Source organism: Phoenix dactylifera, chromosome 8 (assembly GCF_051530095.1).
Source record: "Phoenix dactylifera cultivar Ajwa chromosome 8, Ajwa_hap1_PhDact_Kaust_v1.1, whole genome shotgun sequence".
NCBI lineage: Eukaryota > Viridiplantae > Streptophyta > Magnoliopsida > Arecales > Arecaceae > Phoenix > Phoenix dactylifera.
In genome coordinates, this window is record NC_143197.1 from 12353070 (window position 1) to 12497248 (window position 144179).

Here is a 144179-nt window from a genome sequence, read left to right on the forward strand (position 1 = left end):
GATCAATCCGATTTGGGAGCATGAGGTTGTTTTCGGTAGTATTTAATTTTTGACTTTGCATGGCTCCTAAAATGATGATGAAATTAATAATATTTTAATGATATAAAAACATGGGCCTTTGATTTGTCTAATTGAAGTGAAATTTTTGAAGTGAGAAGAAGTAAATAACCTAATATTTCAAAGTATGTTTTTCAAATTCTTGATAAAAATAATAATTAGTTTATTGAATTTGATTATGACATGTGTTTTACACTTGATCAAATGGGTCAGGCATGTTATTGCTATGATTGTAATTATTTTAAATTATGTTATATATTATGTTATGAAATTTGAAAAATATGCCTGAAAAAATTATAAAATTTATTTTATATGTATCAATTCTCAGCACGACTATGATTTGGCCTTACCAATGAAGATTATTTGTTGGCCCTATTGACTTGTAATTTGAGAAACTGATTTCGACACCGTACCACCGATTATTAGAATATTAGTAGTTGGACGCTGTACTACCGGTGGTTAATAATAGTGGTGTTTGGCACTTTGTGCTGACCCATGCCACTGGGTTATATGGCCATAGCCTATTGTTGGATTTCTGGTATTTTTGTATGAAAACAAAGTATACCTAAAAAAGAGATATATGTATTACTCAAGAATTGATTTATTTTTCAATCAATATTTTGCTCTTTAATTTATTATTTGACATGCTTAGACCCCACTTTGGAGTGTTATGTTGCTTACCGGACTAGTGTAGCTCATTATTATATTTTTTCTATTTTTCAGATTCGGATGCATGATTGCTCGAAGCTTGGGAAGTGCGCTAATTCTTTTGAAGATATTTTTAGTTATTGAAGTTTTAATTAGACTATTAGAATATTTTATTTGATTTATATTAATAGTTAGCAAACATTGACTTATGTCACTTTGGAACTATTGTTAGAACCATTTGAATAAATTTTTGATTAGATTAAATTTTGAGAAATTATTATTGCTTTGATATGATCTATAGCTTTGCATTCTTGTATGGTTTGCTATACATGTATACAGCATTTGTTCCGCTCTAAGTTCGAGGCGTGACATATATAGAGCCCAACTATAACAAATTTTTGGTTTTGATAACAACACTTCGTTATGATGACAACTTTGTTAGTATTATATTAGCCAACTCGGTTAATATTATGGTGCCCATAATAATTGGAGTTCATCAAGGTTTGAAGAGTAGAAATATGGTCTAGGTTTTGACTGGTGCAAATGCCATCCTGTTGGGTGGTCCATTGTCAAGGTGGTGGAGACAATCATCTTAGATCCATATTGGTGAGATTTCTAGGTCCATAAAATGTAGGATTCGGAGTCATCTTAAGGTGGCCTCGGGCCTTCATTTAGTTAACCTGGCCAGTTTCCATTCCTTGACCTTCATCTTGGCTTTTGAACTCATCTCTTCTTCTTACTCCATGGACGGGTGGGTGAAGGCCTAGGTCCTAGAGGCCTTCAGCAGCTGGGATGAGATTGGAAAACGTCACCGGTGATTGAAGGGAGAGAAAGGGAGGATCATTCTCAATGAGAGCTAGTTTGATCAAGGCTTTCTTTGTCGAACAAGATCTTTTATTTATTTATTTATTTAATAAAGCGAGTTAGCTTTAGGTTTTGAGTTTAAACTATATTTATTTTTAAACAAGGTTTCATATCTCCAAAAATTGCTATTAGGTGCTTACGGTTGATCTTCCCTCTTCTGTCATAAATAACAAATATACGAAGGTCATCATATTTACAACATAATCAATCATTCCTTTCAAGGTTTCCACTAAAACATAATAATATGAGCACTCACGCTTCTCAAACCATTTCTCCTCCTCGCTTCCTCCCACGTGGCCACAAGAAGGTTGCCAGCTCGCGCAGTCTTGAAAGCATAAAACGTATGTACACTCCCAGATTTGGAGGGTATTTATGTAATTTCATACCCTTCTCTCTCCCGTAGCCCAGGAGACGAAGAATCCCTCCCACTGGAAACCCAATTTCCAAACCCTAGCTACAAACCGCACGATTACGAACTATTAACACTGCCGGCGCACGTTAGTCCTTTCCTCTCGCTTTCCTGCTTACCGTCTCTCTCTAATCCCCTCTTCGTCTCTTCTTTACCATCACACGCTCGCCATGCCCTTTCCCACGTCTCCCTCCCCTCTCCCCCTCGAAGTCTCCCCCTTTCCCCTCTCTCCCCTTCTCTCCCCCCCTCTCACGTGCCTCCCGCACGTGCGAACTCGCCCCCGCGCTCCCGGCTCCTTCCCCGCTTTATACCCGGCCCCCCTTGGACCGCCCTAGGACTTGGCTCCCACGTCCCCTTCGCGCCCGGGCGACGACGGCCTGACATCCTAGCCGCCCGCCCCCATGGACCCGTGGCGCCACCACAAGAACCCCGGCAATGGCCTATCCTACTCCAAACTCTTCGATCTCGAGGTAATTATTCCGGCTTTTCGCCCCGATTCTGCTTTGCTTCTGCGATTTCGCTGTGGTTTTGGGCTCAAAGATCCAATCATTTTTGGGAAAAATCGAAGCTTTCGGCTGGGGGATTCGGGAGGCAGTGCTCGGGATCTGCTTTTGGGTTCGGCTTGAGGTTTTCTTGATGTCTGATCGAAGTAGGTAATGTAGGGTTTCATTCAAAGTTAGGGTTTTTGCAATTTCTTGAGTACATATTTCGGTATGCTGGTCGTCGTTCTTTTGGTCATAAATCCAGTTATTTTGTTTTCTTATCGTCTTTCTTTATATCTCTGTTTTTCAGTGTGCTGGTGGTTGTGGTTTTGGTCATAAATCCAGTTAGTTCTTGTCTTGTTGTCTTTCTTTATACTCCGTTTGTTGATGGATTAGGGGGATGGCTTCCCACAGATTGCACTGCTTTAACTGTTTTTTGTTTGCGCTTGTGGGTTTTATTGCGATTGTTTTCATTATTGGAGCTGGTTTATGGGCTTAAATTTGGTTTTATTTGTTAACCTTTACTGCTAATTTATTATATATATATTCTTTTTTTTTTTGAGAGAAATTTATTGTGTATATTGTTGCTCTTCATGGTTTTCATTTGTAGTCTTTGATGAACTTTCAAGTCCCCCAGCCAGAGGATGATTTTGATAATTACGGCAATAGTAGTCCGGGTGAGAGCAGAAGTAGTGAAGGTAACCCATTGCCTTTATCTTTGTTATCAGTTTGTTTTCATTCATCATTCTGTTATTCATTATTTAGTGGAACCTGTAGCTATACTTGGAATTCTAGTTTCAATTATGATTTAATTATATATTTTCTCATAAATTAATGCTGTTTTACTATGACTGTTAGGTATGAGAATTTTGCTAGCTTCCCTTTAGTGTCATTATATGTAATGTGTAGATTTTTTTGTTCGGTCGATTGATAATCAGGTCAAGGAGCCATGCTGGACTGTTGTAATGGAGCCATCACCAATAGGTCTTCAGACTTGAGTAGGAGGCGGAAGAGGCGTTTAGTTGAGACTGAGGCTGCTTTGAACTCGTCCATGCCAAAAGATGCTGATAGCAATGATGAGGATGATGAGCTGTATGAATCACGTATCACTGAGGATCAGTACCGTGCAATGCTCGGTGAGCATATGCAAAAGTATAGGAGAGTGAGGTTTAGAGATTCCTCATCAGGGTTGGCTTCTGCTCGGATGGCAATGCAAGGTCTGAAACACAGTCATAGTACAAAGGTGGGGAAGTTCAGTAGTGAGCCTATACTTTCTGCTAAGGAAGAGGTAGCACTGCATGAGATTGAAAGGTCACTGGAGCATTATGAAGCAGATTTTGATTTGGATTATAGTGGGGTTAGCAGGTTTGCTTCGTCTCTTGATTCTGCTTATCTAGATATCGGGGAGGGTATCACTTATAGGATACCTCCAACTTATGATAAACTTGTGACTACCCTAAATCTGCCAAGTTTTTCGGACATTTGGGTAGAGGAGCATTTCCTAAAGGGTACACTGGATTTACGATCTCTGGCAGCTATGGTTGGCACAGATCGAAGGTTTGAGGCTCGGAATCAAAGTTGGTTGGCTGAGCCTCAACCACAGTATGAATCACTTCAGGCCAGGTTAAATGCACTTTCATCTGGAAATTCGAATCAGAAGTTCACTCTCCAAGTATGTGATGTTGGCCTGGATCCCTTTTCAGTTCCAGAAGGAGCAGCTGGGAGGATACGACGGTCGATTATGTCTGAATCTGGTACCGTACAGGTTTATTATGTTAAAGTCTTGGAAAAGGGAGATACATACGAGGTCACTTCTCATCACTAAAAATTGCATTCAGAAGGTATTATTTTTTAGTATTATAACAAGCATTCTTCAATTTATTTTCTTATATTTGAGTACAGATTATTGAGCGCAGCTTGCCTAAGAAGCAAATAGTGAAGAAAGATCCTTCAGTAATTGAGAAAGAGGAGCTGGAGAAGATTGGGAAAGTGTGGGTTAATATTGCGAGAAGAGACATTCCAAAACATCACAGGTTATTTACTAATTTTCATAAGAAACAGCTTGCTGATGCCAAGCGCTTTTCAGAGACCTGCCAAAGAGAGGTACTCATTTTTTGTGTCGAATTTGCAGTTTTACATGTTAATGAGAACTTTTCTGATATTCCCTGCTCTCCTAGTGAATTTTACATTTATTTGAATCTTGAATCATCTTTTGCTTTAACAAGTTTCATGATACAATATCCAGGTAAAATTGAAGGTGAGCAGGTCACTCAAATTGATGAGAGGTGCTGCAATCCGTACTAGAAAGCTTGCTAGGGACATGCTGATATTCTGGAAAAGAGTAGATAAGGAGCAGGTATATATCTTTTTTCTTTTCTAAGTAAACATTTTTATTATTTTAAAATTTGATTGCAGTCCCATAGCGGTGTTTATGAGGACTCAAGTTATAGAGTGTATGTAGATATATGTTATATGTATAATCAATAACATAATGAAAACCAATTTATTATTCTATGTATTTTTTTTCCAGAATCACATAATGGTAGTCAAGGGATACACCTCTCTTTTTAGTCGAAGTCTTTCCTTGTGTGCAATGATCATGGCTATGTTTGATGTCTATAAGCTATCTAGCTCATGTCTTTGGGATGGTCGAAGCAAGCCTTGTAGTGTACAAGGTTAATACATTTGCTTAGTTTTTTTTTTTTTTAATTATGGCATTTATCCGTTTGTCTTGGTATTTGATTAGGTATAAGAATTGGCACATTAATCATATGTCAAGATGGTCAACCTTCAAAAAATTTCGATCCCTTAGTTTATGGTTTAATTTGTCATTTTGCAGATGTCTTGGGTTATAAAATGAAAGTTTAACCATTCCAAGCTATTTGGTGCTGATTATAAGAACACAATCATGTTTATAGTGGTATTATAAATTCCATCTATTTTTCTTTATATATATTTACATATAGAGTGCTGTGCACCCCAAGTCTGTAAGGGAAATAACTAAAATATGAGTTTCTGTGACGTGCAAACTGACCAGTAATGCAAGAGAGGGTAGGGGAATGTTAAAAAGTTAGAGTTGATGAGAGATGCCCTGAGTCATTCAATGGCTTGCTTGAATTTCTAGTTCTAACCTGAATTTTGAACAAAAATGAATTATTTACGTGGTGTTTCTAAATATAATAGCTAATGGATGACTATGATCTGATTAGTGTTTAGGCCTATGAATAATTAAAAAATAGTCATATTCTTAGGATTTGTTTTTAACTTCTAAGGGATTCAGGTCAACATCCATCGGATTACATGGGTGTACTGAGTTATGTAAAGAAGGATGTGTTGACCTCATTGAAAGCATAAGATCATCGGTCCAACATTAAGATAATCTGACCATTCAGTAAACAAAAATGATAACAATTTTGTTAAAATTAGAGCTCATCAAATTAGTAAATCTAAGGGTGGTTGTCTTGTCATTATTTCATATTGGTTCAATTTCATGTCTTATGTTACTTTCTTTGAATGATTGCAATATCATCTATTAATTTCTCTTTATCATCATTAATAACTTTACGACTACCTTCTTTGGTGAAGTTTGTCCGCCAAAGAATTTCTCTATTAATTTCTCTTTATCATCATTAATAACTTTGTCCACCCTTGCAACAAGCAAACACTCATCTTCCCTCCTTTTAGACTTTGTACCTTCAACTAATAATTCCGAGGTCATTTTGCTTGGTATTAAATTTCTGCGGATGAAGTTTGTTACCCAAAAAGACTATATTTTAAGAACACAATTTATTATCATTATCATATTTTCTTGTGACTAAGGCATTAAAAACAACTCAGGATAGTGGGGGCAAAACCGGAAAATCATTGAGATGTTCTTGCTGATTTCAGGCTTCTCTTAAATAGGAAAATCTATCCAATGAGCAAGCTTCCTAGGGTAGAGCATGTGTCTTTCCAATGAGGTTGGCTTGTTTACTCAAAAATGATTTGGAGATTTTACAATTTGGTATTAATTGTAAAATTGCTCAATCATATGTTTTGACTTATATGATAGCTTGGATATTTCTTTATTAGGAATAAACGGAAGGTATGCTGTGTTGTTCTTAAATAACTTGATACTCAACTAAGCTTTGATCCCGTACTAGTTAGGGTTGGTCGTATGAATCTTTTTCCTCCATTCTGCTCTAGGGCCATACTTTCATGAAAGATATGGCGATATCAATCCTTCCTTACTAGTTCACCCTATGTGAATGTGACTTTTGGTCTACCTCTACCCTTCTTTCCTCATGTATCAAATCACTTCCTTGTATCGGTGCATCTCTCGGTCTATGTTGTATATACACCTAAACTATCTAAATTGTCATCTCAATTAATTTTCAATTGGTGTTACCTCTATCTTTCTACGAATGACTTTATTTTTTATTCTATTATTTATTTTATTAGCATTCATACATCTCAATAGTCTCATTTCAGCCACACTTATTTTATTCTCATGTTATTTTCTAGCTACCCAATATTTTGTATCATAGAACATAGGTAGTCATATGATTGTACTATAAAATTTTTTCTTTAACTTGGAAAGTATCCTTTGATCACATAGTATCTAGTTGCACTTCTCTGTGTATCCAACTTGTTTTAGTTTTATTGGTAACATTCTCTTAAATTGCCTTCCTTATAATAATCGACCCTAAATACCGAAAATGATCGCTCTTAGGAACTTCATGATCCGCAATTTTCAATTTTTATCTCTATTTCTAAATTTAAAAAAATTACATTCCATTTAATTCGTCTTGGTCCTACTTAATCTAAAATCTTTTGGATTGTAATGTATCCCTCCATAATTATAACTTATGATTAACTCCTGCCTCTGTTTCATCCATTATGATTAAATTATCTGTAAATACCGTGCACTAAGAAATATCGTCCTGAATATATGTAGTATGCGTATCTGTAACTAGTTCAAATGCTAGAGCAGATCCTTGATATAAACCTATTGTGATTGGAAATTATCTAGTATTACCACCGGTAGTTCTCATTACTAATAACTGCTCCATTGGGCATGCTCTTAATCATATTAGTACATCTAATGGAAATTCCTTTCTTTTCTAACATCCACTGTAAGACTTTTGTAGGATCTTTATTATATGCATTCTCTAAATTAAGAAACATCATATGAAGATCTTGTCTCGTTTCTATATATTTGTTGATTGACTTTCAAAGGAAAAGTTAGTTTGGCACAATTTTTTTTGTGTTTTTTTTTTTCTGAAGCATCAAAATGGATCTAGATGTCATGCTAGGATTTTGAGGCACACACACACACATATATATATGCAAAGTATATATGTGTGTATGTATGTATGTATGTATGTATGTATGTACACACACATATATATCGATACATATATACATTTGTATGTATGGATGTATGCTAGATCTAATTCAGGAGAACTTATGTAACAAAATGCTTTGTTCTGTCCCTTGGCAGGCGGAACTGAGGAAGAAAGAAGAAAGGGATGCAGCTGAAGCGCTGAAGCGTGAGGAAGAGCTCCGTGAAGCAAGGAGACAGCAGCAGAGGCTCAACTTTCTGTTATCACAAACGGAACTGTATAGTCATTTTATGCAGAATAAGTCTACTGCACAACCTGCTGAAAACTTATCCCTTGCACAAGTTGAATCTAAAGGTCCAGAAGTGGGACCAATCCTTGGAGATGTCAAACCAGGAGAGGAAGAAGATCTTGAGGAAGCAGAATTAAAAAGAGAAGCTTTGAGGACAGCTCAACAAGCTGTCTCCCAGCAAAAGAAGATAACAAATGAATTTGATAATGAATGTTTGAAGCTGCGTCAAGCTGCTGAAGCTAATGTTCCAGCGGATGATTCATCCATTGCTGGGTCTAGTAACATAGACCTACTTAACCCGTAAGTTAAACTCATACTCACTAATACCACGTCAACAAGCATACACAAGAGCCCCATGAAAGAAAAACAAAGAGAAAAAGGAGCAAGAGAAAATAGAATCCTGGATGCTTTTGTAGCAACCATAATGTCTCTTATTTATTAGTTGAATTAACTGGTCATGCTTGATTATATTTTCAGCTCGACAATGCCCATAAAATCGACTGTGCAGACACCAGAGTTGTTCAAGGGCACTCTTAAAGAATATCAGTTAAAGGGACTGCAGTGGCTAGTTAATTGTTATGAGCAGGTAATTATTGGAAGAATCACCATGTGAAACTTCTAGATTGATAATGGGTTTTATCTGATGTTTGTATAGGCCGCTATTGGGATTCCCCCCTCCCTCCCTCCCTTATTCACACTTTAATCTTATTGTCTTTCCTTACAGGGTTTGAATGGTATCCTCGCTGACGAAATGGGCCTTGGAAAGACCATCCAAGCAATGGCGTTCTTGGCTCATTTAGCTGAGGTTGGCGAATCTGCTTCTTGGTTGTAGAAGTGATTGTTAGATTAATAATTCTTAACCATCCATGCAATGTCACCAATTTTGATTACAGTGCAAGATTTTAAAATAGTTTTTTTAGTTGATTAAAGTTGCTTTTCTTACATGCTTTTCAAATTGCTGTAAATAATTGTTTTGAGCAGGAGAAGAATATATGGGGTCCTTTTCTGGTGGTTGCTCCATCATCTGTCTTGAACAATTGGGCTGATGAAATTAGTAGATTCTCTCCTGATCTGAAAACACTTCCATATTGGGGCGGGCTTCAAGAAAGAATGGTACTTAGAAAAAATATCAACCCTAAGCGACTATATCGAAGGTAAGCTGCCATAGCTCTGATTCCTTTTGATCACATTCAGATATTTTCTTAGGTGATCTTCCACCATATTCTCATTGTACCGATCAATAAGGACTTATTTTATTATTTTCTAGGGAGGCTGGATTTCACATACTAATTACTAGCTACCAGTTGCTTGTGACTGATGAAAAGTACCTACGGCGTGTGAAATGGCAATATATGGTGTTAGATGAAGCCCAGGCAATAAAGAGTTCAAACAGGCAATTTGCTTTTGCTTTTCCACTTGACCTGCAATCTGGCTTTAACTTTTTCTTACACATTTTCCCTTTTTTTTTTTATCTTTTTTTCCTGTAGTATTCGATGGAAGACATTACTCAGCTTTAACTGTAGAAATCGCTTGCTTCTGACTGGAACACCCATACAAAATAACATGGCTGAACTGTGGGCTCTTCTTCATTTCATTATGCCTACTTTATTTGACAGCCATGAGCAGTTCAATGAATGGTTTTCAAAAGGGTATTTCTTTATCAGTTGTACCTTTTCAGTCTTTGAACATTTTGATTTCATATTTCTCATGCTCATATATCCTGTTGTTTCTGTTAGAATTGAGAACCATGCAGAACATGGAGGCACTCTGAATGAGCATCAGCTTAATAGACTGGTAAGCAATACAGTAAGAAATATAAGATTTATAATTTAAACTGACAATCTTGTGTTTGAGTTAGAATCATTTTGTCGGCTTAACTACCTGAAAAATGGAAGTTTGCAAGCCTAAATACTTATCAGCAATTTCATACTAATTACTTATGACTAGACTTGATGGGCTTGCACAAAGTACCAATTTTCTTTATTCGGAATCAAATTGACTAATCATTTTAAATTAAAAAAAGGGAATGTACCAGCTACCAAGCTACAATGTTACTTGAGAAAGATTGGGAATCTAAACACAATTTAGATTGATCCATTTATTGTACCTTATTAATTTTAAGCACTATTTCTAGAGCTCTTGGCATATCTAGAAAACTTTCTTGTACATTTATTGCATTTCATTTCCATTAGTTGGGGTGGGGGCTTGATCTTGGGATCAATCTCTTTATTTTTAATTGCTAAAGCTTGATAGGAATTTTGGAGAGTACATAATTTGCTTCTTCTTCTTCTTCTTCTTTTATAACAGCATGCAGTTCTAAAGCCTTTTATGTTGCGTCGGGTTAAGAAAGATGTCATAACAGAGATGACTGGGAAGACAGAAGTCACAGTTCACTGTAAATTGAGTTCCCGGCAGCAGGCTTTTTATCGAGCTATAAAGAACAAGATATCCCTAGCTGAGCTGTTTGATGGTAGTCGTGGCCATCTAAATGAGAAGAAGATAGTTAATTTGATGAACATAGTTATTCAATTACGAAAGGTGATTTTTTTTATTTCATGCACACATTTTCTAAATTCTTGCAATTTGTATGGTTTAGTAGTGCATCCAAAATTAGGCAGGGTATAGATCAGTGCCATTGTGAAACAGTAATTGGAAAAGGCTTTCTATATTGGTGATTTGTTAGTCTCGAGTGGTTAGTTGTGTTGATACAGGGAATGTTTCTTTTGCTATCTAATGATAGGTATGCAACCATCCGGAGTTATTTGAGCGTAACGAGGGAAGTTCATATTTTTACTTTGCGGATATCCCAAATTCTCTTCTTCCTCCTCCATTTGGGGAACTGGAAGATATACACTATGCAGGAGATTGGAATCCTATAATTTATAAGGTTCTTTTCTATAATATCTTCTTTCATTTATCTATTATCTTCTGTGCTTTCTGTTATACATTTCTTCTTCTTTTCCCCTTTTCTACTATCCATTACTGGATTTTCCTTTTATTCAGGTGCCTAAGCTGGTCCATCAAGAGATCATCCAAAATGCTGAAATGCCTTCATTAGTTTTTGGGAATGGCATTCAGCATGAATCTTTCAGGAGACTCTTTAATATGTTTTCACCAGACATCATTTATCAGTCTACAGTGCCGCAATACAGATGCTCAAATGAGTCTTGCATGATTACTGGAGCTTTTGGATTTACTCGTTTGATAAATTTATCCCCGGCAGAAGTTTCATTTTTAGCTAATTGTTCTGTACTTGAAAGGTTGGTATTTTCTGTAATGAGGTGGGATAGACAGTTCATTGATGATCTGTTAGACCTATTCATGTATCCAGAAGGTGATGATCTTCAATACAATCAACTGGGTAAAGGAACAGTTAGGGCTGTCGCACGGATGTTGCTGCTGCCAACAAAATCTGAGGCAAGCTTACTGAGAAGAAGGCTTGCAACTGGTCCAGGTGATGACCCATATGAGGCATTAGTCACCTCTCATCAGGATAGGTTCATATCCAATATCAGGCTTCTGCATGCAGTATATACTTTCATTCCACGAGCCAGAGCTCCACCTGTAAGTTTCATTTGTTTCTTTCAGTTTCTTAAATACCCACGTCATAAATTTTCTTTTTGCTGTAGAATAAGATGGCCACTTTATTGAATCTACAGCTTAGTCTGTTACTCATATGTTTTTTCGGGTCTTTAAACATAAACTCCATTGTCTCAGTTTTTTCTTATATTCATGTGTATGACGTATGCTTCCTTTCTTTACTAATAGTTGTTTTCTTCTCCTTCACAGATTAATGCTCAGTGCCCTGACAGGAGCTTTGCCTACCAAATGGTTGAGGAATGGCACCATCCTTGGACAAAAAAACTGTTTGTTGGATTTGCTCGTACTTCCGAGTTTAATGGTCCCCGAATGCCTATCAATCCTCATCATTTAATAGAAGAGATGCCTTCAGAATCACATGTTCAGCCTCTTCTTGAGCTCCCATACAGCATATTTGGTTCCTCTCCACCGATGCGAAGCTTTGATCCTGCTAAAATGCTCACGGTATATAAGAGCTACCCTTTTGTTTTTAAGGTAGAAATTAAAATGATATATTAGGTCCAAATAATGTTCAAAATGTCCAAGAATTAAAATCCATATGGAACTCAAGCATTCATGTTGGTAATGGCCTCACTTTTCTAATTCTTCTACTGAATTGTTATATCTAGCCATTATTGTGGTAGTGATTTAGCATCATACCTATATTGTGAGTATTATTATTGGCTACTTATGTAAATTCTCTTACACAGGATTCTGGAAAGCTTCAGACACTGGATATATTATTGAAACGCCTTAGGGCAGAAAATCATCGTGTGCTTTTGTTTGCACAAATGACAAAAATGTTGAATATTCTTGAGGTATTTCTTATCCTTTATTTTTTTTATATGGATAATTCTGGTGTTGGCACTTTCATGGAATGTTCTGTCCTGCAAAAGTACCTATTGTCATGGGTGTGTAAATTTTTAAAGTGAAAATATCTGGTTGATAACATTCAGCATGTCTGTTGTGGTTCAACAACTTGGATGTGAAAGGCTCAAAGATATTTTTGTATGAGGATGGAAATCAAAATGAGGAACTCAAAATATAATATTATCGGTATTTAGAAAAATTATTTAACATAGCAGATTGTCAGTTTAGTCATTTGCTTCTATACAGTAGAATACCAGCATTATTCTCGAACCAGCTAGCAGAGAGTTAATTCCTTAATAGCTAGAATCTACTACCTAAGGTAATGCAACTACTTCGGGATCTCTCTGGCATCTCTAGCCTGCACCTGCCTCCTAAACACTTCCTTACTTAAAGTGTCTCTAGAATATCTGCTTCCTTGCACCCGCACTCATTTCCAATTTTTGCACCTGCATCTTCTTCTTCTTCTTCTTCTGCATCATCATCATCATTGGTCCATGTCATAGCTTGTGAGAAGTTCTTTTCAAGTGTTTGGCAAGACAAAAAAGGATAGTAAATTGCTTTTAAAAAACTATAGCCTCTTATCACCTTTTCTTTGATGAGTTGGTCAGCCACTTTTCTACTAATCATGGGAAACAAAATTATGAGTTTGTAAAACGAACATTGATTACATGCTGTAAACTTACTATCACATGATGAGTAGCTGTATCAAATTTGTTAGCTTCAGGTGAACTTGTATGTTTAACCTTATTTTTATCATGTTGATTATGCTTTTTAGTGTAGTTTTTCATGGATTTGAACATTAACTCTACTAAATAATTGAAATAGAAGTGCAAGATAGCCCCATGTCCCAGTCATCTAAATTGCTTTATGAAATTCGTGTCAAGGAAATGTTTGTTTTCAAGACTAGATTTTTTGCATGTATTTTTATATTGATGTCATTAACCACCAGATTAACAGCAGATATCTAGGCTTACATTTAGGAGTTTATTGATTTATCATGGTCCTATGATTATCGTAGGAGATCTTGATGGGATTCTACAATATCACACGTAACATGTATATTGTCGTTATCACCTGATTAAATGAATTACAAGCTGATGCTAACAATTAACATTTCTTCCTGGTCTCTTTCTCTCTCAACACTTAATATATTCATTTTACAGGATTATATGAATTACAGAAAATACAAATATTTCAGACTTGATGGATCATCTGGTATCATGGATCGCCGTGACATGGTTAGAGACTTCCAGCGCCGGTAGGCATTTACTTTTTCACTATCACAACTTATGTTTATGTACGGTTGCTGATCAGCTTGTGTTCACAAGACTAGATGAAGCCATTGAACACTCTGAGTTAGACTTTGGCTCAAGTTTTTGTTTCCTTTTGCAGGAATGACATTTTTGTGTTCTTGCTGAGCACTAGAGCTGGAGGACTTGGAATCAATCTGACAGCTGCTGACACTGTAATCTTCTATGAAAGTGACTGGAATCCAACATTAGACCTGCAGGCAATGGATAGGGCACATCGGCTAGGTCAGACAAAGGAGGTCAGTGAAACTGATATCCTCCAATCTAGATTTTGACCAATACTGGAATTCTTGATTTTTGTCTTATCATGGGTTTTAATCAAATGGGCTATCTATCAAACTCTTGAAGAATGTGATTTGTTATACAGCAATTGTACCTTTGTTATATGCATGAGGCCTTTGCTTATGCTCAGCTTGTCTAGGACTGTCAATATGTGAGGCCAGTTTGATTGGTGGAGGCTCCAGCCTATAAAAAGTGAGCGCAGATTCAGATTTCATGCCCTTTAGCTTGCCCTGGGCCTGAAACCTTGAAGCCCGAGGAGCTGGGTCTGGACTTAGAGGTTTTAGTGAGTTAGGAATAGGCCGTAATTGAGGCTCAGCTTGATAAGAAACCCATAGGTTTAGGCCAGTCATCCTTGGGCTAGCTTTGGGCCAGGCTGCTCTCAGGCTTGGGCCAAACCTGGTTTGTTTTTGGCCCATTGACATGTCTAAGTATGTTAGTGTAAAATTGCTGGTTCATCTCACAATATGTGCATCATCTGTTTTAAGCACTGGTTGTTTGGCGTGCACATATCTTTTATTTTCCAATTAAAAACTCGATTGTTTCATCATGTCACATACTTACCATCGAAACAATCTTGAGTCCCATCCTTTGCATTAATTGCTAATTTAGAGTAAATAGAGGGAAGTGCAACACATCATGTAGTTAGTTTTGATTTTCAGATGACCATTTTGTGCTATAAATCCCTGAGCCCAGGATTTCTTCCCACACCTTTTCTGATATCTAATTACTCATATAAAGTATGTGGTATATGTATAAATTAAATATATGACATAAATATTGCTAGACTTGCAAAATTAGTTCAGATAGAAAAACATGAGAGAAAGAGGTTGTCCATGTCTCATTACTGTTTTCAGTTCCCATATTGTGTAATCATTCTTAGCTATAGAGCTTTTACATGTAAGTAAACGCAAGAGATGGGCAAGTCAAGACTTGTGTAATACAAATGATAAAACAACTGAGGCCGCATCTGAGGTGGTTTCTCTACGCCACAAGTGTGTTTTGGTCTTTAACCTAAAGAGGTTGCATGTGGGTTGTTGGGCTATGAAAGATACGGGGCAATTGATGAAATGCTATAGTTATGGACCAGAATGGCTCTTGACTTTGAAGTGTGTAGAAATCAACTAGATAATCAAGTTTGTTTGTATGAAAGGATGAAGTGCTACTTTTCTGGAGTCATGGGCCAGCATGACCTTCTTCTACATGGTAAATTTCTACTTTTAATCTGGCTTATAAATGATGTTAGTTAGGTATTCATCTTCATCATCCAATGCTTTTTTCTTCAAAATGAGGTATTAACAATGCTAGATTCTTGTATATTGGACTATAAATCTGGTGCTTATACCTTGCTTTACTGGGATGTAACACGTGGCATGCTCTCTGTCGGACATTAACTGTAGTGATGCAGAGTTCTGAAGGAATAAAGCAATTACATGGAGAGATCTATGGCATGGGCAACATCAATGAATTCCAGAATCCTGAAAGTTTGAACATCAAGTGAACCATATTTTCAGTGTTTTCTTTTATCCAGAAATTTTAGGATTAATTTATTTGAAGACTCCCCATCTTCCTGTGATTACTCCTTAAATTAAGCATCATTAGTCAGCAACTCTAGTTCTCATTAGAGATCATGCACAGGATAAAGCTTCCTGGTATCCAAATAGGCTCAAAATCATTCTAGCTTAACTGTCTTCAAGAAAAGAAAGTTATGGACTGAAAAATCAGAGTCTTACATTTGTAAGCATGTCATGATTGGCCTTCATGTGTTTGTAGTTCTGTATCTATTATTTCCTCTTCGTTCCCTGAGTTGGATGGATATGACATGTAGATCAGAAGTTCAATGAGTTCATTTAGTTTTTAAATTTGTAGGGGTGATTTTGTTATTATAATGTGTAGGTATCGCTTATGCTTGCATGTGTTGCATATGCAAATTTTTTAATGTTGCACCTGTTCTGAATTTAGCTCACAGTAATTTGACTAGAGATGAAAAGCAACTCGGAAAATGAAAATTATTGCTCGATGATTCTCTGATAGCTTGTCATTCTTTAGGCATATAGTGCATACATCTTTAAAGCTCGACTCTGCTATATGGAGTTTGTTTCTTTAGCTTATGCAATTGTAATAGTGTAATTAAAAGCCTGCATTTGATGCGGTTTCTTGATTGTTTGTTTAGGTTACTGTATATAGACTAATATGCAAAGAGACAGTTGAAGAAAAGATTTTGCAAAGAGCAAGCCAGAAGAATACTGTACAACAGCTGGTCATGACAGGTGGCCATGTGCAGGGTGAAATTTTGAAGCCTGAGGATGTTGTTTCTCTACTTCTTGATGATGCGCAGTTAGAGCAGAAACTAAGAGAAATACCCCTGCAGGTGGGTATTTGTTTGTGTTGATTTTCTTTGTCGAGAAGGTCCATATTAGTTCCTCTCTGTTGGGTTTCATATTATTGATCCCATGCATCAAGATACCTGTTAATGCATAAGAGTATAGTTTGGGTACTGCATAATGACTGATGCTACTTATCCTTTATCAGGCCAAGGACAGGCAGAAGAAAAAACGAGTAACAAAAGGTATACGTGTAGATGCAGAAGGCGATGTGTCTTTGGAAGACTTCACACAGGATGCAGAATATGAACCAGAGAATGCAACTAACAAAAAGGTATTTTTCTTATAGTATTACTCATAAAGTATTTTGTTTTTTTTCATATTTTCTGATCTTCAACTGGGATCTGCAAGGGGTAATTGGGTAATTATGGCCCTTGAGTTTCTAAATTCTGAAATCATTACAATGAAAACTGTTGAGAATTCTTTAGAGATGTTTCTGTTGTTCATATATGGGTCCATCACATCTCCATAGCTGGGGATTCCAACACCTGGATGGTGTTCATGCTTTTCACTTGTCGATCTTTTGTCCAACTGCTGATTAAGAATCAATGTCTTAATCTGATTTGGACAAACTATGCTCGATTCTTTCTTACCATTGAAGCTAATTTTTCTTACTATGAATGCTAACACAGAACAAAATAATGCTAGCACACATACACAATAATGATCTTATCCTAAGTTTTAAATCTTCCTGCAAATGTTTGGTTTAGTGAACCTTTTTGTGACTTTTGCTCAGAGGAAATCAGATTCTCAAAAGAAAACTCCAAAGCCACAGAATCCTCAGAAAACTGCCAAGCATGCGGATCTGCCTGCGGAGATGGATGAACCAAGCGCGAGTGGATACGAGGGTCAGGTCATGCAACAGAGGCCAAAAAGACTGAAGAGGCCTACAAAGAGTGTCAATGAGAACCTTGAACCTGCCTTCAACTCCACTGCCAGCACACTCACGATAAACTCTTCTGAGTATCGGACATCATCATATGAATTTAGCCCTGGTGACTATAGGGCTGGTATACAGGAAGGAATGCCACTTCATGCTCATTCTCCAACTGCATAGAAGTTTCTGATGGAGGATTGAAAGCATCGAGCCTGTCTCAGGGTAGCCCTAACGATAATTGGCGTGGAGATACACGAGTAATCATGTATTCCTAGCAGGGTGGTTGGGCCTCAGGCTCTATAGGCGAGTATTGCATGCTTTCCAGAGAATAAGCATTATAAGCTTTGGAGTTTTAGGAGGTTGCCTATGGTCATATGGAATCAGGAAACAATCAGCCTGCGGTTGGCATTGGCACAGTAAATGGTTATGCACAGGTTGGAGTCTTCAGAGTTAGTGCATGATCAGATGAGATATCTAGTGTATTTTGTGTATTGTTTGTTAAGCACAGTAAATGGTTATGCACAGGTTGGAGTCTTCAGAGTTAGTGGATGATCAAATGAGATATCTAGTGTATTTTGTGTATTGTTTGTTATATTTAATATTTTTTGGTGATAATGTTCAAAGTTTTGTTTTTTTTGCACCGAAGGCCATCAATATTGCCAGATGGTAGAAATGGCATGTGGGGCTGCTGTGTAAACAAGCAGCACAAAGTGATAAGTGCTAACTAATGATTGGAATGCTTGGTAGTTCTATTCTGTATATCTGATTCTTGTGCTATATTTTCTTGTATTAGTATTTGTGTAAAATGGTCGTGTTTCTAAATATATTGATATTAACAGAGTCTGGCATAATGATTGATGAATTCAACAACTTGTAATCAGTTGGCCGCATAGACCAAAAGACTATATCACAACTGTTGTCTTTCAACAATATTCAGTTGGCGAAGAAAACAGATTCTTTTGTTTGATTCCAGGATTAACCCCATACTCCATTTTTTGGCACAAATAAATCTGATTAAGATTATCCCAAAAATGGAACCATGAACAGTTTGTTGCAGTTTGGAATAATATTTTGATGTAGGTTCCTTTTCTCGGCTTCTGCCTTGGAAGGACAATCTTTTCTAGTAGTCTTTTCCCATCCCTGTTCATGCATTTATTTATTGTTGGCCAAAGTCTGCTCAGCCTCTAGAGTTACAAAAGACCAGCCTTTGGCTTATTTGAATGCCTGCTGAGTTGAGTCGCTTGCTTATCCTCCATAGTATCTGCTGCATTATGTAGATATGTAATATTGTTGTGTTGCATGGATGCTCATGAGATTGGTCAGGTTGTCAATCAATGATTCTAATCGGTGGTCTTGCTAGATATGTAATATTTTTAGAATTTCATCGCTAGTTAGTTCGGCTTTTGCTCAACGGGGGTAAAGCGAGAAAAAAACGCACGGTCCAAAACTGGGAACTTTTTTATCGTAAAAATCATGGTATGTTTCCTTTGACATGGTCATGTTCATTAATGCATCATGTATTGCATTGCACATGCCCATGACTTGCAGATTGCATAACTCATAGCTTGTAGATGGATTTTGAAGATCCCTTGGTTCTTTGGTTGTGTTCCTCATGCTCTAGGTACCAGACTGATTAAAGAGGAAGAAGTGATTCATGGTTCTAAACAACCACTAAATCTCACTTGTCTTTCATTGGTGTACCTCTCTCGTTTCTCTCCAGCTTCGAAGAAAATTATGCTAGTTATTTATAAGATCATGATCAAGATGAAACTAATAAAAAGCACATTTTGTAACAACTAAATCAAGTAAGAATAATTATTTTATTAGTTCATTCATAATAATTAAATCCAATTATAGCCCCTTTTTACTGCACATTCACCAGCCCCTTATCCAATCCACTATCAAATGCAGGACGAAGGTAGGGAAGGAGAGACAGAGGGGAAGAGGAGAAGAAGAGGGGGGGAAGGAGAAGAGAAAGGAGGAGGAGGAGGAAGAAAGGAGGCTAATTTTCATTCATCGTTCATTAACCCTAAACAAATGTATGGCCTCATATATATATATATATATATATATAGGGCCACAAAATAATAAATAGGTCGCTACAAAGAAAACAATACAAAAAGGGTCCTCAAATGACAATATGCAAAAAAGCCCAACCAAAATTAAATAAAATAACATAAATCAATGCAGCCACAGCGAAAGTGGCTGGACCGTCCTCTTGCGACGACCGTAACTCCGCAAAACAATCAGTTTGGTGCTCGCAGCAGTTGACTTGGTATACTTTAGTCATATTCGGGTAATACAACCCAAAGTTTTGCTCGACTCCAGCAGGCTTCAAGTCCTCATTAAACATAGCAAAAATATATGTCTCCATCACATTCCCAGGCCTTTTAGGTGTCCCCGTGTTGCTGGTCACATGCGCTACCACATTGTTATTATATGTCATAGCATTCTCCATCGTCGCTCCGGTTGCATCACCAGCAGATGGCCACCCAGTCTCCGACACCACAACGTTGACATCCGGATGACCGGCCTTCTCCAATGCAGAGTACATGGCATCAACCACCGCATCGAAAAGGTTAGTGTAGCCCAACGCACCATCGACGACCACCGTGCTAGGTGCCGTGAAGAGCGCGTAGTCGAGCCGCACATTCTCCGGCTGGCTCGCATACGCAAAGTATGGGTACACGTTGACAAGGAGTGGTGTTTTCTTCGATGCCAAGAATCCTAAAATGCTGGTCATTACAGCGGACGATGCATCAGAGAATATACCTTGGGAAGGTGGGTATGATATGCTGAGGACACTAGTAGCGATGGCGGTGGAGACCGGGATGTTGAGGTTGGCAGCGGTGAGTGCGGCGTCGAGGTTTTGCATGGCATGGAGGACGTAACTAGCAAGGTCGCCAGGGATGACCTCATTGCCAGCGGTGATGTAGCGGAAACTGGTGCCGGCCTGGACGTGCGGAATTACGTTGTTTTGGACCCAAGTGTTTGCGAAGGCTGGGTCATTTGCAAGTGTCTGGAGGTCGTTGTTGAGGGTGCCGAGTACGACCGCAATGCCGGAGTTGTGGAGGGCAGCAAGGACGGTAGGGTTGGGGTCAAAGAGGCGGACCAACTTGATGTTCTGGGAGTTTAAGAGACCAACCACTTGGTTCGGTGGGGGGAGGTTGTCTCCTAACAAGCCGTAGTTTATGCCAATGCTTTGAGCTCCTACACCGTTCAACAATCTTTCACAGAATCTAAACTTGAAAATCTTATCGGCGCAGTCTATAGGTATCTCAGCATTTATTATCTTGGTTGATATAATATAATATATTATAATTTATATTATACAACATTACAGCCGCAAGCATATTATTACAACGTGACAAATATCATTTTTTTATAACATTGTTAGGAGCAAACAAAGTGCTAAATAGGGATTATACCATCAATCTACCTAGATAGTTATATAACAATGTTCACAGGGTTCAGTAAAATACCAGCAAGAATAACGAAGCTTGAGATGAGAAGACTGAAAGCAGCAACAAGAAGGAATAACACATTCTCCATGAATGCCACGTGCTCCTATCACCCGTTATCTCTCGCTGTTTTGTTAGTTGCTGGCCACTAGTTCTGCCCATCAACAATTTAGAAACATTATTGTAGCTCCTTCCAGTAACTTTCTAGTCAATTTGAAGCATGGAACATATGTGCAACTAAGACAAAATAAAAAATATGAGCTTGTTTAGGTCTGTGTAATACCATAAAAATAAAGGAGCAGGGAGGGGGGGAAGGAGGGATAGAGAGAGAGAGAATCCAAGCTTACCAAAGCCTTTGCAAACCAAATAACTAAGCGGGCTGACCGAGAGAACTGAGGAAGAAATTTACTTGGTGGTTTGTTTAGAAGTGAAACTATGGCCCCGTTTTTATAAGATACCCAGGATTCAATATATGTCGAGTGTTCGTAGTTGGTAACAACGTATTCAGAGACCTTATCCGAATGCTTGATCCTGTCTTTATACATCTCTCTATGTTGGTAAATTTGTCACAATATATATCAGATAAGAGATGACATATTTGATAGATATGATGACTGGGCTCGTCGCATCATGTTTATATATGCAAGCATAATGTGAATAGAGCTACTTGGAAGGATTTTAGGTCAAATCTCATGAGGAGAACTATTTCAAATAGGGAATTTCGTACCTTTTCCTTTCTTCTTATCAGTAAAATTTCTGGGTGCATGGCTTAATCTTTAGAAAGAATATTAGGGGCGAGACCTAGATCATACCCACCTCTGTCCCTTCTTTACTTTGGCTAGCTATGTGAAGGCTGAACCTACTTCTCCGCCATTTTTAGCGTTGTCTGGTTACGGAAGGTTATTAGAAGCCATATCCTTCCTTCCTCAGCCTCTACTGGCAGAAGAAGGATTGCCTTCCTTATTCTTTGGAGCCAGTGAAGGATGGAGGAATTAGGAAATGAGCCTAAATATAAAGTTGATATAGGAATTGAAATCTATCCCCAGGATAGGTATATTTCTTACTATTTTATGATTTTTTTTTTTTTAATTAGGGTAAGAATTCAATCTAGGTTTAGGCATTTGAATCTCATTGCTATAAATATGAGCTCTCATATCAGTTCTGGAATCAATTAGGAAAACGAACGAGAGTCCAGAGCCCTGCTTTGGTAATCTTATTTTATTATTTTACCTTTTGTGAAAATTTTGATCAAGTTCAGTGGATTGAAGGAATTTGTTTCCTTTCTCTTCAATCGGAATATAAGGGATTCCGAGTGTATCTCTTAATTGCAAAGTGATTTGTTTTGACCCAGCAGATTGATTTTGATGATTACAAAACAACTGAGTTGTTACTAATGCTGGTATTCTTTTGGAGTAGTTTAATTTATTTTGTTGAACAACGGGAGAAGCATGGAGAAGCTTAAAATATCAAAATATAAATGTTGTAGAGAAGTTCGAAGTTGTTTGGAGGCATCTACAGCATAGGAGCGGACTCAAGTATCATAAGAGTCGGTCCTGGATGCTCACAGGTCAAAATAGAGGGTTTTAAATTTTTTGGGCATCAAGAGTCGGCCTTAGGTATATAGGAGTCGACCCCTATATTCTATGATCAACTCTAGCACTTGGTAGCTGATTGGTACAGGCCAGGAGTTGACCCCAGGTTGGCAGGAGTCGACCCCTAGAAGCCAAAGGTTAGAAATAGAATGAGAGTGGATGATGCATCAGAGAATGCACCTTGGGAAGGTGGGTATGATATGCTGAAGACACTGGGAGCGATGGCGGTGGAGACCGGGATGTTGAGGTTGGCAGCGGTGAGTGCGGTGTCGAGGTTTTGCATGGCACGGAGGACGTAACCAGCAAGGTCGCCGGGGATGAGCTCATTTCCAGCGGTGATGTAGCGGAAGCTGGTGCCGACCTGAACGTGCGGAATTACATTGTTTTGGACCCAAGTGTTCGCGAAGGTTGGGTCATTGGGAAGTGTCTGGAGGTCGTTGTTGAGGGTGCCGAGTATGACCGCATTGTCGGAGTTGTGGAGGGCGGTAAGGACGGTAGGGTTGGGGTCAAAGAGGCGGACCAATTTGATGTTCTGGGAGTTTAAGAGACCAACCACTTCGTTCGGTGGGGGGAGGTTGTCTCCTAACAAGCTGTAGTTTATGCCAATGCCTTGAGCTCCTGCACCGTTCAACAATCTTTAATACAATCTAATCTTGAAAATCTTATAGGCGTAGTTTATAGGTATCTCAGCATTTATTATCTTGGTTGATATAATATAATATATTATAATTTATATTATACAACATTATAGCTGCAAGAATATTAATACAACAGTGACAAATAGCATTTTTATAACATTGTTAGTAGCAAACAAAGTGCTAAATAGGGATTATACCATCAATCTACCTAGATAGTTATATAACAATGTTCGCAAGGTTCAGTAAAATACCAACAAGAATAACAAAGCTTGAGATGAGAAGACTGAAAGCAGCAACAAAAAGGAATAACACATTCTCCATGGATGCCATGTGCTCCTATCACCCGTTATCTCTCGCTGTTTTGTTAGTTACTGGCCACTAGTTCTGGCCATCAACACTTTAGAAACATTATTGTAACTCCTTCTAGTAACTTCTGCAGAAAATGATGAACAAAGGAGTTCGAAGAACAGGGGAGAACGGAAGAAAGACTTTTGATTACTATTCACTTCTTGAATGAATACTCTTACACGATCCTAGTTACACATATATATAACCACGTTCTGTTATAACTGAATAACAAAATTATTAACCAACGAACTGTGATGAATAGTATTAACGGAAACAAGGAAACTATTTAACTCTCAGCCGAAGCTCAGCTCAACAGAGTCTTGAGCTTAACTGATCTTTAAATCTTGAGTCACAATACTCCCCCTCAAGATGGAGCGTACAAGTTATGGACACCCATCTTGCGAATCAGGTTGTAAAATTTGGTAGCTCCAAGCAGCTTTGTAAGTAGATCAGCAAGTTGAACGGTGCCGGATACATGAAGAGTTTGAACTATTCCTACTTGAAGCTTATCCCTTACAATGTGGTAGTCAATCTCAATGTGTTTCGTCCTTTCGTGAAACACTGGATTGTCAGTTATTTGGATCGCTGCTAGATTATCACAGAACAACAATGCTGGCTTTGTATGTTCCACATCCAAGTCTTTGAGAAGATTCAAAAACCATGTAAGTTCACAGCAAGTAGAGGCCATAGAGCGATACTCTGCTTCGGTTGAAGATCTTGAAACTGTGTGTTGCTTTTTTGATCTCCATGAAATAAGCGATTCACCAAGGAAGACACAGAAGCCTATGACCGACCTACGTGTATCTGAGTAGGCTGCCCAATCTGCATCGCAGAATGCCTTTAGATGAAGTTCAGACTTCGATGGGAAGAACAACCCCTGTCCTGGTGTGGCCTTTAAATATCTCAATACATGATAAACAACTTCTAAGTGTGGCTGTTTAGGCAAATCTTGAAATTGGTTCAACACTTGCACAAAGTAATTCAAATTCGGCCTTGTTATGGTGAGATATAACAGTCGTCCTATCAATCTTCTTTAAACAGCAGCATCTTCAATTGGTTCCCCTTCAAACCGGCTCAACTTCAAGTTTTGCATCATTGGGCATTTTGTCGGATTCGAACCGAGGTATCCTGCATCTTCAAGAACTTCCAATGCATACTTCCGTTGACAAATGGATATTCCATGTGAGCTTCTAGCAATCTTGAGTCCAAGGAAGAACTTTAAAGTCCTTAGGTCTTTGAGTTTGAACTGTGCATCAAGGACCTGCTTAAGATGATTTATATATACAATGTCATTACCTGCTTATGTCATCCACATACACAAGTATAGCAATGTATGAGCAGCCATTTCTCTTTATAAACAAGGAGTAATCGGCTTTAGACTGATTAAAACCATGGAAAGTGATGAATAAAGATAGTTTTGCTAACCATTGTCTTGAAGCCTGCCTTAACCCGTATATGGACTTGTTTAGTCGACAAACCATCCGCTTCCCTTTCTCCCCCTACTACTCATAACCAGGTGGCAGATTCATGCATATCCTCCTCATTCAAGTCACTATGTAGAAAGGCATTGTTAACATCAAGTTGGTATAAGTGACAATCCTTAATTGCTACAATTGCTAAAAGTTGCAGTGATCAACTTGGCAACCTAGAAAAATGTATCATGATAATTAATTCCAGCTTGTTGAGTATATCCCTTTGCAGCTAATCTTGCTTTCTTCCTTTCTTCAATTCCATCCACTTTGAATTTTCGTTTGTAAACCCATTTACAATCAACCGGCTCTTTTCGCTCTGGTAGTTCAGTAATAGTCCAAGTGTTATTTGAAATGAGGGCCTTTAATTTAGCATCCATGGCTTTACACCACTCAGGGAGTATGGAGGCTTCAGCATAACCTTTTGAGGCTTCAGCATAACCTCTTGGAATACAAAGTACATCCTTTAGAGTGAGGAATCTAGAAATTCTGACTAATCCTATGTGAGTCATAGGCACTCTCTCACTGGTGGGAAGTCTAACAGTGGCACTTACATTGGATTCGATGGTAGAAAAGAAGGAGGTTGAACACACCATGTGGTTCGTGGCTCCAGTGTCAATGATCCAAGAGATATATGCTTGATTTTGAGCAAAAGTGCCTATCGAACAAGTAAGGTTACCTGAAAAGCCAGGCATTGGCGACTTGATTTGTAAACTCCCGACCTGATTCATCGATGGCTATGATAGCCTTTGTACAACAGTGCTTGTCTTATGGGACTCCAATTGAGGGTGCAGGATTGTGAGGATCTTGTGACACTGATCCGAGGTGATGGTACTGACCTTGGAGAGGTCAGGTAAGGATTCTGGTGTTGAAGTATAGGAAATCTAGTTTGCAACAGTAGAAGAGGTCCCTCCTTTCCCTTTTGTAAAACTGAAACTGGATGGAAATCCATGGAGTCTATAGCATTTTTCTTTTGTATGACCCGATTTTCCGCAGTGACTACACATGGGTCTTTCCTTTCTACGGATTTGGTTCTTTTGAATGGACTTCGAGCTGGAGGTAGGAAATTGACTTTGGTTGTGAACTGAATCACCACAAGATTTACTAATGAAAGCAGAGGCTTCAGAAACTTTGGGTCATAGCCGCAGTTACCTCACGTTGTCTCTCTTCTTGAAGAACGAGAGCAAACACCTTGTTGATGGGTGGTAAGGGATCCATCAGCAGGATCTGTCTACGAACACTTGAATAGGAATCATCCAATCCCATCAAGAATTGGATGACTTTGTTCTTCAGATTGATACTCGCTTCGGTGCCGAGGTCTGAGGTTGGCCAATTCTTCCCACAGTCCTTTCAAACGGGTGAAGTAAGAGATCACACTGCCATGAGTCTGAAAAAGAGATGAAATCGTCTTCTGTAGTTGGTAGATTCTTGGGCCATTGCTCTAGCTGAATCTCTCTTTCAGATCAAGCCAAATTTCTTGTGTTGTTTTCATATAGATGACGCTGGTGCTCATCTCCTTCGGTATGGAATTCAAGATCCATGCAGATATGATCTGTTGGGAACCCGCCCATGCCACTGATATTTCAAAAATTAAATCAGATGGCAGCGGAAGAGGCATATGCGGGATCGACGTTCATCGCATGAACGTTGTTTCATGAACCGTTCGTAGTTAGATAAGAATTAAAACTTTTAAATGCATTTAGAAGATCAGATCTTCACCTTGTGCGGGTAGATGATCACCGCAAACTGAAGTTCGTGGTCTAGGATGAAGGTTCGCTTGAAGCCGTTCAAGTGCCCGGCCTCTACGGGTATCCACACGAAGCAGTGATCCGATCAAAGCTCTCTTGTCTTCCCGGGGTGTTAGCTCCCTTGCAAAGACTTCTTTTGATGGCTGATTTCCTCTCTTTCAATCAACCCTTGATTGTGCTTGAGAGGAGGAAGAAGAAGGATGAAGAAGAGGAAGAAGAACGAAGCCCCTTGCAGCCTTTCTTTTTCTCCCTGCGTTGGAGCCAAGGAAGAAGACCAAGAGGAGGGAGACGCCTCCTCTTCTTTTTCCCTTTGCTGATGGCGGCTGAACCAAGGAAGGGAGAGGGGTGGCCACGGCTTGGAAGAGGAGAGGGAGAGCTCATCTAGGGCGCCGGCCCCCTTTGCCCCTTTTTATAACCATCTAGGGCTTCTACAATCTAGGAGCCGTAGAATAATTACCTTTCTCTTCTCCCTTCTCCACATGGAAAAGGGAGGGGCATATTCCCCTCCTCATGGTTAACCCTAATCCACATTAAGTAGGGTTTGAAATGCCCTAATGTGGTCAAGCCCTAATCCAATTAGGCTTAGCCCAAGGGTGAACCAATTAGGATCCAATCTAGGTAAGTCCTAATCCAATTAGAACTTAAATCAATTTTGACTCAATTGAACTCTTCAATCCTAATCCAATTAGGAGTCTTATTGATTCATTAGATTAATAATTAATTGTGACTTAAGAAACCCTAATCCAAATTAGGACATATTTAATTTTAGTCCTAATCCAATTAGGACTCTATTTGAATCCGAAGTCCTAATCCGATTAGGACTCTAGGAATCCTACTCCAAGTAGGAATCCAATTTTGATTCAAAACTCCTAATCTCATTAGGATTGCAGGAATCCTATTCCAAGTAGGAATCCCAGTCCTACTCCAACTAGGATTCCCAGTCCTAATCCAATTAGGACTCTAGGAATCCTACCCGAAGTAGGATTTGTATTTAAGTCCAATTAATTAATTCCCTTTGTTCCTTCTTCAACCGAATATCAATCGAATTGATTACTCGTGATTCATAATCACTATTCAACCATCGGATCGGTCAGTACTTCTAGTGTGTGTGACCCCATAGGTTCTACTCTGACTGGTAGTGAGATATATTATGATCTCTATCACAACATCATTGAAAACTCCTTTCAATGGGTTGGAACGATTCCAACTCAACTCATTAGGGTTTATCGATCATCAAGATAATCCCTATGAGTCCCACCATCCACCAGTGACACCTAGCAGCATGTAGTGGCTACCCAGTAGAATAGAAAGATGAACTTCTAGGTGCAGTTAACGTGTGATACAGTCCTACTATCGTGGATCCCTACAGGACGGAGGTCATGGACAACTCGTCAAACCCCATCGTCTGTCATATGTCAAGATTTATTCGACTCGAGTTCGATAGTGGAAAAACTCTTTCTCCACTTTATATTACTGCCCTGGCCAAGGTCTTAGAACTCAGTCTAACAAATCACATAGGATCACTCCTCTTCTATCAAGGTCGATAGATTCCTTGTAGGTGCATACCCTACTCCTACAGTGAACCTACTGCAGCCAATCTACACTGCATGGACCCATATGGCTAGAGACCATGTATGTGTGCAGTCAAACTACAATAACCTCACTGTGAGTAGCCGAAGCACCGCAGGTCAAAGGACCAGTCACACTACTGCAACATCAAGCAAGTCACTGACGAGTGGATAGACATCCAAGTGACTTCTTGTCTTGGTCACGCTCAGTACCCTTGTTCTCTAACAAGCACCTGCACTATCACTTCAGTGTCCCTACACTGTGGACTCAAGTCTCGTCCATCCAGAAGAAAAGTGATCTGTGCACTGATCGGATCGATCACCGTCCTCGTGATGATCCATTGATCAGGAGCATTTAGAAATTAATCACCAATGATGCATGGCTCAAATTCTCAACTCTTGAGAATATGCATCATCATCTTATTAATTTCTTGGACGATTCATAGACACATAAATAATATGAATGAAAAGATGCCTTTTATTTATTCAATAATAAATAGTCAAGTATAAAATTATGTCCCTAGAATTAACAATGTGTCAGCCAGATTGGCTTCTAGGGCATACATCTAACATGATCATATTACATCTCCTCCAAACCGCATGGTATGGATCATTCAGTGGAGGTTGGGGAATACTTCCATCGATGAAACCTTTCTTGTTCTTGACACTCAAGGCCATGATCATCGATCTGCTCCAGGTTGAGTAGTTTTTCTCATTCAAGATCAAGAAAACAAGCTGCAAACCTGTGTTATCCCCGCGATGCAGGAAGTATGGACTCATTGGATCTTCCGCTATACTCTGAATGGGTGAAGGGACTGAGTTGGCGCTACTATTTGCAGAGGTAGCTATGGTGGGGAGCTTTCGAAGCTCTGATACCATGTAGAAAATGATGAACGAAGGAGTTCGAAGAACAAGGGAGAACGGAAGAAAGACTTCCGATTACTATTCACTTCTTGAATGAATAATCTTACACGATCCCAATTGCACATATATATAACCATGTTCTGTTATAACTGAATAACGGAATTATTAACCAACTGTGATGAACAGTATTAACGGAAACAAGGAAACTATTTAACTCTCAGCCGAAGCTCAGCTCAGCAGAGTCTTGAGCTTAACTGGTCTTTGAATCTTGAGTCACAACAACTTTCTAGTCAATTTGAAGCATGGAACATATGTGCAACTAGGACAAAATAGAAAATATGAGCTTGTTTAGGTCTGTATAATACCATAAAAATAGAGGAGCAGGGAGGGGGGGAAGGAGGGATAGAGAGAGAGAGAGAATCCAAGCTTACCAAAGCCTTTGCAAACCAAATAACTAAGAGGGCTGACCGAGAGAATTGAGGAAGAAATTTACTTGGTGGTTTGTTTAGAAGTGAAACTATGGCCCCGTTTTTATAAGATATCTAGGATTCAATATATGTCGAGTGTTCGTAGTTGGTAACAACGTATTCAGAGACCTTATCCGAATGCTTGATCCTGTCTTTATACATCTCTCTATGTGGTAAATATGTCACAATATATATCAGATAAGAGATGACATATTTGATAGATATGATGACTGGGCTCATCGCATCATGTTTATATATGCAAGCATAATGTGAATAGAGCTACTTGGAAGGATTTTAGGCCAAATCTCATGAGGAGAACTATTTCAAATAGGGAATTTCGTACCTCTTCCTTTCTTCTTATCAGTAAAATTTCTGGGTGCATGGCTTAATCTTTAGAAAGAATATTAGGGGCGAGACCTAGATCATACCCGCCTCTGTCCCTTCTTTACTTTGGCTGGCTATGTGAAGGCTGAACCTATTTCTCCGCCATTTTTAGCGTTGTCTAGTTACGGAAGGTTATTAGAAGCCATATCCTTCCTTCCTCCTTAGCCTCTACTAGCAGAAGAAGGATTGCCTTCCTTATTCTTTGGAGCCAGTGAAGGATGGAGAAATTAGGAAATGAGCCTAAATATAAAGTTGATATAGGAATTGAAATCTATCCCCAGGACAGGTAAAAATTTCTTACTATTTTAGGATTTTTTTTTTTTAAATTGGGGTAAGATTTCAATCTAGGTTTAGGCATTTGAACCTCATTGCTATAAATATGAGCTCTCATATCAGTTCTGGGATCAATTATTAAAACGAACGAGAGTCCGGAGCCCTGCTTTGGTAATCTTATTTTATTATTATACCTTTTGTGAAAATTTTGATCAAGTTCAGTGGATTGAAGGAATTTGTTTCCTTTCTCTTCAATCGGAATATAAGGGATTCCGAGTATATCTCTTAATTGCAAAGTGATTTGTTTTGACCTAGTAGATTGATTTTGATGATTACAAAACAACTGAGTTGTTACTAATGCTGGTATTCTTTTGGAGTAGTTTAATTTATTTTGTTGAGCAACTTGGAGAAGCATGGAGAAGCTTAAAATATCAAAATATAAATGTTGGAGAGAAATTTGAAGTTGTTCGGAGGCATCTACATCATAGGAGCAGACTCAAGTATCATAAGAGGCGGCCCTTGGATGCCCACAAGTCAAAATAGAGGGTTTTAAATTTTTTGGGCATCATGAGTCGGCCCTAGGTATATAGGAGTTGACCCTTATACTCTATGATCAACTCTAGTACTTGGTAGCTGATTGGCATAGGCCAGGAGTTAACCCTAGATTGGCAAGAGTCGACCCTTGGAAGCCAAAGGTTAGAGATGGAACGATAAAATATTTTGTTCTTTCAGGAGGTGCACCCCTGAAGACAAGGCTGGCCCAACTCTTAGACAACTAAGACGGTTGCCTAAGGCCCCGGCCCAAAAAAGACCCACCGCAGGAATGGCCTCAAAGACAAAGTGGAAAGAAAAAATGCCTCTCTGTGAGTTCGCCTTAAGCCGGCATACTGCAGGGAAGGCCTCAAAGACAAAATGGCCATAGGCCCCCAATTATATTGGGCCGCTCCTGCCTGAAGATCAGGAGTCGACCTTTGAATTGCAGCAGTCGACCCCTAGAAAGCCGAAGGTAGGAAATATGTCATTGCATTTTCAAGCCCTTTTAGGACCCAACCTTTGAAGACCCAGGGCCAACCCTCAAGGGCATGGGTCGACCCCTCTATCGCTGGATTTTCAAGCCCTTTTAGGACCTGACCCCTGAATACCCAGGGCCAACCCATGAGGACAAAGGGTCGACCCCTCTATTCAGAAAACTCTATAATAGATAGTTTTTCAACATGTACAGACCTTATTAAATGCTTCCTACCCACTCTTTAGGAGTCTTCCATAATTAAAAACTATTCTCCAATACCTCTCCTTGATGTAAATGGCTTCCAAATTAATTGTAGGAAAAAAATTAGGGGTCAGTTGTCAGTGAGGAATCGGCGATGGTTGTTATCATTATTGAACAATTAGTGGTTTGGAATTTCTAAGAAGGGAGTCTTCGGGAGTATGTGATGCTTTTAACACCAAATCACTATAAATTTCTTGTGTTTGTAATGCTCTAACTTTTTCTTTTGTTGATTTTATTCTCTTGATTCTTTGTTACATAAACTTGTCTTAAGAACACCACATACACTTTCAAAATTTAATTTTTGGATGCACATATTCAATAAAATTTTTGAAAAATCTAATTCACACTCCCTCTTGGATTACTTCTCTAGTCAACAATAGGACATCTAAAGATATTGCCAACTTTTTCAACAACTTAATATCCATAGATTGACTATTACACTATTGGTATGGTTGGTTTAGTATGGAAATAATACATCACATGAATATATAGATAGGAAGTAGAGCTATGCCATGTGACTCAATGATATTAAAAATGGTAAAACTTCTCTACATACAACTAGACTGATTCATAGGCTGGAAGGCCAGCTCGGCTTGCTCAAGCCTCAAGCTTTTTGGGTGGGGTCAGGCTAAAAATTTAGTCCATCTAGGTCAGGAGGGCCTAGAAAATTTTCCTATCTAATAAATGGGCTAAGCTGTGTTTTTGAGTTTAAAGCCAGGCTTGAGCTTGATTTTTTATTTTATTTATTTTATTTATTCATGTTTGATGTATTTGTAGGAGTAATTGATAATTATTATTGATGTGTGAGCAAAATAGAATAATAGACATGTTGTAAGTAATTGACAATATTTATTATCCTTATTTTGAATTTTAAAAAATATTTTAATGTACTATTTAGTATTTTTAAAAAAATTAAAAATAGTCATAAAGTCCAAGGCCTAGTCTGAAGTTCGAATCCTGAATAAGAGCAAAGCACGAGCCTAAAAGCCAGGCAGCTTGGTTTACTAGTTTAGCAGGTATAGGCTCTTATGAAAATCATACAAGACCTACAAAGGCTGGTTGCCCCCTTCAATGGGCTAGCAAGATTTGTTTTGGCATTGAATGAGCAAGGCGATGCAGCAAAATGAGATTCGTCTAGATCACTGACTACATGGAAGCTAGGAGACGCCAAAACTCTCCGAGGCATCCTAGTTGGGAGTCTCAAGCTAACTCGAAGAGTTAGGACGAGCAGACTAGGAGCATGCAACCTGTAGATCCAAGGTATCTCAGCTCAATTAGATGTCTAGTTTGGCCAATGAGTGTCCCAAGCCTAGTAGAATCCCCATGGCAAAGGTGGTCCGACCTTTTCGTCGAATGTATGCTGAGTTCCAGCAATTCCACCATATGCGAGATGGCTGCAACACGTCCTTGCATTACTGCACCATGTTAGTAGATTGTTGCAGCACGACCTTGAGTCTGTTGAAATATAATTTGTTGAAGATGCATGATCCCAGCTGTTGACACTAAATGGTTGTTTTTGATGATTTAAAATAATTAAGTAAAAAGATGACTAATCTATTATCTTGAGTTTAATGGATTTGTTTCAGAAAGCCTACAATAACTCTTCCTAAAGATCATATATTTAAAACTCTACATTAAGAAGTATAACTCCAGAAAGTCCATGATTACAATTCTTGAAAGCTAACACAAATACAGAAAATTTTATCCTGAGCTACCTTAAAAGTCGACCCCAACATTGCAACGAGTCGACCACAACACTCTATCGCTGATTGATATACCTTTATGAGCCGACTCCAGCAGATACCTAGTCGACTTCAGAATAGTCTTAGAAGATAGGCATAAAGCTATGGAATTCAACATATTTGAGGGTCGATCGATGAAGTGCAAGAGTTGACCCTAGTCTAACAAGAGTCGACCTTAGAAAATAATACGTCAACCCCAAAATGGCCACAGTGGAAGGATGAAGAGTAGTAAAACTAGTCCGTTGAAGAGTCGACCCCTAAAAACAACAAGTCGACTCTTGTCACCAGACGACTCGAACCCTGAACTAAGGAGCAGACTCCACATTGTACACAAAAGAAAGACAGGGCACAATAGAAATAGAAGCAAGCTCGATTCAACCCCTAAAGTTTATGAGTCGACTTCTAAAGATCACAAGTTGACCCCTAAAGATATTAAATCAAGTCCTCTATGCCTGACACTAGTAACAACTAGTTTTTCTATAAGTCAGATTGGCTATTTTTCATCTCACAATGGCTTTATTACCTATCTAATGGCTAGGAGTATGTTCCAACCTCTTTCAAAGTGTATAAATCCATAAGAACACCAAAGGAAGAAGGGGCTCAAATAGTACAAAGAAAAGCCTATGAGAGAAAGAAAGAAAAAGAAAAAGAAATTGGGCTTCAAAGAGAATAATCCAAGAGCATTCATTGGGAGTTGAACGATCATGTCTTCTTCAACTGAGATTTGGTGAAGTATATTCAAGATCATTCAAAGCCAACCAATAGAGTTAAGCTTCATTTATTAATTTTATATTTATTATGTAGGAGTTGTACTTTATTGTGCTTGCATTTAAATATTTCTATGCTTTCCTGTAACAAATTTTAGGGAGAAAGACTAGGTATCTTGGTCGAGACTTTTGAGCCGATCAGAAGAGTTGGGACAAGCAGACTAGGAGCACCCAGCTTGCAGAGCCAGGGTACCTTGGCTCGACTAAATGACAAGTCAGCTTGGCAATTTGCTTGAGCGGAGTAGAGCCCTCACACAACAATGGAGGTCCAATCCTTCCACTCAAATGTGTGTGGAATGTCAGCAATTCCCCCTTGTGTTGGGTGGTTAATCAAATCCACTATAGTTCTCATTGCTTTACCCCAAAAGGATTTAGAAAATTTAGCATGAGAGAGCATACTCCGTATTCTTTTACAAATAGTACGATTCATTCTCTTAGCAACTCAATTATATTGAGATATTTTAGGAACAATTTTCTCAAGTTTGATGCTATGATCTCGACAATATTTCTCAAATGAACCTATGTATTCACTACCATTATCTACTCGAATACACTTCAATTATCTTCCCATTTTTCTTTCAACACTAGCATGAAAATGCTTGAATAGATCGAGCACCTTGTCATTAAATTTTAAACCAAATTAATTTGAGAATGATAGTGTTATTTTGATGATTAACAAGCATTTAACAAGAGTATGTTATAAGTTAAAACGATACTTCATTTATAAGTCTGTTACTCTCAGTATATTTGTATAAATTGATATAGATACATTTCATTGTTTATTTGAATGAATCTAACCTTGAGATGCAGCAAAGTGTGAATTGAGTCGACCCAAAGGATGATTGGGTCGACCCCGGCACATCAAGAAAACATTTGGTACACTTTTGCAAAAATGGCAAAGATGAACAGTGAGTTGGGTCGACCCAAGGAAAGCATGAGTCGACCCAAGGATCAAGATCCTCAAAACAAGACAGAAAAATGGTTCTCTGGATTTACTGAGAGGGTCGACCCAAACAGTAGTTGAGTCGACCCAAGCTTGAGTCGACCCAAACTCTGAGAGGGTCGACCCAAAGGCAAGACAGAAAAGAAGACAGAAAAGGTTCTCTAGAAACCCTGTTAGGGTCGACCCAAGAAGAAGTTGAGTCGACCCAAGTGAACTTTGAGTCGACCCAAGAAAAGGTTGGGTCGACCCAAGTGAAGAAAAGCTGAATTCCAAGTTTCTGTGTTTCTGAAGGTTGGGTCGACCCAAGAAAAAGTTTGAGCTGACCCAAGGTTTGGGTCGACCCAAGAAAAGTTTGGATCGACCCAAGCACGGGCAGAAGCATAACGGCTAGTTGTGCAGAAGTGCTTTTTGGACTCCCAACGGCTATAAACGGCTAGTTTCTTCAATCCAACGGTCAGGAAGGACTATTTGGAGATTGGAGAAGTATTTAAGAGGGAGTATTCATCAGAGGAAGTAAGCTTTGGAAAATACATCAAGTGCATTCAAGAGAGAACCCTAGCAAGGCAAGCTTCATCCAAGTGCTTCATTCAAGAATCAAAAGAAAGTGGTTGAGCAGATTCAAAGAGCCATCAAGAGCTCCATCCACCCTTGAAGAGTGAAGCATCCTTGACAAAGAAGAGAGAAGTCACATCAAGCGATAAATATTCTCTAAATTCTTCTTTGTAGATTATATTGTTATATTTGCTCATCTAGGAGTTTAAATCTTCTTCCTTTGTTTATTAAACTACTTGTAAAGGTTGGTTGGTTAGCCCGCAAAACCAACGGAATAGGTTGATTGGTGAACCCGGAAAACCAATTGTAAAGGTTCGTTGGTGAGCCCGTAAAACCAACATAGGTTGTTGGTAAGCCCGTAAAACCAACGTAAGTTGTTAGTGAACCCGTAAAACCAATTGTATAGGTTCGTTGGTGAGCCCGCAAAACCAACATAGGTTTTTGGTGAACCCGAAAAACCAAAGTGTAAAGGTTTTTGGATTGTGAGCCCGGAAAACAATCCAACTGTAATCCGCGGGATTATAGTGAATTTCCAAGGGGTCGCTTGGGGAGTGGACGTAGGTGCTAAGGAGAGCACCGAACCACTATACTTCTTGTTGTTTGTATTGTGATTTGTTTAAGTTTACTAACTCATCATTTAACACAAGTAAGATAGTTAAAATTAAAAGAAACCAATTCACCCCCCCTCTTGGCTTGTCACCTTGGGCAACAAGTGGTATCAGAGCAAGGTGCTCCAATAGTACTCATTGATCTCACAATCAAGAGTTAAAGATCATGACAACCCAAGTGGGATGTTCTATGAGTGAGGGACAATCCACAAATAGACCACCTCTATTTAATGGCACAAACTACACATACTGGAAAGCTAGGATGAGAATATTCATTCAAGCTTTAGACTATGAATTATGGTACATTGTTACTAGAGGCCCTCACTCACTCTCTCACACTATTAATGAAAAAGACTTAGCACAATTGAATGCTAATGCTATGAACATACTATATTGTGCTATCCATGAAACTGAATTTAATAAAATCTCTGCATGCTTATCTGCTAAGGAAATCTGGGATACTTTAGAAAATATTTATGACAAAATTCAGATTAGCTCACATGTGCTTCAATTACACACTAACAGTGAGCCTGCAGAAAAAGATGTTGAATCTCCCAATCCGGAAGAAAGAACAACAAATGAAGAATTCGGTGATGAAAACAAGGACCCATACCCAAACACCGAAAAATTCAAAAGCTTCCTAAAGACAAAGAAGAAGAGGAAGCAAGAACAAAGGAAGAAAGAGATAAAAAGCAAGAAAGCCTTGACCAAGGAAGAGTCAAGCAAGAAAATGAAAGTGAGGAGCAACAATAATGATACTAGCTCCAAAGAACTACAAGAGATAACTAACTTATGCCTTATGGCACAAGAAGATAAGGTAAAATCTGAATCTGATTTCACACCTAATGAATTTCAGGAAGAATTCTCTTATGATGAACTATTAAATGCTTTTCATGATTTGTATGGTGAATGTAGAAAATTAGCTACGAAAAATAAAAATCTTAAAAAGCTAAATCTGGAAATGTCAGAAGAAAGAAATTCTTCCGCTGAAATGAAAGACAAATTAAATTCTGAGAATGAACGCTTAAGATTAAATTCGGAAGAATTGATTCAGAAAAATCAGAATTTAATTAAAGAAAATCAAAACTTAAGTGAAGAAGTTAACCAATTGAAATCTTTTATTAACAAATTCACTGTAAGTTCAGAAAAATTAAAAACGATGTTTGAAAGCCAACATGCTGTTTTTGATAAATCAAGACTTGGCTGGATTCCTTTGCTCAATAATAAACCCCTAAAGAAAAAGGTTATCAATTTGCCAAGCAAACCATCAAATAAGATAACTTATTTCAAACATAAAAAGATTGGGCATAAAAACTTTACCTATGGTTCTAATACGAATAAATCAAATGGTAAAGTTATTACGATTAAACAGATTTGGATTCCAAAAGGAACCATATGCACTAACCCTCAAGGACCCAAGCAAGCTTGGGTACCCAAAATAAAAATATGAGGGTGTAGATGTAGGTGTGCCAAGCTACCCATGAAATAAATGAAATTTTCATACAAATGGGTGCGTTGACACATAATTAAAGATAAGTCTCAATTTATTCATTAAATCTAGTATAAGGTTTAACATTCTACTTCATGTATTGAAATTATCTTTTTATGAAATTACGTACTCTCTGCATCAAAGTTTTTAAATGCCTCATATGTTAAATCTTATCTCAACGATTTTAGCATGAAACTTTCTAGTGCTTGCATCATGATAAGAAAACAATGAATGGATATATATATATATATATAACCTTCTTCTTCAAGTTTACAAAATCTAAATTCCCTCTCTAGTATAAACACTTGATGCTGATTTCATACCTTCATGTTAAAACTTTATTGAGCATAATACTTATGAAATCTTATTTCATTATTTGTGAAGGTATGAGTATAATTTATCATTATATCACTCATTCCTTATGTGATTATTTGAAATATATTATGATTTACTCTGTAAGTCGCATGTATGCATCATATGTTTCAATCATAAATGATTAATGTGTCGTGATCATAATGGAAATTCTACTAAAAAGTTTTATAACAATGGATTGTTTTTTCTTTATAAGTAATTCTCAAGACTATTCTAAAAATCTAAGATTAATAAATCTGATCTTTAAAGTGTTTCATTTAGTATAATCATTGTATCCTTGATTGAATGATTAATATCCTTACATAAAATTATCTCAAATTCTACTGATTAATGTTAACACGTCATGTTTAATCTGAGCATAAAAATATTCTAAAAGTATGAATATTAATTCCTTTGAACCATCTCCCATAAGTCAAATGTAAAATCTTAATTAATCTAAAAGAAAATTGCCTATCTCTCTGAAACAAGATTATTTGTATTGAAAGCTGAATCATAACCAGAATTTTGATAGAAACAACTATTTAAGATAATTTGATTAAAACTTAACTGGTATATCTTATTGATAATTATCTTAAGCAAATAGAATCTAAGCTAAATTGCTTCTGAAAATAAGAAATTGGTTTGACTTTGATAAATCTTCCTATTGCCTCACATGGGTGTCCTTGAACCATATTATTTAATAAAATTATCTCTTTAGTTCAAGTGACTTGTGCTTGCTTATATTTAGGCAATCTTTTGAGTAGAGTGACTCAAATTCAATCATTGTCATATCTTATGTCAAGTCATATAGTTATGAAATATGTTGTATGAATATTCTTGTATCTTGGACAACCTAATGACTTGCCTTCAAGAAAGGAAAAAGATTCTACTAATGATGCAGGATCTATAAGCAAGAAATGAGAGATTTCAACTTGAAGGACACCTCCACGTAAGGTACAATAAACATTCATATGCAAACAAAAGAGAGAACTTTCTTCAGCCAAAAGTTTATACATGAGAAGTCTATTAAGTATTTGACTTAAAGAATGCAGAATGAATCGGTAATTTCATATATCTCTCTTATAAATCAGTTGAGCAAAATCATATTGTGGCATGATTAAAGTCCTTAATTACTAATTTCTTGATATCATGTCTACATATATTTTGACTAACTTATGCTTTTGAAATTTGTTTCATGGTTTGCCTAAATTGAAATATACTCTTGCGTGTATAATGCATAACCATGAAATACACAAGTGTATGCCTCAAATCTCTAATTCAGAATAACTTGTGATAAGCTATGAATTATTGGGCATAATGAAATACTGTTTACATGATATATATTTATATGCAGCATATTAGATTATTTTTTTTAATTATTCTGCTCTTTCATGTAATTACTTGAAAATAACAAAAAGAGAGAGATATAAAGAAAAAGAAAATGAACATTGTTCGGGAGAAGTAAAAGCTAAGCAAATACTTTAATCTTAAGAAAAAGCAGAGCAAGCATAATATATTCAGCATATTTGTGAGACTTGTGTGAGCATTCTTTTGGAAGGGATAAAATTCATAATTTATTATATTTAAATAGGAAGAGTTTGGAGTGAATATCTTGTTGTTAAAGAAAACGGTTTAACCTTTCTATTTTGCTCATCATAGGGATGGTGCCAATGGGGAGGCTAGTGGTAGTACCCGGCACTATTTGACCCAACTATTCGGTGTAGGGTATATTAGGGACGGCACAAGAGGGAGGCTAGTGGTAGTACCTCGTGCCCCTTCCAACTCCACCGGATAGGGAGCAAATAGAGTATAGAGCATAGAAAAGTAAAACCAAAAGAAATGAAGATTAGAATATTCACTGAGTGGTCAAAGGAAGAAATTCAAAAATGAGGAAATGAATGACAAGATAAATGAAAGTATATAAAAAGCTTGTGAAAAGCCAAATGAAGTTTCGATCACTTGAAAACACACCTTAAGGATAAAAGCTTAAACTTAATTTAAAAATGCTTTTATCGTTGTATTTTTGTAACTTTCATTATATACTTCAATGATTGCATCATTTTGGGGAATAACTCAATATGATTTCTAGATGAAAACTACGGTTTAAGAAAAATAGAATTACTTTGGATACCTTGGTTGTTTGCTTCGATACGCATCTGAAACATATCATTTTTTATCCTATAAGTGTACTGAAATTGGTCTAAATGATGTGTTTTTCAATGATCTTGATTGCAAATAAATGGTTCTAAACATATGATATTATTTTGATATTAAAAAGATTTATGGTGCTTCATATATACATTGCTGAAAAAAAAACTATGACTAAGAAATTAATATTTTGAATATACACTCCTACATAATTAAATGCTTCTATCATTAAAAAGAAAAGCTATTTTTAAGAAGAGAGTTAATGATCCTAAAGCTTAGAATATTTCAACTCACTTCAATAATTCTTATAGGAAAGAAAATGTAATTACTTTTGAAAGAAATTTGAGCTTCAAAAGAATTATTTTCTGATTAATATTTCCATACATATTAAAAAAAATAAGAGAAAATATAATTTATTCTTGAAAGATTAAAAAGAGTGATTGCTATAAATTTTGAAAAATTCTAGATCACTCTATATTCTTGATATTATAGAAGAGCAAAAAAAAAAAAGGTTTGAAAGAAAATGCATCTTTTGAGGTGGAGCTTTAAATACTCAATCTCTTTATTGAAAATTATCTTCAAACTCTAAACTCTCAAATGGAATGATTAATTAAGGGAGAGAAAGAAAATTTCAGAGTGAGAGATCATATAGAACTTAATCGTATAAATTCGCATATAAAGATGAGACAAAGAATACTAAATGTAAAGTGGTAGTAAACTTTGTGCTTCATTGAATATCTTTTGAAAGTTGGATTTCCATCTGTATTCATCGGTAAATCATTTATTTCTGAAAATTTAATTGAAAAGGATTCCATCTGTCTTAGTTTTGAAAATTTATCTTGGAATCTACTTATGAGTTCTTATTGGCTTGCACTTTGGTGTTTCAATCCTGAGCCAATTCATTTTAATTGATTTTGATGCTATGATCTTTAAAGGAGTAAAAGAAAGTTTTTAAGAGAGCTCTAAAAGAACTTTCAAAGCCTTGAATTTTATGTATCCTACACTGCATAAATTCATGTTTTGGTATATATGCCCCAATACTTTTATATCATGAAAGAACTTTGAAGTCATTAAGAATTAAGGATTCAACATAATCTTATGTTTTTCGAGTATATAAGTTTTGATCTTTATTTGCTCTTATACTATACTCTGAAAATTAATTAGATTGCTCTCATCTTGCTATATACTTAATATATATATATATATATATATATATATATATAAAGGTGTTGAATTTTCATTCGTGCCTTCTTTGAATATTATTCTTGATACTCCTTGAAATAACTTGAAAAAGATTCCATCTACACTTGATTGGAAAAAAAAAATATCTTTGGAATCTACATTTAGAGATTTCTTTTGGCTCACATCTTAAATATCTCATTTCTAAAGCCAAACACATAGAAATAAGATATCATTTTATTAGGGATCATGTGCAAAATGGAAACATATGTATTGAGCATATATGTACTGAAAAATAATTAGCTCACATATTCACAAAATCCTTGAGTGAAGATAGAATCTGCACGCTAAGGAGGGAATTAGGCATATGTGATTCTTTTTATTGAAGAGATATAAAAGGGAGCAAGCAGTCTCATGATACATTCCTCCCATTTCTAAAAACCCATGAAACATGAGTCAAACTTGTAATCTATAGATTCCTTACTCATGTATCATTGTCCCAGAAAGAATTTGTAAGGATTGGAAGCAAGGAAAATTTTTTTTTAGAAGCGAAAAGGAAGAGAAAGGAAAAATTTCTGAACTTGGGTCGACCCAACGTTGAGTCGACCCAAGAAAATTCTTGAGTCGACCCAACGTCGGGACCCCACTGTTAAAAGGGGGACCCGTGAGCTATCTAGGGCACTGTTTACCCTTTGTCCTCTTCCGAAAACCCTATTTTCCACTCTCAAATCTTCTCCAATCATCTCCAAACAGTAGATTACTTCAAGATCTTGGAGAAATAGAACCCAAGAGAGCCGTAGCCAAGCGATCCGGGAGAGTCTCACGATCTTGTTTAGAGCCTAGGATATGTATCTAGTTCTCATATGTATTTTGTGTTGATCATGTATTTTGAACCTTGATTGAGGAACATTGTATTTGCTTTTGTTTTTGGCATGATTGTACTAAAATGTTCCTATTTTGATCAATGAAGTTTGAATGTTTGTTATTTATTGTGTCTTTTCCCATGTACCTATTTGATGATAACAAAAAGGGGGAGAAGTAAAGAAAGAGTAATAGGGGAGAAGTAAAGATAGAGTAAATAGAGTAACAAAAAGTTGGAGAAGTAAAGAAAGAGTAATAGGGGAGAAGTAAAGATAGAGTAATAAGAGGAGAAGTAAAGAAAGAAGGAGAAATAACGAAATAACTTGTAAAACAACTTGAAAATCATATAAGAAAGCATATGCATCCAAGGGGGAGCAATTTGCAACAATGAAAATGATCAAGTCAAAAATTTCTATCAAATTTCAGAATTTGGCACATAGAATTTCAGAATTTGGCACGCACCTTTCACACCTCGATACATAACCTGAAACTCATGTTTTATCTCAAATTTTTGGAGTTTCATCTTTAATGAATTATAAATGAAAGGGGGAGTAACACAAAAAGTCAAATTGGCAACATTTAAATGAAATAGGGGGAGACTTCACTCTTATATATGAAAAGCTGAAATTCAGCAAGTTAAGCCCTTTCAAAAACTGATTTTAAAATAAGTATCAATAAGCTCATACTCTTTATTTTGTAATCATCAAAAAGGGGGAGATTGAGAATGATAGTATTATTTTGATAATTAACAAGCATTTAACAAGAGTATGTTATAAGTTAAAACGATACTTCATTTATAAGTCTGTTACTCTCAGTATATTTGTATAAATTGATATAGATACATTTCATTGTTTATTTGAATGAATCTAACCTTGAGATGCAGCAAAGTGTGGATTGAGTCGACCCAAAGGATGATTGGGTCGACCCCGGCACATCAAGAAAACATTTGGCACACTTCTGCAAAAATGGCAAAGATGAACAGTGAGTTGGGTCGACCCAAGGAAAGCATGAGTCGACCCAAGGATCAAGATCCTCAAAACAAGACAGAAAAATGGTTCTCTGGATTTACTGAGAGGGTCGACCCAAACAGTAGTTGAGTCGACCCAAGCTTGAGTCGACCCAAACCCTGAGAGGGTCGACCCAAAGGCAAGACAGAAAAGAAGACAGAAAAGGTTCTCTGGAAACCCTGTTAGGGTCGACCCAAGAAGAAGTTGAGTCGACCCAAGTGAACTTTGAGTCGACCCAAGGAAAGGTTGGGTCGACCCAAGTGAAGGAAAGCTGAATTCCAAGTTTCTGTGTTTCTGAAGGTTGGGTCGACCCAAGAAAAAGTTTGAGCTGACCCAAGGTTTGGGTCGACCCAAGAAAAGTTTGGGTCGACCCAAGCACGGGCAGAAGCATAACGGCTAGTTGTGCAGAAGTGCTTTTTGGACTCCCAACGGCTATAAACGGCTAGTTTCTTCAATCCAACGGTCAGGAAGGACTATTTGGAGGTTGGAGAAGTATTTAAGAGGGAGTATTCATCAGAGGAAGTAAGCTTTGGAAAATACATCAAGTGCATTCAAGAGAGAACCCTAGCAAGGCAAGCTTCATCCAAGTGCTTCATTCAAGAATCAAAAGAAAGTGGTTGAGCAGATTCAAAGAGTCATCAAGAGCTCCATCCACCCTTGAAGAGTGAAGCATCCTTGACAAAGAAGAGAGAAGTCACATCAAGCGATAAATATTCTCTAAACTCTTCTTTGTAGATTATATTGTTATATTTGCTCATCTAGGAGTTTAAATCTTCTTCCTTTGTTTATTAAACTACTTGTAAAGGTTGGTTGGTTAGCCCGCAAAACCAACGGAATAGGTTGATTGGTGAACCCGGAAAACCAATTGTAAAGGTTCGTTGGTGAGCCCGTAAAACCAACATAGGTTGTTGGTAAGCCCGTAAAACCAACGTAGGTTGTTGGTGAACCCGTAAAACCAATTGTATAGGTTCGTTGGTGAGCCCGCAAAACCAACATAGGTTTTTGGTGAACTCGGAAAACCAAAGTGTAAAGATTTTTAGATTGTGAGCCCGGAAAACAATCCAACTGTAATCTGCGGGATTATAGTGAATTCCCAAGAGGTCGCTTGGGGAGTGGACGTAGGTGCTAAGGAGAGCACCGAACCACTATACTTCTTGTTGTTTGTATTGTGATTTGTTTAAGTTCACTAACTCATCATTTAACACAAGTAAGATAGTTAAAATTAAAAGAAACCAATTCACTCCCCCCTCTTGGCTTGTCACCTTGGGCAACATAATTAGGCCCATACTTTTCTGGAATGATCATCAATAAAAGTAACAAAATACAAAGCACCACCAAGAGTTCTAACATCCATAGCATATGATCTTCTATATGGAGGGGATTTATGAAATGCAACTCTATGTTGTTTGCCGGTTAAACAATGAGTACAAGTCTTTAGAGGCGTACCTTTTATAGAAATGAGTTTCTTTTTGGCTAGAATATTAAGTCTCTTCTTACTCATGTGTCCAAGCCTCTTATGCCATAATTTAATGGAGGAGTCTTCAACTGTATTCAGCTCCCCATTGTGTAATTTTGCTTGTATCATTTAAGTGCCCTTGATTTATTTCTTCTTGATACCACTAGAGAACCTTTGGTAAGCTTCCATTTTTCTTCACTGAAATGGTTGTGGTAACTTTCATCACATTTCAGCAATAGTTGATACCTAATGCTGGTTTCCAAGCAAACATATCTTATGCACATGATCTTAGTTACTCCTCATTTTCCATCCTGACACTGCCAAAATTACCACTAGTTTAGGATATGAAGAAGTTCCGTCGAGAATTAACATGAAAAGAGGTACCTTAGTCAACAATCCAAGTACAATCTTGGCATGCAAAGTTTATACAAGCCTCATCATAAATAATACCGACATCCCCATAAGATGCAAAAATTGTATCATTTCCTTCTTTTCTTCACCTCTTTTCCTTAATTGCTCTCTTGTAAATTTTCTGCACTCTATATCATGTACTCTGGCTTGTCATAATAAAAACATTTGATCTCTTTTCTGAATTTGGATCTTTTTCTTGACTTATCATGATTATTAAAATTTTACGAAATTCTAGTTTTACTCTTCCCCTGCCTTTCTGTAACCAGTGCCTCTAACTGTGTAGTCACATCATGTTCTATTCTTCTGGTCCCGTCATTAAGTATACTATCTTTTATCATTCCTAATATTACCACACCATTAGGTGCTGAATTACTGAGTGATACAACTAGAGGCTTTTGACTATCAAGCAGGTGAGTAACAACAATGCTTGCAAGTCATTATCTAACATCATTTTTATAGTGTTTAGTTGATTTACCACATCCTGAAATCTACTCAAATGCTCGGCCACTGAACTTCCCTCCTTATACTTCATATTCACAAGTTTTCTGATCATGAATGTCGTGTTCTGTGCAGTCTTCCACTCATAGAGACTCTCTAATTTCTGCCGTAAACTGTAGACATTAGTCTCTATAGCAACATGATGAAAAACATTATTATCTATCCATTGCCTGATTAATCCAACCACTTCCTATTCATTTTTTTTCACTCTTGCCGAGTTTTGCCACTTGGTTTGGCACTATGTCCTTCAATAGGATCATACAAGTCTTTGTAAAATAGTAAATCTTCTATTCGTAGATTCTAAATTAAAAAATTAAAAGATGTGAGTTTAACCATACTTCCACCTGAATGCTCTTCCATTTAATCAACAAAAAAAAAAAATCAGCCACTAGTAACCTGCTCTGATACAACTTTGTTGAAAAAAAATGCAATCAAGATATAATGATACCGCAAATTTCTTTTTTCTCTTTGTGTAATTAAATAAAATATCAACATCAAGTAATAATAATATCTACAATCTACTCAAGCAATTAAAAGGCAAAATAATCAAACAATCCAGAAACAAGAGACAACACAATTTTTAACGTGAAAAATTCTTCCACTACAGGAGAACTTACCTTTCCCGACGCTATTTAGGGCCTTTAGCGATGCTTATAAGCGTCGGCTAAAGATCCGGCGACGCTAATCAAAGCGTCACAGAAGCGTCGGCGATACCGGAGTGGAAAAACTTTTTGCCGATGCTAAATGAAAGCGTCGGCAAAATTCGGGATTTGCCGACGCTTTTTGCCGACGCTTTAAAGCGTCGGCAAGATAAATATTGTTTTCCGATGCTATAAAGCGTCGGAAAAAACCGTCGTGGCACGCAGGTTACGCCTAGGCCGAACATAAAACACACATTATACAATATGAACCAAACATTCAAATTACATTGATATTAACACAAACATTCAGATCATTCGAAATATTTATATTGTCATATCTGATTAAATTTATATAAAAAGTTATGAATTACAATGTACTTTGAAAATATAAAAAATATATACATATCAAACTCCATAAAAAAATAATCTATAAAGTATCAGGGACGGGATTAAGCTCCATCATTATCATCTCTGCGAGCATTTGAAGTATCAGGAATCTACCAAAAAAAAAAAGAAAGAAACCTTAGATATTTGTAAAAATGGGATACATTAACTTATACATCATAATTGATAATATGTAAAGTATTCAAATATATATAGTTAGTTACCTGAGAAGGAAGAAATCGTTGTAACAAAGATGAAATATTCGTAAGCTGAGACTGCAAATTTTTTTGGTTCGGCACTAGATCTCGACTTATTTATCCAACTTTTGTCCATTCTATTAAAATACTGATTGAGCTGCAACTAATATAAAAAAAATTAGACAACTGAAAGGAAGAACATGCTCAATAATACATACAATTGCATGTGACCCATACACAGCCAGCATGCCAACGAAGCTTGGATAAGCATAAGGGTAAGGAACGCAAGCCTGTTACAGAAACACCACAATAACTATCAAGCATATGCAGAAGCATACACATGAACACAGAAATATGTGGTTACAAACAGTCTAAAGCAGTCGAGACCATTTAAAATTTCAAGAATATGGCATCAACTTACAAAAGGCCGGCTATAATCGGGTCTTGGAGGTACAAAGGCAGCTTCTGGAGTCCCCAGAGATAAACCTCATCAAATTTTGTCAAGTAATGTTCTTCTAAAGTAAGCACATAACAAGAGGAAAAAGTAAAAAATGGTAAAAGAATTGGCTACACAATTATCTACACAATTTGTTGCTAAAAAGTTTCCTGTCATAAGCCTTTACATTATTAAGAGGCATCTCTCAGTTCCACAGATATTGCAAGTCCTAAGAGATGTTGCACGCTTCTTGCTTTTACTGCAATATCGTTATAATAAAAAACCAACCTATTTAAATAATCATGCACTGAAAGGAACATAAGAAAACTGCAATCCAGAATTTAAATCATCCTAAACCACTGTCACAAAGAACTTGATATACATATTCCAGCACAATTGAATGAATTTTTATAAACAAGAGGGCAGTATCATTGGAAGGCTGAAATAAACATATTAAACCATACATCAGGAGTTACCAAAGTACATTAGCAACTAAATAGAATGGTAAGAAAAGGCCCAATAGATATCAAAGAAAATTTCTGAATTTGAAAGTTAGAATTGAACAAATACACAAAGAAAAACTAATAAATGGCATAAGTACCTAATCTGGGAAAAAACATCAAACTAGATACTAACGATCAAAATCAAAAAAAGAACATATCGCAGGTATTAGTTGTAGTTTTTAAAAGCAGTCCAGTTGGAAGCCTATACAGGCCATATAATTTTTTCTAAAATAATTAGGAATAAGAATGACTAATACGTTATTTTTTCAAGTTGTATGTTTGAAGCTTTGATATCAAACCTCTTGATTTATTAACTTGGAAATCACATAACAAAAATTAATTATGTGCAAGACTCATTTGCTATGAGCAAAAAAAAAAATGTGGGCTCTATATTCAAAATAAGAGGAAATTAAAGGGGAGTGTGGGCACAAAATATTCATTCATTTAAATCTTAAAGTGTCCCTCTGATGATCAGAGCAACTTAACATCCAACATTCGGACAGAAAAGAGCTAGAGAGAAAAGGTAACTTCTCATCTCAAATTGTGTTATTGAAAATTCAGCAAATTCATTTTAAATTAGGCATAAGATTTCAAATAACTTGCAATAAAATCTACAATAAATCTAAACAAATCCAGCGTTGTTCTCCTCGATGAAGCTGATCATCGAGTTGATCAGAAGCAGGGTAATAATCCCCACGAAATCCTGCTAGTCTCGGGGCTTCCCCTGTTGAACGGAATCAAGAACCCATATGGGTTCGTCACAGAAAAAAAAAAAACTAAAAAAGAAGAAGAAATGCACCAGAGAAAACAATCAGATTATGGTGTTTCCAGGACTCACCGCTTCGTTCGCGAGGGCGATGGCCATGATGGCCGCCGCCTCCATCACCCACGACAGCGGATTCCACATGAACCCTAAGAATTTCAGAAACTTGCTCTCCTGCAACCACAAACAAATTCAAAAAATAAATAAATAAATCAACAGCTAGATTAAAAAACAAAAAGCACATACAAGAGGGTTGTCTCACAAATCTATATCAGTTGAAGTGGTGAGGGAAAGAACACATCCCCTCCCGCGTGCATCTCAGATTATCAAACACCTCCTTCAAGGGTATGTTGTCGTCGAACCACATCCCGCCCGCCACCACCGCCGTATCCTTAGCTCGGAGGGATAGAACACCTTTCTCGACGGTGCGGGGTCGTCCTCGAAGCTCGAAGGGAGAGGGGGATCTGAAGCTTGGTGGGGGGTTTGGGGGGGGATGATCGGGGAGGAAGGAGGGGGGGGGAATGATAGCGGCGGGGGATGAAAGGGTTAGGGTTTGTTGCCCTAACCCTTTTTTCCTCCGCACAAGTGCCCTAACCCTTTTTTCCTCCGCACGAGAGAGAGAGAGGGAAAAAGGCAGGGGATCGGGAAAAAGGCCGGCGATCCGTGGGTTTGGTGGCCTTTTTCCTCCGACGACGCTTTGAAGCGTCGTCTTATTTTAATTTCACCCAATGCTATACAAAAGCGTCGTAGTATGTCAGCGCTGTTTTGAAATTTGCCGACGCTTTCTGTTAGCTTCGGCGGAAAATAGTCGGCAAAACCCTATTTTGTTGTAGTGTTCTATATAAAGAAAAAAGCTACGAAGCCTAGTCTAGCCAAAAACTTCCACTATTTAAAATAATAAAATTATAATAGATCCTCTCTAGATCAACTAAAGACAGTGTTGATATTCGAAATAATCAATAGAGAGGGCTTTTCAACGATCCAATCCGTTCGATCTGTAAATCTCAATGCCGGAAACAACATACTGAAATTTTAGCGAAATCTGAATACAATTAACTATCCGATTATCCGACAAAGCAGCACTATTTATTCCCCCCCCCCAAGACAGTGTTGATATTCGAAATAATCAATAGAGAGGGCTTTTCAACGATCCAATCCGTTCGATCTGTAAATTTCAATGCCAGAAACAACATACCATTGCTGAGTACATGGATGGTTATAGATGGATTACCGGGTTGAAGCATGGAAAGCTTTTCCAATGAGAATTACAAGGTGTAACTTTGAAGTCATATGTAGTATGACCGAAAAAGCTATTAGCGAGCAGACTTCCAATTTCCGAAGTCGACAATACCTTCAACCTTGAATGCGACTTGACATCCCCTACGTCCAGTCCAGGCTGTATGGATAGTCCTTTGCATATACGTTAGTTTTCAGGTCCAGCATGCCTGCAAGAAATTCCAATGCAATGCCTGCCAGAAACATTTGATGTACCACCAACCACATCCTGAGCCGACGCAAGTACTTCCAAATTCTGGCAAGTCTTCGGAGACTTTACCTCCTCCTTCCTCTTCTTGTTCTTCTGCATGCATGCCCGTGGGAAAACATGGAAGGACTACAAGCTGACTCGGGCAAACTTTGTATGGTAGAACAGGAGACCACGCTTAATAATACTGTTATCCATCCACTTCCAAAATTTATTATTGAATGGTAGATTAGTATTTTTGAATAAGATATGGATCACATTCCTTGGAAAGAATAGTATATGGAATACCATGATGCTAATATACATATATACCGTATACATGCTGCACGAACAATGCTTAAGGATGGTACTGTAAATGCAATATATTTTTTACTTAGCTGGCATGTTAATAATTTTCAGTTGCACATATGTATATATGTGGCATTCCTCTAATCAAGATGATGGAATTTTATACTTGCTAAGTGGTTGTTCAAGTTTCATGACATGATGTCTCACTTTTGTCTTGATATATATATATATATATGGGATTTTTCAGTCAATGAAAGTGTGCTCGGAACCATGGAGCATGCGTAGGATGAATAACAATGTTTGGTAGGGAACAAAAACCATGCGAGGAAGTCATCATACAAAACAATTCCCAATTGGAAAATTTTCGAAGAAACAAGAAAATATGTGTAGATACAAAGAGAAGCAGTGCTATTCCACACGACATAGGCCTTCTACTGCAATCAGATATTTAGAGTTCCACAGAACCAGCCTTGATAGATGGAAAGACTGGTGGTTGGACGTCTGACTCTTCCATTATATCATACATGCAGGCCATCTTTACGCCGGTCCAATCATGGAACCAAAATTTCTACAGAAAAATTGACCAAAGACATGGAGCTGGCTCCGAAGCCTCTATATAAAGATGAGCGAACTTGTACATGTATGCCCCGTCCAAGGTACTCCCGAGATAATTAAATCTCAATTCGAGCTTCAAACATGGCAAGCCAGAGTTCTGTTTCCATGGCTACCATTACATTACTCCTTGGAGTCCTCGTAGTATTCCCAACAAGTACTCTCTCTCTCTATCTCTCCCTATCTCTCTGTGTGTGTGTCAAGCTAACCTTCGGTCTGTTAATTAGGTTTAGCTTGGCCATCTAATGAAGGTGCTCTAGTTAACCTTAATCGCCAATTTTAGAACCTGACCCGGCCCCATGAGTCCTCCAAAATGGGTTGGGTCGGTTCTAAGAGGGTCAGGTCGATCTGTGATCCGACTTGACCCATTTACAGCCTTAGATAAACACATCCTATTGTGAGCCAAAAGGACCAATAAGTAAAAGAGAAAAACAGCAATAATAACTACCAATTCTTATGCAAGTCTGTTAGGGTTGGAGTCAGATTTCGGCTTGACTTCAGCATGCATCTGACTTGGACCATCCCTAATCTTGAAACTGTCCAAGTCGTTTGCAGGGCTAATTTTTGAAAGGCTGTTTTAACTTATGCAACTTGTGCATATTTTAAGGAACATGCAACTTGCATATATCATATGCTAGTTGAACATACAATATTCCGAGAGGTGACTTTCTAAGATCTCTTCATTCTTGCAATAAAATTGAGCGATTATACCTCCTTTCCAATTAAAAGCTTATGTAATTTGTTTTGAAATTTGTATGGAGATCATTTGAAATTTTGTTGCAAATATTAATAACTAGTAGCACTAATTAACTTGCTTTCTTTCAGGTGTGCAATCGATTGGTGTCTGTTATGGAAGGCTCGGAAACAACCTACCCCAACCTAGTGATGTGGTGGCTCTCTACAAATCTAACAACATTGGACAAATGAGGATCTATGATCCATACTCACCAACTCTGCAAGCCCTTCAAGGAACCAACATTCAACTCATTGTAGACGTCCCAAATGATGGTCTCCAAAATCTAGCCTCCGATGCTTCAGCAGCTAATGATTGGGTCCAAAACAACATTCAAGCTTATTCAGATGTCTCATTTAGATATATCGCAGTAGGCAATGAAGTTATCCCTGGAGATTCAGCTCAGTATGTGCTCCCTGCCATGAAGAACATTTACTCAGCTCTATCTACTGCAGGTCTACAAAACCAAATCAAAGTCTCAACTTCAGTTGCTACAGTGGTCCTTGGGGTTTCATATCCTCCCTCACATGGTGCATTCTCTTCTGATGCACTGAACACCTTAGGGCCAATCATTCAATTCTTGAATGAAAATGGAGCCCCACTCCTAGTAAATGTGTATCCCTACTTCAGTTACGTTGATAACCAAGGCTCGATCGACATCAATTATGCTTTGTTCACTTCCTCAGGAACTGTCGTCCAAGATGGGCAATATAGTTACCAGAATCTCTTTGATGCCATGGTCGATGCAGTTTACGCAGCATTAGAGAATGTGGGAGGGTCTAATGTGGCGATCGTGGTATCGGAGAGCGGTTGGCCATCGGCAGGTGATACTGTAGCAACCATCAGCAATGCACAGACATATAATCAGAATTTAATCAATCATGTTGGTCAAGGAACTCCAAGGAGATCTGGAAAGGCTTTAGAGACTTACATATTTTCCATGTTCAATGAGAACGGAAAGTCAGCAGGGATAGAGCAAAACTGGGGGTTGTTCTACCCAAATGAGCAACCTGTCTACCCAATCAACTTCAGTTAAAAGATGAGAGAGGATTACAGCATAAGTAGTTATAAATTAAAAAATATCATCTGGAATAAGCCATTAGAAGGAATGGATAATTTCCTGTTTACTTGAATAAAGGTTTGATAAATAAAATTTCCTCATGTAACCTGATGATGGAAATAATATTGCCAAAGATAACTTTTTACTCTCTTTTAAATGTTTGTTTTAGTTTCTTGGCATGTTTTCTTGTTACTGATATTGACTCTAGAGGGTTGATGACTCTCTCTCTTTCCCTCTCTCTCTCTCTCTCTCTCTCTCTGTGTATGAGACATAGAGTCACATCACAGAAATTCATTGGAAAATAAAAAAATACAGCAAAGATCAGTACAAGCTAATATATATGATTGTTTAGGCAAAGACTGCCATCGCTTTGCATATGAACGACATCCAGCTTAAAATCGAGATCTGAGTAAATTGAATGAGGGCCAAAGTAAGATTTGTTGCTTGTACATGTCCTGCAAGAAGGTAACATGGCAATTATAAATTTTTAACTTACTACATAGGTTCAAATATTTAACTCAGCACTAACTTATTAAATAGTTAGTTAATTATAACGTTTCAACCTACTACTGTGGTCTGTGGGCTGGCCAGGTCCAGGACTACATAGGAGGGAAAAGAAGAAAACAAGAAGACAGGGGTTTGATCCAACCCAGCCCCTATCAAACAACAACATCTATAAATAAGGAGGTAAGAATGCCCACGGAACAAAAGTCATTCAACTTGGTCACAAACGAACGCGACTTCATTTTTTATTACCTTCAAGATAACAAGTAAAATTATGGAGTGCAAAGGAAAATTGGGCTATTCCACCCATTCTGAACTGGAAAAGGACTAGTCTTGATGCATGGACTGATAAATTAAGGGTTGGACGTTGACCCAACGGTCCTATGCCCGTCCTTTCAGGGAACTCAAAATGTGTGGATAAAAAAATAGAGCAAAAGACTTGGAGCTAGACCCCGGAGACTCCATATGAGGAGGTGAAAGCTCCCTCAAGGATTTCATATCTAAGGTATTCCAGTGGTAAGTCCCTGTTAGGAGCCATGGCAAACCTGAGCATGGTTTCCAAGTTTGCGACTGCATTACTCCTCGGAATCGTTATAACAATCCCAACAGGTTCTCTCTCTCTCTCTCTCTCTCTGTGTGTGTGTGTGTGTGTGTTTCTAGTTGCATGATATTTGTGTCAAACATATGTGACTAAAAGGCACTAACTGGCTTTGTTTCAGGTGTGCAATCCATTGGCGTTTGTTATGGAATGGTTGGGAACAACCTACCCCAACCTAGTGAGGTAGTGGAACTCTACAAATCTAAGAGAATTGGACAAATGAGGATTTATGGTCCTAATGCAGATGTACTCAAAGCCCTTAAGGGATCCAACATTGAACTCATCCTAGATGTCCCAAAAGAAGATCTCCAAAGATTAGCCTCTGACACTTCAGCAGCACGTAATTGGATCCAAAACAACGTGAAGTCCTATTTACCAGATGTTTCATTTCGATATATTGCAGTAGGCAATGAAGTGATCCCCGGAAATTTTGCTCAGTATGTGCTGCCTGCCATGAATAACATCCATGCTGCTCTATCTGCTAGTGGTTTACAGAACCAAATTAAAGTCTCGACTTCAGTTTCTCAAGGGGTCCTTGGGAAATCATATCCTCCTTCTAGTGGTACATTCTCTTCTGATGCATCAAGGTACATAGGACCAATTGTTAAATTTTTGGCTAGCAATGGATCCCCACTCCTAGTGAATGTGTATCCCTACTTCAGTTATATTGGTGACATGAAAGATATCAAGATAGAATATGCGTTGTTTACATCACGGGGAACAGTCGTATCCGATCCGCCATATGGCTATCAGAACCTCTTCGATGCATTAGTTGATGCAATTTACTCGGCACTGGAGAAGATGGAAGGATCTAATATCCCGGTCGTAGTGTCAGAGAGCGGTTGGCCATCGGCTGGAGGTACTGCAGCAACAATGGATAATGCAAAGACATATAATCAGAATTTGATAAATCATGTCAGGCAAGGGACACCAAAAAGGCCTGGAAAAGCTATCGAGGCATACATATTTGCCATGTTCAATGAGAATCAGAAGAAGCCACCAGGGATTGAGAATAACTTTGGGCTATTCAACCCCAACAAGGCTCCGGTCTACCCAATCAACTTTGGTTAAAGATGAGAGAGGTTGACCGTTATAAGAATTATATATATATATATATATATATATATATATATATATATATATATATATATATATATATATATTATATCAAATAAACCATCAGAGGTGATGGATGATGTACTATTTTCACTTTGGAAATGTGTAGTCGAGAGTCTCTATGTTGTAACATTGCTCAAGTTGCTTGAGGGAAAAAATGAGGTTCTCTACACAAAATCACAAAATTTCCTTGGGTAATCTAATGGTTGCATTGATATCGCCACGAAATTTTCGGCATTTAGAGTGGTTTTTTTGACGTTGAATTTGCTACAAAAATGAAATATTAGAGGAGATGCTCGACAAATCCATTTACAAATCCTGATACAAACTCAAATTACAATTATTTTTTTTACTTTGTCTTTATGTACTTCCATTTTCTTGATGAACCTGTTTTCGAAGGTAGTCCTTTTTTTTTTCTGGTATATTAGTTGGCCTGTTATTGGGCATCTAATCTTAATTTGTGTAGTAAAAGTCCATTTTGGATGTTTGATGGTTCGAATCAGAGTCGAAATTAAACTTCGAAATGGCAGATAAAGAAAATTTTGCTCGAAATAACTTTGGCCTAGGAGGAGCTGAGGCCACTTCAGCAAAGGAGACTCCTATTCAGAGCACTTACACAAACTACAATTGCCCTAACTACTGCTCGATCTCATCTATTTATTAGCTGTACTTGGATACCAGCGAGCACAAACTGCTTATGAATAGCTAGCTTAATTGCAGCACTAAAGAACCTTTTGTACAAAGCTAATATATGTTAGTTTACCTAACTTATTAGTTTACATTGTTTAACTATTGTTGCTGGAAATTGGACCCGGAGGGCGGCCGTCGGCTGAGGAGGAGAAGCTCCGGCGCTTCGGACGTGGGGGGGGGGGGGGGGGGGGGGCGGCGGTTTGTCGGCGGTCAGCATCCTTCGGGAGACCTGCAAGAAGCCGGTGGCCGGGGTTTCCGGCGCCGGCCCACCGATGCTTAAGTCAGAGGGGGCTAATATGTGAGAGGAGAGGGGAGATGTTTTTCTTGGGTTTTTCCAGTGTCCAACCCCCCCAAGGTGGAGGGGTTCCCCTTTTATAGAGGAGTATCGTATTACTGTGAAGTGACGGGGCAGATCACCCTTTTTGTCATAATTGAACACGATCATGTGCATTAATGGTGTCATGGGAGATCAAACCGGAGTCAGTAAGTCGTCGTGGCTGATCAGACGTGGTGGAGTGGTTCAACTGCCTGCCGTGGAGGCGTTGAGGTCCGGAGATGACATGAGCATTGATTGTTTGAGTGAACCGGAGATCAGTAGAGGCCATACGCTTTAATTGTTAAGTGAACCGGAGATCAGTAGAGGCCATACGCTTTAATTGTTGAGTGAACCGGAGATCAGCAGGGGCCATACGCTTTAATGGTTGAGTGTGCCAGGGGTCAGAACAGGTCATGCGCATTAATTGTAGGCGGCGAAGTAGGGTATAGCCCTGACCGAGTTACGAAGAGACGTGATGATAGTAGGCGAGTGGAGAGATTGGGTTTTAAGAGTTGGACTCCCGAAGGATATTTGGTTGAGATCGGCTGCTCTGGTGGGGCGTCTCGAAAATTGGTGTCTGGTCGGACGCCGAGCCGGGCTGACTGCCTTTAGGCCGGGCGCCTTTGGGTTAAGCATTCACTGGTCGGGCGCCTTCTGGTCGGGCGCCCGCTGGTCGGACGCCGAGCCGGGCGAGTTGCCTTTAGGCCGGGTGCCCGCTGGTCGGGCGCCTTCTGGTCGGATGCCTTCTGGTCAGGCGCTCGCTGGTCGGATGCCGAGCCGAGCGAGTTGCCTTTAGGCCGGGCGCCCGCTGGTCGGGCGTCTTCTGGTCGGGCGCCCGCTGGTTGGGCGCCTGTTAGTTGGGCGCCTTCGGGTTGTCTGGGGTAACTTGGTTTTTCCCCTAACACTACCCCCCGACTTCCTAGTTCGAGCCGCTTGCGAGCTCGGATGTGGGAAGTGTGATTTAACGGTGCTTCATGTCATTTAATGCTGTATTGGTGGGGGCCAGAAAATTTCGAATTTTTAAGGCACTCCGCACGTTTCTAGGTGTCATTAATAAGAGAAGGTGGGACGACGCCTTTTCACCATCTGAAACGTCCTCGTGTTGTGGGCTAATGATGGGGCTCCACGATCCGATGGGACGCCGCATTGATTTGGTATTCAAAGCGTCGATCCGAATGGGATATGCCGCTTTGAACTTCTGGGGCTGACGCGTGGCATAATCTGGACGGGAGGCGGGATTCTGCCTCACGGATCGGGGCCATTGGAGGGGTCTATATAAACCTTTGACTAGGTTTTGAAGGCTTCTATTTGGCGACCTTTGTTTCTTGCTCCTGCGCTTCCCACTTTTTTCTTTCTCTCGGCGGTCTTCCGGAGCTATCCAGTTCCTCCTCTTGATTAGCTACGTTTCCGGCGAAGTTCCTAGTAGGTGTTCCCCCTTGTCTGCTCAGAGAGCTTTCGTTTTCGTTCCTTTTCTCTTTTTCCTTCCTCTTTCTTTTAGGATGAGTCGTGGTCCCAACGAGGTTGGGTCCACCATTAGCAGTGAGGAGGTGGAGATGGCTAAGGAATGGTTCTTTCCTCAGCGCGGGTTCCGTTTGGAACCCGCAGGATCGGGGAGTCGAGTAACGAGGCCCCCTCCGGGCCGGATCGGAGTGTACTTGGAATCACTCTGGGCCGGCCTGCGATTCTCCCTCCACGGGTTTGTGAATGAGCTGCTCGCGGCATATCAAATCGTCCCGGTGCAGCTCGTTCTGAACGCGTGGAGGACTATTGTCGGTTTCTTATCCTTGTGCTTGTTGCACGGGATGCCGTCCTCAGTTAATGTTTTCCGGTGATGCTTCTTATTGAAGTCCAATCCGGAAGATGGAGAGTGGCTCTATCTTGCCTTTCGGGGTGGTCGGCCACTCTTTCGGGATGCTCCTACATCTATTCACAGATGGAAGGAGAAGTTTTTCTTTTTATCTTCTGAGCGGACGTGGGGGTTCGATCCTTGATGGGGGCAAGCTCGACTCAAAACCACCAACAAGCTCCCAGGCTTGTCCAAGGGCGAGCAGAAGATCCTCGACGCTCTTAGCGGCCTCGAGGGGGACATTCTGTTGAGCGACCTTGTGCGCGAGGACGCTCTGGTCAATATTGGCCTAAGTTTGGTGCGCCCTCAGGGTAAGGGTAGTTTTTATCGCTTTGGTTTGTTGTCTTTTCTTTCCCGATATTTGACTCCTATTTTTTGCTTTCAGACGTTCCGAAGATGGTGACAAAGAATGCGGCCCTTTACGCCCGATTTCAGAAGAGGGCCGCTGAGACTAGTGGGGTCCCACCCGAGCCCCGAAAGAAGGCTCGGACATCTGGGACGGGCGTCGGGGCAGCCCTAGTTAGATCTTTTGGGGCTGCTCAGAAGGAGGTTCCGAGCTCCGACCACAGGGGCCCAAGCCCCGCGGGGGTATCCGCGGCACTCGCGTGCCCGGTGCCCATTTCACAGCGTCCAGGTCGGCCGCCAGTCCGACCTCAGGATCCCGCGCCCGAGACGAGCAGCCAGGATGGTGCGGGACCACATTCGCCGAGCCCAACAAGGCCTAGCCTCCCTGGGCCCTCGGAAGTCGGGTCCCGGCCCGAGAGGAGGCCATATCTTCCTTCTTGGGAGATCTATGAAGGGGACTCAGCCCTTGATGACCCCACAGTCGCGCGGCAAGTGTTTCGGGGCGCGCTCCTCCCGGCCGACCAGACCAAGATCCGGTCGACCAACTACAACAAATTTCTGGACGGAGTATATTGCTCCGGGGTTCGGGTAAGCATAACTTTCAACTCTCATTTTTGTTTTCCAATTTTCAGTCTTTAACTTATTTTGTTTGCTGTTTTAACAGCATCTCCATGAGATGGAGACCTTGATGCATATTGCCTCTGACTATCGGGAACGGGCCCGAAGATGTCAGCAAGGGCAAGAGGAGGCCGAGCTGAAGCGCGTCGAAGCCGAGGTCGAGCAGAAGGTGCTCCTCGCAAGAGTGGAGGCCGCCGAGGACGAGCTTCGAGCTCTGACCGCGGCGCTCGAGGAGGAAAAGGGGGCGCATGCACTGGTCAGATCGGAATTGCGCGCTATCGAGGCGCGTCTGGCCGAGGCCTGCTAGGCGCTGGCCGTTCGCGAGCAGGAGGTGAGGGACGCTCACCTCAAGGCGCAAGAGCTCGAGGCCCGTGAGAGGAGGGCTCGGGAGGAGGCCCAGCATGCGGTCCAGCTCTTCCGAGAATCGGAAGAGTTTCTGGACTTGCTGGAGGAGGAAGCCATGGACGGGCTCATCCGCAGCTTCGATGACTTCCGCAACCAGCTAAGGCGGTTATGCCCCGAATTTGATCTCAATATGCTCCAACCCGGGGCAGGGGTCGAGGAGCTTGAGGCGCCTGGAGAGCCGGCCGAGGCCGAGGCTCAGGCGGCCGAAGAGGGTGATATTCCCGCTGAGGGGGATCTAGGAGCTTCGGATGCTGTCCTTCAAACTGCTCAGGCCAAGGCGACGGCTGCGGATGATCACGGAGCGGTGCCCGCTTCTTAGGATTTTGTCTTTGCTTTTTGGTCTTTACTTTTTCTTTGTAAGCAAGGTCGGCCTTCACAGTTGTATGGCCGAACTTTGATTTTGTACTTAGCCCTCGGGCTTTTATTAATGAATCCCTCTTTTCCTAAGCTTGTGTTTGTTCTGAATTTGTTCTAAGTCTGCGTCTGTTTTGTTTTCCTTCTATGTAAGTTTTCGATCAATTGTACTAGTCTCCTTCGACAAGTTTTTCCTGGCTCGGCTGAGCCCCGTTCGCACTTGTTGTGCATAGGCCACCTGAGGGATGTTCCGGTGTTTTTGAGCTCGGCTTTGAATCTTGCCGATCCCTTGAGCTCGAAGTCGAATACTGTCGAGCACTCAGACTTGGATCCATTTTTCAAAAGTTTTGGCCGAGTCTTCGAGCTCGGCTTTTCGGATATAGATTCGTAAGAACTTCGGAGTCGGACCCCGACGGGATCGTGAGTCAGAATTCTGCTATCATTAATGCTTTCATGGTGACTAACCCCGAATTTGGCTGGTATACCGACCGAAACATAACTACTTGGCGCTACTAGGTTTGGCTAGAATATCTAGGCTTGAGGTTGTTGTCGCGAGCATGCATCGGCCTAGGCCAACATTTAAAGTCGGCCGAGTCTTTATTCAAGGATCTGCATAGATCAACCTGTAAACTGTCGGTGAAAGCATGCCCGAGGTCGGAAGACCTCGGCTTATGGTTGGCTCAAATGAGCATTTCGATCTTGGTCGGAAAGTCTTCCGAGCTCAGTCAGGACTTTGTCGAACATTATGGTGTCAGCAAATAAGTACAGTAACATAGGTGCTGGGTGAGGAGTACCTTTCACACTACTGGGAATCTGCTCTGAGGTCAGCCGACTTCAAGTAGGGGTAGCCGATTCCGCTCTGTGGTCTGCTCTCAGAGGCGCTTTGGCCTGGGGTCGATGCTTCCGCGAGTAATGTTCATCCGTGGGAGAACGAGGCGGCGCTTTGGTCGGAGCTTTGCGCCATGGCGTAGCTCGATCCATCCTCGTTCCTTGGCCTGTGCTCGGCTCGGTAGGATACCTGACCTTGGTTGGGAAGATCCTGAGCTCGGCCGAGATTTTGTCGACCGTCCTGGTGCATAAAGTAAATGCAGTAATGTAGGTGCTAGGTGAGATGTACCTTTTGCACCATCGGAGTCGGGCACTTGAGGTTGAGAGCCGATTCCGTTCTATGATCGGGTTCAAGAGGCATTCTTTGGCCTATAACCCGCTTCCGCAGGTGATGTCCTCTGCAGGTTGGAAGGCCCGCGAAGGTCCCAGCTTTTGTCTTTCCGTGGTTGGGGAAAATTGTTGTCAGCATACGTAGTCCCGGCTTTTGCCGAGGAATGTATGAGGTTGAAGGTGCTCGGGTTTGTTGTTGACCTGGTGACGCTTTTCGAGGTCGAGGGAGTTTGAGACTACTGTCGACTCGAGGCATCCTGAACTTTGTCGAGGTATCGTGCGCAAGGTCGAGGGGTCTGGGAATGCGCTATCGACCTGCGACGCTTCCCGAGATCGAGAAAGTTTGGAACTCTATTATCGACTCACGGGGCATCCCGAACTTTGTCGAGGCATCGTGCGCAAGGTTGAGGGGTCTGGGAACGCACTGTCGACCTGCGATGCTTTCCGAGGTCGAGGAAGTTTGGGACTCTACTATCGACTCACGGGGCATCCTGAACTTTGTCGAGGTGTCGTGCGTAAGGTCGAGGGGTCTGGGAACGCACGGTCGACCTGCGATGCTTTTCGAGATCGAGGGAGTTTGGGACTCTACTATCGACTCACGGGGCATCCCGAACTTTGTCGAGGTATCGTGCGCAAGGTCGAGAAGTCTGGGAACGCACTGTCGACCTGCGACACTTTCCAAGATCGAGAGAGTTTGGGACTCTACTATCGACTCACGGGGCATCCTGAACTTTGTCGAGGTATCGTGCGCAAGGTCGAGGGGTCTGGGAATGTACTGTCGACCTGCGACGCTTTCCGAGGTCGAGGAAGTTTGGGACTCTACTATCGACTCACGGGGCATCCCGAACTTTATCGAGGTGTCGTGCGCAAGGTCGAGGGGTCTGAGAACGCACGGTCGACCTGCGACGCTTCCCAAGGTTGAGAAAGTTTGGGACTCTACTATCGACTCACGGGGCATCCCGAACTTTGTCGAGGTGTCGTACACAAGGTCGAGGGGTCTGAGAACGCACGGTCGACCTGCGATGCTTTCCGAGGTCGAGGGAGTTTGGGACTCTACTATCGACTCACGGGGCATCCCGAACTTCGTCGAGGTATCGTGCGCAAGATCGAGGGGTCTGGAAACGCACTGTCGACCTGCGACGCTTCCGAGGTCGAGGGAGTTTGGGACTCTACTATCGACTCACGGAGCATCCCAAACTTGGTCGAGGTATTTGAGAAAGATCGAGACCGAGCTCGATAGCAGCATAGCGGGGTACTTCAGGCTTGATTGCAGCATTTGAGCTTTGCCGAGTGGTCGAGTGTCCGAGCTTTGTCGAGCAGTCGAGCTTGGCCGGGCATCCGAGCTTGGTCGGGAATCTCTGGGATTTATGAGCGTCCCAGTGTCAGGAGCATGAAATAATTAATGGAGAACCGTAAACAAATCATAAATGGAAAGAGAATTGCATTCCTGTTTGTCGACGATCTCCGAAGGGTTTATTGGTAGTACATCCGAAGGTTCTTGGAGTTCCAGCTTCGAGGGATAGAGGTCCCCTCAAGAGTCTCCAATTTGTAAGCCCCGGGCCGCTGGACTCGCGCGACTCGGTAAGGTCCTTCTCAGTTCGGGGCTAGTTTCTCCTGCTCGGTGGGCTGAGAGGCCTCAGCCCTCCTGAGGACGAGATCTCCCACTTTGAAGAGCTTGGCTCTTACTCTGGAGTTGTAATACTGCGCTGTTTTCCGTTGATACCTCACCATACGAACTCGGGCCGCCTCCCTGGTCTCCTCGATGAGGTCCAGGTTCCCTCTAAGCTGGAGGAGTTGGAGGCTGCGTTGTAGTGTTCAACCCTTGGCGAGGGGAGCCCAATTTCCAGGCGAATGATGGCTTCTGTTCCGTATGCCAAGTTAAAGGGGGTTTCGCCGGTGGGAAGCCGAAATGTTGTTCTGTAGGCCCAAAGGACATTGTAGAGGTCTTCAACCCATTGCCTCTTGGACCGGTCTAGCCTGGTTTTGAGTCCTTGAAGGATGGTGCGGTTCGTCACCTCGGTTTCTCCATTTGTCTGAGGATGTGCAACCGAGGTAAAGCGGTGGTCGATGCTGAGCTCAGAGTAGAACTCTCTGAAACGGATGTTGTCAAACTGACGACCGTTATCAGATATAAGGATGCGGAGGAGTCCAAATCTACAAATGATCGACTTTCAGACAAAGTTTCGCATTTTTTGCTCGATGATCCGGACCACTGGTTCGGCTTCGACCCACTTAGTGAAGTAGTCGATGGAGACGACCAGAAATTTTCTCTGTCCGGTCGCCGGTGGAATGGCCCCAGGATGTCGATGCCCCACTGGGCGAACGGCCAAGGTGCACTGATCGAAGTCAGCGAGGCCGAAGGTCGGCGCTGAATGTTGGCATTTCGCTGGCATCGGTCGCACCTTCGGACAAAGTTCGTTGCATCCTTCTGGAGGGTGGGCCAAAAGTATCCCTGGCGCAAGATTTTATGGGCCAGTGCTCGGCCTCCCAGATGGTTCCCGCATATCTCTTCATGAACCTCTCGCATAGCATAGTCTGCTTCTGACAAGCGGAGGCACCTGAGGAGAGGAGAGGTGAAAGATTTTCGGTAGAGCTTGCCTTCATATAGTATGAACCAGGAAGCTTGGCGCCTGATCCGGCGAGCTTCGAGCTCGTCGTTGGGGAGGACTTCACTCTGCAGGTAGTTGACGAGCTCATCTACCCTGCTCGGCTCGGTGCCTATGCACATGGCTGGCTCAGGCTCTTCTGTGCTGGGTGTTTGGAGATATTCAAGCACCGTCGCTTTGGGGAGCTCGCTCATGTGGGAGGTCGCCAATTTCGACAGTTGGTCGGCCCTGAGATTCTCCGTTCTGGGGATATGGTGAATGTTGAAGGAGCTCATAGTCGAGGTAAGATCTCGCACCTTTTGGAGATACTTCTGCATCGATGGCTCTTTCGCTTCAAAATCCTCCAGAACCTGGCTCACAACCAGTTGTGAATCACTGAAGACCTTCAGGTCTTCTGCCCCCCACTCTTTTGTCAACTTGAGCCCGACAATAAGCGCATCGTATTCTGCCTCATTGTTTGAGGTTGGAAATTCGAGGCGTAGGGCCTGCTCGGCGACAACTCCGTCCGGGCTAGTGAGGATAAGACCCGCTCCACTACCCCCCAAGGTCGAGGAGCCGTCTACGTATAGAACCCATGGCTGCCCCGGGGTCTCTTTTGCTGGCATAAGTGGGTGCTCGGGGTCGTCTGGCAAAGTGCACTCCACAATAAAATCAGCTAGTGCCTGAGCCTTAATTGCCGGCCTCGGACGGTAGTCGAGGTCGAGCTCCCCGAGCTCGACTACCCACTTGGCAATCCTTCCGGCACGGTCCGACCGCTGTAGGATCTGCTTCATTGGTTGGTCGGTTAATATAGCCACTGTGTGGGCTTGGAAGTAGGGTCGGAGCCTCTGAGCTGAGATGATCAGGACGAAAATTGTCGTCTCCAGTTTAGAATATCGGATCTCAGCATCCCTAAGGACTCGACTGGTATAGTAGACAGGCTTTTGAAGCTTGTCCTCCTCTCGGACTAAGACTGAGCTTACTGCGACCGGAAAAACAGCTAAGTACAGGTACAGGAGCTCGCCCTGCTGGGGTTTGGTGAGCAGCAGCGGAGAGGCGAGAAGGCACCTGAGCTCTTCAAAAGCTTACTGACATTCCTCCGACCACAGGAAGTCCTTCGGTCGTTTGAGGATCTTGAAGAATGGGAGGCACCGCCCGGCCGACCTGGAGATGAATCTCCCTAGAGCCGCGATTCGCCCTGTGAGCCGCTGCACCTCCTTGACTGTCTTCGGTGGTACCATCTCCTGCAGCGCCCGAATCTTCTCGGGGTTAGCTTTGACTCCACGCTGGGTCACTATGAAGCCCAGGAACTTGCCCGAGGTGACTCCGAACGCACATTTCGCCGGGTTGAGCTTCATTTGGTACTTTGAGCTTGGAGAACGTTTCAGTGAGGTCAGCCACATGGTGTTCGGCTGTCCGGCTTTTTACTAGCATGTCATCCACATAGACCTCTATGTTTCGGACTATCTGGCCCTTGAATATCTGGCTGACCAGCCTTTGGTATGTGGCTCCTACATTCTTCAACCCGAACGGCATCACTTTGTAGCAATAAGTGCCCTTGTCGGTGATGAAAGCTGTCTTCTCCTCATCTTCTGGCACCATTCGGATTTGATTGTATCCCGAGAAGGCGTCCATGAAGGTTAACAGTTGATGTCCTGAAGTGGAATCCACGAGCTGGTCGATGTTGGGGAGGGAGAAGCTATCCTTCGGGCAGGCTTTGTTCAGGTCAGTGTAGTCCACGCACATACGCCACTTTCCATTGGCTTTCTTCACGAGGACCACATTGGCGAGCCAGTCCGGATAGGATACCTCCCGGATGAAGCCGGCCTCGAGGAGTATGTCTACTTCCTCGGCCGCTGTTCGCTGTCGTTCCGGGGCGGAGCCCCGCTTCTTTTGCCTCACGGGTCTGCTGGTTGATTTCACCTGGAGCCGGTGGACCATGACCTTGGGGTCAATTCCGGGCATGTCGGCGGACGACCAGGCAAAGATATCCTTGTTGGCCCGGAGGAATCCGATCAGCTGCTCCTTCTCGAGTGAACTCAGGCCGGAGCCGACCTGCACGGTTAGCTCTGGGCAATTTTCTTGTATAGGAACCTGAGTAAGAAGCTCACCAAGTTCCACCTGCTTCTTCCAAGGGTGGTCCCGCACCTCCAAGGTTTCGATGGGCAACGTGCAGTCCCTTGCTTGAGCTGGCACCTTGGCCGGTAGATCTTGTTGGCCTGATGCTTCTGTCGGCCGCTTCGTTTTATAGGCCGCCATATAGCATTGCTTGGCTATCAGCTGGTTCCCGCGAACTTCGCCTACTCCTTGGTCGGTAGGGAATCGCACGAGCAAGTGGTAAGTTGAAACCACGGCTCAGAGGGCATTCAGCCCTGGTCGTCCAAGAATGGCATTGTAGGCTGAAGGCAAGCGGACCACAAGGAAGTCCGTCCTCACAATACTTTCTCGGGGGGCGAGTCCGACCATGACCAGGAGGCTAACTTCGCCCTCCACCAGGACCGAATCTCGGGTAAATCTGACCAGCGGAGCATTCATTCTCCGAAGCTGGTTCTCTGCCATCCCCATCTTTTGATAGGCATCATAATACAAAATGTTTGCCGAGCTTCCATTATCATCCAGGACGCGTTTTACATCAAACTTATTTACAATCATAGAGATTACCACCGCGTCATCATAGGGGGTTTCGACCCCTTTCAAGTTCTTGTCCGAGAACGAGATGGCTTCAAAAATGCGCAGGCGCTTCGGGGGGCCCCTCTCCTCGGCTGGCCCTCCGACTGAGGTCCTCCGATGGTGTTTATGGTGCCTACGATAGGTCTATTGACATTTGAAGCTCCGGGCTGCTCGGCATTTTCTGCTGGCCTCCTTTACTCGCGCCGGTTTTGTACAAACCGGCTCAGTACTCCGTGACGGATGAGTGCCTCAATCTCATCCCGGAGCTGGAAGCAATCCTCCGTGCTGTGGCCGTAGTCTCGGTGGAAGCGGCAATACTTGCTAGGATTGCGGTAGGCTCCGGGGTCCCTTATCGGCGGTGGAGGCCGGAAATAATCTCGGCCCTCAATCTCCATGAGGATCTCCGTTCGGGGAGCGTTGAGGGGAGTGTAATTTTCATACCTCCCCGGCGAAACCCGTGGCCGTGTTGGAGACCTCGGTCGGGGTGGGGACCTTGGTCTGCACTGTCCCTGCTGCCGAGGTGGACTCCTTAGCCATTGCAGAATTTTGTTTCGGCGGGGAGATGGGCTTCACTGACGGCCGCGCTCCTCGCGGCGTTTCTTTTGCTTCTTTGAAGCCGGCTCGGTCGCACCCCGCCTGGAGGCGATGGCCTCTTCGGCCTTTGCATACTTCCGAGCTCGGGCCAGCATTTCGGTGAAGTCAGCAGGAAAGCTCTTCTCGATAGAGAAGAGGAATCTGTAGGAGCGAGCTCCAGTCTTCAGCGCCGACATGGCTATCGACTGGTCGAGCTCGCGAACCTCCCAGGTCGCAGCGGTGAAGCGGTCGAGGTACTCCCTAAGAGATTCACCCTCCCGCTGCTTGACATCCAGGAGGGAGTCCGACGTTCGCCGCTGGCGCCTGCTGGCAGCAAAGTTGGCGGCGAGCTGCCTGCCAAGCTGCTCAAAGGAGGAGATTGTGCTCGGCTTTAGCTCCAAAAATTAGAGTCGAGCAGTTCCTCTAAGAGTTGCTGGAAAGGCCTTGCAGAGCACAGCCTCTGAAGACCCTTGCCATAAGGGCTCGGTAGCTCTCCAAATAATCGAGGGGGTCAGCGGTCCCATTGTAAGGCTCTACTTGGGCATCTTGAACCTGGGTGGGACCGGCTCGTCCTCGATCTGGCGGGAGAAGGGGGACTTCGTAGTGAATTCGAAGTCACCCTCACGCCTTGCCCTTCTGCTGCGGAGCGCCTCAATCTGGCGCTCAAGATTCTCGACCTTTCTGTCGAGTTTCCCAACCTGGAAAATTGCCACAGTAGTCTGCTCCGGTTCATGGCGGTCCGGGGCTGACTCAGCTTCCGAAAACTGTGGCCTCCTGTCTGTGCTCCTCCCCGGCAATTCACTCCGGGGAGACACTCGTTCTTCATTGTTAGCCCTGGAGGAACCGTGAAGATTCTGGCCCTGGGGGATTGGACCATTCGGAGGAAGCCTTGGCTAGACCTGGGCCTGCGAACGTAGCATTGGTGGGGCTTCCTCATGCTGCAGGCCTTGGATGGCGGCAGCTAATGTCTGGACTTGTTGCACCAGGGCATTGAACTGTTCCGGCTGGATTTGGGGAGTCGAATTAGCCAGGGGTGGTGAATTCCGGACAGAGTGTCCGGGACTTTGTGGGAGATGCCGGAAAACATTGGAGGCTCTTTTACTTCTCAACTTCATGGCCACGACTCGGCCCCTTCCTCTAGCGCCAACTGTTGCTGGAAATTGGACCCGGGGGGCAGCCATCGGCTGAGGAGGAGAAGCTCTGGCACTTCGGATGGGGGGGGAGCGGCGGTTTGTCGGCGGTCAGCGTCCTTCGGGAGACCTGCAAGAAACCGGTGGCCGGGGTTTCTGGCGCCGGCCCTCCGATGCTTAAGTTAGAGGGGGCTAACATGTGAGAGGAGAGGGGAGATGTTTTTCTTGGGTTTTTCCGGTGTCCAACCCCCACTAAGGTGGAGGGGTTCCCCTTTTATAGAGGAGTATCGTATTACTGTGAAGTGACGGGGCAGATCACCCTTTTTGTCATAATTGAACACGATCATGTGCATTAATGGTGTCATGGAAGATCAAACCGAAGTCAGTGAGTCGTCGTGGCTGATCAGACGTGGTGGAGTGGTTCAACTGCCTACCGTGGAGGCGTTGAGGTCCGTAGATGACACGAGCATTGATTGTTTGAGTGAACCGGAGATCAGTAGAGGCCATACGCTTTAATTGTTGAGTGAACCGGAGATCAGTAGAGGCCATACGCTTTGATTGTTGAGTGAACAGGAGATCAGCAGGGGCCATACGCTTTAATGGTTGAGTGTGCCGGGGGTCAGAACAGGTCATGCGCATTAATTGTAGGCGGCGAAGTAGGGTATGGCTCTGATCGAGTTACGGAGAGACATGATGATAGTAGGCGAGTGGAGAGATCGGGTTTTAAGAGTTGGACTCCCGAAGGATATTTGGTTGAGATTGGCTGCTCTGGTGGGGCGACTCGAAAACTGGTGTCTGGTCGGACGCCGAGCCGGGTTGGCTGCCTTTAGGCCGGGCGCCTTTGGGTTAAGCGTTCACTGGTCGGGCGCCTTCTGGTTGGGCGTCCACTGGTCGGACGCCGAGCCGAGCGAGTTGCCTTTAGGCCGGGCGCCCGCTGGTCGGGCGCCTTTGTTAGATGTATGCCCTAGAAGCCAATCTGGCTGACACATTGTTAATTCTAGGGACATAATTTTGTACTTGACTATTTATTATTGAATAAATAAAAGGCATCTTTTCATTCATATTAATTATGTGTCTATGAATCGTCCAAGAAATTAATAAGATGATGATGCATATTCTCAAGAGTTGAGAATTTGAGCCATGTATCATTGGTGATTAATTTCTAAATGCTCCTGATCAATGGATCATCACGAGGACGGTGATCGATCCGATCAGTGCACAGATCACTTTCCTTCTGGATGGACGAGACTTGAGTCCACAGTGTAGGGACACTGAAGTGATAGTGCAGGTGCTTGTTAGAGAACAAGGGTACTGAGCGTGACCAAGACAAGAAGTTACTTGGACGTCTATCCACTCGTCAGTGACTTGCTTGATGTTGCAGTAGTATGACTGGTCCTTTGACCTGCGGTGCTTCGGCTACTCACAGTGAGGTTATTGTAGTTTGACTACACGTATACATAGTCTCTAGTCATATGGGTCCTTGTAGTGTAGATTAGCTGCAGTAAGTTCACTGTAGGAGTAGGGTATGCACTTACATGGAATCTATCGACCTTGATAGAAGAGGAGTGATCCTATGTGATTTGTTAGACTGAGTTCTAAGACCTTGGCCAGGGCAGTAATATAAAGTGGAGAAAGAGTTTTCCACTAACGAACTCGAGTCAAATAAATCTTGACATATGACAGACGAAGGGGTTTGACGAGTTATCCATGACCTCCATCCTGTAGGGATCCACGATAGAAGGACTGTATCACATGATAACTGCACCTAGAGGTTCATCATTCTATTCTGCTGGGTAGCCACTACATGCTGCTAGGTGTCACTGGTGGATGGTGGGACTCATAGGGATTATCTCGATGATCGATAAGCCCTAATGAGTAGAGTTGGAATCGTTCCGACCCATTGAAAGGAGTTTTCAATGATATTGTGATAGAGATAACAATATATCTCACTACCAGTCAGAGTAGAACCTATGGGGTCACACACACTAGAGGCATTGACCGATCCGATGGTTGAATCGTGATTAGGAATCACAAGTAATCAATTCGATTGATAATAAGCTGAAGAAGGAACAAAGAGAATTAATTAATTGGACTTAAAACAAGAATCCTACTTGGAGTAGGATTCCTAGAGTCCTAATTGGATTAGGACTAGGAATCCTACTTGGACTGAGATTCCTACTTGGACTGGGATTCCTACTTGGACTGGGAATCCTATTTGGAGTAGGACTAGGATTCCTACTTGGAGTAGGATTCCTACAATCCTAATTAGATTAGGAGTTTTGAATTAAATTTGGATTCCTACTTGGAGTAGGATTCCTAGAGTCCTAATCGGATTAGGACTTCGAATTCAAATTAGAGTCCTAATTGGATTAGGACTAGAATTAAACAAGTCCTAATTGGATTAGGATTTCTTAAGTCCTAATTAATTATTGATCTAATGAATCAACATGACTCCTAATTGGATTAGGATTGAAGAGTTCAATTGAGTCATGGTTCATTCAAGTTCTAATTGGATTAGGACTAGCATAGATTGAATCCAATTGATTCATGATTTGGACTAAACCAAATAGGAGCCCTAGATGCCTTTATAAGGCTTTGAAAGGAGGTGCCCTAATGATAAGTGAAGCCCTCCTCCTCTCCATCACGTGGCCACCCTCTCCCTCCCTTGGTTCAGCCGCCAGCAAGAAGAAGGGAAAAAGAAGCCATGGCGCCCTCCTCTTCCTCCTTTCCTCCTTCCAACGCAGGGAAAAGAAAGTAGGCTGCAGGGGCTTTGCTTCTTCCTCTTCTTCTTCCTTCTTCTTCCTCCTCTCAAGTACATTCATGAGTTGAAAGAAAGAGAGGAGATCAGCCATCAAAGTTATCTCTGCAAGGGAGCTAGCACCCCGGGGAGATAGAAAGCTTGGATCGGTTTTCTGCTTCGTGTGGATACCCGTAGAGGCCGGGCACTTGAACGGCTTCAAGCGAACCTTCATCCTAAACCACGATCATCAGTTTGCGGTGATCATCTACCCGCACAAAGGTGAAGATCTGATCTTCTAATGTTATTTAAAAGTTTTTAATCCTTATCTATCTACGAACGGTTTTTAAACAACGTTCATGCGATGAACGGTTGATCCCGCACATGCCTCTTCCGCTACATCTGAAATTTTTGAATTTCAGCGGCATGATCGGGGTTTTCTAACAGTGGTATCAGAGCTTAGGCTTCGTAGATTAAGGTAAGGATTAATTATTAATAGGCTTATTAGATCTGAAAATTGAAAGATTATGCATGCTGAAAATTTTCTGCATGCAGATTTTTCTAGGGTGCTGATTTTTGTATGCTGATTTTTATGTGATAAAAAGATGATTCTAATTGAATTGTTAATGGGATTACAAAGTTTAGAATCATGATTAGCATGATCAGCAACCTATGTCATAAGATAATCAATTAGTTTTCAGATCTGAAAATTATAATTGCTGCATGTGGTGATGATCATAGGATTCAAACCCTTTTGGTATCAAATGTAAAGACCTGCGATGTGATCTGCAATGTCATGTAATTTTTTAGATGCTTGCATGCATCTTATTTGATGTTTTGAGAGGCCTGCGTGCCTCCTAAAAGTGAGATGTAATTTATTTTTATTTTTATTTTAATCTGGTTGTATTTCTGTGATGTGATGTACGTCAACGATCAAGTCGAAGACAAGGCATGAGATGAACAGGGGTCTAAGCGGTTGATGGCGATTGGATCAAGAGTTGGTCAAGGATCGAATCAAGGAGGCTTGGAACCAATTCAAGAGTTGAAGACCAGTTGATCGATTGACGTGCATGTGCTTCTAATACGACCTAACTAGAATCCATGATCATCACCTATTTAAAGTTTAGCTTTAATTATTGCTGCGATTATAACTGCCTGCAATGTGCCGTTTGCATGTGATGTGAATGAGAGTTGGGTAGATAGGTTTACATGTGATGTAGCAAACCCAATTGAGACCTAAATTAAAACCTCCTCAATCAAGTCGAGAGTGAACCGACATGAGCAAGTCATATTAGATTAATTGATCTAATTGGTGTCTAGGAAAGCATAAAAGGTGGTTACTTAATTAGGACCTTACTCTCTGAGTGAGGGGAGCCTCCCACCTGCTTACCTGGCCAATTGTTCGATTACCTCTTATGAAGAGCTCAAGTTGCAAACACTAAGACCTGATTAACCAATATTAAGTCAATAGGTCTTCCACTGTAGTAGAGCTGCTAAGGTCTTTCTGATGTTGATTTGTCTCGGCTGGATACAGTGGTCAAGTTGCATCGGGGGGCTGGACCTCTCTATAGACATGAGATGTTGTAGGATAAAGGTGGGGTTGGGCACCAATAACTGTTAGGTGAGGACCCAATGACGACTTTATTCCTACGGTTATACGGTGGGTCTGACTTAACTAAGAAATGGGACCAATAACTGTTAGGTGAGGTCTTCATGGCTTAGAGACCAAGTTACACTGCAACATGCTTGAGAAGCATTGTACAAGAGTTGTACATTCATCAATTTATGTGTCACCAATAACTGTTAGGTGAGGTGGCATGTAAATCGATGGGACCGCAGTACCCACTAGAAACCCTAGTCGTGTGGGATTTCCGTTTTCCTACCAGGGGAGTGTGAGAAATTCGAGAAAATAGTGGGAGTTACATTTGTTCTAAAAGACCTTAGAACAGATTAGGATCAAGTACAAAAGTCTAACTAGAATCTTTACTCTCTGAGGATTATAAAATCAGCTTCTAGACTCTTAACTCATATCCTATGGAACAACCGTTTGACCAAACCCAATTATAAAGATTGGCTCAGCAAATTTCAAAAATAGTTTTGAATTGTGAGAAATTCGGGTATATATTAGACCATGGAATCCCCATGTTACCAATCCGTCCGATCACTGATCAGCGTAAGACGCTTGTTAAGAGGACGAACAATGACAATAAAGTTAGGTGCTGCACAATGGCATCCATGTCCAATGCATTACAATGCCAGCATGAGAACATGAAGACTGCCAGGGACATATTAAATCACCTGCAAGAGTTGTATGGTGATCAGAGTCGCGCAGCATGTTTTGAAGTGTCCAAGAGGCTCTTTAAGACAAAGATGCGTGAGGGGCAGTCTGTCCACGATCATGGTTTGACCATGATAAAGGACTTGAAGAAGCTTGAGAAGCTCGACATGACCATGCACAAGGAATTGCAAACGGATTTGATCCCACAATTCCTTCTAGCTTCATATGAACAGTTTATAGTAAATTACCATATGAACAAGGTTGTATGCACTAAAATAGAATTGTTAAATAAATTGGTAACTACCTTAGGGACCTTGAAGAAGTTCAAGGGGCATCGTTTTTACTGTCAAGTTGGTTTCTACTTTCAAGAGAGAGTCTATTTGGAAAAAGAAGAAGCCTGCGAAGAAACAGAAGACTAAGAAAACACCAAGTAAGGAAGTTTCAAGAAAAAGGCCAATTACAAGGAAAAGTGTTTCCATTGCATCATGGACGGCCATTGGAAGAGGAACTGTCCTACATACATGGGAAGCATAAAGAACATAAAGGGTGACAGACCTTCAGAAGGTATGTCAGAAATGCTCAGGATACTTAGGGACTGTTACCTATTGCTAGCAGAAATTTGATTTCTGTATTTTATTTAGCATAGAAAGATTTTTATTTGAAAAAATAGATTGATTCAACATGGTTTTATGATTGACAGTCTCTATCACATACATATGGATGTAACTGTGAATATATCTGAGCAAACAGTGAATACCATAGGATCTAATAGATCCAAAAATGAGATAAATCTAAAGTATTTGTGGCACCTCAGACTTGGCCATATAGGAGAAGATAGAATAAACAAATTGGAGAAACATGAGCTTTTGGGCTCATTGACTTCCGAGTCATATTTGATTTGTGAATTCTGCCTTCAAGGAAAGATGGCCAAATTATCCTTTGTAGGACACAGGGAGGTCCACTGAAATACTTACCCTAGTACACACTGATGTGTGTGGCCCATTCGATGTGCAGACTAGGGGTTGTAATTTTTACTTCATTTTACCGATGATTACTCACGGTATGGATATGTGTATGAGACACAAATATGAAACTTTTGAAAGGTTCAAAAAGCTTAGATATGAAGTAGAAAAATAAAGCACAAAAACTCATTAAGGTTCTTCGATCAGATCGAGGAAGTGAATACCTTAATGGAGAGTTCCGTGATTATCTCAAGGAGAATGGTATAGTTTTATAATGGACTCCTCCTGGTACACCTCAGTTCAACGGAGTGTCGGAGAGGAGGAATCGGACTCTATTGGATATGGTCCGATATATGATGAGCTTCACTGATTTACCCTTGTTTCTTTAGATAGATGCCCTATTTTCAGCTATTTACTTGTTGAATAGAGTTCCCTCTAAAACCGTTCCTACCACACCGTATGAGATATAGCATGGTAAGAAATCAAGTCTTGGTCATCTCAAGATTTGGAGATGTCCGGCCCACGTCAAGAGACTACAGGCGGACAAACTAGAGGCTAGGACCATAAGTGCTCGTTTTATATGATATCCTAAAGAGTCATTAGGATACAATTTTTACGTCTCAGAGGATCACAATGTGTTTGTGAGCCATCATGCCATCTTCTTGGAAAAACAGTTTATCCTTGATAGAGGCAGTGGGAGGAAAATTGAGCTTGAAGAGAAAGTCTCTGAAAAGCAACGAGTCATGGATCCTATCAAACCCATTCATACAGAGCCAGTACACGATGTCCCTCAACCACCTCGCAGATCTAGTAGGGTCTCCCATCCTCCCGATAGATACTTAGGTATACTACAAGAGGATACCGAGGAAATGTTCCTAGTGGGAGATAGGGATCACATACAGGATCCCAAAACCTACAACGAGGCGATATCTGATGTCGATTCCGAGAAATGGTTGGAAGCTATGAAGTCAGAGTTAGACTCCATGCATTCCAACCAAGTCTGGACCTTAGTAGATCCACCAGAAGGTATTGTACCTATTGAATGCAAATGGATCTACAAAAGGAAGATAGGTTCGGATGGAGAGGTAGAGACCTATAAGGCAAAGCTTGTGGCGAAAGGGTATAGTCAGCACGAGGGCATTGACTATCAAGAGACCTTTTCACCTGTAGCCATGCTGAAATCCATCCGAACATTGCTTGCCATTGCAGCATTTCATGATTATGAAACCTGGCAGATGGATGTGAAAACAGCTTTCCTGAATGGATATCTTGATGAAGACATCTATATGGAACAGCCTTTGGGTTTCACTTCCAGTGATGGAGATCACAAGGTCTGCAAGCTGCAAAGGTCCATCTATGGACTAAAGCAAGCATCTCGGAGTTGGAACACTCGTTTCGATGACGCAATCAAAACGTTTGATTTCATCAAAAACGAAGAGGAACCGTGTGTTTACAAAAGGGTTAGTGGGAACGCTGTCGTATTTCTCGTACTGTACGTGGATGACATCCTACTGATAGGGAATGATATTCCCATGCTAACCTCGGTCAAGGTCTAGTTGTCAAAAGGTTCTCCATGAAAGACCTTGGGGAAGCATCCTATATTTTGGGAATAAAGGTCTATAGAGATAGATCTAAAAGGATGCTTGGCCTATCACAGAAGATATACATAGAGGAAGTGCTGAAAAGGTTCAGCATGGAAAACTCTAAAAGGGGTCTCTTACCCCTAAGGCATGGAATTAATCTCTCCAAGAAGATGTGCCCTAACACATCTGAAGAGATTCAACGCATGAGCAAGATCCCCTATGCATCAGCAATAGGGAGCCTCATGTATGCCATGCTATGTACATGACTTGATATAGTACATGCTGTGAATGTCACGAGCATATGTCAATCAGATCCAGGCAAAAAGCACTGGATAGCTGTGAAGAACAGTCTTAAGTACTTGAGAAGAACTAAGGACATGTTCTTGGTCTTTGGGAGAAGATCAGAGTTGAAGGTAGAAGGATGCACACATATTGATGATAGAAAGTCTACATCAGAATATGTGCAATGGTGGTTCAGTAAATTGAAAAAGTTCCAAACAACCGATCATTATAGATTCTACCTTAGAAGCTGAATGTTAAGCCGTATCTAAGGGTGCAGTGGAAACCTTCTGGTTAAAAGTTCATTGCAGAGTTAGGTGTAATGTCATTAGATGCCATAACACTTTACTGCGATAACATTGGCACCATAGCACTAGCTATGGAGCCAAGGTCTCATCAGAAGTCCAAGCATATAGAGCGGCGCTTCCACCTCATACGCGACTATGTTGAGAAGAAATATATAAAGGTGCAGAGAGTAGACTCCGCGGATAACGTGGCAGACCCGTTCACTAAGCAGCTAAGTCAGCAAAAGTCTGAAGCCCACCTTAAGAAGATGGGGCTTAGATATATGACTGATTGGCTTTAGTGCAAGTGGGAGATTGTTAGATGTATGCCCTAGAAGCCAATCTGGCTGACACATTGTTAATTCTAGGGACATAATTTTGTACTTGACTATTTATTATTGAATAAATAAAAGGCATCTTTTCATTCATATTAATTATGTGTCTATGAATCGTCCAAGAAATTAATAAGATGATGATGCATATTCTCAAGAGTTGAGAATTTGAGCCATGTATCATTGGTGATTAATTTCTAAATGCTCCTGATCAATGGATCATCACGAGGACGGTGATCGATCCGATCAGTGCACAGATCACTTTCCTTCTGGATGGACGAGACTTGAGTCCACAGTGTAGGGACATTGAAGTGATAGTGCAGGTGCTTGTTAGAGAACAAGGGTACTGAGCGTGACCAAGACAAGAAGTTACTTGGACGTCTATCCACTCGTCAGTGACTTGCTTGATGTTGCAGTAGTATGACTGGTCCTTTGACCTGCGGTGCTTCGGCTACTCACAGTGAGGTTATTGTAGTTTGACTACACGTATACATGGTCTCTAGTCATATGGGTCCTTGTAGTATAGATTAGCTGCAGTAAGTTCACTGTAGGAGTAGGGTATGCACTTACATGGAATCTATCGACCTTGATAGAAGAGGAGTGATCCTATGTGATTTGTTAGACTGAGTTCTAAGACCTTGGCCAGGGCAGTAATATAAAGTGGAGAAAGAGTTTTCCACTAACGAACTCGAGTCAAATAAATCTTGACATATGACAGACGAAGGGGTTTGACGAGTTATCCATGACCTCCATCCTGTAGGGATCCATGATAGAAAGACTGTATCACATGATAACTGCACCTAGAGGTTCATCATTCTATTCTGCTGGGTAGCCACTACATGCTGCTAGGTGTCACTGGTGGATGGTGGGACTCATAGGGATTATCTCGATGATCGATAAGCCCTAATGAGTAGAGTTGGAATCGTTCCGACCCATTGAAAGGAGTTTTCAATGATATTGTGATGAGATCACAATATATCTCACTACCAGTCAGAGTAGAACCTATGGGGTCACACACACTAGAGGCATTGACCGATCCGATGGTTGAATCGTGATTAGGAATCACAAGTAATCAATTCGATTGATAATAAGCTGAAGAAGGAACAAAGAGAATTAATTAATTGGACTTAAAACAAGAATCCTACTTGGAGTAGGATTCCTAGAGTCCTAATTGGATTAGGACTAGGAATCCTACTTGGACTGAGATTCCTACTTGGACTGGGATTCCTACTTGGACTGGGAATCCTATTTGGAGTAGGACTAGGATTCCTACTTGGAGTAGGATTCCTACAATCCTAATTAGATTAGGAGTTTTGAATTAAATTTGGATTCCTACTTGGAGTAGGATTCCTAGAGTCCTAATCGGATTAGGACTTCGAATTCAAATTAGAGTCCTAATTGGATTAGGACTAGAATTAAACAAGTCCTAATTGGATTAGGATTTCTTAAGTCCTAATTAATTATTGATCTAATGAATCAACATGACTCCTAATTGGATTAGGATTGAAGAGTTCAATTGAGTCATGGTTCATTCAAGTTCTAATTGGATTAGGACTAGCATAGATTGAATCCAATTGATTCATGATTTGGACTAAACCAAATAGGAGCCCTAGATGCCTTTATAAGGCTTTGAAAGGAGGTGCCCTAATGATAAGTGAAGCCCTCCTCCTCTCCATCACGTGGCCACCCTCTCCCTCCCTTGGTTCAGCCGCCAGCAAGAAGAAGGGAAAAAGAAGCCATGGCGCCCTCCTCTTCCTCCTTTCCTCCTTCCAACGCAGGGAAAAGAAAGTAGGCTGCAGGGGCTTTGCTTCTTCCTCTTCTTCTTCCTTCTTCTTCCTCCTCTCAAGTACATTCATGAGTTGAAAGAAAGAGAGGAGATCAGCCATCAAAGTTATCTCTGCAAGGGAGCTAGCACCCCGGGGAGATAGAAAGCTTGGATCGGTTTTCTGCTTCGTGTGGATACCCGTAGAGGCCGGGCACTTGAACGGCTTCAAGCGAACCTTCATCCTAAACCACGATCATCAGTTTGCGGTGATCATCTACCCGCACAAAGGTGAAGATCTGATCTTCTAATGTTATTTAAAAGTTTTTAATCCTTATCTATCTACGAACGGTTTTTAAACAACGTTCATGCGATGAACGGTTGATCCCGCACATGCCTCTTCCGCTACATCTGAAATTTTTGAATTTCAGCGGCATGATCGGGGTTTTCTAACAGCCTTCTGGTCGGATGCCTTCTGGTCAGGCGCTCGCTGGTCGGACGCCGAGCCGGACGAGTTGCCTTTAGGCCGGGTGCCCGCTGGTCGGGCGTCTTCTGGTCGGGCGCCCGCTGGTTGGGCGCCTGTTAGTTGGGCACCTTCGGGTTGTCTGGGGTAACTTGGTTTTTCCCCTAACAACTATAATTGCTAAAGTTCACAGTTTATGAGCACTCCTGTCACCTTGGATGGTTCAGCTTTTTATATATGTGTGATGAATTTCGTTAAAAAAGATTGTGCCAATAAAAATGAGACAAGAATTTAGGTAACCATTTTTCCTTATTTTTCTTTAGCAACTCAACCCTTTTTCCAATTTCTTGGTAGATTCTCATAAATATCATAACTATTCTTGCTTGCAACCATTGCACTCGTAGCTGGTTATTTGTCACAGTCTTCAAGTGTTGGATACCAGTGAGTTGGGTTCGTTCCCATCTTCATCCTGATTTCTGCTGGACTTCCTAACATCATAGTTATCAAAATAAAATATGAACAATCAGATGCCGTCAACTTCTATGATAGCTGTAAGACTGTAACCAACCTGATTTTATCCAGAAAGCAATCATTGTGTCAAACATGCATGTAGAAATCAACCAATTTGGATTAATATTGGTAGTTGATCATGTCAAAATCCTATATAAGCTAATACAAGTAGGTGTAGCTATCTCCCTGTAATTATAAGCATTACGATCGATCCATAGTCAGCTCTAATGGATCCATGCTGCAATATCCCTTGATATACATAGACCTTCGGCCCAGTCTACTCTGATACGATTTCTAGTAACCCAAGATCCACTACAAAAGAAGTAATTTTTTCCGGCGCTTTGCAGAGCTTTTACCGACGCTTATACGCGTCGGAAATTTTCCTCCCCACGCGTCCAAAAGCGTGACGAAATCGTCGGGCAGGTGGGCGTGGACGATTTTCGTTCCGACGCGTTTCGTCAGCGTCGGCAGATAACCCGACGCTTTTAAACGCGTCGGCAAAGGCAATTTTTCCGACGCTTTTATGCGTCGGTCTATTACCGACGCTTTTAAGCGTCGGTAGTTCTTGTATTACCGATGCTTTTGTGCTTCGGTATACTTGTGCCGGGAGAGTTATTGCCGACGCTTTTAAGCGTCGGCAATAGCATTTTTTTTTTTTTTAACAAATTCGTAGAAACAAATGTTAAACCTGTATACAAATTTATAAAACAAATTTTTCCAGCAAAGCAAACACACAACCTATTATCACATCACAAACAAAATTTTTTTATTAATTACTAATCATATTATCATATTTGATTACATTATACTTTAAAAATATTAAAAACATACATATCAAACTCCTAAATAAACAGTCTACGAGGTCTCAAGGGTCGACGGCATCATCATCTCCTCTGATTGAAACAGAGTATACTAAGTGAGGAACGAAGGCACAACAAAAATTCTCCAAGAGGGACAAAACCGGCCATAAAAACTTGACAAGAACATCTAGGCTGGATGTTAGCTTTCATGGCGTCACATATATTATTAAACAATGTCATATTTGGTTCTTTTCATTATATCAAGTCATGAGGCCATGGCAAAGAAATTATGACAGTACTGATAATGGTTTCTTACATTCCAAAGAGATTACCCCACTCCATCATGTAGTTACTAAAATTATACTCTGGTATGTACATGAGGTCAGCTTCTCCATCCACCCCAAATTCTCCAACTAGAGGATGGTAAGTAACTGTTGAGAAGGACGAGGTAGGGCTGCCCTCACCCTCGCCGACGCCGCCGTTGTAGCCAGAAGCTCCATTCACTGCTTGGGAGAGCTTCACTACAAAAGAAGGAATAACTCCCGGCGCTTTTTTTGGTCTCTACCGACGCTTATAAGCGTCGGCGAATTCCCAGCCCACGCGACCCAAAGCGTGGGTCAGACGTCGGGCAGGTGGGCGTGGGTCCGGTTTTTGCCGACGCTAAGAGGAAGCGTCGGCAAAAACAGGGATTTGCCGACGCTAATGAAAGCGTCGGCAAAAACGGCTTTCCCGACGCTTTAAAGCGTCGATAAAGCCCAATCCACTTTTTCGTTTTCGCCAAAAACAGCCCAATCCATTTTTCGTTTTCGCCGACGCTTTAAAGCGTCGGGGATTGCTATTTTTTTTAAAAAAATAAAAATACGAATGTAAATTATAAAGGTCAATATGTGCTGCCTAATCATAATAAAAATAATAATTATAATAAAAGATAAGACATTCTATGGATACATAAAATTAAGAAAGGGAAGCTATAAGATGACTGCTTTCCAAATCACTGCCAACTAATTTCAGATACCAATTTATATGAACAAGTTATAAGCTTGCAAGAGTGCAAGCTAAAACTTACCATCTCTAATGGCTGTTGGACCATCCGCAAATAGCGCAACAACAGCAAGGGTCATGGCAACATCGGGCATTTTATTCATGTTTACATCAACGGCACGCAAGTTTTTTCTCTTGGAAGGATCTCGTGGTGGACCAGTAACAGTGACACTGTTCTCAGTCCATGTAACCTTGGCTCCCATTTTCTCAAGAACTTCTGCGAATTTCACATCACCCTACATCATAAGGGCAAAACAGAGACACAGCAGGAACACTCCTGCATGAGTCTAGGTGCCACACAACTAATTAAAAAAATGATACTTAAATCATTGCAGAAAACAGTAAGGGCATTGTTATATCTACCGAGCAAGTCCTCGTATGTATCCTGGAAGCATGATTCCAGTAGCAATGGAGGTGAGAACACTTGATCCAGAATATCATCAATGTCGGTAAATGTGCTCCATGCATTACCAAGGGCTGGCTGAAGTAGCTCTGCCTGTTTTTTATAATCGTCAAGTCCATTCAATTTATATGACTTAACTTGCACTGAATTTAACTGGCTCCTGGTGTTAGAAGGGAGATCTTTTGTATTCCTGGAGACATGGATTTCTGGTGGAGAGAAAACCAGTTGCTGTTTTCTTCGATTTGGAACGGCATCTACCTCTTTTCGGGAAAGACCTGTTGAGAGAGGCATGAAGAAGTGCTCAGGACCATCATCACTGCTCTTCTCTTGGGACCATTCTGTATTGTTTGATAGCCTTGGCAATGCAGCTTCACGAACAGAACACCTAAGTTTCTGAGCATGATAACCATCACTATCTGTGAAAACAGGAAAAGAAAGGAATTAACTGAGTAGAAAAACAATAATATACAGAAGATTGGTCATGCCCTTATCACCAGAAAACTAGAGAAGTACGAAAACAAGCAAAGAAGCTTAAAATTCAGCAGATATTTATGGGAAAATACTCAAGTAGGCAGACAACCAGAGGTGCCAACCTTGTGTTGCACTATCAGTTTGAGCTTTTGTAAAGGGTGGTGTGGTTGGTTTCCCTACTGGCAGACTTTGTTGGTTTGATTGGGTAGCTGACGCATGTCGCTTTGGTGTGTGCATGCCTTTCCCTAATGAATTTGGAGCTAAACTAAATAACTGGGGAAGTTTCAAAGCAGGACTAGTTGAAACCTTTTCAAGCTGGACAGAGGAGAGTTTAGCAGTCATCCCCGAAACTTCATCACTGGTATTTTCCTGTTTCAAATTGAAAAATGATCAGTTGGAGGATAAATAAACATATAAACGAACAAAATATAAGTCTTGCAAAACCTAAAACAACTCCATTGGACTACTATCATTCAAAGCCGGAGTGTTATGACACATCCAGTAAGAGAATTGATAAGTTCTTACGAGTTGGAAGTTGACATTTTTCCTTGATATCCTCTCATCTTCATATTCTGCTGTTTCCCGCGGACGCCGCGCGGCGGGAGACGGCGAGCTCGGCGGCGCCGGGGGACTCGATCACGGGGAACATGAGTCCCTGGGGGCCGAGATCGAGGGCCTTCTTGGCGCAGGCGGCAAAGAGCTCCAGAAGGCGGAGGATGGCCGGGGTGCGGGCGGCGGCGAGGGCGTGGAGGCAAGGGAGGGCCTCGACGATGCTGCCAGAGCCATGCTCCATGTTGACGACCATGTAGTCGTAGCCGGCGAGGCCGGCGATCTCGGCGAGGGTCGGGGAGGAGCGCAGGAGGAAGAGGCCGTAGAGGGTCTCGCCGGCGACGAGGCGGGACTTGAGGATCCGCGGTTCGGGGGAGAGGGGGGCGGAGTCGGGATCCAGAATAGAGCTTCTTCTGGAGCTTGGGAGGGCGGTAGTCGGCCGAGGGCTTGAACACTAGGTTCCGGCGGATGAGCTGGGAGATGAATTCCTGCTGCTCCTTCGTCAGCCGCTCCCTTGCTCGATACCCCCGAGTATTGATCCTGATACCGATGGTGTCGTAGATTGGCTCCGGAGAGGGGGAGCGGGCGCCCTCTGGCCGGTCGTCGAGGGGCATGCCGGATTGAAGAAGCCGGTTGATTTCAAGAAGCCTTAAGTTGAGCGCCTGGACTTCGGGGTCGAGGTCGGCGACGAACTCCTTCATGAAGTCAGGGAGCTGGACGACCGACTTGGGCTCCTCATCGGCCCATCGGGTCTTTCGCTTTCGGCCACCAGAAGACCCATCGCCAGCGCTGTCGCCGGACACCGGAGGGTCCCAGCGACTGCGGCGGCGGCGGCGGCGGCGGCTATTGATCTCCTCCTCCCCGCCGGACACATCCTTGTCGGTGCCACTGTGGGTCACGGCAACCAGGCCGTTCTCGGAGACCGGCGTCCTCTCGCCCGCAGCGGCGAGAGTCTGGCCGTCGGCTTGGTCGGGCGGGGGGTAAGGAGGTGGGTTTTCAGGGGTAGGGGGAGGGGGGAAGTGGTCGCAGTAGTCGAGAATTTCGGAAGGAGGAGGAGGGTTTGAGGCGACGGATTGGAGGGTTAAATAGATGCTTGCATTCCGTTCTCTTCGATCTCTGGGTTGAGGGAGGAGGGATGAGAGAGAGAGCGCGGTGGCTTCTGACACAAGCTCGTTGGCTTCTGACGCCTTTGGAGTTTGGAGAGGTCGTGGGCTTCCGACGACGCTTTTTAGCGTCGTCTTAGGCCCGCAACTACCCCGACCCTTATAAGCGTCGTCTGTTGCCGACGCTTGTTAAAAGCGTCGGCAAATGTTGACGCTAGGCTAAAAATTGCCGACGCTTTAAAAAAGCGTCGGCAAAAAAGCGTCGTTAAAATTCACTTTTTCTGTAGTGCTTCCTCATGGACACTTCGGCCTCTGCAAGTTTCTCCTTTAGTTTCATAAGCTGCATGCCAAACAAAATACTTGGTTATCTTCTCCGATGAGCCTCAATAACTATGGAGCATCTTTATATGATGCACTTCTTGAATACTAAACCACATCTATAGTAACTTGGAAGAGAGAAGCAGACCTCATTCTCAAGGTGGCATTTCTCGACGACGACGGTGTCGTGGGCCGACTTAAGCTTGAGATACTCCTCCTCCAGATGCTTGTTCTTGTACCTCGCCCTTCGGTTCTGGAACCAAACCGCAACCTGCTTCGGGTCTAGGCCGAGCTAGCCGGCGAGGTGCATCTTCCTCCCTGACTCCAATTTTTTCTCCTTCACGAAGCTCATCTCCAAGAATTTGACTTGCTGATCACTGAGCCTCCTCTTCTTTGCCTCTCCCCCTGCACCATCCACCTTTGCCTTGTCTCCCCTGCACATAGCAAGAAATAAAATGTTTAGCTCAAGAAAAGCCAGCCCAACAAATTACCCAGCCAGCTCAAAACTCTTAAGTCAGAAATATAAACAGCAATTACCAGAACAACAGGATCTATCTCTACAGGAAAACAACTCAAAAAAGAAAAAAAAGACAATCCTATAACATCATCAAGGACCTCAGCCAGCAGCCTCCAAGCATAGTCCTCTGATGCCTTCATAATCTTTCTTTTGCTTCAGCACCATGTGCCCGCTGATCTCCCATACAGCAGGGTTCACTTGAGTATCCAAGAGCTCCTGGCTCACTTCACCAAGAGCCTGTTTTTCAGCATAGCACTGAGCAATTTGGGCACAGGAAAGAAAATCAGCAAGGCTTGTTTCTACTACATGGAAAATTCATGATACAATTATGGATTTAGCCCACCTTCGTAAGTTATGATCATATTTAGAAAGAAAAATTAGAATACCGAGAGATCACCCTCTTCCACATACAGGTAATGGCAATAAATGTTTGATAAACAATTCCTAGCCATCCTTAAAAAAAATTAACCCATCAACTTATGACTACTATGTGAGACACGGGGCTGAAGTCGGCAGCCCTCGCCGACTTCAGCCCCGATTCATTTGGGGAAGGAGCCGGAACAGAGGATCGCGTGGGCGATCCTCTCCGGCTCCTCCGGAAGGGCAAACAAGGCAAGGGCGCCGCGAGAGTCCCGCGGCGCCCCTCCTAGTCCATCCACGGCCGATTCACGGCCGTGGATCTCGCTTGACCGCCGTGATTTTCGCGGCGGAGAACGGTTGCGATGGGGCTATAAAGCCCCATCTACTTCTTCCCTAGGGCACCACCGAACCCCCTCCTCTTCTCCTTCTCCTCTCCCTCTCCTCCCTCTGTTCTTACCTCCCAAGCGGCCGGCGTGCCGCCCGATCAACCACCACCACCATCCGAGCCTCCCCTGTTTCGAGACCTCCTTCCTCTTTGGAAAGCACCGCCGCCGCTGCCGCCGCTTGACACCGGATCGAGCTTCCCTTGGCTGAGACCCACCACCTCCGTCGACCGCCGGTGAGCATCCCTCCTCATCCCTCCTCCTTGCCTTCGTTCCCATGCCAAATAACATGATGCTTTCTTTCCCTGTTTCGGCCCCAAACCGAGATCTTCCCAGTTGCTCCTTCACACCGGTCGCCGCAGCGGCCGCCGGCCACCACTGCGGTCGGCTGGCCGTCGACCGGGCGTCAGCCTCCGGCCACCCAGGCCGGCCACCCCGCCGGACCTCCCTCTCTCCTCCGTCTCTCCTTCTCCCCCTATTCGTGGGGGGGGGTTTGGGGAAGGAGGAGGCCCATCACGGGCCAAACTGGGCCGTTGGGCCCAGTCCCCTGCAGGCCGAACTTGGGCCCAGTCCCCTGCAGGCCCAACTTCGGCCCAGTCCCCTGCAGGCCCAACTTCGGCCCAGTCCAGTCCGGTTGGGCCCAGTGGGGCAGTATCCTTGTGGGCCCAACTTGGGCCCAGTTCAGACCCAAGCCCGGAACCCGAACCCGGATCCGAAACCCGGAACCCGAAACCCGAACCCATTGGGCCGTGCCCAATATGGGCCTATCGGGCCATGCCCATTATGGGCTAACTATGGGCCCTGTTGGGCCGTGTCCAATAATATTATTTTTGAATTTTTTTTGCTTAATTCTGACATTAACAAAGAATTAATTAAACTTTAACAGGTGAACCTGATCCGTCTACCTGAAGTAGGAATCAAGCGAGAAGAGGTAAGTGACTTAATACTTCAAGTGTGATTTTCAAATAAATATATTAAATTCTGAAATATGTTTTGTATTTAGTAAAGTGGGTCTGGCATTTCATTTGAAAATTTTGCTCTGAAATCCGTAAACTATGACTGAAAAATTTATGAAATCTGTTTTTATATATATATATTCTCAGCATGGCTATGATCTGTTCTGTTCTGCTCTGGCCCCGCCAATGGGGATTATACGTTGGACCTGTCGACTTGTATTCTGTGAGGAACCGGTTTCGACACCGCGCCACCGGTGATTAGAATAGTGGTTTCTGGACACCGTTTCCACCGGTGACTAATAATAGTGGTTTCTGGCACTCTGTGCAACCCATGCCGCTGGGTTACGTGGCCGTAGCCTATCATGTTGAGATTATGATATCAGAGTTTTATAAAAACAAAAATGATATTATTTGTGATTTGTTTCAAACATTATCCTGTATTTTGATCTGATATGCTCTGACCCCACTCTGGGGTATTTTGTTGCTTACTGGGCTAGTGTAGCTCATTACTCTGTATTCTCCATTTTTCAGATCCAGAGGCTTGATCGCACGGGATTGGGGAGTGCGTTAGAGATTTCGATGATTCTTCAGTTATTGGCATTTTAGTTAGTTTAGTTTGGATATTTGAATTATGTTGGCATATGTTATTTTGGAATTTTGTAAGACTGCTTTTGAATGATTTTAAGTATTTTGTCAATTTTAAGCATCTGCTATTAATCCTTAAATAAAGTCTTGAACATCTGTATTTGCTTTGATGTAATCCGATGCCTTGCACGTCTACGCGGCCCGCCGTGCGGGCGTGCGGCGTCTGCCGCGCCTCGGGCTCGGGGCGTGACAGATTTGGGGGTATCAGAGCTCAGGTTTAAGATCACTAGGGATTGTAACTGAAACAATTATATTGAGCCTAAGTTTTAGGATTCGTAGGATCCGTCAGAAAGGTTGAGAGATGGGTAGGAACCAGAATAAGGGGATAATGTTTATTTATTTTATTAACTATTTCGTATTATTCTGTTTGGATGATTTTATAATATCTATATATTTTTACTGAATCAGAATGCCGCCTCGTCGTGTCCGTAGCCTGAATCGGATGGTCAGGGGCCCTCGGGGAAGAGCCCCTACTAACCAAGCGGGCGAGGCACCGCATAACTCAGGGACCCAGGGTCAATCAACTCCAGAAGCTGCCGCCGGAAATCAAACTCGGGTGCTCGAACTGATCGAGGAGGTCGTCGGGTTAGTACGCCAACAGAGGCAACAACCTCAGCAACCAGTCCAGCAGGATGTTGCTCCTCCTGAGCAAAGAAGGAGTATAGCAGAATTCAAGAGAATGGCACCTTCGGCTTTTAAAGGCACCACTAGTCCTCAAGAGGCCGAAACCTGGATAAATGAAATGGAGAAAGCCTTCAGGGCAATGGAGTGCACCGATGAAGAGAAGGTCAGATTTGCCACCTATATGCTTCAGGACCGAGCTCATCATTGGTGGATGTCTGTGGAGCGCACATTGGCACCCGAGCATGAGGCGCTTACCTGGCAGAGATTCCGCACAGCATTCTACTCCAAGTATTTTCCCTCCAGTCGCCTGAGGGAGCTAGAGAGGGAATTTCTCAATCTGAATCAAGGAACTATGACTGTGGATGAGTATGAGGCAGAGTTTGACAGGCTATCTCGGTTTGCTCCCACCCTCGTCATGGATGCAGAGTCTCGGATGAGGAGATTTGAAGAAGGATTGAAGCCTCACGTCGGAGTTTGGCCGCAATAAACTCCACAAACTATGATGATCTGGTAGACAGGGCTAAGAATCTGGAAATTGTCTGGAAAGAAACCTATGATGCCAAAGATAAGAAACAAAAGAAGAGAAGCAGAGATTATGATGCTCGCAGTGGACAGAATTCTAGCAAAACTGCAAAATCACATAACCAATCTTGGCAATCAGGGAAGCAAGGATCTGATGGAAAGACTATTCAGCAAGAGAAGCAGAAGTGTGATGCATGTGGTGGTATGCATAAGACTGAACACTGTAGACGATTATCTGGTGCCTGTTTTAGATGCGGCCAGCAGGGTCATAAAGTAGCTGAGTGTCCTCAACAGGACCTTCGATCAGTTCAGAGGCCTCAAACTTCAAGAAACCAGCAAGTGCAAGCTTCTCCTGCTCCGGCTCAGTCAGCTCAGCCTTCTTCTCCTAAGCAGCAGAAAGGGGGGAGACTGCGCACACAGGGTCGTATTTATGCACTGACTCAGCAGGATGCTCAGGCATCCAACACGGTGGTGTCAGGTACATTGCCAGTTGCTTCTGCTTATGCTCATACACTATTTGATTCTGGTGCTACGCATTCCTTTGTGTCATCTACATTTGTGCAAAAACATGACCTGCCTTGTGTGCAATTAGAGTATGATCTGCATGTTAGCACTCCTGCAGGGAGTGGGATGATTGGTAATCAGGTCTGCAAGACTTGTCCAATTCGGATTGTAGGTAGAGACTTGCCTGCTGATTTAATAGTTATAGATATGCATGACTTTGACATAATCCTCGGTATGGACTGGTTAGCATCACAATTTGCCACCATTAATTGCCATGAGAAACGGGTAAACTTTCAGATCCCCGGAGATACCGAATTCAGCTTCATGGGGAGTGGTGCTTATACCTCCCCTCGAGTTGTCTCCGCTATGCAAATTAAGCGGCTGCTTAGAAAGGGGAGTATGGCGTATATTGCCACAGTGGTTGACACCAGACAATCAGATCAAAGATTGGAAGATATTCGAGTAGTGAATGAATACCCTGATGTCTTTCCGGAAGACCTTCCTGGCTTGCCACCAGATAGAGAAATTGAATTTGCAATTGATTTAATTCCTAGTACCACACCAATCTCTAAGACCCCCTATAGAATGGCTCCAGCTGAAATGAAAGAATTAAAGGAGCAGTTGCAGGATCTTCTTGATAAGGGTTTCATCAGACCTAGTGTTTCACCTTGGGGAGCTCCAGTCTTATTTGTAAAGAAGAAAGATGGTAGTATGAGATTATGTATTGATTATCGAGAGATAAATAAAGCAACAATAAAGAACAAGTATCCTCTACCAAGAATTGATGACTTATTTGATCAGTTAAAGGGTGCTCAGATATTCTCTAAAATTGATCTTCGTTCTGGGTACCATCAATTAAAGATAAGGGCTGAAGATGTGCCTAAAACTGCTTTTCGTACTCGCTATGGGCACTATGAATTTTTGGTTATGCCTTTTGGACTGACAAATGCCCCTGCAGCTTTTATGGATCTGATGAACAGGGTGTTCAGACCCTTTCTGGACAAATTTGTAGTAGTCTTTATTGATGATATCTTGATCTATTCTGGGAGCCAGGCCGAGCATGAGCAACATTTGAGGTTAGTACTGGAAACCCTAAGACAAGAGCAGTTGTATGGTAAGTTGAAGAAAAGTGAATTCTGGCTAGACAGTGTGATGTTCCTAGGGCATGTAATATCTAAAGAGGGTATCTATGTGGATCCAAAGAAGATCGAGGCAGTGGTCAACTGGAGCAGACCCAATAGTGTTACTGAGATTCGCAGCTTCTTGGGCCTAGCAGGATATTATAGACGATTTGTTGAGAATTTTTCCTCTATTGCTGCATCTTTGACTCGACTAACTCGTAAAGGAGTTAAGTTTGAGTGGTCAGATAAATGTGAACAGAGCTTCCAGGAGCTTAAGCAACGTTTGGTGTCCGCTCCCATCCTTACCCTTCCTTCTAGTGGCGAAGGTTATACCATCTACAGTGATGCCTCAAAGAAAGGATTGGGTTGTGTACTGATGCAGAATGATAAGGTTATTGCATATGCTTCCCGACAATTAAAGTCATATGAGGAGAACTACCCCGTTCATGATCTGGAACTTGCTGCTGTTGTGTTTGCATTAAAAATTTGGAGACATTATTTATATGGTGAATCTTGTAAGGTGTACACTGATCACAAAAGTTTGAAATACCTTTTTACCCAGAAGGAACTAAACATGAGACAGAGAAGATGGTTAGAGTTACTGAAGGATTATGATTTGTCTATTCATTACCATCCGGAAAAAGCTAATGTGGTAGCAGATGCACTGAGCAGAAAATCCACTGGTAGTATTGCTGCCTTACTCACCTCTCAGAAGAAAAATTCTGGAAGATCTGAGGAGAGCAGAAATTGAGGTATGTTGGCATGACTCCGATGCACAATTGGCAAACTTACGTGTCCAACCTACCTTGATAGAGAAGATCAGGATTGCTCAAGCAGATGACCCTCAGTTGCAAAAGCTTAGAAGTGATATTGAATCAGGTTCTCAATCAGAATTCAGACTTCATGAGGATGGATCATTGAGATACAGGAACAGAATGTGTATTCCAAATGACTCCGATTTAAAGAATGAAATTATGAAGGAAGCTCATAATACTGGATATACAGTGCATCCTGGGGGTACTAAGATGTATAAGGATTTGAAAGGTACATTTTGGTGGAATAATATGAAGAGAGAAATTGCACAATTTGTGGCTCGGTGTTTGACATGTCAGCAAGTTAAAGCAGAGCATCAAAGACCGGCAGGGTTGTTGCAGCCCCTACCACTTCCTGAATGGAAGTGGGAACACATCACTATGGACTTCGTCTCCGGGTTGCCTCGCACTCTTAAAGGTTATGATGCTATATGGGTGATTGTGGACAGATTGACAAAGTCGGCACACTTTTTGGCATTCAAAGTAGGAATGACCTTGGAAAAGTTTGCAGAGCTCTACATTGAACAAATAGTGAGGTTGCATGGAGTACCCGTATCCATTGTTTCCGATAGGGACTCGCGGTTTGTATCTCACTTTTGGAGTAGTTTGCATAAAGCCTTGGGGACCACTCTGAGCTTCAGCACAGCTTTCCACCCTCAGACTGATGGCCAATCAGAAAGAACCATTCAAACCTTGGAAGATATGCTAAGAGCTTGTGTAATGGATATGAAAGGTTCTTGGGACCGTCACTTGCCTTTGGTTGAGTTTGCATATAATAACAGTTACCAGGCAAGTATTCAAATGGCACCTTATGAGGCTCTATATGGAAGAAAGTGTAGATCACCCATCTGTTGGGATGATGTTGGTGAAAGAAAAATTATGGGCCCCGAGATTGTGCAACAAACAGTAGAGAAGATCCAGCTGATCAGGGAACGCCTTCGGATAGCTCAGAGCAGACAGAAAAGTTATGCAGATAATAGAAGAAGGAAATTGGAATTTCAGGTCGGAGATCATGTGTTTCTGAAAGTGTCTCCTACTAAAGGGGTGATGCGATTTGGAATACGCGGAAAACTTAGTCCACGCTATGTCGGCCCCTTTGAGATTCTGGAAAGAGTAGGAGCAGTGGCTTACAAATTGGCACTCCCACCGTCACTGTCTGGAGTTCACAATGTTTTTCATGTTTCCATGCTAAGAAAGTATATTCCAGATATGAGCCATGTGGTAGAAGTGGCTCCCTTGCAGCTTAGAGAAGATTTGACATATCCTGAGCAGCCTGCACGTGTGGTTGATAGAAGAGAGCAAGTGTTGAGGAGGCGCACGATTCCTTATGTTAAGATCCAGTGGAGCCATCACTCAGAACGAGAGGCCACGTGGGAGTTGGAGGACGAGATGAAGGAAAAATATCCGGACCTTTTTGCAAGCTAAGGTATGTTAAATTTCGAGGACGAAATTTTTTTTTAGGGGGGAAGAATGTGAGACACGGGGCTGAAGTCGGCAGCCCTCGCCGACTTCAGCCCCGATTCATTTGGGGAAGGAGCCGGAACAGAGGATCGCGTGGGCGATCCTCTCCGGCTCCTCCGGAAGGGCAAACAAGGCAAGGGCGCCGCGAGAGTCCCGCGGCGCCCCTCCTAGTCCATCCACGGCCGATTCACGGCCGTGGATCTCGCTTGACCGCCGCGATTTTCGCGGCGGAGAACGGTTGCGATGGGGCTATAAAGCCCCATCTACTTCTTCCCTAGGGCACCACCGAACCCCCTCCTCTTCTCCTTCTCCTCTCCCTCTCCTCCCTCTGTTCTTACCTCCCAAGCGGCCGGCGTGCCGCCCGATCAACCACCACCACCATCCGAGCCTCCCCTGTTTCGAGACCTCCTTCCTCTTCGGAAAGCACCGCCGCCGCCGCCGCCGCTTGACACCGGATCGAGCTTCCCTTGGCTGAGACCCACCACCTCCGTCGACCGCCGGTGAGCATCCCTCCTCCTTGCCTTCGTTCCCATGCCAAATAACATGATGCTTTCTTTCCCTGTTTCGGCCCCAAACCGAGATCTTCCCGGTTGCTCCTTCACACCGGTCGCCGCAGCGGCCGCCGGCCACCACTGCGGTCGGCTGGCCGTCAACCGGGCGTCAGCCTCCGGCCACCCAGGCCGGCCACCCCGCCGGCCCTCCCTCTCTCCTCCGTCTCTCCTTCTCCCCCTATTCGTGGGGGGGGTTTGGGGAAGGAGGAGGCCCATCACGGGCCAAACTGGGCCGTTGGGCCCAGTCCCCTGCAGGCCGAACTTGGGCCCAGTCCCCTGCAGGCCCAACTTCGGCCCAGTCCCCTGCAGGCCCAACTTCGGCCCAGTCCAGTCCGGTTGGGCCCAGTGGGGCAGTATCCTTGTGGGCCCAACTTGGGCCCAGTTCAGACCCAAGCCCGGAACCCGAACCCGGATCCGAAACTCGGAACCCGAAACCCGAACCCATTGGGCTGTGCCCAATATGGGCCTATCGGGCCATGCCCATTATGGGCTAACTATGGGCCCTGTTGGGCCGTGTCCAATAATATTATTTTTGAATTTTTTTTGCTTAATTCTGACATTAACAAAGAATTAATTAAACTTTAACAGGTGAACCTGATCCGTCTACCTGAAGTAGGAATCAAGCGAGAAGAGGTAAGTGACTTAATACTTCAAGTGTGATTTTCAAATAAATATATTAAATTCTGAAATATGTTTTGTATTTAGTAAAATGGGTCTGGCATTTCATTTGAAAATTTTGCTCTGAAATCCGTAAACTATGACTGAAAAATTTATGAAATCTGTTTTTATATATATATATTCTCAGCATGGCTATGATCTGTTCTGTTCTGCTCTGGCCCCGCCAATGGGGATTATACGTTGGACCTGTCGACTTGTATTCTGTGAGGAACCGGTTTCGACACCGCGCCACCGGTGATTAGAATAGTGGTTTCTGGACACCGTTTCCACCGGTGACTAATAATAGTGGTTTCTGGCACTCTGTGCAACCCATGCCGCTGGGTTACGTGGCCGTAGCCTATCATGTTGAGATTATGATATCAGAGTTTTATAAAAACAAAAATGATATTATTTGTGATTTGTTTCAAACATTATCCTGTATTTTGATCTGATATGCTCTGACCCCACTCTGGGGTATTTTGTTGCTTACTGGGCTAGTGTAGCTCATTACTCTGTATTCTCCATTTTTCAGATCCAGAGGCTTGATCGCACGGGATTGGGGAGTGCGTTAGAGATTTCGATGATTCTTCAGTTATTGGCATTTTAGTTAGTTTAGTTTGGATATTTGAATTATGTTGGCATATGTTATTTTGGAATTTTGTAAGACTGCTTTTGAATGATTTTAAGTATTTTGTCAATTTTAAGCATCTGCTATTAATCCTTAAATAAAGTCTTGAACATCTGTATTTGCTTTGATGTAATCCGATGCCTTGCACGTCTACGCGGCCCGCCGTGCGGGCGTGCGGCGTCTGCCGCGCCTCGGGCTCGGGGCGTGACAACTATGCCTAGTATAGTTAAGAGAACCAACAGTTCAAAGTTCAAACACCGCTACTAGTTCAGGATATGAATTAGTTCACACCGCTTGTTCCCACCCACATTCCATCAAGGAGTATTCCACACATAAGTATCAAGTGCATAGACACCAGCATAAATGAAACTAGAAAAAAATAATAGAATTTACTAAAGAATACAAATAGCAAGCAACAAAAAAATTGACACTGCGATGCATTTTCTGCAATACTGAATTTTTCTTTGTTGTGATGTCACATCAACAAGAGCTTCGACGCCTATGTATACGACCACGTGTACTATCATCCTATCTTCTTTCCACTACAAGAAAATTGGGCATTAGCGACGCTTTTTTTGGCCTTTAGCGACGCTTTTAAGCGTCGGTAAAAACCATCCCGACGCTTTCCTAAGCATCGGTAAAGCGTCGCCTATGCTACAGTGGGGAAAATATTTTCCGACGCTTTCAAAAGCGTCGGAAATTAGCGACGCTTTAAAGCGTCGTTAAATGTGATTTTAACGACGCTTTAAAGCGTCGTTAGAATATTATTTTTTTTAAAAAAAATTTCGTGATTTTGACGACGCTTTAAAGCGTCGTTAAAATATTATTTTTTTAAAAAAAATTCGTGATTTTAACGACGCTTTAAAGCGTCGTTAGAATATTATTTTTTTTAAAAAAATTTCGTGATTTTAACGACGCTTTAAAGCGTCGTTAAAATATTATTTTTTTAAAAAAAAAATTTCAGAGAAATCACTCCCGAACAGATGGGCTTCATACCTACCAATCCACCTATGCCTGATGCACAAAACCAGAGTCATTGCCAGTAACCACATTCTTCGACAGGACCTCTGAAATTTCAGCATCTTAGATTGGGTGCAGCATAGCGGTTGGACTTCTAACCTCAAAAACTTACTGAAGGTTCCAAGATAAAGATCTTTGTTTCCTGAAACCCTCCCAATTCGAGCTTGCCATCTTCCATGCTGGTGGTGCCTGGAGATGAATAGAAGCAGCAAGTGTATAAAAAATTCTTGAACAAATAAGAAAATGATGTCGTTTAATCATGAATAGCGGCAAGACTAACCTCGTCACGCCTCGGTACATAGAAGCTCCTCGTGAGAACCCACTACTTTTTCTGCAACAGAGATGAACATGAAATAAAATATTACAAGCACCAAGCATTGGAAGTGGCCTACAACATAAGGAAAGAACATTTACCTTCTCAAATGAGCAACATATTCTTGTCGACTCATGTTCTTCATTTCCTCGAGTTCTTGTTGATAATCTTCCAACTGAATGAAAACGATTTCAGACGTGTTTCCAGCAAAAAGGAGTTTAAATTTCAGTAACTAAAAGCCTGTACTGATTCAATCATACCGGGAAGTTGATATGTGTGGAAGGTCCCCAGTATTTGAGGGCAGCCAAGTCATAGGCTCTTGCAGCTTTCTCTTCCATGTCATACCCCCCTGGAATCCAGAGAAGAGAGAGCTGAGTAAAATTTTTCATGTCTTGGAGACAACAAGAATATCCTAAAGAAGAAGAAGAAGATTAAAATAGATAAAAGAGGTAGATAAAGAGAGCGGGGGCTCACCCAAGTAAACTGCACAAGAAACATAGATTTCATTCATGACATTCCCAGGAAAGAACATGGCAAACCAAATATGATTAAATAGCCAGTTTGTACCATAGACTGAATATGATAGTTGAAATCATAAGATGGTAATGGATATAGTTTGTTTGAAAAAAAAACCTTGTCTTCCTTTCCTTGTTTGGCCTTCCTTCTTGCAACTATTGTCCCACAGATGGGCTTCATACCTACCAGTCCACCTATGCCTGATGCACAAAACCAGAGTCTTTATATGATCATAGAAAAATTTTCTAAAAGAAAACAAAATGGTTAGAGCCATCCCACATCACACATAAGCACAAAAAACTTACAAACATATATAGGAAATAAACAACAGCTACGCAAGAGTTTTTATATATAAACAGAGCATTAAAAATATGAAGAGAGATGAACAAAGGAAGTAGGACTGTACTAGAGCAATAAACATATATAGAAGAAAGAACAAGATCCAATAAGAAAACAAGCCATCAGCTGTAGAAGAAACTAAGAGCTCCTACATACTGACCTTGTGACACCTCTATACTGAGATGTTCTCTGGCCAAATGTATCGATGGATCTCTGCAAGTCCCCACACCCCATTGCACCAAGAGGACCACCAGATCCCACACCCCCTTCCTCACCCAGCCCGTTGTTGCCAGCGCCGAAGCTCCTGGTGACCCAGTTCTTCAATCCCGGAATCCCACCACCTCCCATTTGTTCCTCTTCCAGTGGTGGTTGATACATCTCATGGCCTGTGAGCACAGAGCACATCCCTTCCTGCAATGGCTGGAAGTAAGGAGGAGGGGGCTGCTGAGATATACCTTTCCGGATGATAGACGGAACCATCTCCAGAGAAATCACTCCCGAACGAACGAAAACCACAATTCGGCACATGTAATTTCCCTCCGAAGGAGAGAGAGAAACCCTGAGATTAGAAGGAAACGAGCATCAGGTTTTCTTTCCATTGCAAACAGATCGAGAGAAAAATCAACCGTGGCGACTAGGGAAAGGGAAATTAGAGCTGGAGTACTTACAACAAGAACAGATGGGGAAAGAGAGGCCAAGAGAGACCGTGTGCAGCTTCGATTCGATTCTAGAAAAAAGACGGCGATGAAGGAAGGGAGTGGAGGATGGGGCGGTGGAGCTCAGAACCCTCGTCTCGTCGCCGTCGTCGTTCAAGAACTCGGGGGCGATGCCGGAGAAGGCGCGGTTAAGGAGGACAGCGAGCAAGGAGAGGCCGCCCACGAAGATGGGCAAGCTCCGGACGAACCCATCGTTGTTGGAGACCCAGTCGCCTACCAAATCCCGCCGGGGTTTCGGGCCTCTGTAAGCCCCCTTCGCACCAAAGAAACCAAGTTATAGAAGAAGAGAGATGAGAGAGGAGAAGAGAGGAGGGTACGGCTGCGTACCTGAGGATAAGCCGAGGGAGGAGAGGGAATAGGCGGAGGGGAAGAGGAGGCTCTAAGGAGAGGCGAGGACGGGACTGGCCAGGAATGGCGACGGAGAGGAGGGCGAATGAGAGGAGAGGAGAGGGTTCGAAAGAGAAGAAGGCAGCCCACCTCCATCCGACGGGGTTTTGCGGAGGGGAGGAGTGAGGTCCGACGACGCTTATAAGCGTCGTCGTATTTTTTGCCTACGCCAACCCTTAAAAGCGTCGGCGGAACGTTTTTTTACCCACACCTTCTACACGCGTCGGCAGTTACCGTTGAAAAAAAAAATTTGCCGATGCTTTTTTGTAGCGTCGGCAATATAGAGTCGCCAAAACCCTTTATTGTTGTAGTGTTCGTTAGTACATTATACAATAGTGTCCAGTATACATTCATGAAGTCCTATGCCAAAACTAATAAATTGCACAAGAATGATTATGACTGTACGAAACAGCATGAGGACCTGCAGGACAATGACACCACCCACTCAGCATCATCTAGGAGCATGCATGAGCTTACACAGTAATCAGAAGGCTTATCTCAATCCTGATCTTATAGGCAAATCATTATAAGAACTAGCAACCAAAATGCCAGAGATGAGATAATCAAAAACTGCCTCTGCAAATGTTAACTTGATTTTGTTTTTTTTCCATAATCAACACCTCCCTCTAACCTGTTTTTTCTTCAACCTGCAGTAGGTTTGGTTGGCTGCTTGAGGGAGAAAAAAGGGCTTACCCAAACACATACCTTCATTCCATCTGACTCTGTAGCTGCTCAGCCTGTTCAAAGAGGCAAAAGATAAGCCATTGTTTTAATTTGATTTAGTCCTTATAGTTTCTTATTTTTCTCCAGGAAGGCAGGTAATGATGTCAACTTACAATGTCTTCATCGATATCCTCATCATCATCAGGGACTTGAGGTGGACTAAAGAAATTGAAAAAACTTTCACATTCTTCAGTTTTGGTAATGGGCTTGGCATTCTTTGAGCCCTTCTTTGGCTTCTTTTTCAGAAGCTTCTGAGTCAAGCACTTTCCTGGCAACCATTCAATTTCAGTCCAAATGAAATTTTATGTATAATACATATGTTTCAATTGTCATATTGTAGTTTCAACGTAAAACAAACTCAACAAAAAAAAAATCATTCACATGGCTAACAATGGAAGGGGCTGGAGTATAACTTCCATAAAAAGTTCCTACAACTTAATGATGTTCTTGGAATGGCAGAGTAATACATGCAGAGTAATACATATGTTTCAATTGTCATATTGTAGTTTCAATGTAAAACAAACTCAACAAAAAAAAAGTGTTCACATGGCTAACAATGGAAGGGGCTGGAGTATAACTTCCATAAAAAGTTCCTACAACTTAATGATGTTCTCTTGGAATGGCAGTTATTTCACATGCAAGATTCTATTCATTAAATTCACAAATTTGCTCAACATAAAAATTCACTCTTAGCTCTACGGAGCAGAAGTCATAACTGGCTTGGTTAAAATAACAAGCAGAAGGTATAAGCATTTCAAAAAAATGATGCAAGATACATTCAGCTTATTAAACGAAACCGTAGCCTTGATTTGGTCAACTCTCATACCAATGTCATCTTTATAATATTTGTTGAAAGTCTTTTTTCAACAGTCCTCTGACACCCATGCCAGAGTTGAAAGGCAAAAGGGTTGGGTCTCAAGAATGTCCCAAAAAACTCGAGCCCTCATTCTCAAACTCAAGCAGAAAATTTATATCCTTCCAGAAATGTGAACGTAACAATGTATACAGCAGAAATTGCACCATTTAATTAATACAAGGAGACAGGTATGTATCACTGCAATCAAAATAAAAATATCTTTATAACTTGACTAAAATTTGCATGTGCCATTCTGACACCAAGGATATATCATCCTAAACTGGCTAGGTCAAAAGTCTTTAGAAAGCTTATAAAAATTTTATTCAAACCATATAAACTGATGAAAAGGTATGAAATACCTGCCGTTTGTTCCAAATGATTAATAGAAATGAGAATACATTAAAACAAGGAGGTAGATATGTGAAGCAGTCCAGAATCAGGTTTAATAGAAATGATTAATAGAAATGATTAAACAAGGAGGTAGATATGTGAAGGAGGTAGAAATGATTAATAGAAATGAGATACTTCAGTCAACGAATCATTCTCGTCATCTTTATGTTTTTTCCATCGTGAAGTTCCACATATTCGGCACGACTCTTGGTTCCTATTTTCACCACGATATAAAATGCAGTCATTCGGACAACTGTGTATCTTCTCATATCCAAGGTCCAACTCTTTTATCAGTTTTTTGGCTTCATATGAAGATGATGGCAGAGTAACACCTTCTGGAAATGCATCCTTTAATAATTGAAGAAGCATGGTAAAAGACTTGCTGGACCACCCATTCAAATATTTCAAATGTCATAAATGCAGAAGAAAAGAAATCTTCGTAAAATTCTTACAACCCGGATACAGTTCTTGATCACAATCTTTCACCAAGTTATCATAATGAGCTGTGTCATCAGCATGTATATAGATTCCTCAACATGCATGGACTGATCAATAACTGCACGCTCATCTTCTCCTACAGTTCTGATATTATGTCCAAGAGCATCTCTAAGTAGGCCCCTTATATCATCTTCTTCTACAGAATTTTGTTCCGTGTCACTACATCCAAAATTGAAGGTGTCTTCTAGATCGGAGGGTTGGTTACATGAAGGTATGAACTCTCCATGGAGTACCCATGTCACGCCCCGAACCCGGGGCCCGGGGCGCGAGCAGACGCCGCGCACCTGCAGGGCGGACCCCGCAGGCACGCAAGGCAGATAAATCAGATTCAACATCAATAACTAAACAAAGATAAATTCCAACTTTCAATTCAAATGTCTACATATGCAAATATCAAAGGAAAAGTCCATATCCACTAGCTAACTACATCATGACCACTCCATCCCGTAATCCCTATAATCATATATCATCACCTGCAAAAATATAAATAATAGGAGTGAGCTAACAGCTCAGTAGGCGACATCATGCAATAAAGTCATCATATAACATGTAATAATGCATATAAAAGCAGCTAAACTCATAAATCCAAAAATCCACACAATAATCTGTAAACCCGATCCGAGACTCAAAATATCTCAACCGCATGACTACGGCCACATCACCCAGTGGCATGGTTACACCGAAGTGCCAATACAACTCTCCGAAGAGCCGCTCCACTGAGCCAACGCACCACTGTGCCGCACCCCCTGGTGCCAAACTCACGCTCCACCGAGCCGCTCCGAAGAGCAAAACGCACCCCTGTGCCGCCACTATTCTATCACCGGTGGTCGCGGTGTCGGAACTAGTTCCTCAGTACAAGTCGACAGGGCCAACATATCATCCCATTGGCGGGGTCTAGACTATAGTCACGCGGATTTTAAAAATCAATAAATCAACTTTCTATATCAAAATCATAATCATACTCCCCACAGTAAAGCGCATAACAATTTATAAAATTAAATATTTAATTTTAATTCTAACACATATTGCTAATAATAAATCAATAAATCAACATATGCAATGTACATGTTAAAATTCTACTTTAAAGCAACGGTCACCTACCTGGGATCGCTTAAAAATCCCTGCCACAGATATCACGAACCCCTGGTTAAACATATATATTAATTATTTAATTAACTAAGAAACATAATTTAAACAATTTTTCAAACCCTTAAACTCCTAAGTTCATGGATCCAAGAATGGGCCCCCTAAGATCAAACATAGATCCTAAAATCAGAACCCTTTAAACCCAAGTCAATTGTGGCCCAAAACAGATTAGGCCCAATTGAACCAAACCAGGTATCAGGTCCAAATCAGATTTCGGGCCCAAACCAACCCAGCCCACAGATCCAATTAGGTCCAACTCAGCCCAACACAGACCCCCAACCCAACCCAGACCAGATCTGATCAGACCATAACAAAACTCATTCACTCAAACTCAGACCCAACCCAATTCAAGAAATGGGTGGAACCGGTTCACGGTCTGATCCACACTACCCAACTCAAGTTCAGGCTAAATCCAATGGTTCAATCAGATCAGGGTCTGTTTGTGTCTGGTTTGAGACCCAAACAGGCAACGGAAATCAAAGCAAGGTATACGCCCAGGAAGAAGAAAGAAGAAAAAGAAGGAAGAAGAAGAAGAAGAAAAGGAAGAACGGGGGGGGGGGGGGGGGGGGGGGCTGGTGGCTCCGGTCGGCCCTCGGCGGCCGACCGTGGCCCTCGGCGGCGGCGCTCGGCCAGCCGCCGTCGGCCATCCCACCTTCACAGGCGGCGCCGGACGGGAAGAAGAAGAGAAGAAGGAGAAGAAGAAAAGGAGGAAAGAGAGGGAGACCGGGGCTGGAAGCCCGGCCCCCTGTTCGCCCACCTCCGGCCGAACCCATTTCGGCCGGATTGACCCCGGCCGGCCACCGTCGGCCGGCCGAATCTCCCAAAAGGAACTTCCCCGAAACAGGGGAAGTAAAACCCATTGATTCCCATCGTTTCTCTCCCCTTAAATCCAAAAAAAAAAAATAGGTCTATGTTGTCTTGCTCACCTCCGGTCGTCGACGAAAGGATACCCGGCGGCGGTGGCGGCGACGGTGGCTCCGGCGATCCTTTCAAAAAAAAGGAAGAAGATGAGGGGAAAAACTCAAGTTTTTTTTTTTTTTTTTTTTAGAGGGATGGGGAAAAGGATGGGGCTCGGATGTGGCTCTCAGAGGAGAGAAAGAGGGAGAGAGAGAGAGAGAGAGAGGGAGAGGGAAGAGGGAAGAGGGGGGTGGGGCGGAGATCCCGCTGGCCGTTCGGCCGGCGTGGTCTTCGTGGGCAGACCACGATGACCCAACTGAAGTCGGCACTCCTTGCCGACTTCAGTTCGGGTCTTCACACTCTAACCAACTAAAAAGAAATTTCGTCCTCGAAATTAAAACATACCTCAATCCAAGAACAAGGCAGGGAACTTCTCTCTCATCTCCTCCTCCAGCTCCCAGGTGGCTTCTCTCTTACTGTGATTGCTCCACTGCACCTTTACATAAGGAATCGTGCGCCTCCTCAAAACTTGGTCCTTCCTATTTACCACACGTAGAAAGTTCTTTTGATCTCCTTCAAAAGAATTCCAAACTCCCAACCTTGGATTAAAATGCCATAATTATATCCCAAACAAATTAATTTCTCTTGATTCTACATAGAGATCATAATTGGCTTAATAGAAATAGGAGAAATCTTTAGTATCAAATCCTCTTAATATTCTATAATCATTTTTTTTTCTTTTCTTTCTCCCACATCATTCCAACAAATAAGAGATCCATGTTAAAACATTCCAAGTCTAAGACCAACCAAGGAATCATCAATCGTAAATGCTAAATTTAACATGCCCAAGATTCTCCCAAAAGTTGTCAACAATAGAAGATCCACTGGTGAAAATTACAGAGCTACCTTTAGATCATCCATAGAATCAACAACATTCTCCTGAAACTAACTCAAGTATTTCATCATAATGCCTTTTAGATCAAATATTAATGATCTTAACCAGTTTCAAAATAAGTCAAACCACCAGACTTCCGCTGCACACTCTGATTTAATTCATTTAATTCTTTAAAGTCACAAATGATTTCTGACTAAAGTATCACTTTGCATTAAGACTAAGAAACTCCAAATTTCAAATTTCCAAGTAGAACTAGAGCAAAACCTCTAGATCTTTTTGTCCTCAATTTATATAGAGTATACTTACCATAACTAACCCCCAATCCTTTAGTCAAGTTTAAGGTCACTACGTGATCTCCACAACCTTCTTAGAATCCAAAAATATCTAAGTTTAATTTAAAGGGGTAATTCTTGTATTCCCTTAGCAATTTAATCAAAAAATCTACATTGATTTTCCTTCCAACAGAATTTACTTCAAATTCAATGGGTTAGAACTGTTGAGCCAATATCACTATGAGTAGGAAATAACCCTATCAACCTCCAAATTCTTTTTCACCAAAATTCTTAATGTCTATGATCAATGCTACACATAATAACTCACATAAGCATCTCAAAATCGAAATTTCTACTCAATTTTGTATTTTACAATGACAAAAATTTCTAGTTAGATCATAAACCGAGACTTGAGTTCAAATTAACACATCCAATAGTCCCAACAATTATAAGAAAAATTCAGTAGCCCAATCTGAATATACAAATTCAAGTAATTAGAATTCTCCACCAATTTGCTTACTAGCCCTAAAAATTTAACCCACCAATAGAAATACATCTATTTAAAATATCCAAACATGTCAATACCAAATATAATTTCATATACAGATTTAACCTCGAAGAACAATCTGTTTTAATATTATGAAAAATCGTTCTTAGCTCACTCCAATGCTATAATAGATCCATGCACAAACTCTACTCTAATAATTACCAACAAAACCAAAAGTACTATTACATCTGCACCCCATATCATGTTTGAACTTTCAGATCACTTACACAACATCTAAACATGATATAACTAATATGCCAAGGCTAACCTTCCTATACATGCCTTAGGTCTACCCTCTCTTATCATGATCAAAGACAATTTATACTTTCCTTCCACACTCATCGAAAACCAAATCCGATGCATACATTTTATCACAATGCCCAGTGATCTCACACCTTAAGCACTGAATTTAATTATCATGTCCCAAATGATCATAACCTTAAGCTATGATATATTTCTGTCACGATCCCTAGTGATCTTAAACATATGCTCAGATTCCAACTGGTCACATTTTCCAATAAGCTTAAACCTCAAACTTTAATGCCACTAAGGCCACAGTCCCTAGTAGTCTTAAACCTTAGATTATAATATCATTCTTGTTACAATCTCAAGTGATTATAAACCAAATCTCTGATAGTTTTTCTATCATAATTCTCCACTGATACTCACCTGAACATAAACCCTAGGATACCTTAACCTTAAGCTCTGATACCACTAAATCTGTCACGCCCTGAACCCGGGGCCCGGGGCGCGAGCAGACGCCGCGCACCTGCAGGGCGAACCCCGCAGGCACGCAAGGCAGATGAATCAGATTCCACATCAATAGCTAAACAAAGATAAATTCCAACTTTCAATTCAAATGTCCATATATACATAAGTCAAAAGAAAAAGTCAATATCTACTAGCTAACTACATCATGACCACTCCATCCCGTAATCCCTATAATCATATATCATCACCTGCAAAAATATAAATAATAGGAGTGAGCTAACAGCTCAGTAGGCGACATCATGCAATAAAGTCATCATATAACATGTCATAATGCATATAAAAGCAGCTAAACTCATAAATCCAAAAATCCACACAATAATCTGTAAACCCGATCCGAGACTCAAAATATCTCAATCGCATGACTACGGCCACATCACCCAGTGGCATGGTTACACCGAAGTGCCAATACAACTCTCCGAAGAGCCGCTCCACTGAGCCAACGCACCACTGTGCCGCACCCCCTGGTGCCAAACTCACGCTCCACCGAGCCGCTCCGAAGAGCAAAACGCACCCCTGTGCCGCCACTATTCTATCACCGGTGGTCGCGGTGTCGGAACTAGTTCCTCAGTACAAGTCGACAGGGCCAACGTATCATCCCATTGGCGGGGTCTAGACTATAGTCACGCGGATTTTAAAAATCAATAAATCAACTTTCTATATCAAAATCATAATCATACTCCCCACAGTAAAGCGCATAACAATTTATGAAATTAAATATTTAATTTTAATTCTAACATATATTGCTAATAATAAATCAATAAATCAACATATGCAATGTACATGTTAAAATTTTACTTTAAAGCAACGGTCACCTACCTGGGATCGCTTAAAAATCCCTGCCACAGATATCACGAACCCCTGGTTAAACATATATATTAATTATTTAATTAACTAAGAAACATAATTTAAACAATTTTTCAAACCCTTAAACTCCTAAGTTTATGGATCCAAGAATGGGCCCCCTAAGATCAAACATAGATCCTAAAATCAGAACCCTTTAAACCCAAGTCAATTGTGGCCCAAAACAGATTAGGCCCAATTGAACCAAACCAGGTATCAGGTCCAAATTAGATTTCGGGCCCAAACCAACCCAGCCCACAGATCCAATTAGGTCCAACTCAGCCCAACACAGACCCCCAACCCAACCCAGACCAGATCTGATCAGACCATAACAAAACTCATTCACTCAAACTCAGACCCAACCCAATTCAAGAAATGGGTGGAACCGGTTCACGGTCTGATCCACACTACCCAACTCAAGTTCAGGCTAAATCCAATGGTTCAATCAGATCAGGGTCTGTTTGTGTCTGGTTTGAGACCCAAACAGGCAACGGAAATCAAAGCAAGGTATACGCCCAGGAAGAAGAAAGAAGAAAAAGAAGGAAGAAGAAGAAGAAGAAGAAGAAGAAGAAGAAGAAAAGGAAGAACGGGGGGGGGGGGGGGGCTGGTGGCTCTGGTCGGCCCTCGGCGGCCGACCGTGGCCCTCGGCGGCGGCGCTCGGCCAGCCGCCGTCGGCCATCCCACCTTCACAGGCGGCGCCGGACGGGAAGAAGAAGAGAAGAAGGAGAAGAAGAAAAGGAGGAAAGAGAGGGAGACCGGGGCTGGAAGCCCGGCCCCCTGTTCGCCCACCTCCGGCCGAACCCATTTCGGCCGGATTGACCCCGGCCGGCCACCGTCGGCCGGCCGAATCTCCCAAAAGGAACTTCCCCGAAACAGGGGAAGTAAAACCCATTGATTCCCATCGTTTCTCTCCCCTTAAATCCAAAAAAAAAAATAGGTCTATGTTGTCTTGCTCACCTCCGGTCGTCGACGAAAGGATACCCGGCGGCGGTGGCGGCGACGGTGGCTCCGGCGATCCTTTCAAAAAAAAGGAAGAAGATGAGGGGAAAAACTCAAGTTTTTTTTTTTTTTTTTTAGAGGGATGGGGAAAAGGATGGGGCTCGGATGAGGCTCTCAGAGGAGAGAAAGAGGGAGAGAGAGAGAGAGAGAGAGGGAGAGGGAAGAGGGAAGAGGGGGGTGGGGCGGAGATCCCGCTGGCCGTTCGGCCGGCGTGGTCTTCGTGGGCAGACCACGATGACCCAACTGAAGTCGGCACTCCTTGCCGACTTCAGTTCGGGTCTTCACAACCCATTCAGTATAACCCTTTAAAAAACCATTCCATACCAAATGTTCTTCAACAATTTTTGGATCAAGAGCAGAACCGTTTACACATTTTTGACATGGACATAAAATTTTTCCGTTCATATTAGATTTCTCAAAGGCAAACTTAATGAAATTCCGAACTCCATCCAAATATTCAGCACTAGATCTTAACTTATTTATCCAACTTTTGTCCATTCTATTAGAATACCGATTGAACTGCAGTTCATATAAAAAAGATAAACACTATTAGAAGGATGGACTACATATAAATTGCATGAAGAAAAGCATGTGACACTTACTATAACCTCACAATATATTGCCTGACATTCAAAATACAAAAATAATGCGCTGTAATCATTCTCAAAACAAAACCATAGCTTGTTAAGAAACCTACCTTACAATTTAGACCATTTTGAAGGTTCCTTGGATCCCAGTTTTGAAATCCAGGTCAGAAGATACTAATTGAATCAATATTGGCAAACATCTACTATCACGAGTTGATCAATTCCCATACACATATGTAGTTTCATAGGAGCCTAAAGTTGATCTTATCATTTCTCATAAGGGTAAGTGCACCAATCCAAGATATTACGAATCAAGATCTAATATGCATAAGGGCAAGTAATGCATAATGCATCAAAGTTATATCAAAGTAATGCATAAAAGTATGCATAAATTCGCTTTAAGGTAATGCATAAAAGATATTACGAATCAAGATCTAATATGCATAAAAGTAATGCATAAAAGTAATGCATAAAGTTTTAAATCGGCGGCTAACCCATCATGACAGAACTTCATCTGATTGAAATCTTAGTGTAACTTCCTAAAGTTTCTACCACAATCATAAGCTTAGCATTACACCTTTTTTTTCTTTTTGAGAATGCTTAGCAGCACAGATTGGTCTGGTATCCTTACCACTTACCATCTCTCGTTTCTAATTAAAGTGAGATAAGTTGATTTTATGCATTACGACAAGCCATCATCAATTACTTCTAGAGAAGCCACTTTGCTTTACTAGGTCATCTACTTTTAACTTGCATTTTAGACTACAATATTAAAGGCTTTGCGTCATCCAAATTTAGGAAAACAACCAGCATTGTTATGCATATAATGATAAATGATAAAGAAAATATTCAGCAAATCAAAGTTCATTCCTTTTCAAGCAATACGGTAAAAGTTATAGAAATAACGCAGAAGAGGCATGGAACAAGCCTGAAGTATAAAACAGCATCATCTTGAGACATTTTTTCTGTTCTAAAGTCGTATGCTCACCTAGGAAGAAAAGTCCTCGAAAGGCTCGTCTCGCCTTAAAGCGAATTTACCAATCACTGCCAAATAGTCTTGGATAACCACTCAAACTTCTATAAATAATAATAAGCCACTAAAACAAGGAATAGGATACAGTAACTAAAATGTGGGCAGTGGTCACAAACCATTACAAAAATCATCATCAGCAGCACCACCATCATCATCAAAGCCTTACATATCAAATATGAGATTTACTATAGAGCATTAGTCTAAAGTTTAAAAATAATAGAATATCATGAATTCACTAACAATAATGCATCAAGTTCGTCATTGTTAAAATGAGCTGTATTAAAATATGCCCTTTCCCACTTATCACACCCAAAAAAAGGGCAAAGAACCTCCAGTTAGTCCACTTCAAGCAGGAACCAGCCTCCATTGTCAATGGGAACCAACCTCCAATTGGCCCATTTCAGGGGGGGAAATCAGACTCCTTTATATCTTCTAGAAGAAGAAGAAGAAGAAGACAGTTTTTCAAGCTCTAAGCTTCTTCATAGCCAACAACATCGACAAAGAACTCTAAATAGGAGGCTGGTTTCCTCTCTAAGTGGACCAATTGAAGGTTGATTCTCATTACAAAGAACCAGATTTCCTCTTTTTCAGACTCCAAGGAAAAAGGCACACAACTTACATAGATAACCCTTGCAACTAAGCATTTCCATCACCTAATATTATGTATGATTGAACAACTACCACATGCCACCATCAAGTCACATGCATATGAAGAACATCATGTCCTTCAACATTGCAAGTCCAGCTGAATGGATATCTAGAACACCAATTTGTAAATATTCATGAACACAGACTACTTCTTGAAGCTACATATGCTGGAAACAATCATATGCAATATAAACCACAACTTTATCAAGGCATAATCTGCTATTTATGCCAAAGTATGAATAATGAACAGAACATCAATAGCAATGAAACAAGATAAATATCCACAGAAATTTGCACATGTTCAAACTTGCACTCGTTTTCATAACTTTTGTCCTGTGCAGTAAGCCACAAAGGATCAAGCATAAATACTGAAAAACAGGGTGTTAACCAAAAGAGGGATCATACATAAAACCAGAAATGGTGACATGTCATTCAAGAACTAACTAATTCTCTATTTCCATTCCCGATCGATTGAATGCAATGATGCCATGAACCAGATGCAAACCTTCGTCAATAATTTAGAAGATTCAGAAATCATCAGAAGCGTACGCTCAAAAGAAAGGGAGAGAGAGAGAGCATACGATTGCTGGAGCCGAAAATGGCTGCGAACTCTCTTCGATCACTGAGACGGAGAGGATGTGGATCTGCGATGATAGAAGATACGAATCGATTAATTTCGTGACAAGTATTAAATTAAATTAAAATATAAACTCCAACAGGACATCGAACTTCCAATCCGTACCTTTCTCTATCCCGAGATAGGCGGTGGGTTGGATCCAAGTTTTCTCCTCGGGCGGAGGCGGGCCTGAATCGATCGGGACTTGGGGCCGGTCGGTCGACACCGGAAAGGAGAGAGAACAAACCCAGAACACCCGAAGAAGAGGAGGAGGAGAAGAAGGAGAACAAGCGAGATGGTGGGAGAGGAGGGAGGAGGAGAAAAATTCCTCCGGCGGAGCGGGTTGGGATCGGTCCGCGCCGGAGAGGAGGTAGCGCCGGAGACGAGGAATGGGGGCTGAGGATGATAGTGTTATTTTGATGATTAACAAGCAGTTATCTAGAGCATGCTATAAGTTAAATTGATACTTCATTTATAAGTTCATTACTCTCAGTATATTTGTTTAATTGAAAATGGATAAATGGCCTTGTTCATTTGGATGAATCTAACCTTGAGAATGCAGCAAAGTGTGGTTTGAGTCGACCCATAGGTTGATTGGGTCGACCCCGGTACATCAAGAAGTCATCTGGCACACTCCTGCAAAAATGGCACAAATGAACAGTGAGTTGGGTCGACCCAAGGTAAGCATGAGTCGACCCAACCTCCAAAGAACCTCAAAACACAACAGAAGAATGCTCTCTGGATTTACTGAGAGGGTCGACCCACACAGTGGTTGAGTCGACCCAACTTGAGTCGACCCAAACCCTGAGAGGGTCGACCCAAAGGCAAGACAGAAAGACAGACAGAAAATGGTTCTCTGGAATTACTGAGAGGGTCGACCCAAGAAGAAGTTGAGTCGACCCAAGTGAACTTTGAGTCGACCCAAAGAATGGTTGGGTCGACCCATGGGAAGGAAGGCTGAAATTGAGGTTTTTGTGGTTTCTGAGAGGGTCGACCCAAGGAATGTTTGAGTCGACCCAAGTGAAGGTTGGGTCGACCCAAGGACAGGTTGAGCCGACCCAAACACGGGCTGAACATAACGGCTAGTTGTGCAGAAATGCTTTTTGGACTCCCAACGGCTATAAACGGCTAGTTTCTTCAATCCAACGGTCAGAAAGGACTATTTGGAGGTTGGAGAAGTATTTAAGAGGGAGTATTCATCAGAGGAAGCAAGCTTTTGGGAAAATACATCAAGTGCATTCAAGAGAGAACCCTAGCAAGGCAAGCTTCATCCAAGTGCTTCATTCAAGAGTCAAAAGAAAGGGGTTGAGCAGATTCAAAGAGTCATCAAGAGCTCCATCCTCCCTTGAAGAGTGAAGCATCCTTGACAAAGAAGAGCAAAGCGACTTCAAAGCGATAAATACTTTCTAACTCTTCTTTGTAGTTCATATTGTTTTATATGCTCATTTAGGAGTTTGAATCTTTTCTTTTTATTTGTTAAACACTTTGTAAAGGTTCGTTGGTGAGCCCGCAAAACCAACAAAGGTTTTTGGTGAACCCGGAAAACCAAGTGTATAGGTTCGTTGGTGAGCCCGCAAAACCAACAAAGGTTTTTGGTGAACCCGGAAAACCAAGTGTATAGGTTCGTTGGTGAGCCCGTAAAACCAACAAAGGTTTTTGGATTGTGAGCCCGGAAAACAATCCAACTGTAATCCGCGGGATTATAGTGAATTTCCAAGGGGACGCTTGGGGAGTGGACGTAGGTGCTAAGGAGAGCACCGAACCACTATATATTGTTGTGTTTGTGTTGTGCTTGTGCTTACGTTTATTCTTGCATCATCTTCTATCTTTGCACTAGTTTAAATCATTCAAATAGTTTAAGGAAGCATCCACCGCACTTAATTAAGAAAACGTTTAAAGCACCAAAATTTAGAAGAAACCAATTCACCCCCCCCTCTTGGCTTGTCACCTTGGGCAACAAGTGGTATCAGAGCAAGGTGCTCTAATAGTACTCATTGATCTCACAATCAAGAGTTAAAGATCATGACAACCCAAGTGGGATATTCTATGAGTGAGGGACAATTAATTGATAGACCTCCACTATTTGATGGTATAAACTACACATATTGGAAAGCACGCATGCGCATTTTCATTCAAGCACATGACTACGATTTATGGAGTATCATAGTCAATGGGCTACACACAAACACTAATCATGATAAAGAAAGGGCTCAGCAAAATGCAAAAGCCATGAATATTCTATATTGTGCATTGGATGATAGTGAACTTAATAGCATATCTTTTTGCATAACTGCTAAGGAAATATGGAATATGCTTGAAGTTAAATATAAATGCACTAACGTTTCTAGTGAATTTGAAACTAGTTCCGAAGAAGAAGAGCATCAAACTGAAACTGAAAATCTATGCTTTGGAGCACATGAAGATGAGGTATGTACTCGAACACAAAGTGATTTCTCATTCAAAAATCAAGTACATACTGAAGCTCAATCTGATTTTACATTTGATGAACTTCATGATGCTTTTTCTGATTTATACTTAGAATATAAGAAGCTTAGTTTAAAGAATAAAAAGCTAAATCAGAAAAATCTATCTCTTGCTGAAAGCTATAATATAACTCAGAAAAATAATAAATTACTTTCAGAAGACAATGAAAGGCTAACTAAAGAAGTTAACAAATTTAAGCCTATAGTTGAAAAATTTACTATCAGCTCTGAAAAACTGAACTTAATGATAAATAATCAAAGAGCTGAATTTAAAAAGGCTGGATTAGGATATCAATCTTGGTACACACAAAAATCCCTTAATGATATATGTGTTAAATCCTCCACTATCTATCCTAAAACGGATTCTAATTTATCTAATGAACCTAATGAACAAAAACAGAAAATTAAAAATCCATCATCCACTTATATTAAATCAATGTTTGTTAAATTTAATAAGAGTATGCAGAAATACATTCCTTATAATCCTAAATTCTGCAAGCCTATGGACAAAATAGCCATTAAGAAAATATGGGTTCCAAAAGGAACAATAATAGCTAACCTACAAGGACCCAAAAGAGCTTGGGTTCCTAAGTTGAAAATCTGAATATTTTCTATAGGTGTGTCTAGCACTCAAGGCTCCAACAAAAGATGCTAATTTAGAAATTGGGTGCTCTAGACATATATTAAAGAATAAAACTTAAAATATACTTTAGAAAAATAATTGAAATGAAAAGAATAATGAAATTAGTAATTCTTGCATCTCATCATTCTCTTTGCCTTAGTATCTAATTAAAACATAAATTGGAGGTATTAATCAATTTTGTGATATAGGTAATATTTTTAAAAATATAATCAAATCACTTCATTTTATAGTATGCCTTACTTACTGCTGGATAAGTTGCTAAATGATTAATCAATTTATTAAGAATAACTCTATGAATTCTCTATCTACTTGATTGAGAGTTTTTATCAATGGTATTATCTTATTGATCATAGACATGAGAATGTATACTTGGTATGCCTTTAAATATATGCACTATGAATACCAAGATTAAAGAAACCACTTTTGGCATATAAAATCAACTCATACTAGTATGGACTTAATCTCAAAAGACCTTGTCATTGGTTCACTTAGATTAATTTTTGTAAGGTCAAAGTTTGCTATGTATGTCATCTAGAAAAATAAACTAGAATCATTTCTAAATTTGAAAATATTGTTTCCACCTTTTAGCCGTTGGAAATTCTCCATAAGAACTTATTTGGATCTCTAGGATTGTGAACCTAGGAGATAAGCTCTCTAATTTTGTAATTATGGATGATTTCTCAAAGCTAATGTTGGTTTTATTCTTGGCACTTAAATTGAAATATTTTCTGCTTTGGCACAAACTTACAAAAGGTTTCAAATGAAAAAGGTTTGCAAACTATGAAAATAAAATTGTATCATGGCATAGTTTTGAAAACCAATTTCTTATTAAATTGTGCACAGAAAATAATATTGAATACAATTGTTTCTACACCAAGAACACCATAAATAAAATAGGGTTGATAGAATCCTTGAAGAAATAAAAAAGACAATGTTGTATGATAGTCATCTACTTAAATGATTTCTGTTAAAGGCTATCATCATTGCTTGTCATACATATGGTTTCTATTAGAAAACTCCTTTTGATCTTCTGAAAAATAGAAAATGATATATTGTATATCTTTTATATTTTTCAGTCATACATGTCATGCTTGATATGTTCTTATGAAAATAATGTCAAATCTGATAAAACAAATATTTCTTTGGATATCACTCTTCAAGCAATGTATATTGAAAATTCAATGAAAAGATACTAGTTGTAGAAATATCAATTCATACTATTCTTATTAAAACTAGATCCTTTATTGAGAATATAGTTTATCATTTTGATTCTATGTAACAATCTGAATTTTGATAGAAACAACTGTTTAAGATAATTTGATTAAAACTTAGCTAGCACGTCTTATTGATAATTATCTTATGCAAATAGAATCTAAGTTAAATTGATTCTGAAAACAAAAAAAAATTGATTTAACTTTAATGAATCTTTCTATTGCCTCACATGCTTGTCCTTGAACCATTTTACTTAATGAAGTTATCTCTTTAGTTCAAGTGACTTGTGCTTGCTTATACTTAGGCAATCTCTTGAGTAAAGTGACTCAAATTCAATTATTGTCATGTCTCATGTTGAGTCATCTAGTTAAGAAATATGTTGTATGAATGTTTTTGTATCCTAGAGAACCTAATGAATTGCCTTCAAGAAAAGAAAAAGATTTTGCTAATGATACAGAATTTATGAGCAAGAAATTTCAACTTGAAGGACACATCGATGAAAGATACAATAAACATTCCCTTGCAAACAAAAAAAAAAGAGAGAGATTTTCTTCAGCCAAGGGTGTAAAGAATCTAAAAGGTATTTGGCTTGAAGAATGCTAAATGCACTGGTAATCTAAACTCTTCTCTTGCGAGTTAGTTGAGCAAAATCAATAGTGTGAAATTATATGGTTGCATGATTAAACCTTTAATTGTTGATCATCTTGATATCATGCTTCATTCTCATGCTAGTAATAATTGTTTCATGGTGTGATTAAACTACCTTTTTCTATATAATGCATAACCATGAAATACACAAGCTTATGCCTCAAACCTCTAATTCAAAATAACTTGTGATAAGCTATGAATCATTGGGCATAATGAAAATGCTGTTTGCATGGTATATATTTATATGCAGCATATTAGATTAAGTTTTTATTCTGCTCTTTCATGTAATTACTTGAAATAATAAAAAGAAAGAGAGATAAAGAAAAGAAAATGAACAATTATTCAAGGGAATACTCCAATCTTTAGGAAAAGCAAAACAAGCATAATATATTTGGCACATTTGTGAGACTAATATGAACATTCCTTTTGGAAGAGATAAAATCTATAATTAATTACATAAAAAGTTTGAAGTGAACATTTTAACCCTTCTATATTGCTCATCATAGGGATGGTGCTAATGGGGAGGCTAGTGGTAGTACCCGGCACTATTTGACCCAACTATTCGGTGTAGGGCATATTAGGGACGGCACAAGAGGGAGGCTAGTGGTAGTACCTCGTGCCCCTTCCAACTCCACCGGATAGGGAGCAAATAGAGTATAGAGCATAGAAAAGTAAAATCAAAAGAAATGAAGATTAGAATATTCACTGAGTGGTTAAAGAAAGAAATTCAAAAATGAGGAAATGAATGACAAGATAAATGAAAGTATATAAAAAGCTTGTGAAAAGCCAAATGAAGTTTCGATCACTTGAAAACACACCTTAAGGATAAAAGCTTAAATTTAATTTAAAAATGCTTCTATCGTTGCGTTTTTGTAACTTTCATTATATACTTCAATGATTGCATCATTTTGGGGAATAACTCAATATGATTTCTAGATGAAATCTACGGTTTAAGAAAAATAGAATTACTTTGGATACCTTGGTTGGTTGCTCCGATACGCATATGAAACATATCATTTTTTATCTTATAAGTGTACTGAAATTGGTCTAAATGATGTGTTTTTCAATGATCTTGATTGCAAATAAATGGTTCTAAACATATGATATTATTTTGATATTAAAAAGATTTATGGTGCTTCATATATACATTGCTGAAAAACTATGACTAAGAAATTATTTTTTTTTTCCTCTCCTACATTATTAAAGACTTCTATCAAAATATATATGTATATATATATTATTAAAAGAGTGAATGATCTTAAGTTTAGAAATATTTCAGCTCACTCAAATGATTCTTAAAAGAAAGAAAATGTAAATGCTTTTGAAAGAATTTGAGCTTCAAATGAATTATTTTCTGATTAATATTTCAGTACATTTTCTCAAAGATTAAAAGGAAGCATATCTTGTTCTTAAAAGATTAAAAAGAGTGATTGCTATAAATTTTGAATAATTCTAGATCACTCTACATTCTTGATATCATAAAGTTTCAGTTTTATTCACGTTTATCATTAAAATCTGAAATTCAACAAAAGATAAGAATAATTAAAGAAGAATGCATCTTTTAAGGGGGAGCTTTAGATATTCAGTATCTTATCCTAAAGTTACTTTAATTTGATGCATACCTTGAATTTTATGGATTGATTTTGATGAACCTCCTTATATTGCAAGACTTGCTTTAATTATATAATAAGTTTATACCTTGAGATGAGTTCTATAAAGATTGTCTTATCTCAAACCTTGAGTCTTATGAAAATAAAATATATTTTCGAGATTGATAATTTTATTGAACAAATTCTAAAACTCTCAAATGGAATGATTAATTAAGGGGGAGAAAGAAAATTTCAGAGGGAGAGATCATATAGAACTTAATCGTATAAATTCGCATCTAAAGATGAGACAAAGAATACTAAATGTAAAGTGGTATTAAACTTTGTGCTTCATTGAATATCTTTTGAAAGTTGGATTTCCATCTGTATTCATCGGTAAATCATTTATTTCTGAAAATTTAATTGAAAAGGATTCCATCTATCTTAGTTTTGAAAATTTATCTTGGAATCTACTTATGAGTTCTTATTGGCTTGCACTTTGGTGTTTCAATCCTGAGCCAATTCATTTTAATTGATTTTGATGCTATGATCTTTAAAGAAGTAAAAGAAAGTTTTTAAGAGAGCTCTAAAAGAACTTTCAAAGCCTTGAATTTTATATCCTACATTGCATAAATTCATATTTTGGTATCTATGCTCCAATACTTTTATATCATGAAAGAACTTTGAAGTCATTAAGAATTAAGGATTCAACATAATCTTATGTTTTTCGAGTATATAAGTTTTGATCTTTATTTGCTCTTATACTATACTCTGAAAATTAATTAGATTGCTCTCATCTTGTTATATACTTAATATATATATATATATAAAGATGTTGAGTTTTCATTCGTGCCTTCTTTGAATATTATTCTTGATACTCCTTGAAATAACTTGAAAAAGATTCCATCTACACTTGATTTGAAAAATATCTTTGGAATCTACATTTAGAGATCACTTCTGGCTTACATCCTTAATATCTCATTCCTAAAGCCAAACACATAGAAATAAGATATCATTTTATTAGGGATCATGTGCAAAATGGAAACATATTGAGCATATATGTACTGAAAAATAATTAGCCGACATATTCACAAAACCCCTTGAGTGAAGATAGATTCTGCACGCTAAGGAGAGAATTGGGTATATGTGATCCTTTTTATTGAAGAAATATAAAAGGGAGCCAGTAGTCTCATGATACATTCCTCCAATTTCTAAAAATCCATGAAACATGAGTCAAACTTGTTATCTATAGATTCCTTACTCATGTATCATTGTCCCAGAAAGAATTTATAAGGATTGGAAGCCAGGAAAATTTTTAGAAGCAAAAAGGAAGAGAAAAGAAAAATACTGCACTTGGGTCAACCCAACCCAGAATAGGGTCGACCCAACGTTGAGTCGACCCAAGAAGTTTCTTGAGTCGACCCAACGTCGGGATCCCACTGTTAAAAGGGGGACCCGTGAGCTATCTAGGGCACTGTTTGCCCTTGTCCTCTTCTGAAAACCCTATTCCCCACTCTCAAATCTTCTCCAATCATCTCCAAACAGTAGATTACTTCAAGATCTTGGAGAAATGGGACCCAAGAGAGTCGTAGCCAAGCGATCCGGGAGAGTCTCATGATCTTGTTTAGAGCCTAGGATATGTATCTAGTTCTCATATGTATTTTGTGTTTATCATGCATCTTTAAACTTTGATTAAGGAACATTGTATCTGCTTTTGTTTTTGGTCTGAATGTATGAAAATGATTCCTATTTTGATCAATGAAGTTTGAAGTTTATCATTTATTGCATTTTTTTTTCCCATGTATCTTTTTGATGATAACAAAAAGGGGGAGAAGTAAAGAAAGAGTACTTTAGGAGAAGCAAAGATCATCTTGGCGGAGAAGTAAAGAAAGAGTATCTTAGGAGAAGTAAAGGGAGAAGTAAAGATATCTTTAGAGTAAATAGAGTAACAAAAAGGGGGAGAAGTAAAGAAAGAGTAATAAGAGGAGAAGTAAAGAAAGAAAGAGAAATAATTTGTAAAACAAATTGAAAATCATATAGGAAAGCATATACATCCAAGGGGGAGCAATTTGCAACAATGAAAATGATCAACTCAAAAATTTATATCAAATTTCAGAATTTGGCACACATAAATTCAGAATTTGGCACGCACCTCTCGCACCCCGATACATAGCCTGAAACTCATATTATCTCAAATTTTTGAAGTTTCATCGCTAATGAATTATAAATGAAAGGGGGAGCAATTCAAAGAGTCAAATTGGCAACATTTAAATGATATAGGGGGAGATTTCACAAGTATATATGAAAAGCTGAAATTCAGCAGTTTAATCCCTTTTATAAACTGATTTTAAAGACAAGTATCAATAGGCTTATACTCTTTATTTTGTAATCATCAAAAAGGGGGAGATTGAGGATGATAGTGTTATTTTGATGATTAACAAGCAGTTATCTAGAGCATGCTATAAGTTAAATTGATACTTCATTTATAAGTTCATTACTCTCAGTATATTTGTTTAATTGAAAATGGATAAATGGCCTTGTTCATTTGGATGAATCTAACCTTGAGAATGCAGCAAAGTGTGGTTTGAGTCGACCCATAGGTTGATTGGGTCGACCCCAGCACATCAAGAAGTCATCTGGCACACTCCTGCAAAAATGGCACAAATGAACAGTGAGTTGGGTCGACCCAAGGTAAGCATGAGTCGACCCAACCTCCAAAGAACCTCAAAACACAACAGAAGAATGCTCTCTGGATTTACTGAGAGGGTCGACCCACACAGTGGTTGAGTCGACCCAATCTTGAGTCGACCCAAACCCTGAGAGGGTCGACCCAAAGGCAAGACAGAAAGACAGACAGAAAATGGTTCTCTGGAATTACTGAGAGGGTCGACCCAAGAAGAAGTTGAGTCGACCCAAGTGAACTTTGAGTCGACCCAAAGAATGGTTGGGTCGACCCATGGGAAGGAAGGCTGAAATTGAGGTTTCTGTGGTTTCTGAGAGGGTCGACCCAAGGAATGTTTGAGTCGACCCAAGTGAAGGTTGGGTCGACCCAAGGACAGGTTGAGCCGACCCAAACACGGGCTGAACATAACGGCTAGTTGTGCAGAAATGCTTTTTGGACTCCCAACGGCTATAAACGGCTAGTTTCTTCAATCCAACGGTCAGAAAGGACTATTTGGAGGTTGGAGAAGTATTTAAGAGGGAGTATTCATCAGAGGAAGCAAGCTTTTGGGAAAATACATCAAGTGCATTCAAGAGAGAACCCTAGCAAGGCAAGCTTCATCCAAGTGCTTCATTCAAGAGTCAAAAGAAAGGGATTGAGCAGATTCAAAGAGTCATCAAGAGCTCCATCCTCCCTTGAAGAGTAAAGCATCCTTGACAAAGAAGAGCAAAGCGACTTCAAAGCGATAAATACTTTCTAACTCTTCTTTGTAGTTCATATTGTTTTATATGCTCATTTAGGAGTTTGAATCTTTTCTTTTTATTTGTTAAACACTTTGTAAAGGTTCGTTGGTGAGCCCGCAAAACCAACAAAGGTTTTTGGTGAACCCGGAAAACCAAGTGTATAGGTTCGTTGGTGAGCCCGCAAAACCAACAAAGGTTTTTGGTGAACCCGGAAAACCAAGTGTATAGGTTCGTTGGTGAGCCCGTAAAACCAACAAAGGTTTTTGGATTGTGAGCCCGGAAAACAATCCAACTGTAATCCGCGGGATTATAGTGAATTCCCAAGGGGACGCTTGGGGAGTGGACGTAGGTGCTAAGGAGAGCACCGAACCACTATATATTGTTGTGTTTGTGTTGTGCTTGTGCTTACGTTTATTCTTGCATCATCTTCTATCTTTGCACTAGTTTAAATCATTCAAATAGTTTAAGGAAGCATCCACCGCACTTAATTAAGAAAACATTTAAAGCACCAAAATTTAGAAGAAACCAATTCACCCCCCCCTCTTGGCTTGTCACCTTGGGCAACAGAGGCTAAGGCAGCGCCGGAGACGAGGATTGGGGGCTAAGGCAGCGCCGGAGACGAGGATCGAAGATGAGGGTGCTCGGGAGTAGCTAGGGCAATTTTGCGGGCTCGGGGTCGGCCGCTGGGTATTAAGTGGGCTTCGGCGATGCTTATAAGCGTCGTATTATTAACCACGCTTATACGCGTCGTCTTAGGAAAAAAGAACGACGCGTTAAAGCGTCGTTGGATGTTAGGTCCTCAACGACGCTTTTAAGCGTCGTTGATTGCTTCGAATTACCAACGCTCCTACAAAGCGTTGGAAACATTGGGCGCGGGAGCGGAATTTGCCGACGCTTTTTCCTAGCGTCGGCATTTTATTCTTTTACTGTAGTGATCTCATCCAAAAAGACTAACCAGAAGGTATTATTTGCATTTTTTTGGCGTTGTACTAAGATCTACCTAGTGCATAACTAATGTGAAACAAATCGGACGCCCGCATGGTCCTCACAATTTAAGTCCATCAAGTATTAAGTTTTGACTTGATTCCTTTGATCTAATCCAAACTTCTTCCAACCAATCTATGTTATGTTGGCATAACTTAAGCAACTTGATAGTTAAAGACATGTACATTGTGTGAATTTTATTGCAGATATACTACCGTGAACAATTACTTGCTTTGGGCATGCATTCCATTCGTATTTGTTATGGAAGAGGTAGTTGATCTTTATAAATCTAACAATGTTGCACAAATGAGAATCTATGAACCATATACGGCTACTCATCAAGCCCTTGGTGGTTCCAACCTTCAACTTATAGTAGACAACCCTAATGATGATCTCCAAAGCTCAGCATCTGATGCTTCAGCAGCAATCACTAGGGCTGAAGTAACACAAAGCCCTATCCGCAAGGTATTATTTATATTTTTTGGCCCTGTACCAAGATCTACCTAGTGCATAACTAATGTGAAACTAATCGGACACCCGCATGGTCCTCACAATTTAAGTGCATCAAGTTTTAAATTTTGACTTGATTCCTTTGATCTAATACAAGCTTCTTACCACCAATCTATGTTACGTTGGCCTAACTTAAGCAACTTAATAGTTAAAGACATGTACATTGTGTGAATTTTATTGCAGATCTACTACCGTTAGCAATTACTTGCTTTGGGCGTGCATTCCATTGGTGTTTGTTATGGAAGAGGTAGTTGATCTTTACAAATCTAACAATGTTGCACAAATAAGAATCTATGAACCATATACAGCTGCTCATCAAGCCCTTGGTGGTTCCAACATTCAACTAATAGTAGACGACCCTATCGATGATCTACAAAGCTCATCTGATGCTTCAACAGCAATCACTAGGTTTGAAGTAACACAAAGCCCTATCTAGATGTTTCATTTTGATACATCGCAGTCGGTAATGAGGTGATACATTCATTTCCTTAGGGCATCTTATCCTCCTTCAGCTGATGCATTCTCTTCTGATGCATCAAAGTACTTAGGACCAATTGTCAATTTTTTGGCCAACAATGGATTCCCACTTCCCAAACCATCGTACAAGATGGGCAATTTCGATATCAAAACCTCTTTGATTCAATTGCTGATGAAGCTTACTAATTGTTAGAGAAGGTAGGAGGTTCTAATGTGGAAGTTGTAGTATCAGAGAGAAGTTGGCCATGGGCTGGTGGTACTGCAACATGCATCAATTGATAATGCGAGGACATGTAATTAGAATTTGATTAGTCATGTTGGTTGAAGGACATCTAAGAGATCTGGAAGGGCTATAGAAACTTACATATATACTTGCTATATCAATGAGAACCAAAAGCCACAAGGGATAGAACAAAGCAGGCTATTCTATCCAAATACGCAATCTATCAACCTAATCAACTTTAGTGTTTTTCTTCTTCTTCTTTTTTTTTTTTTTTTTTTTTTTTTTTGAGGATAAGGTTGGCTGAAAAAGGCCACCCAGAAAATTAATCAACTTGAGTTAAAAGATAATAGAGGGTTACAACAAAAATAATTTTCCATAGAGTAAAAATACTATCTAAAATAGATCATTGTAAGGAATGGAATGGACGGTTTTTTTTTTTCTCTTTCATACTACATATACTTGGAAAAATTCCATGACACAAAAAAAATCATGTTAGTTGAATAGCAGTTTGATAAATAAAATCATGTTGTCGCATGTTTTCTTGCTATTCTTTCTTAGTGCTTATTCCACAGGGTTGATGACAATTTAAACATTCACCTTTTTTTTTTTGAGGTTAATATTCATGATTTATAGTCCTCCAACTTTGCAAAGTAATTCGTTCAACCACATCTTACAACATGAAAATGCTTCTTTACCCCGCCCCCCACCCACCCAAGCTCATCTCAAATATTTTATTGAAAAAACTAAAACATAAGGAAAAAAAAGTATAAAAACAAGTTGTACATGAGTGTGTAGGCAGAGATCGCTTACATGTTGTGAGGACCCGTGCGGGCGTATGTTTAGTCCCACATCGGTTATTTGCTGGATAGATCTTGAGTACTTATACAGGATCAAGGAACCCAAATAATATCTTCCGGCTAGCCATTTTGGATGAGATCCTGGGTTGTTACAAATGGTATCAAAGCGGACCCGGTTCATAATCTATGTAGACTAGGGGACACTGCAGCATGGCTCCATTGGGGCTGACCACGGACTGATCGTGGTGCTTGTGATTAGATTTGAATAGATTTGAACCTTTAGCCTGACGAAGACGTCAGGGCTTGAACGGGGGGAGTATGTGAGGACCCGTGTAGGCGTGTGTTTAGTTCCCATCGGTTATTTGCTAGGTAGATCTTGGGTACTTATACAGGATCAAGGAACCCAAATAATAACTTCCGGCTAGCCATTTTGGGTGACATCTTGGGTTGTTACCAATGGTATTAGAGCGGACCTGGCCTATAACCTATGTGGAGTAGGAGACACTGCTGCACGGATCTATTGGGCTGACCACGGATTGATCGTGGTGCTTGTGATTAGATTTGAATGGATTTGAACCCTTAGCCTGATGAGGACGTCAGGGCTTTGAATGGGGGAAGTATGTGAGGATCTGTGCGGGCGTGTGTTTAGTCCCACATCGGTTATTTGCTGGGTAGATCTTGGGTACTTATACAGGATCAAGAAATCCAAATAATAACTTCCGGCTAGCCATTTTGGGTGAGATCCTGGATTGTTACACATGTTACATAAACCACATGCGACACCCCCTTAATATTTACACCGGCATGAATTGGACACAGAGCTCACACCAAATGTGGTTGCTTATATATGTCCAACAAGAACATAACATGGCACTCAAAAAAATTAATTTTACCTGAATCTTTATAAACTACTGCTAAATATTTCCAAAATTTTTATTCTTTTTTTTCCAAATTCCCGATTGGTAGACCCATCACATATTTCATTTAGAAAAATGATATGGATACACTGCAGTAGGCTAGCCAGAACCATACGTACTTGATGGAGAAAAGAAGGCATCAGCTGCCGGGAAAAACATGAGAGATCACCTGCCTTCAATACGATGATGACACCATAATATGGCGTGATGCAAACGAACAGCAGGCTCTGAAAAGTTTGTTTTATACTCCTTTGAGCTGCTCACTGGGCTGAAACTGAATTTTGAAACGAGCTCGCTAATTGCGATAAGGCTACTAGACTTCATCTCCAACAGATTTGCAGCATTGTTGGGCTACCAAACATCGCAAGATTACAGAGGACTATTTCATGCGCCCTTAAGCTCATGAGGTACTAAAGAATTGCAGGTTCGATTGAACTTAATATCGACCATCAACGCAGCACCTGAACCGGATACCATAGAATGGAAGTGGAGTGGCGGAAACAAATTCATGGTCAAATGCAGCTACCAATTTTTACCATGGGCGAGTCGCTCGATTAAATTGGAAGATGCCAGTACCAGTAAAAGTCAAAATTTTTCATTAGCTTGTGTTTAACAACAAGGTGCTCACAGCTGATAACTTGAAAAGAAGAAATTTTCTAGCTCCGCCGTCCTGCCTGCTGTGTTGCACGGAGGAGGAGAACGTGGAACATTTGTTTCTGCTGCACGGAGGAGGAGAACGTGGAACATTTGTTTCGTAGCATCAGAGGAACGAGAGAAGTGGATAGATCAGCGCCACGATGACGATCTGAGATATAGTGAAGGAAAAGAGAAGGAATGACGAGGTTCAGAGGTTTAGAAGACACGGCCAGAAGAGACACAATCTTTGGGACTCAAGGCCATAGAGTTGAAGCGTAGCTGAGCGAAGGGAAAACAACTGAGAAAGTTTAAAATCATGGAGTACTAGGAAGGGCGTTCAACACTGTTGCACCCAACAACCCCTCGGTGCTGAAACAAGAGTTAGTGGATTTTACTCTAAACAATATAGAGTCATTTGTCGCTTCTTTTTAGGACTCTTCCTCTTTCACTGCTTTGAACATTCCCCTTTTAAATAAATAAACGGATGGTTTCATCCACCTGTTTACATCAAAAAATAAAAGAAAAAAAAACGTTGTCATCATACAAATACAATTCCTTTTTGGAATACCTTAAGAAGATGGCAAGGAAAAACTTCTTAACGCAAAGAAAAGTATAGATATTCCACACGAAGCAGGGCCCTCATTCCAAACAAAAGTTTGGATCACTGACAGGAGAAGTCTCGCTTACTAAACGGACAGATTCATGTCTGGACCCTGACCCAGCACTCTCATGCCACATCTTAGGCAGTCCTACCAGGGTACTCAAATTTCTGTTAGAAAATTAGACCAAAAGAGTTAGAGCTTGACCCGAAACCTCTCTGTAAATAAGGTTGCTATTTCTACATGCATGACATGACTAAGCAATTCTAACCGGTAAATCTCTATTAGAGCTATGGCAAGGCTAAGCATTATGTCCATGGCAGCAATTGGATTACTCCTTGCAGAAATCACAGCAGGCTCTCTGATGTGAACCCCGTAAGATAGATTCTTAGAAACCCACGAACAAGTTGATGAATAACCCAAGAAAGTCTGAAAATCAGTTTGGAAGAGATAGAACCTTGACCCGATGTTTAGCAAAACATGAACCAAAGGTATAGAAGGTTGTTGACGCCACACCCTAATAGAATCAGGATGATAAGTCACTTGAACGCCACAAGGGTTGCCTTGATAAGTTCTAAGTTCAATGAAGAACCAAAGAAGTGAATAACCTCACAATTTTCATTCCAATTCAGATCTGCCTATTTACATAAGGAACACCCTTTTTATAGCCCAAAGGGAAACCTACCAGCCTTTAATTAAAGTCTAATCCCTAGAACAATAATAACTCCACTAGTCATAGTTCAGTCTCCTAGGAAATTAATGAAGACAGTTTTCTAGAACATTAATGAAACTCCACTAGTCAAAGTTCAATCTCCTAGTAAATTAATGAAGACAATTTTCTAGAACATTAATGAAGCTCCACTAGCCTTTAGACATTCAGCAACATAAAACTAAATCGAAAAACTCCAGCAATATTTCCACCAAGTAAGCATCTAATTTGGCCTAATAATTGCATGGATCATGTTGACTAGTCCACAAGCTATCTTCACGTCCAAATCCACTCCAATAGCCTCTTGCTGGTTCCAAGCTTCCTCAATCAGCCCATTAAGTGCTTCCTTCATTCTTTTAGCTTTGGTTCGAGTGATTGGTCCTCCACCAGTTTGTAATGGATCATCAAGATGTATCGGACCATAATGCTCCATACATTGCTCCTTGCTTCCCACGGCCTTGGATAGTCCCTCCTTAGGTTGCTTGGTGGCTGCATCCTGGTTTCCATCATTCCCCCTCTCCTGAAAAGGATTCGTCCTCGAATCTTCATCACCTGCATCAAAAAGGGAAAGATCAGAAACATTAAATGTAGTACTAACATTATACTCACCTGGTAAGTCAAGCTTATATGCATTATCATTAATGCGAGCAATGACTTGAAATGGCCCATCTCCTCTAGGGTGCAACTTAGAACGCCGTTTTGCTGAAAATCTTTCCTTTCTCATATGCACCCAAACCCAATCTCCTGGATCAAAGATCACTTTCTTCCGCCCTTTGTTGGCTTGGGTAGCATATTGTTCAGTTCTTTTCTCAATGTTTTGCCTAACTTTCTCATGCAATTGCTTCATCGTTTCAGCTTTCCTTTTGCCATCTAAACTAGCATGCTCATCAATAGGTAAAGGTGACAAATCCATTGGAGTTAAAGGATTAAACCCATACACTATTTCAAAAGGAGAAAAGTTAGTAGCAGAATGCACGGATCTATTATAAGCAAATTCAACATGTGGCAAACACTCTTCCCAATTCTTCAAATTCTTCTGAATGATGGCACGCAATAAAGTAGATAAAGTTCTATTAACTACCTCGGTTTGCCCATCAGTTTGTGGGTGGCAAGTTGTAGAAAACATGAGCTTAGTACCTAACTTACCCCACAAAGTCTTCCAGAAGTAGCTCAAGAACTTAGCATCTCTATCTGAAACAATGCTCCTTGGCACGCCATGTAGTCGCACTATCTCTTTAAAGAACAAATCTGCAATATGGTTAGCATCATCAGTTTTATGACATGGAATGAAATATGCCATTTTAGAAAACCTGTCTACAACCACAAAAACAGAATCCATACCCCTTTTTGACCTCGGTAAACCCAACACAAAGTCCATGGAAATATCTACCCAAGGTTCACTAGGTATTGGCAATGGCTTATACAATCCATGAGGTAAAGATCTAGATTTAGCTTGCTTACAAGTGATGCACTTCGCACAAACCCTCTCTACATCTCGTTTCATGTGTGGCCAAAAGAAATGTTCAGCCAAGACATCTAAGGTTTTCCTCACACCAAAGTGTCCCATTAGTCCCCCACCATGAGCCTCTCGAACTAATAACTCTCTCAAAGAACAATTAGGCACACATAATCTATTTTCTCTAAATAGAAATCCCTCATGCCCATAAAATTTTCCAAATGCCGCATGTTCGCAAGCTTCAAACACATTACCAAAGTCAGAATCATTAGAATACAAATCTTTAATGTACTCAAATCCTAACAATTTAGTATTCAAAGTAGAGATCAAAGTGTACCTTCGAGACAAAGCATCCGCAACCACGTTTTCCTTACCTTGTTTGTACTTGATCACATAAGGAAATGACTCGATGAACTCCACCCATTTAGCATGGCGTCGGTTCAGCTTACCTTGGCCCTTCAAATGCTTTAAGGATTCATGATCTGTATGAATGACAAACTCCTTGGGCCACAAATAATGCTGCCAAGTCTCCAAGGCTCTTACCAAAGCATACATCTCTTTGTCGTAAGTTGGATAGTTCAAAGCTGCCCCATTGAGTTTCTCACTAAAATAGGCAAGGGGTCGGCCTTCTTGCAGCAAGACAGCTCCAATACCTATACCTGAAGCATCACACTCAACTTCAAAGTTTTAGCAATCCGTGCTGAACTTAGTTTTTCTTTGATCAAATTGAAAGCCGATTCTTGTTCACTTCCCCATTTAAATCCAACACTTTTTTTCATAATTTCAGTTAAAGGTGCAGCTAGGGTGCTAAAATCCTTAACGAACCTTCTATAAAAACTAGCCAACCCATGAAAGCTACGTACGTCAGTTATGGTTTTAGGTGTAGGCCACTCACGGATTGCCTTAATGATGACCCAAAGATTGATTTAAAGATTGATTTTGATGATCACAAAACCTTGAATTATAAATACTAATGTGTGTGTTGCAAGAAGAAAGATAATTTGTTTTGCAAGGAACATAGCAAGTTGGATAAACACAAAAAGGCCTCAAAAGCTCTCAAGAAGAGTTGGAAGAAAGCTACACTTCATTGGCTCAAGTTTCAAGTTCAAAGAATTCAAGTTGGAGGAGCTAATTCAAAGAAAGATTCAAAAGAATAGTCCTCGAGTCGACTCCTAGAAGTTCAGAGTCGACTCTGGTACTCTGGAGTTTCAAGGAACAGTGCTCGAGTTGACTCCGGAACTTTACGAGTTGACTCCGACTGAGAACAGACAAAAAAAAATAGAGAGTTGATTTTCAGTGCTACAGTGCTCGAGTCGACTCCGAGGTCGACTCCGAGACTGCAGGTCGACTCCAGGACTGCAAACAGACAAAAAACAGAGAGTTGATTTTCAGTGCTACAGTGCTCGAGTCGACTTCTACTTTAGCCGAGTCGACTCTAACACGCTGGGAGGCATAACGGCTAGTTTTTTCTCAACTCCAACGGCTCTATTTTTATCTCTAACGGCTAGATTTTTGTTTCCACTCCCTCTAAAGCTATAAAATCAAGAGGAGAGCTAGGGAAGAAGACATGGAAGTGGGAGAGAATACTTAGGAAAGAGATCTCAAAGAAAAATCTCCCAAAAGCACAAAAGGGACATTCAAAGCAAAATAGAGAGAAAAAGAGCATCCAAGTGAATCCCAAAGCTTCCTCTCCAACTGTGTGCTGCCTCAGTGATCCTCTACCTCGTGACAAATCAAAAGAGGGTCAAGTAAAGAAGAAGCCGAGTTCCTTCATCTATAAATTTGTTTGAGGGCTTCTTCTCTTTACTCTACTTGTTTACATTGCTATATTTGCTTGTCTAAGAAGCTTGTATTTGTTTTAAATTCCTGTTCTAATATCTTGTAACTTGATTCAATCAAGGGATTGAATCAAGGGGTTAAGGTTTGTTGGTGAGCCAAAGGAAAAACCAACGTTGTAAGGTTGTGGTTGGTGAGCCTTTGGGAAAACCAACTGGGTTGATTGTGAATCCGAAAAATAATCGTTGTAAGGTTGTGGTTGGTGAGCCTTTGGGAAAACCAACTGGGTTGATTGTGAACCCGGAAAATAATCGTTGTAAGGTTGTGGTTGGTGAGCCTTTGGAAAAATCAACTGAGTTGATTGTGAACCCGGAAAACAATCGTTGTAAGGTTGTGGTTGGTAAGCCTTTGGGAAAACCAACTGGGTTTGATTGTGAACCCGGAAAAACAATCGGTTGGTTCTAGTCGGTGAGCCTGTGAAAACCGACCGAGTTCGTTGTGATCTCGCAAAACAATAAGTTGGGTTGCGAGCTTGTAAAACAACCGGCTGTAATATGAGAGATTATAGTGAAATTTCCAAGAGATCTTGGGGAGTGGATGTAGATGCTGGGGTGCACCGAACCACTATACATCTTTGTGTTTGTGATGCCTTATCTCTTGTATTTCATGCCTTACATTCATACTGTCACGCCCCCACCTCTGCGAGGCACGTGAGGCACCTAGTGCCCACGTGGGGGCCACATGAGGGGGGAACACGGGGCTCCCCTGCCAGATATTGTCCGGTTCTGGGGCTTCACGCAAGCGTCCTTCACCCCTCCCCGGTTTTGTTTTCCACCCAAAACGCGTCTACAGGATTTGGAGACACCCGCCTCATATGCCCAGGCTCTGGAACGAGTCTTTCCGATGTGGGACTATTGGGCCTCACACCCTTCCCACCATCGGACAAGAGCCGTCCTCGGCTCTGATACCAAATGTGTGGAGTGATTGATTAAAACCCTATTTGATTTTGATGAGCTCAAAGCATTTGAGTATATTTCTTGTTTACTAATGAATTCAATTAAGTGTTTCAGTGAAAATCTTGTCTAAGTGTCTCAAGACTTGGTTCATAATTTTTGGATAAGTAAAGAAGTCAGCTTGAACCAAAGTCTGAGACTCGAGTCGACTCCAGAGTATCACGAGTCGACTCCAAGCGTATCAAGTTCACTGGCACGAGCTCGAGTCGACTCCGGATCAGTACGAGTCGACTCCGACTGAGAACAGACAGACGAACTGAAAGCTTCAACTCAGAACCTGTCAACGAGTCGACTCCCGAAGTGTGCGAGTCGACTCCGAGGTTCACCGAGTCGACTCCAGGGTAGTAAGAGTCGACTCCAAGAGGAATACAAAGAAAAAGTCAGAGAGCAGTTTTCGGGTCTGAGATTCGAGTCGACTCTAGTGGAACGCGAGTCGACTCCGATGGTTGGCAGGTCGACTCCAAAGACAGCAAGAGTCGACTCTCAGCAGTACACAAAGAAAAAGTCAGAGGGCAGATTCTGGACTCTGAGATTCGAGTCGACTCCCGCATTACGCGAGTCGACTCCGAGACTCCGCGACCACAAAGAAGACAGAAGACCAAGTTACTGCCTCTGAGATTCGAGTCGACTCCCAGACAGCTAGAGTCGACTCCAAGGCAGCTTCACATCAAAAGGGCAGAAGACCAAGTTTCGGAAACTGAGAGCCGAGTCGACTCCGAGGAAGCTCGAGTCGACTCCAAGACTGGACGAGCCAAAAGACAGAGAATCGGGAGTTCGGGCTCTGAGATTCGAGTCGACTCCCAGGATAGTCGAGTCGACTCGAGTGGATCAAATTCAAAATTGGATCCACGGACTTCAGTGGATGAGCCGACTCCGAAATTGCCAAGTCAGCTCCAGAAGTTGGCGAGTCGACTCCAGGTCAAGACGAGTCGGCTCCCAGTCGTGAAGGCAACTTTAATTCAAATTTGGAACAGTTGCCGAGTCGACTCCGGAAAAGCTTGAGTCGACTCCCGCTACAGCCGAGTCGACTCCTGATCGCGCGAGTCGACTCTAACCCACCAACGGACACATTGTCAGGCTGCGCAGAGTGTGCAGAACGGGCAGAAAAAGCTCTCTAACGGCTAGTTTCCGTGGGGGTTGGTTTAAATATCCACAGAAGACTGTAGCAAGGCAGAGAAGAACCATTCCACTCCAACTAATCAAGCATTCAAGCTCTGCAACGTGTTCTTCAATGAAAAAGAGGAAGATCTGCATTTACTGCATCCACCTACATCTTCCCAGCAATTAAAGTCTTCTCCTCCTGCATTCAAGTCGACTACTCACTCAAGAGGAGACCAGAAGTTTAAGAAGCCCTTCCTCTTCTCCAACTTAAAAGCGTTTGAGGGCTCTTAACTTCGTTATTGTTCATATTGCCATTTATCTGCTTTTGAGAAGCTGTATTTTTCTGTTTGTCTCTTTTATCTACACCTTTGTCTTTGCTTGGTTCAATCGGGGCATTGAATCAAGAGTATTGAGGTTGGTTGGTGAGCCGAGTGTAAAACCAACGTGTAAGGGTTCGATTGTGATCCCGGAAAAACAATCGGGGTTGGTTCTAGTCGGTGAGCCTGGGAAAACCGACCGAGTTCGTTGTGAGCTCGTAAAACAACAAGTATGGTTGTGAGCTTGGAAAACAACCGGCTGTAATCCAAGGGGTTATAGTGAATTCCCAAGTGAGACTTGGGGAGTGGACGTAGGAGCAAGGGTTAGCTCCGAACCACTATAAAACTTGGTGTTTGTGATTGCGTGTCTCTATTCTTCTTCCTTTCATATCACTCACAGCACATAGTAATTAATTAAATAACTTACACTAGTTTTAATTACCTATCCACATCGTTTTAAATACCCAAATTATTTTAAAACCCAATTCACCCCCCCTCTTGGGTTGTCTATCTGGGCAACAAGTGGTATCAGAGCCTAAACTCTTCCACCCAAGAGTTAAAAGATCAAAATGACAACCCCATTTGGATCTTCCCACATTGAGGGTCAGTCCACCCAAAGACCCCCTTTCTTTAATGGATCCGACTTCTCATACTGGAAGGCTAGGATGAGAATATTCATCCAAGCCCAAGACTATGAGATGTGGACCATTGTAGTAAATGGCCCATACATCCCATCCACATATGTAGAGGGTATCACGGTACCCAAATTAGAAAAGAATTGGGATGAACATGACATGAGAAAGGCACAACTAAATTCTAAAGCTATGAATGTGTTTTACTGTGCCTTAGACAGAAATGAATTCAATAGGGTCTCTACTTGCAACTCTGCAAAAGAGATCTGGGATAGACTTGAAGTGACCCATGAGGGCACAAATCAAGTTAAAGAATCCAAAATTAATATATTGGTTCATAAGTATGAACTATTTAAAATGGATTCTAATGAGACAATCACTAGCATGTTCACTAGGTTTACTGACATTGTCAATGGCCTAAAAAGCCTTGGCAAGAACTATACTAACAGTGAGCTTGTGAGGAAAATCCTTCGGTGTCTACCAAGGTCGTGGGAAGCTAAAGTGACGGCAATCCAAGAAGCCAAGGACTTGAACAAATTACCACTCGAGGAGCTTCTTGGATCCTTAATGACGCACGAGCTAACCATGAAGCAACACAACGAGAAAGAGTCCTCCCACAAGAAAAAGGTAATAGCTCTGAAATCTACTTCATCTAACAAGGAATTATCTTGCAGTAGCAGCAGTGAAGGAGAAGAACATGAGGAAGATGATGGTGAGGCACTTCTTGTGCGCAAGTTCAAAAAATTCATCAACCACAAGAAGGCTTATCATCAAAGGAGAGGCCCCTCAAATTCCTACCGCAAGGACAAAGGTAAGGAAAGGGAAAATGAGGGGATTGGGTGCTATGAGTGCAAAAAGCCGGGACACATCAGAGCTGAGTGTCCCTTACTAAAGAAGGGCAGCAAGTACAAGAAGAAGAAAGCCCTTGTCACCACCCTATCGGACTCCGACACATCATCTTCATCATCGGATGAAGAACAAGAAGAGAAGGCCAATTTCTGCTTCATGGCCAATGAAAATGAGGTAACTTCCGAAACACAGCTTGATTTTACATTTGATGAACTTTATGATGCTTTTAATGAATTAATGATAGAATATAAGGTAATAAATCTTAAGAATAAAGAACTAAAAATAACTAATCAATCATACCTACATAAATACGATAAATTAGTTAAGGATAAGGATTTAATCACCAAAGAAAATATAGAACTTAAGACAAGCAACCAACTTTTAACTCAAAAGACTAATACCTTAACTAAAGATAATGAAAAACTAACTAAGAAATTTTCAGAATTTAAAAACCATAAACAAATCTTAAACAAGGATCTAACAAACAAACTAAATGATCTAAAAACAGAAAATCAAACACTAACTAAAGAACTTAACAAATGCAAACCCTTAGTTGAAAAATTTACATATAGTTCTGAAAAGTTAAATATGATACTCAATAGTCAACGAGCAGTATTTAATAAAGCGGGTTTAGGATATAAACCAAGAAATAAACAAAAACTTCTTAGTAACTTCTTTGTTAAAGCTGGAGAAACTAAAACTAAGAAAATAACCTGCTTTTGTTGTGGAACTATAGGTCATAAAGCAAGTATGTGTAATTTTAGGAAAGGTAAATCAAGAAGGAAAATTAAAAGGGTATGGGTTCCAAAAGAAACCAACTTGACTAACCATGAAGGACCCAAGAAAACTTGGGTACCTAAGTTGACATGATTTGCTTGTGTAGGAGTGTCTTGCAGCTAAGGTCAACAAAAACTGCTGGTATTTGGATAGTGGCTGCTCAAGGCACATGACGGGTGATAAGGATCAATTTTTCACCCTTGAAGCTAAGAAGGGAGGTGCTGTGACTTTTGGAGACAACAACCAAGGTCACATCATTGGTATTGGTAAAGTTCAAATCACCCCTTCAACTTTTATAGATAATGTTAGATATGTTGATGGTCTTAAGCATAACTTGTTAAGCATTAGTCAATTATGTGATAAAGGATATGATGTTATGTTTAAACCATCACTATGCATTATAACAAACCCTAATGACAATAGTTTAGTTTTTAAAGGGATTAGACGTGGAAATGTATATGTTGTTGACCTAGAAGATCTTGCAAAACATAACCAATGTTTAGTTGTTAATGAAACTAAAGATAATGATGCTAGTTGGTTATGGCACCGTAAGTTAGGTCATGCAAGCATGGACACAATAACTAAACTAGTTAAAAGAGATTCCGTGATAGGTTTGCCAAAATTAAAATTTGAAAAGAACAAAATATGTGAAGTATGTCAATTTGGCAAACAATCTAGGAACTCATTTAAATCCATAAAATGTGTCTCTACCTCTAGGCCTCTAGAATTATTACACATGGACCTATTCGGACCAACTAGAACAACAAGCCTAGGTGGAAATAAATATGGTCTAGTTATTGTAGATGATTACTCTAGGTACACATGGGTCATGTTCCTAGCACATAAGGATCAAGCATTTTCTGTTTTTAAGAAGTTCCATAAGGAAGTAACAAATGCTAGAGAGTCTTCAGTCATAGCCATTAGAAGTGACCATGGAACTGAATTCGAAAATCAGTCATTTGAGGAATTTTGTAGTAAAAAGGGGATAACCCATAATTTTTCTGCACCTAGGACACCACAACAAAATGGAGTTGTGGAAAGAAAAAATAGGACTCTAGAGGAAATGGCTAGAACTATGTTATGTGAAAGTAACCTCCCTAAGTACTTTTGGGGAGAAGCCATTAATACTTCTTGCCATATATTAAATAGAGTTTTATTAAGACCCATCATAAAGAAAATACCTTATGAACTTTGGAAAAACAGAAAACCAAAAGTTAATTACTTTCATGTTTTTGGATGTAGGTGTTTTGTTCATAATAATGGAAAAGATAATCTAGGTAAATTTGACTCTAAATCGGATGAAGGAATATTCTTAGGTTACTCTACAACTAGTAAAGCCTATAGAGTCTTTAATAAAAGAACCTTAGTTATAGAAGAATCTATACATGTTGTATTTGATGACTCTAGTGACATCTCCTCTAGTAAGAAAGTTAATTTTGATGATGATGTTGAAATTCTTGAAGAAAAGATAGATGAGATGGCATTACAAGATGATAATCAAAAGTTGAGTGAAGGAGCATCATCAAGCCAAGAGGCTATTGTGGATCATGGGCTAACTAAAGCTTGGAGGTATGCTCACGGGCATCCTAAGGAACTAATTCTAGATGATCCATCTCAACCGGTTAGGACTAGAGCATCCCTTAGAAATTTAAATAACCATCTAGCTTTTGTCTCACACTTTGAGCCCAAACACATAGAAGAGGCTGAAAATGATGTAAATTGGATAAATGCAATGCAAGAAGAATTAAACCAATTTACTAGAAACAAGGTATGGAATCTAATAGAGAGACCTTCTGAATATCCTATTATAGGCACGAAATGGATTTATAAAAATAAACTTGATGAAAATGGAATTGTTATAAGGAATAAGGCTAGACTAGTAGCAAAGGGTTATAATCAAGAAGAAGGTATAGATTTTGATGAAACCTTTGCTCCTGTAGCTAGACTTGAGGCTATTAGACTATTATTAGCATATGCATGCTCTAAGGACTTCAAACTTTTTCAAATGGATGTAAAAAGTGCATTTTTAAATGGGTATATTAATGAGGAGGTATATGTAGAACAACCTCCTACTTTTGAAAATCATCAATACCCTAATCATGTATATAAACTGAACAAAGCACTTTATGGTTTAAAATAAGCACCTAGAGCATGGTATGAGAGACTTAGCAAATTCCTATTAGAACATGAATTCTCTAGGAGAAATGTAGATACAACCCTATTTCTGAAAAAGCAAAACAAAGATATGTTATTAGTACAGATTTATGTTGATGATATCATTTTCGGTGCTACTAACAATCGCCTCTGCGAAGAATTTGCTGATTTGATGCAGAGTGAGTTTGAGATGAGCATGATGGGAGAGCTGAACTACTTCCTCGGGCTTCAAATCAAACAGTCTGAAGGAGGCATCTTCATCAATCAAGCCAAGTATATCAAGGAGATGCTCAAGAAGTTTGATATGGAGGAAAACAAGTCAATCAGCACCCCCATGAGCTCATCATGCAAATTAGATCAAGATGAATCAGGTAAATCTGTAGATCAAAAATTTTATAGAGGTATGATAGGATCCTTATTATATCTTACTGCAAGTAGACCTGATATTATGTTTAGTGTTTGCATGTGTGCTAGATATCAGGCTAATCCTAAAGAATCACATCTAGCTGCAGTTAAGAGAATTTTTAAATACTTAATAGGAACTAAGAACATAGGGCTATGGTACTCTAAAGAATCTAGCCTAAACTTAATAGGATACACAGATTCAGACTTCGCTGGATGTAAGCTTGATAGAAAAAGTACCAGTGGGTCGTGTCAATTTCTAGGAGAAAATCTTATCTCATGGTTTAGCAAGAAACAAAACTCGGTTGCATTATCTACTGCTGAAGCTGAATATGTTGCAGCCGGGAGTTGTTGTGCTCAAATCTTGTGGATTAAACAACAATTAGAAGATTATGGCATTAAACAAGATAAAATTCCCATTAATTGTGATAATACAAGTGCCATTAATCTAACTAAAAATCCAATTCAACATTCAAGAACTAAACACATTGAGATAAGACATCACTTCATAAGAGATCATGTATTGAATGGTGATGTGACACTCCAATTTGTTTGTACTGATAATCAATTAGCAGACATTTTTACAAAACCCCTAAGTGAAGAGAGGTTTAGTGTGCTTAGGAGGGGATTAGGAGTGATTGATCCATCCTAGTGGTGGTTTCCACTAGATTCATTGATTTTGATGACTAGATTGTGGTTAAAATAGAGTTTCTTTTCAATAATCATCAAATCAGATCATACTTTAGTGTTTTTCCCTCATTTGGCACGATTATAGCATGATTTTTAGGTGCGTGCCAAGGTTAGAGACGACTCAAGTAAGTTTCAGAGTCGGCTCCTAAGGGGGAGTCGACTCGCGCATTTGCGGGAGTCGACTCGCAAAGATGGCAGCAGAGGGGGAGTCGACTCGCATATAGTCGGGAGTCGACTCGAAGTCTTCAGGTGCATAAGGAGAGTCGACTCGCGCATATTCTGGAGTCGACTCGAGGTCGAGTCGACTCGCGACTCAGTGGAGTCGACTCACAGTCGGGATCCGACTTTTTAACCCTAGATTTGTCGTTTCGAAAACACTTTTCTCTCAAGCCGCCACTGTTCAAAAGCCCTAGAGCCGACTCCTAGGTCGTCCCCGATCGTCTCCAACCCCTTTTCCGTCGATCTTTCACCGGTTCTTAGGTTTTTCATCCCTTCCTAGGTCGCCCCCGGTCGGTCCCAAGCCTCCTCCGTCGACCTTTCTCCGTCCTTTAGGTTTTTCATTCCGTCTAGGTCATAATGCCGCGTAAGACCGTTGTCCGGAAGAGGTCCCGACCCGAGGCCGGTCCCGAGCGGCGCTCCAAGGCGCGGCACGATCCCGCGAGGCAACCACCTCCGGCTCGTTCCCCGCCTAGGGCGGTTCCCGCGAGGCCATTGGCCGGGAAGGCCGTCACCACCGGGAGATATGTCGATTTCGACTATCTCTCCCGGGAAGGGTTCACCATAGGTGATAGGCTTAGGGCACAGGGATTAGAGTACTTCCTCACTTTAGATCTCCCCACTTACCCTGGCCTTGTTAGAGAGTTCTATGGTACCGTCCATCGGGGAGATGGGGGTATCGAGGGCACAGTAGCCGGTGTCCCTCTGTTTGTTACGGAGGATCTTATTGCCCACATCCTCCACCTTCCATTAGTAGGGGTGGCTCCCACACACCCTGAGGACAGGGTTGAGGCCCTTACGGCCGTTCTAGGACATCCACCCCAGTCACCTCTAGACGAGGTATCCGCTAGCTCACTACCGATTGAGGTGCGGATCCTTTTGAGTATACTATCTAGGTCCATCTTCCCTAAGATAGGGAGATTTGATTTTGTAAATGAGAGAGACCTAGCTCTTATGTTTTATATTCTTCAGGACACCCCGATCAACTTCCCCAAACTCATCTATAGGTATATGTGTGATCCCCTAGATAGACCTAGGCTCACCCTCCCATACGGCATGATATTCACCCTTCTGTTTCGGAAGTACGAGATTCCCATTCCTGAGGGGGAGCCCTTTCGCGCATTGCGATGGACTGATCGCACGCGTGCAGGGACCCTACACAGGATGGGGTTTCGGAAGAGAGAGGGGATCTGGGTTAGGAAGTCGTCCCTCACCTCACAGACCACCAGACCTTCCCCCAGTCCTGAGCCCGATTCAGACTACCCAGACCTTCCAGACCATCCAGATCTTCCATCCACTCCTGCTCCTACCACCTCAGCCGGACCCTCCTCCTCAGCCACTCAGCCTATGGAGGTCCGGATCTCGTCTGAGCAGCTCCGGGAGCTGCGGCAGGAGATAGTCCGAGATCTGCTCCAGGAGCTCCGGGGTGCGGTGCCTACTCCCTCTCCTGCGCCCACATCTTCCGCATTGGTCCCTTCCCTGACAGCCATGACAGACATGACGGCTGAGGTGCGGCAAGAGATATACAACATGAGGACCTTGATACAGGCCCAGTTCCACAGCATGAGTGAGGTCACGAGCACCACTCGACAGATGCGGGATGACATCGGCCGTGACATGTCCACCACCACCGCAGGGGCCGAGCGCTTGTCGAATGTGCTCATCGACAAGCTGGACGGACTGCAGAAGTCAGTACTCGAGCTGGATACGACACAGAGCAGGGCCATCCAGGCCATCATTCGCCAGCTAGAGAACGTGACCAATGCGGTCCAATCACTCGTGGAGCGCATGCCTCGAGGAGATACATCCTCGAGAGGAGGAGCCACATCCTCGAGAGGAGGAGATACATCCTCGAGAGGAGGACTGATGCCGGACTAACTTTAAAATGAAACAGGGAAAGAGGGGAAAAGAAGGGGGAAGAAGAAGAGAAGAAGGAAAAGGGAGGAGAAGAGAAGAAGAGGAAACGTGGGGGAAGAAATTCTTTAATTCTGCATTAAAAACCCTAATCAGCTTACAAGTTCCCTTTAAATAGGGCCCCATAAGAACAATTAAAATAAACCCCTTACATAAAATAATTCCCCACAAATAAGCCCTAAAATGAAAATAAGCCCAGAATAAAATAAACCACAAATAAATCCCTAAACACAAATAAACCCAGAAATAACAATAAGCAAATATGCAAATAAAATGGGGACCTAGCTGATGTCCCCATCAACTCCTCCCGGGTGAGAAAAACTCGACCCCGTCGAGTGTAAATCGGGGCGGCTGTCGTACTGCTCCAGAAGATCCGGGTCAAGGCGCTGCAACTCAGCTCGCAAAATCCACGACACATCTGATTCGGGTCGACCTTTCCACCGAACAAGGTAACGTTGGTAGCTTCCTCTCCTGGTAGAGATAACCTGCTCATCTAATATATGTTCTATGTGTTCTCTGCGTGCATGAAACTGGGGAGGTGGAGGCTCACTAGCAGGTGCTAGAGCAGGGTGATCAACAACAGTGGATGTATCAACAAAAAGGTCAGAAGGAATGAATGTTGATTTCTTGTATGGGACTAAATCTTCAATATTAAGTGTCGCACTAATCCCATAGTCTTCAGGAAGATCTACAACATACGCATTCGAACTGATTTTCTTTAGGACTTTGAATGGTCCCGCACTACGAGATTGCAACTTTTTGAACGTCCCCGAAGGAAGTCGTTCAGGTCTAATTCTTACCATGACTGAATCACCTACATTTAATTCTTTATAACGGCGGTGCAAATCAGCAAAGAATTTATATTTTAAGTTATTAGAGTGAATAAGTTTGCTGATCTCCTGATGCAATGAATGTAGGTGTGAAGCAAATGATTGTGCCGACTCAGAGACTCTATGCTGATGAGACATGGGGATCAAGTCTATGGGTTGCCTAGGTTTATAACCATTCACCACTTCAAAAGGACTCATGCCTATGGTCCTATTGACCGAACTATTATATGCAAACTCGGCAGTTGGTAACACGAGATCCCAAGTCCTAGTATGCTCACCTACCAGACATCTGAGAAGACTCCCTAGACTTCGGTTGACAACTTCGGTCTGGCCATCAGTTTGGGGATGATAGGCAGAGGAAAATTTTAATTTGGTACCCATCATGTGCCAAAGAGTTTTCCAAAAATAGCTCATAAATTTAACATCCCTATCGGACACAATAGATTTAGGGATACCATGGAGTCTAACGACTTCGTCAAAATAGATTTTCGCAATCCTAGAAGCATCAGAAGTCTTAGAACATGGTAGAAAATGAGCCATTTTAGAGAACCGGTCCACTATTACAAAAATGGAATCATGTTTGGTCGAGGTACGTGGAAGCCCTAACACAAAATCCATGCTAACATCTTGCCACGGACAATCAGGAACTGGTAGTGGAGTGTAAAGCCCAGTGTTCTGTTTACGTTGTTTTGCTAATTGACATGTGCGGCACTGAGCGACGATCTTGGCCACGTCTCTCTTGAGACTCGGCCAGAAGAAATGTCTTTCCACCATCTCAATGGTTTTGTCTCTCCCGAAATGCCCAGACAGTCCTCCAGCGTGTACTTCCCATACTAGAAAATCTCTCAAAGAAGTTCGAGGAATACACAATCGGTCGGAGCGAAAGAGATAATCATCATGTAAAAAGAAATCATCGTGCTCTCTCGCTATTCCATCTCGTAAGGTCAGGTATACATTACTAAAATCGGGACAGGTGGTATATTGTTCCCTGATCCTTTCAAAACCAATTACTTCAGTGCTCATCATGGATAGGAGGAAGATCCGTCGACTGAGCGCATCAGCAGCCTTATTCTCAACTCCAGCTTTATGTTTCAGCACAAAAGTATAGGCTTGTAGAAACTCAATCCATCGGCCATGTCGAAAGTTTAATTTCTTTTGAGAATTGAGATACTTTAAAGCCTCATGGTCTGAATACAGGACAAATTCTTGCGGTAGCAAATAGTGTCGCCAATGTCGCAAAGTTTGCACTACCGCATAGAATTCCTTATCATAGGTGGAATAACGCAACCTGCCGTCACTTAACTTTTCGCTAAAGAACGCGACAGGGTGACCTTCTTGGCTTAACACACCACCTATGCCAATGCCAGAGGCATCACATGCGACCTCGAATACCTTAGTGAAATCAGGGAGCCGCAAGACAGGTGCTTCGGTCATCCTATGCTTAATATCTTTAAATGCTTGGGATGCCGACTTAGTCCAGATAAAATCTCCTTTCTTCATGCAATCTGTGATAGGAGACATTATGGAACTAAAATTTCTAATGAAGCGACGATAGAAAGTAGCCAGACCATGAAAACTACGTACTTCGGCTAAGGTCTTGGGCTCAGGCCAATCGACTATCGCGCTTACTTTTTCTGGATCAGCGGAGACACCCTTGGAAGATACTATGAACCCTAAGAAAGTGACGTGATCAGTCAGGAAGGCACACTTCTTAGGGTTTGCAAAGAAGCTTTCTCTCTGCAGGACTTCACAAACCTGCCTTAGGTGTGAAAGATGGAGCTCTTGAGTTTGACTATAAATGAGGATGTCATCAAAGTATACAACGACAAATTTGTTCAAGAAAGGTCGAAAGATCTGTGTCATCACCCTCATAAAAGTACTTGGAGCATTTGTTAAACCGAAAGGCATTACTAACCATTCGTAGAGTCCATCTTTGGTTTTGAATGCTGTTTTCCATTCATCCCCAGGACGAATCCGAATCTGGTGGTACCCACTCTTTAGGTCGATCTTGGAAAAAACTGTAGCACCAGACATGTAGTCTAAAAGGTCATCCAGCCTAGGAATGGGAAAACGATACTTTACCGTGATTTTATTGATAGCACGGCTATCGACACACATCCTCCAAGAGCCATCTTTCTTGGGAGTGAGGAGTGCAGGTACAGCACATGGACTCAAGCTCTCACGAATATACCCTCGAGTGACGAGTTCGTCAACTTGGCGTTTCAGTTCAGTGTGCTCGTTTGGATTGAGTCTATGGTGGGGAAGATTTGGCAGGGACGCTCCAGGAATGAGATCAATTACGTGCTGGATATCACGCATTGGAGGGAGTGCCTCTGGAAGATCAGTCGGAAAGACAGATTGAAACTCCTCCAACAAAGGGACTACGGCGGCCGGATGTTCGACATTTGACTCCACATTAATAACTCTGGCCACAAGGGCGTACACAGGTGAATGGCTTTCGATATCTTTCATTACCTCTTTCGAAGTAATGATGTGGAGTGACTCTTCCTTTTGTGGTGTAGCACCCTTCTTCTCAGGTACGGGCTCTCTAGGAGGCAATGAATTCAATATAATTTTCCGACCCTGAAACATAAAACTACATGAATTTGACCGACCATGAAGTGTAACGTCCCTATCGTATAACCAAGGTCTTCCTAAGATGACTTGACCTACGTCCATCGGAAGGCAGTCGCACCAAATCTCGTCTTTATAAGATAGGAATTGAATCGGGACAAGGCACCTTTCTGAAACCGAAATGGACGTCTTATCTACCCAGGCTACTTTATATGGATTAGGATGAGGGGTAGATTTTAGGCCAAGGCGAGAAACAACTCTAGATGTAATGGCATTGATGCAACTCCCGCTATCAAATAAGATTTTGCATGTTTTACCATTGATCTTAATAAGTGTATAAAATAGGGAGGTTCTTCGCCAGTCTTGTTCGGTCTTTGTTTGGGCTAGTGTGCACCTAACCACATGGAGCCTATGGTTTTGGTCATTCCTATCAGTGGGCTCATTTTGGTATTCAGTCTGAACAAATTCTAACCCGGTCTTTTCGTCTCCAAAGTCATCTACAAAATCCTCGATGTTTGGTTCATAGACTTCTTCGACACATTCAGTATCCTGGGTTCCTGCTTCCAGTTCAGTCATCAAATAGGTCTTGGCATTACATTGGGACGCAATATGGCCAAACTTTTGGCACCTGAAACACTGGGTTTGGTTTCTCAAGGGCGGGTTGGACCCTAATATGCCTTTTCCTTTATCAGTGGATGTACTTTGAGCAGGCACCGGGAACGTCCTAGTCGGTGTTTGGCTAGAACCGGGCTGTGAAGGGTGGTTGGAGAGTGGTCTGGGTTGTGGGAGATGGCTTTGATTAGGTCGGGCTCCTGGGGGTAAGAACCGAGAATCGGTACGTCTCACCACAGGGACTCGTAAAAAACTATCCACGTCTTGAGCCAATTGGTATGCCTGGCCAAGGGTAGTAATCTCTCGGAGGATCAGTTCTTTCTGGATCTCCTCACGGAGTCCTGCCCGAAACCTAGAAAGAGTAACAGTCTCTTCTTCGATTACACCACACCTCATGTGAAACTCCTCAAATTGTGCAATGTAATCGGCAACAGTTGAAGTTCCTTGAGTTAGTTTCTGCCACCTATCCATAAGGCGTTGTCGGTAAGAGAATGGCAGATACTTCTCATTCAGTTTCGCTTTCATATCCTCCCAAGTGGTGATGCGTGGAAGCCTCTGGGTCTCACGCCGATGTTCAACGTTATGCCAGTACCAGTGAGCTTGCCCAATAAGCTTCATTTTGGCAAACCGTACTTTTCTATCTTCAGTCATATCGTACCACTCAAAATAATTATCCATGGCTGCTCTCCAATCAAGGTACACGCTCGGCTCTAATTGACCAGCAAATGTGGGGGCTTCTACTCGCACAGTACGAAGTAGTCGCTCGTCAAGATCGCGCTGGTGATCAGGATGATGTTGGTTCCTAGGGGGATGGGAAAAAGCTGCAGGCGGTGTGGTCAAACCAAACTCGGGATAAGCTGCGATTGGGGATGATGGTTCCGGAGTCCTAGGGTGTTGTACTAGGGCACGGATCTCACGTTTGAATTCGGCATTATCAGCTCGTATTGCAGCTAATTGTTCCAGAATATCTTGTATGACTCTGGGGTCCATGGCGGATGAAGGGGTCTGAGAGTCAGTGAGGAGGTACTCTCTACCACTACGGGTGGGCATACAGGAGCTACTCTAGTTGGTGATATGATATGCAATACTACTAATGAACCCTAATTGTCTAAAGGTAATGCAGGACAACCTACTGATGCAACCCACTAATGCAACCTACTATGAATTCGGAAATCAGCAACTTTTCACAAAAATAACTTAAAATTAAATGTTACTAATTTGTACTTTGGTTATTTCAGAATTAAAGTAGAAAATTAGTCACTATAAGAAGTTAGGTTGCAAACACGTTTTACAGTCATTCAAAGTCTAAAAGTAATCTGATCTATGGATGTTGATGATGTCCTGACACTAAGGTGTGCTAATTTAATATTTAGATTTAATTGGGAGGTAGGACGGGTGTGGTGGAAAATGTTCTAGGTTTTTGCAGTTTGACAAGAAAATAAGTTTCAAAATAGGGCTGTCATGCAAGAGAACTAGAACATATTTAGATAAGCAAGCCCAAAGGAGGAAGAACCTATTACCTGTGGTGAATACAGTTGACCAGAATCGTCTGCTCGTGGAGTCTCGAACACGAAGTTGGCGCCGGGCAGAACTAGCTGGAGTTATGGAATTGAACCCAAGGCTTCCTGGGCTGTTGAATTGGGCTGAAGAATAATCTGGTTTGGGCCTGAGGTCGGACCTGCAGCCAAAGGCCTTGGGCCGCGCTCAAGGAGACACGCACGGGCTTGGACTAAAATGGGTTTTGGCCTGCTGTGGAGAGAAACGGTTGCAGACTGTGGAGTGTGATCGGGCCAGTTGAGCTCGGGTGAACTCTGTTGGACTGGGGAGGGATGCTGTGGCTTCTTGGGAAAGAATAGGCCCGTTGAAAGGGGGCTTTGCAGGGCGGTCGGATGGCTGATGTGAACTCGTGAGATGAGTCGATGGTGAATGATGGAGAGGCGCGGACGGTGGAGCTCTGGTGGCGACGGCGGAGACGGGGACGGCGACGGCGAAGCGGCGCGGCTCGGTTGACGGAGGAGAAGGAGGCGGCAGAGGTCTCGGGCGATAGCGCTGTGGTCGACCGCGAGAAGGAGGCGGCCGAGGATGGGTGGTGGCAATCGGCCGGTTGCGGGAGCGGCGGGGACGGCGACGTCGAAGCGGTGCGGCTCGGTTGACGAAGGAGAAGGAGGCGGCGGAGGTCTCGGGCGATGGCGCTGTGGTCTACCGCGAGAAGGAGGCGGCCGAGGATGGGTGATGGCAATCGGGCGGTCGCGGGAGCGGCGGGGTCGGTGACGGCGAGGTGGCGCGGCTCGGTGGACGGAGGAGAAGGCGTCGGCGGCAGAGATGGCACGGCAGGGACGGCGGCAATGGCGTCGGCGGCGGAAACCCTAGGGTTTCCGTTCGATTGAAACAGAGGTTAGTTTAGTTTTTTTTTTTTTCTTTTTTTTTCTTTTTTTTTTCTTTTTTTCTTTTTTTTTCTTTTTTTTTTTTTTTTTTTGAACCTTAACGGGTTCGGGTTATCGGTTTCGGGTTTCGAATGAAACCCGCTCCGATAACGGTAAAAATCAGCACGTGCGGGTCACGTGCCATTTTTTTTTTTTTTTTTTTAAACTTACTGGGGGACCCGGGCTACGGGTTTGCGGTAACGGGTTTAGAGTCGACCTGTTACCGTAACTTCTTCTTCAACCTCCCGATCGATTCGGGAGGGCGTTCCGGCCGCTTCGGCGGTGGTTGCGGAGCGGCCGAACGGCGTGGCAGCGGCGGAGCTTGCGGCCGCAGCTTCGTGGTCGGAGGCGACAGGCGGCGGCCGGTCGTGGCAGGAGGACACAGCGGCGTTTGCGGCCGGAACGGAGAGCGAGTCGGCGGTTGCAGGCGATGCGGCCGACGCAGTGGTGACTCCGGCTTCGAGGGACAACGCTGCAAGGAGGGCGGTGACGTTCTTCTTCTTTCCGGCGGCGGG

At 41.5% G+C, this 144179-nt stretch overlaps 5 protein-coding genes and 2 pseudogenes across 7 annotated transcripts; 4 read left to right on the forward strand and 3 right to left on the reverse strand.

The window, feature by feature from the left end:
- The first annotated feature begins 1897 nt into the window (after positions 1 to 1897).
- Positions 1898 to 18131, forward strand: LOC120103992 (chromatin-remodeling ATPase INO80-like). Of its 2 annotated transcripts, none has more exons than XM_039121490.3 (22): positions 1898 to 2448; positions 3071 to 3158; positions 3399 to 4267; positions 4363 to 4563; positions 4706 to 4816; positions 7943 to 8373; positions 8551 to 8659; positions 8798 to 8878; positions 9055 to 9227; positions 9341 to 9466; positions 9561 to 9722; positions 9810 to 9867; positions 10381 to 10611; positions 10814 to 10960; positions 11077 to 11637; positions 11863 to 12117; positions 12363 to 12470; positions 13686 to 13780; positions 13915 to 14071; positions 16285 to 16482; positions 16644 to 16769; positions 17232 to 18131. In XM_039121490.3, the coding sequence occupies exons 1-22, from the start codon at positions 2380 to 2382 to the stop codon at positions 17550 to 17552; spliced, it is 4677 nt and encodes a 1558-aa protein (XP_038977418.1). In that variant the 5' UTR covers positions 1898 to 2379; the 3' UTR covers positions 17553 to 18131. The 2 variants fall into 2 exon arrangements, with proteins under 2 accessions (XP_038977418.1, XP_088558954.1); XM_088702828.2 differs by lacking the exon at positions 1898 to 2448 and adding an exon at positions 2530 to 2631.
- Positions 18132 to 19131: 1000 nt separating this feature from the next.
- LOC149752971 (putative glucan endo-1,3-beta-glucosidase GVI) lies at positions 19132 to 23393 on the reverse strand. Its single transcript, XM_089924627.1, has 4 exons — positions 23315 to 23393; positions 22606 to 23043; positions 19584 to 20639; positions 19132 to 19142 (listed from the first exon to the last, which is right to left on the reverse strand). The coding sequence occupies exons 1-4, from the start codon at positions 23391 to 23393 to the stop codon at positions 19132 to 19134; spliced, it is 1584 nt and encodes a 527-aa protein (XP_089780753.1).
- Positions 23394 to 50782: 27389 nt separating this feature from the next.
- LOC120107965 (glucan endo-1,3-beta-glucosidase-like) lies at positions 50783 to 52723 on the forward strand. The gene is made up of 2 exons (XM_039121491.3): positions 50783 to 50930; positions 51599 to 52723. Exons 1-2 carry the CDS (start codon positions 50858 to 50860, stop codon positions 52540 to 52542), a joined length of 1017 nt encoding a protein of 338 aa, XP_038977419.3. The 5' UTR covers positions 50783 to 50857; the 3' UTR covers positions 52543 to 52723.
- A 797-nt stretch (positions 52724 to 53520) lies between these two features.
- On the forward strand, positions 53521 to 55038 carry LOC120105960 (glucan endo-1,3-beta-glucosidase-like). Its single transcript, XM_039118752.3, has 2 exons — positions 53521 to 53679; positions 53790 to 55038. Exons 1-2 carry the CDS (start codon positions 53607 to 53609, stop codon positions 54737 to 54739), a joined length of 1023 nt encoding a protein of 340 aa, XP_038974680.3. The 5' UTR covers positions 53521 to 53606; the 3' UTR covers positions 54740 to 55038.
- Positions 55039 to 62240: 7202 nt separating this feature from the next.
- LOC149752972 (uncharacterized) lies at positions 62241 to 65360 on the reverse strand. The gene is made up of 3 exons (XM_089924628.1): positions 64911 to 65360; positions 62919 to 63886; positions 62241 to 62670 (listed from the first exon to the last, which is right to left on the reverse strand). Exons 1-3 carry the CDS (start codon positions 65358 to 65360, stop codon positions 62241 to 62243), a joined length of 1848 nt encoding a protein of 615 aa, XP_089780754.1.
- A 15005-nt stretch (positions 65361 to 80365) lies between these two features.
- On the reverse strand, positions 80366 to 96479 carry LOC113461644 (uncharacterized; annotated as a pseudogene). The gene is made up of 12 exons (XR_016396163.1): positions 96322 to 96479; positions 95947 to 96247; positions 95439 to 95837; positions 95057 to 95139; positions 94684 to 94772; positions 94525 to 94598; positions 94391 to 94441; positions 94087 to 94299; positions 83498 to 83783; positions 81502 to 81748; positions 80869 to 81324; positions 80366 to 80792 (listed from the first exon to the last, which is right to left on the reverse strand). The product of XR_016396163.1 is annotated as an uncharacterized LOC113461644 (transcript).
- A 22842-nt stretch (positions 96480 to 119321) lies between these two features.
- Positions 119322 to 120848, forward strand: LOC120107963 (glucan endo-1,3-beta-glucosidase pseudogene; annotated as a pseudogene).
- The last annotated feature ends 23331 nt before the right edge of the window (positions 120849 to 144179 follow it).

Bases quoted from the DNA above. Each gene is read 5' to 3' on its own strand.
- LOC120103992 (XM_039121490.3), top strand. From the start codon at position 2,380: ATGGACCCGTGGCGCCACCACAAGAACCCCGGCAATGGCCTATCCTAC. The intron at 4,817-7,942 runs GTATATATCTTT...GTCCCTTGGCAG, and splicing joins AAAGAGTAGATAAGGAGCAG to GCGGAACTGAGGAAGAAAGA. The intron at 16,483-16,643 runs GTGGGTATTTGT...ATCCTTTATCAG, and splicing joins TAAGAGAAATACCCCTGCAG to GCCAAGGACAGGCAGAAGAA.
- LOC149752971 (XM_089924627.1), bottom strand. From the start codon at position 23,393: ATGGCATCCATGGAGAATGTGTTATTCCTTTTTGTTGCTGCTTTCAGT. The intron at 23,044-23,314 runs GTATTTTACTGA...TGAACGGTGCAG, and splicing joins AAGCTTTGTTATTCTTGTTG to GAGCTCAAGGCATTGGCATA. The intron at 20,640-22,605 runs GTGCATTCTCTG...AGATACCTATAG, and splicing joins ATCATACCCACCTTCCCAAG to ACTGCGCCGATAAGATTTTC.
- LOC120107965 (XM_039121491.3), top strand. From the start codon at position 50,858: ATGGCAAGCCAGAGTTCTGTTTCCATGGCTACCATTACATTACTCCTT. The intron at 50,931-51,598 runs GTACTCTCTCTC...GCTTTCTTTCAG, and splicing joins CCTCGTAGTATTCCCAACAA to GTGTGCAATCGATTGGTGTC.
- LOC120105960 (XM_039118752.3), top strand. From the start codon at position 53,607: ATGGCAAACCTGAGCATGGTTTCCAAGTTTGCGACTGCATTACTCCTC. The intron at 53,680-53,789 runs GTTCTCTCTCTC...GCTTTGTTTCAG, and splicing joins CGTTATAACAATCCCAACAG to GTGTGCAATCCATTGGCGTT.
- LOC149752972 (XM_089924628.1), bottom strand. From the start codon at position 65,360: ATGGCGGCCTATAAAACGAAGCGGCCGACAGAAGCATCAGGCCAACAA. The intron at 63,887-64,910 runs GTATCCTATCCG...CCAATGAAGCAG, and splicing joins AGGCCGGCTTCATCCGGGAG to ATCCTACAGCGGTCGGACCG. The intron at 62,671-62,918 runs GTGCGACCGATG...GATCATTTGTAG, and splicing joins GCAACGAACTTTGTCCGAAG to ATTTGGACTCCTCCGCATCC.